The sequence below is a fragment of the Corythoichthys intestinalis genome, chromosome 18 (assembly GCF_030265065.1).
Source record: "Corythoichthys intestinalis isolate RoL2023-P3 chromosome 18, ASM3026506v1, whole genome shotgun sequence".
Classification (NCBI taxonomy): Eukaryota; Metazoa; Chordata; class Actinopteri; order Syngnathiformes; family Syngnathidae; genus Corythoichthys; species Corythoichthys intestinalis.
The window spans coordinates 21,659,335-21,762,485 of NC_080412.1; the positions used below are offsets into that span (position 1 = coordinate 21,659,335).

General features: G+C 38.7%; 5 protein-coding genes and 1 non-coding gene across 7 annotated transcripts; 2 read left to right on the plus strand and 4 right to left on the minus strand.

Moving 5' to 3' along the window:
• The first annotated feature begins 8,725 nt into the window (after positions 1 to 8,725).
• On the plus strand, positions 8,726 to 28,323 carry LOC130906970 (15-hydroxyprostaglandin dehydrogenase [NAD(+)]-like). Its single transcript, XM_057821742.1, has 7 exons — positions 8,726 to 8,900; positions 13,037 to 13,157; positions 19,384 to 19,490; positions 19,636 to 19,732; positions 27,715 to 27,791; positions 27,868 to 28,025; positions 28,082 to 28,323. Exons 1-7 carry the CDS (start codon positions 8,808 to 8,810, stop codon positions 28,209 to 28,211), a joined length of 783 nt encoding a protein of 260 aa, XP_057677725.1. The 5' UTR covers positions 8,726 to 8,807; the 3' UTR covers positions 28,212 to 28,323.
• Positions 28,324 to 30,021: 1,698 nt separating this feature from the next.
• trnav-aac (transfer RNA valine (anticodon AAC)) lies at positions 30,022 to 30,094 on the minus strand. The gene has a single exon. It is a non-coding gene; the product is annotated as a tRNA-Val (tRNA).
• A 3,160-nt stretch (positions 30,095 to 33,254) lies between these two features.
• Positions 33,255 to 50,616, minus strand: ftr83 (finTRIM family, member 83). Of its 2 annotated transcripts, XM_057820449.1 has the most exons (8): positions 49,947 to 50,616; positions 49,709 to 49,804; positions 47,195 to 47,428; positions 45,953 to 46,112; positions 45,054 to 45,110; positions 39,263 to 39,331; positions 38,817 to 38,891; positions 33,883 to 34,027 (listed from the first exon to the last, which is right to left on the minus strand). In XM_057820449.1, exons 1-7 carry the CDS (start codon positions 50,520 to 50,522, stop codon positions 38,839 to 38,841), a joined length of 1,245 nt encoding a protein of 414 aa, XP_057676432.1. In that variant the 5' UTR covers positions 50,523 to 50,616; the 3' UTR covers positions 33,883 to 34,027; positions 38,817 to 38,838. The 2 variants fall into 2 exon arrangements, with proteins under 2 accessions (XP_057676430.1, XP_057676432.1); XM_057820447.1 differs by lacking the exon at positions 38,817 to 38,891 and having other exon boundaries at positions 33,255 to 34,027; positions 49,947 to 50,612.
• A 9,554-nt stretch (positions 50,617 to 60,170) lies between these two features.
• Positions 60,171 to 74,672, plus strand: ftr82 (finTRIM family, member 82). The gene is made up of 7 exons (XM_057820446.1): positions 60,171 to 60,945; positions 67,710 to 67,805; positions 68,842 to 69,075; positions 71,116 to 71,275; positions 71,359 to 71,415; positions 71,834 to 71,911; positions 73,637 to 74,672. The coding sequence occupies exons 1-7, from the start codon at positions 60,355 to 60,357 to the stop codon at positions 74,155 to 74,157; spliced, it is 1,737 nt and encodes a 578-aa protein (XP_057676429.1). The 5' UTR covers positions 60,171 to 60,354; the 3' UTR covers positions 74,158 to 74,672.
• Positions 74,673 to 79,532: 4,860 nt separating this feature from the next.
• On the minus strand, positions 79,533 to 83,480 carry atp5l (ATP synthase, H+ transporting, mitochondrial F0 complex, subunit g). The gene is made up of 3 exons (XM_057820450.1): positions 83,330 to 83,480; positions 82,891 to 83,051; positions 79,533 to 79,712 (listed from the first exon to the last, which is right to left on the minus strand). The coding sequence occupies exons 1-3, from the start codon at positions 83,379 to 83,381 to the stop codon at positions 79,614 to 79,616; spliced, it is 312 nt and encodes a 103-aa protein (XP_057676433.1). The 5' UTR covers positions 83,382 to 83,480; the 3' UTR covers positions 79,533 to 79,613.
• Positions 83,481 to 90,381: 6,901 nt separating this feature from the next.
• On the minus strand, positions 90,382 to 96,668 carry LOC130907005 (polyubiquitin-F-like). Its single transcript, XM_057821809.1, has 2 exons — positions 96,354 to 96,668; positions 90,382 to 93,935 (listed from the first exon to the last, which is right to left on the minus strand). Exons 1-2 carry the CDS (start codon positions 96,484 to 96,486, stop codon positions 90,964 to 90,966), a joined length of 3,105 nt encoding a protein of 1,034 aa, XP_057677792.1. The 5' UTR covers positions 96,487 to 96,668; the 3' UTR covers positions 90,382 to 90,963.
• Between the last annotated feature and the right edge of the window lie 6,483 nt (positions 96,669 to 103,151).

The following is a 103,151-nucleotide window of genomic DNA, read 5'->3' on the forward strand; positions in this document are numbered from 1 at the left end:
TGTGGGCGGTTCCATAATCCGTACTTTCTCCAGGGAACATTTTAAACATCATTTGCACTCACAGTTATTTGACTGTTTCAACACCCACATATTTTGGTTACACCCATAGAAAATGTGTGCAATTCCACACCATATACTTTACTAAAGGAACGCTTGCGACACCCAAATTTTTCCACACCCATGGAAATTTGGTTAATTTAAACATCTTTCTAAAGTTTTTTCAGTGAAAGTTTCAACATGCACAAATTCCATTGCACCTGCAAGAAATGTGGGTGATTCAATGCCCCCACATTGCTAGATGAACTCTTTCAGTACCCACTCTTTGTCACACAACACCCACACTATTTTGCGTATGAAATGTTTTAACTCTGCCACATAGTCGTAGTCATTTTTTAATTTGATTCAACACAATCACTTTTACCATTGAAGGCTGCAACATCCCATACGCAGAGATAAGGAGGGACCATGGGGCATAGCCCCCCTGGTGGCCGAAAATGTCATTGCATGTGATTGACTTTCCAATATTTTGATGTAAAATTAAGACTGTCGGTAAAATGTTGTCTATAAAAGTTGTAAAGCAATTTAAAAAAAAAACAAACAAAAATGAATGAAATGGACAAAAAAAAATTCTATAATAGGTCAAAATTATTTTTCAAACAGATCATGTGACGAGCACCTTAGTGACGGTCATTTTCTTTGCTTAGCCCCCCCAAAAAAACACCTGAAGACAAAAGAGGCAAGATGGATACACGTAATTTTTTCAAACCTAAGCTATCAAAAGCGACAACAACTACTGAGCGAGAACCAAGAATTGAAGATCAGGACCATGAAACGCCGGAGGCCACCGCCAAAATGGTGAGCGGAGTTTAAGTTTGTCCCACTGAAGACGTTAATTGTACAACAGAGCAACCACCGGGCATACCATATGATATGGACGACGATACTGACCATAAGCATAGCTGTCCTAAGAAGTCTGATTTAGTATTCCCCTAAAAAATGATGGGAAACAAAAAAACGCTCTTTTTTAACATATTTTTGTAAATGTTCCAAGCTGGAATATTCAGTCAAAAAGAATGCGGCGTCTACTAGGTAAAACAGAAAAAATGCGTGCACTCACACACACACGCACACGGCTGGTATGCCTCTATGTCCAAGTATGGGCTAAGCTACTATCTGAGCATATGTCTTCTAAGTTAATTTTATTGCTGACACTGCGTTTCGGAGTCATCAACATCCCCACCCCCCACCCCCAAACCACAAAATTAAAACTCCGCCTATGCAACATCCACACATTTCATTTTAGCATTATATATGTTTCAATGCATTCCTTTGTTGGGATTTTGTATGGTATTATAATTTTGAACGCCCCAGAGCAAATAATTGCTGTGCGGCATGCAAAATGACAAATCGAAAGAAGTCCTACTCCATTCATGCAGAAGATCTGGATTGGCTGGAAGAAGATGTCTGACCTGTCGTATTGGGAACCGTGCTAAAAGTTGGCTGTACACCTGCGCGTCGTGGTAAGCTATACAGCGACGGCATGCACTGTCTTGTTAACTATATTTCTGTTTTCAAGCAGGGAACGTGTTCAAAGATGCCTTAAAAAATGAAGAACGCAACTACACCTATACTTTTGCTCATACCTACATGGATCAATGAAAAGTTTCAGCAAACACTTTTGTTATCTTTGTGGGTGTGGTTGCTTCAACATCTAAAAAGCACTATTTGTTTAATGTGGGTAATCCGAGACCCAAATATTTTTGAAATAGTTTTCACTGGAAGACCCAACTTCTAGTGTGCAACCCGTTTGAATAGGGTGTGTCTGCCCTGAGAGCAGCTGATAGGAGTCCAGCCTTACCCTCCACTAACAAGCACATGCAAATCAACACACATGTCCTGATGTGACCTCAGGCCTAGGCACACATAAATGACTGAAGTTGGGAGTGTTCAAATTTTTCTGTAATCAACACATTTTCTACAATTGCGCGCTATAAACAGTAGCAGCAAAATCATAACCACTCATCATGCAGTTGTTATTGTTCCAAGTGTAGTAATCACTAGTGGTAAATGGTCTCCCTCTAGTGGTTTTATGAGAGAACCGCAGTACAATACAGTTCAGTTGTGTTTCACTTTTATGATTACTGTTAATATATTTTTAATGTGCTTTTAAGAGGAGGGACAGATATTCTTTATAGTGGACCACTGAATATTGGGACTCAGGATACCCTCCCACCCAATATTTGAAAAATATTTTTCCTGAATTTGTTAAATAAATTAATAAAAATGTTTTTTTTTGAATGATTCGAACAAAATACAACACTAAATGTAAAATGTCAATGCAATTTTAATGGGCACCCATTATTTTGCCACTCAGCAGCTTTTTGTTTATTTCAAAAAGCATGATTTATAAGCTAATGCTACGTAGGACAAAGCATTAGATTATAAATTATTGTATGTATAATAATTTGATGTAGATGAGCCAAAACTATTAAGGATTTCCTTATTTGTAAAACCGATTCTAAAACACAAGATGCCTTCAAATTCAAAGCGCTATGTAAAGTACGTAGATGCTTATTCAGCTGCATTAGCCCTATGTAATAATACGACTTTTATTCTTGTAGTAATAGTACGAGAAAAAAAGTCAAACTATTACTATGAGAATAAATGTCGAATTAATAGTACAAGAATAAAAGTCGTATTACTACGTAGGGTTAGGATTTAGCTGAATAAGCAGCTCGGTACTATATGTAGCGCGTTGTCACCTCTGTTAAAATCAATAATATTGAAAGCATCTTGTGTTTTAGAATGAAATTCATCAAATTATGTTCAATAGAAGAATTTATACTCATGGTTCATCGTAGCTCCCAAATAAGGTACATGTACAGTGGTATGAAAGAGTATCTGAACCTTTTGGAATTTCTCACATTTCTGCATAAAATCACCATCAAATGTGATTTGATCTTTGTCAAAATCACACAGATGAAAACCGTGTCTGCTTTAACTAAAACCACCCAAACATTTATAGGTTTTCATATTTTAATGAGGATAGTATGCAAACAATGACAGAAGGGTGAAAAATAAGAAAGTCAACCATTACATTTAATATTTTGAGGCCCCCCCCCCCCCCCTTTGGCAGCAATAACTTCAACCAGACCAGATCAATCTGGCACATCAATCAGGACTAACCTTGGCGATTCTTCTCTACAAAACTGCTGTAGTTCAGTCAGATTCCTGGGATGCCTGGCATGAATCGCTGTCTTTAGGTCATGCCACAGCTACTCAATGGGGTTGAAGTCTGGACTTTGATTTGGCCACTCCAGAACGGGTATGTTGTTCTTTTGAAACCATTCTGAAGTTGATTTACTTCTGTGTTATGGATCATTGTCTTGTTGCAGCAACCATCCTCTTTTTGGCTTCAACTGTCTGACAGACGGCCTCAGGTTTTCCGGCAATACATCCTGATAAACTTTCGCATTAATTCTTCCATTAATGATTGCAAGTTGTCCAGGCTCTGAGATATCAAAACAGCCCCAAATCATGATGCTCCCTCCACCATGCTTCACGGTGGGGATGAGGTGTTAATGTTGGTTCAACTTTGGTTTCATCAATCCACAAAATATTTTCCCAAAACTTCTGTGGAGTGTCCAAGTGCCTTTTTGCGAACATTAAACGAGCAACAATGACAGCAGTGGCTTCCTCCGTGGAGTCCTCCCATGAACACCATTCTTGGCCATAGTTTTACATATACTGTAGTTGATATGTGCACAGAGATATTGGACTCTGTCAGTGATTTCTGTAAGTCTTTAGCAGACACTCTGAGGTTCTTTTTTTTTTTACCTACTTGAGTATTCTGCGCTGAACTCTCGGCATTATCTTAGGTGGAGGGCCACTCCTTTAGAGAGAAGCAACAGTGCCAAACTCTCTTCATTTGTAGACAACTTGTCTGACTGTCAATTGATGAACATCCAGACTTTCAGTGATGGTTTTGTATCATTTCCCAGCTTTATAGAAATCAACAATCCTTGATTACATCCGACATACAAGCACAAAACTTCAAAAAAAGCTAACAAAGACTGATAGTTTATTCATTATTATTATTATTATTATTATTGTTGTTGTCGTTTCAGTCTATTTTATAATACAGTAGAATAACAGGAAAAAATGGCTACAATTGCAAGTTACTTGGTAGATGGAAGATTCAAAGAATACTGTCTGTTTTTAAGGGTGGCACATCGGTCTGTCACTAGTATGGTGTGACTCTGACGCTGAAGCTCATCTTTTTCAATTGAGATAACTGACTGTTTCTGACCCTTTAAGATACATTAAATAACAATGAATTTAATTAATATCCACTATGCGTAAAGTGAGAAACGCAGTTGATGCTCCAGAAGGAAGTCACCGCAAAGATGGTGGTAAAAAAAAAAAAGAGTGCACACTTAACTCTATAAACAACCAGGAAATTCACAATGCATTTCAGACTAACCAGCTAGTAACAGCAAGGTAGCAGCGTTATTTTAGAGCTGGGATTTAACTTTTGACCGCAAAACAACGAAGGTGGAACATGCGCAGAGATTGTCTGTAGTGTGCAAGTCAGGTTTTTTTTTTTTTTTTTTTTTGTCAAACATGGAGCATTGGTTTATTAATTTCATGGGATTTTGTTCTGTTAGCTGTGGGCTGGAGCTAACTACCAGCTACCAACTGCTTTTACTAAAGTACAGCAGTGATAAATGCTCACTTTCTTGAAAAACGTTCTTATGTCCATCCTTCATCCATCTATTTACGCTCTGCTCTGCGTGCATCAGAGGTACACTCACACACTGCTGGCGTTAACGACCGCGAGCAAGGTCACAGGGAAAACGCGGACTGGATTTTCAGTGATGTGGACGTTCTCTATATGAACAAGTGGAATGGAATGGATAACGACGCACTGAAGGGGCTCTTATCTTACTTTATGAAGAGAAGGGAAACTGACAAATTAATTGTGACAAGTTGTTATCATAATGATATAATGATATTTAAGTTAATAATGACATGTTATACGATTACTGATTGAAACTAATATTCTGGCAACTTCATAGTGAATATGTCAGCATTTTGTACTTTTTTTTTTTTTTTTATATAAAAAAAAACACCGAATTATTTAGGGGGGCTTAAGTATAAAAATAAGGCTAACGACGCCACTGCCTTAACATAATAACCAGTAAAAATAAACTGAAACTTGCCAATTTCATTGAAAAATATGACTTGGAAAAAGACCCTAGCAATTTTATATTTAATATATTTATTTATTTATTTATTTATTAAAATTTATTTTAGACTGTATTCTCATAGCATGCACCGGTTCAAATGTGTCATGAAAAGTGCAAAGACGTTTTAACCAACTAGTCCTTTTCAAAAAATTAGTATATTGTGATAAAGTTCATTATTTTCTGTAATGTACGGATAAACATTAGACTTTCATATATTTTAGATTCATTACACAGAACTGAAGTAGTTTAAGTCTTTTATTGTTTTAATATTGATGATTTTGGCAAAAAAGTCAAGAAAAAACAAAAATCCCTATCTCAAGAAATTAGCATATCATGAAAAGGTACTCTAAATAAGCTACTAACCTAATCATCTGAATCAAAAAATTAAGTCAAAACCCCTGCGAAAGATTCCTGAGGCTTAAAAACTCCCAGACTGGTTCATTACTCAAAACCGCAATCATGGGCAAGACTGCCGACCTGACTGCTGTCCAGAAGGCCATCATTGACACTCTCAAGCAAGAGGCTAAGACACAGAAAGAAATTTCTGAGTGAATAGGCTGTTCCCAGAGTGCTGTATCAAGACACCTTAGTGGGAAGTCTGTGGGAAGGAAAAAGTGTGGCAGGAAACGCTGCACAACCAGAAGAGGTGACCGCACCCTGGGAAAGATTGTGGAGAAGGGCCAATTCCTGACCTTGGGGGACCTGCAGAAACAGTGGACTGTCATTGATTCACATCGTGCACAGGCGTGTGTGAATCAGCGGCAGAAGCACCTGACCTTAGCTACAGAGAAGCAGCACTGGACTGTTGCTCAGTGGTCCAAAGTACTTTTTTTTTCAGATGAAAGCAAATTTTGCATGTCATTTGGAAATCAAGTTGCCAGAGTTTGGCGGAAGACTGGGGAGAAGAAAATGCCAAAATGCCTGAAGTCCAGTGTCAAGTACCCACAGTCAGTGATGGCCTGGGGTGCCATGTCAGCTGCTGGTGTTGGTCTGCTGTGTTTTATGAAGGGTAGGGTCAATGCAGCTACATTAGCTATCAGGAGATTTTGGTGCACTTCATGCTTCCATCTGTTGAATAGCTTTATGGTGATGAAGATTTAATTTTTCAGCACGACCTGGCACCTACTCACAGTGGCAAAACCACTGGAAAATGGTTTACTGACCATGGCATTACTGTGCTCAATTGGCCTGCCAACTCTTCTGACCTGAACCCCATAGAGAATCTGTGGGATATTGTGAAGAGGAAGTTGAGAGACACCAGACCCAACACCGTGGATGAGCTTAAGGCCGCTATCGAAGCATCCTGGGCCTCCATAACACCTCAGCAGTGCTACAGGCTAATTGCCTCCATGCAGGGGCGGACTCGGACTAAAAAGCAGCCATAGACTTTGACTCAGGGGAATTTTTTTTTTTTACATTTTATTGTAAAATGCATCAATTTCGTGCACTTTGAGAGAAAAATGAAGCAGCTATGACGAACTACACATTGCATTACTATACATTTTAACTTGAATACTCACTGAGAAATTAACAGCACAGTCCAGGTCTCAATGTAGAACCAGAAAAGGCAGAAGACTGCCTGAAGCACAAAGAAAATATCGTATGATTTATGATAAATCACAATGAAAAGAGGCTGTAATTATACATTTTAACTTGTATAATCACTGAGAAATGAACAGAACACTCTCAGGATCTCTATGTAGAACCAGAAAAAGCCAGGAGACTATATTTCTTCTGAATTAATATTGCTGCTGCGTGTGCATACGTTGTTTTACAGCTAAAATATTTTTTCTTAGGAGAGTGATAGTAGGACTAACATACTGTAACTTGATACGATTGCAAACGGGGACATGGACTTGCTGGCACTAACCCTTTAATTGCCATTTATTTCATTTAAAGTGTAGCTACCTGGTGGATAACAACTGCCAATATACCAAGCAAGTAACCCTCTTCGTCCCTACTTACTTGCCCTACGCTTGTCTGGGGAACTTCCACCAGCTCATCATTACCCTCTCCCGTGTCTGTTGTCTCTCCCTGCACCGGCTGCACAAGAGAACGGCTGCCGCTTCCACTCTCACCATCGCCGGGGGCTGGGCTGTTGCTAGCCGGCGTGGCCGTTGCAGCCAAACTGCTGCTTGCGAACATGTGTGTCAACTTCTGACATTTCGATGCTTCGCTTTCGAGTTTCTTCAGTTTTTTTTCTCTCTAACCTTCTCCGCGCCACCCTTCTCGGTTTTTTTTTTGCCACCACCATCCATATTGTTTATCCACGCTCGTTGCTATTTTGCTTCCACAAGGAGTAAGGCTTTACCAAAGTAGGCTACTCTGTGCTTTCTTCGTTCTTCTCCGACCAGATTGGCGGTTAACAGCCAGGAGCATTGCTGCCATCTGTCGGATTGGATACGAACTGTAGATAATCATAGAGGATAGGGGGGATAAAAACAGTAATGTAAATATGGCGGCCGCCGGCCGTCCAGAGTACAGGTGTAGGTTCACTATCCTCTTCCCCTCACTATCCACTCGCTCTCGCTATATGATTGGCCGAAGAGTCGAAATGCTCTCCCGTGAAATGCCTGTTTAAAAATCGGACAAGCGCAGGCCCCCGCGAGTGGATAGTGAGGGGAATAGGATAGTGCACCTATACCGGCCGTTCTGTAATCCTCCAGAAGCTACAGATTACCAGTCCGCCGCTGCCTCCATGCCATGCCGCATTAATGCGGTCATTTCTGCAAAAGGATTCTCGACCAAGTTTTGAGTGCATAGCTGATGTAATTAATTGAAGGTTGACTTTTTTTGTATTTAAAAAAAACTTTTTTGTATTGGTCGGATGAAATATGCAAATTTTTTTAGATAGGGATTTTTGTTTTTTCTTGACTTTTTTGCCAAAATCATCAATATTAAAACAATAAAAGGCTTGAACTACTTCAGTTGTGTGTAATAAATCTAAAATATATGAAAGACTAATGTTTATCAGTACATTACAGAAAATAATGAACTTTATCACAATATGCTAATTTTTTTTAGAAGGACTAGTATAGTTCTGTTTTGGTCATGTGTGATTGTTAAAAAATAAAATAAAATAAAAAAACGCGAAGTCCAGTAGCATTTGGAGCACATTGAAGTTTTGTAGCACCCTCTAGGGGCTGCATGTAAAACAGCACACGCTGAACCAAGAATTGAAAAAAACTCCGTTGAAAAAAACATACATTTTTAATGCTGTGCTTCAGACTATTTAATATTCTTACATAATTTAAAAACATTCAACTGATTTCCACATTTTTATCAAATTCGGCATTGTTAATTCAAGTGAAATTCCGCTTAACCCTGCAATATTTACATCAGTTTGTAAACTTTAAAAAAAAAAACAAAAAAAAAACCTCCAAGCATTTCCGATTGAGCAATCTTCTTGCTAGGATGTTTGGCTTTGTGGGTGGCGCCTAACGTCACTCGGGCGCATACTTAAATCTCCACCTCACACATGTATTCAATCATTACCACATACAACTAGGCACCTTTAGACAGACAGGACACCCACACTTTCTACCAGAAACAACCAAAATGTCACTCAGTGGGAAAGTAGCTGTGGTGACAGGAGCTGCTGCAGGAATTGGCAAAGCCTTCTGCGAGATTCTCCACAAGAATAGCGCAACCGTAAGTCTTAATTTAAATATTTTGCACAAATTGACTAAGTGGTAACATGATCATCAGGTTTTTGTGAATTTCTTACTGAAATGGTTTGTTATATTACTTCCCAAGGAGGGATCTTTATTAAGGCAAAGAATGGAATATTCCTCCCTGAGGGGAGTTGATAACAAGCCAACTAACCCTTATTAGGTATGAGAAACTAAGTGACTGAATCATATTTGTGTAAAACCTAAAAGGGCACTTTATAATCACATAGCAATTTTGCATGGTTTGTTGCAGATTTTTTTTTTTTTTTTGAAGGGAAATACATTTTTACCCCCCACACAAATCCCTCAAACATGACAATTTTATCAACAATATAAAATGTTATGTGACTATTCTCAGATTTTTGCCTTAAAGTTGCAAATGTTGCTGAGGTGCATTTACTTTCCACTAATTGTCCTGGAGCTCGGTCCATGGTCCAACTGTGGTTTAGTCAGTTGATTGGAGTTGATTTTGGAATGTCAAGCAGCTGTTAATCTGTAAAAGGATTGCTTAAACCAAGGGCGTAGGTTTGCATAGGGACGGTCGGGACATAACACTCCTAACTTTTTAGGATGCTCCAATTGTCCCTACAAACTTTTAAGCAACCTTATTTGCATTACACAATGACTTCAGTTATATAGATAATTTAGAATGTCTTCCCACATGTTGTAAGGATAGAATCGTTAAGTGAATTATTTTCAATATGTTCAGAGTTGTATTAATCAGTTTTCACTTGCTGAATGTGCCGGTGTCCTGTCAAAATGTCCTACATCGGCTACATAAGGCGAATTTGACACCCAAAGTACTACCGTGCGCTTTCAACTTGTTTTGTTTAGATACATACAAGCAGAACGTACTAAAAAAATGCCTTAAGAAAATATTAAGACTTAGTTATATGAAATAAGGATGGTTTAAATAGGCTTTGTGACTAATGTAGTCAGTACATCAATATTGCTTACAAGAAAACACTGGTTAAAAGTATGAAAGTGTATAACATGCAAAAAGTTTTTTTTTTTTTGAAGCAATGAAAAGGTAATAAATAGGGATGGGAATTGATAAGATTTTTACGATTCCAATTCCATTATTGATATTGCTTAACGATTTGATTTTTTTTTTTTTTTTTAATCAATTCCCTTATCGATTGTAATTTGGACTAATGGACTGTATGAGGTTCTGGGTTCAATATGTTTTATGGTTCATTCGCCTCGGAGTGTCGGTTAGAACACAAGGAGCGGAGAGGGGAGTTGGTCTTTGGCACTTTTAATCCAACTTGACAACAGGCACAACTACATACAGGCAATGACACTCGATATGACAATCACTCAATGAGCAGATGAGAGCATGCGTGGAGAGATGTTGATGTACTAGTATTTGAATGTGTGGGTATATGTGTGATTCTAAAAGTAAAGAAAATTACATCATATTATTCATTCCCTCATTCATTAGTGCTGATTCAATAAACAATGCAAATTGACTGTAAAGCCGTCGATAACACACATACATGACTTGTAATATTATTACGACACAAAGGTGGGGGGGCGCGAGTGCACCCGCACAACCCGGAAGCACCTTGCGTGCACCTGCGGTCATCTTGGCCATAAAAGTGGCGAAAACTAAGCACTTTACACTCACATGGATGTACAACATCTTAAGATGCTGAAGTAACACATTCCCTCTTAACAAAAATGTGCAACGCGAATATAATGTAAACAACGCTCTCCTCGACGCAGCGAGAACAAGCGGGAGCAACCAGCTGATGTAACAGTAAAAACACGAAACGGTCGTGCTGATAACGACTCTAACATATCATAAGAACTTCATGGCATGAAGAGGAAATACTTATATTCGTTCATGGATGCACACAGATTAATACTTCCTCTAACAGGTGGCCGTCCTCTGCTCGAAATGCGCACCTTACGCCTATATATGCCAGAATACGCAGTGTGCATGACGTAGGACAATAACAGGAACTGACTGGTTGCTATGGGAACGAACGCATACCCATGGAATCTTTCTAACAGGAGTATTAAAATTGCTAATAAAATCGTATTTAGGATTATTTTAGATGCATATATATACATATTTTTTTCTTAGAGAATTCGCCGATGAATACGATAGACCCATTAATAGACTTTTTGAGGGGAAATCACCATTTCTTTAAATAGTCTTACGAATAATTACCTGGCCTGTAAAAGTCAATAGAATTTTACTCAGCAACGACTTTCTCCAGGTTACACTTGATGAGAAGTCTCTCCATAGGTAATTATGTAGCCTTGCCTGCCGGATCGAACATGTATTAACATGTAAATTTCAGAACTTAAATCGTGTTGGTTGGAACCAATAAGAGAATCGTATCGTTGGATAGGTAAATTGCCAAACGATTCCATGTAATCGGAACATAGGGAACAGAACCGGTTCTCGAGTCCCATCCCTAAAAAGGTGAGTACTCGCTGTTTTTAACCAGTTTGTGCATGATTGCGCTGAGCATTGTGTAGACGTCTCGCTGCTTAGCAAGGACTTGCTGAACACCTGTTCAATCCCCCCGCTACTGCGGTCAGGCCAGCCTCCACAAGGAACAACGAAGTCAAGGTAGCTGTCATTCATTTGGATCATTGCTTGCATTATGAAAGAATGGATGGATAGAATTGACCCAACACTATTAAGTGAATTATTTTCATTATGTTCAGACTTATTGTATCACAAAAGTGAGTACACCCCTCGCATTTCTGTAGATCCAGTGGTACCTCTACATACGAAGTTAATTCATTCCGGCACCTTGTTTGTAAGTCGAAATGGTCGTATGTCGAGCAGGATTCTCCAATAGGAATACATGATAATTTCTTTAATTTGTTCCAAAGCCCAAAAACCTACACTAAATACTTAATAAATACTGCTGGTACTATTACAAATGGCAATTAAGCATAGCAAAACAAATAAGTTATGAATAAAAATCTGAATAATATAATAATAAGATTAACAATTCATAATTATTCCAGTAAATAATGTAACGAATTGGATTCTAATGTGACGGACACTTTTTGATTTACCTGAACGCACTGTGGGGCTGACGTCACAGTGAGATAGTCAGTCAACCAACATCGTAACGCATAGTAACGAACGCTTTCCCCGCCTTAGTAACTGTAACGGCGTTGCCAAGATGAGAAAAGTAATTAATTAGATTACCCACTACTGAAGAAAATAACGTCGTTATATTCTAACGCCATTATTAACAACACTGCATATTATTATTTTATACTATAATGTCCGTAACTATGTGTGATATTCTGATATGTTTTCTGAGGCACCCTGAAGTGCACGCAACGTTACTGTTGTTTTGGTCACATGATGCGGGAGTGCGATAGAGGAGCATAGCCTACCGAGAGCCCCAAGCTGTATTTGTACTGTTAGCTCCATGTGTTAATAAAGAAACAAAGTTGTCAGCGTGTCGTGTGTTCGATACCTTTGTCAAGAAAAAGCTCAAAACAAGACACTATGCACGATCTGTTTAAGAGACGCTGGGACTGGAGAGTAGTAGGGTAGTAGTAGTAGGAAGCGAGGGGGAGACGAGCGAGAGGCAAAAGTTTGCAGTTGAATGTGGCGGCAGTCAGCTATTATTTTGTTTGTTGTTTTCTTATTGTTTCCACAATAAAGTGGAGAAAGCCATCAACGACTCCTCTAATTCTTTCCCCCCAACGTTTTTAAGTTATTATTATTTTATATGCACGAGAGGTGCCGGATCTGCCCAAATAAGTCCCGGAGCACAGGGAGGCCAAAATCAAGAGGTGCCGGATCTTGTTCCGGCAAGATCCGGCTCAAATTAACCCCTGGAAGGCTTGATTGCCCTCTGAGGAAAACTATAACTACAAAGCGGCCCGCACAAAAGATTAGTAACTCCTGACGTTGATGACAAACTTTAACCAGGTCACGCACTCCTTCTGATGGATTGTATGATAGGGTAGGTTGTCTCCATGAAAAGTAGATCGAGCAAAAAAAAAAAAAACAATGAGCACGACTGCCTTAAACAGTGTGGATGACAAAATTCTAGTTCCATATAAGGTTACCTTTTAAAGAATCATGAAAAGAAAATACTTGTCACTGCCAACACATTTCTCGCTTAGGTTGTTCTGCTGGATGTGAACGAAAGTGCGGGAGAAAGTTTGATGGACTCTCTCAACGAGGACGGGCAAAACCGAGCTCTTTTTCTGACCTGCGACGTCACATCAGAGCAGCAGCTGAAAGGTACATTTCGGTTTTTGCTTTAGTACAAACAACACGCTGACGGAATTGCGTATCTGCATGAAAAAAAATAACAGATGCGTACACACGTACAAGTTCCGTCAGAGTGGAATGAGAAAGAGAATTTGATTGGATAACATTCTTCTCCCTGTCCAAACCTGCCTGCCAAATTACAGAGTATCTAAACCGACAGCCACACACTCTTCAGAAAATTTCTTGAGTCACAGATTAGCATTTCAAAACAAGAATCCCCAAAGCATGTTTACGCTGCTTTCTGTCCTATTTAACACTTAACTGTAAATCATAAGCAAGACTATTTGCATCCACCATTGAAAATTGTACATTGGTTAATGGAGGACCAGAGTACCAACATTCTATAACTACATAAATTAAAATGTCATTTAAGTTCCTATTTAATGTTTACTTAATTTTGGCATTGTCATTTATACAGGTGGAATAAAACTTGTTTCTGTCATCCAGTCCTTTATAATACAAAATATTAAGCTTTTATAATTGTCCATAAAAATGTCTAATGTGCCAAAGGTCAACCTAATGGAATACATACAGTGCTGGCCAAAAGTATTGGCACCCCTGCAATTCTGTCAGATAATGCTCAATTTCTCCCGGAAAACGATTGCAATTACAAATGTTTTGGTAGTAATATCTTCATTAATTTTGCTTGCAATGAAAAAACACAAAAGAGAATGGGGGGATCCAATCATCATTTTAGACTATACTCCAAAAATGGGCCGGACAAAAGTATTGGCACCCTTTGAAAAATCATGTGATGCTTCTCTAATTTGTGTCATTAACAGCACCTATTTTCTTACCTGTGGCAATAACTAAATCACACTTGCAGCCAGTTAAAATGCATTAAAGTTGACTCAACCTCCGCCCTGTGTCCTTGCGTGTACCACATTGAGTATGGAGAAAAGAAAGAAGACCAAAGAACTGTCTGAGGACTTGAGAAGCAAAATTGTAAGGAAGCATGGGCAATCTCAAGGCTAGAAGTCCATCTCCAAAGACCTGAATGTTCCTGTGTCTGCCGTGCGCAGTTTCATCCATAAGTGTAAAGCCCATGGTACTGTAGCTAAACTCCCTAGATGTGGAAGGAAAAGAAAAATTGACGAGAGATTTCAATGAATGATTGTGCGGATGGTGGACAAGAACCTCGACTAACATCCAAACAAGTTTAAGCTGTCCTGCAGTCCGAGGTTACAACAGCGTCAATCCGTACTATCCGTTGGCGTCTGACTGAAAAGGGACTCTGTGGTAGGATATCCAGGAAGACACCACTTCTGATCCAGAGACATAAAAAAGCCAGACTGGAGTTTGCCAAAACCTACCTGAGAAAGCCAAAAACGTTTTGGAAGAATGTTCTCTGGTCAGATGAGACAAAAGTAGAGCTTTTTGGGAAAAGGCCTCAACATAGAGTTCACAGGAAAAAAACGAGGCCTTCAAAGAAAAGAACACGGTCCCCACGGTCAAACATGGCGGAGGTTCCCTGATTTTTTGGGGTTGCTTTGCTGCCTCTGGCACTGGACTGCTTGAGCGTGTGCATGGCATTATAAAATCTGAAGACTACCAACAAATTTTGCAGCATAATGTAGGGCCCAGTGTGAGAAAGCTGAGTCTCCCTCTGCGGTCATGGGTTTTCCAGCAGGACAATGACCCAAAACACCCTTAAAAAAGCACTAGAAAATGGTTTGAGAGAAAACACTGGAGACTTCTAAAGTGGCCAGCAATGTGTCCAGACCTGAATCCCATAGAACACCTGTGGAGAAATCTGAAAATGGCAGTTTGGAGAAGGCACCCTTCAAATCTGAGACATGGAGCAGTTGGCCAAAGAAGAATGGTCTAAAACTCCAGCAGAGCATTGTGAGAAACTCATTGATGGATACCGGAAGTGGTTGTTCGCAGTTATTTTGTCTAACGGTTGTGCTACCAAGTATTAGGCTGAGGGTGCCAATACTTTTGTCCGGCCCATTTTTAAAAAATTTTGTGTAAAATTATAATGATTAAAAAAAAAATTCATTCTCTTTTGTCGTTTTTCATTGCAAGCAAAATAAATGAAGATATCACGACCAAACCATTTGTGATTGCATTTACATTTATTTGAGTAACGTTTTGAGAAAAATGTACTTCTAAGAGTAGTTTTATCAAGGCATACTTTTTACTTGATTAGATTTGTGAAGAAACACTACTCTTACTTTGCTACTTTGGGCTACACTAGTTTTAACATTTTTCCTTTTTTTTTCTCTACATATTAGATTTTACCTTTTTTTGAGTTGCCAACCGCAGCTCAACCAGTTTCACCAATAAGACGTCGAGATAATAATCACATGACTTCATTATACTAATCACTCAGCTTGCCATTCTATGATCACACCGGCTTGTTAAATCACGTGGCGTACTTAAAGCACCACAAAATATTAGTATGTATTTGACATAGAGCGCTGCTGTCAACATGACTCAAAAGCGTGTTTTTTTTTGTTTTTTTTGTTTTTTTAAATAGTACCGATTGACCATGGAAAACCGGAGATATGATCATTTTAGTTTCATAATAGGAAATATGTTTTTTCCGTTAGCGGGCACTCATGCTCTTTGGACAAATAATGCTTCATTTCTGTAGAACTTTTGTCTCTCGCCGGAATTCAATTTTTGTTGTTTTTTTTTTTTTGTCGTATTTCTTTGGCTTAATCTGGTTATGTAATATGTTATTGTACAGTGTAATAACGGTACATATACACTGGGGAAAATAAGTATTTAGTCAACCACTAATTGCGCAAGTTCTCCCACTTGAAAATATTAGAGAGGCCTGTAATTGTCAACATGGGTAAACCTCAACCATGAGAGACAGAATGTGGGGAAAAAAGAAAACCACATTGTTTGATTTTTAAAGAATTTATTTGTAAATCATGGTGGAAAATAAGTTTGGTCAATACCAAAAGTTCACCTCAATACTTTGTTATGTACCCTTTGTTGGCAATAACGGAGGGCAAACGTTTTCTGTAACTCTTCACAAGCTTTTCACACACTGTTGCTGGTATTTTGGCCCAATCCTCCATGCAGCTCTCCTCTAGAGCAGTGTTGTTTTGGGGCTATTGTTGGGCAACACAGACTTTCAAATCCCTCCACAGATTTTCAATGGGGTTGAGATCTGGAGACTGGCTAGGCCACTCCAGGACCTTGAAATGCTTCTTACGAAGCCACTCCTTTGTTGCCTGGCTGTGTGTTTGGGATCATTGTCATGCTGAAAGACCCAGCCACGCCTCATCTTCAATGCCCTTGCTGATGGAAGGAGATTTTCACTCAAAATCTTTCGATACATGGCCCCATTCATTTTCCTTTACACAGATCAGTCGTCCTGGTCCCTTTGCAGAAAAACGGCACCAAAGCGTGATGTTTCCACCCCCATGCTTCAAAGTGGGTATGGTGTTCTTCGGATGCAATTCAGTATTCTTTCTCCTCCAAACACTAGAACCTGTGTTTCTACCAAAAAGTTCTATTTTGGTTTCATCTGACCATAACACATTCTCCCAGTCCTCTTCTGGATCATCCAAATGCTCTCTAGCGAACCGCAGACTTGCCTGGACATGTACTTTCTTCAGCAGGGGGACGCGTTTGGTAGTGCAGGATTTGAGTCCCTGGCGGCGCATTGTGTTACTGATAGTAGCCTTTGTTACTGTGTTCCCAGCTCTCTGTAGGTCATTCACTAGGTCCCCCTGTGTGGTTCTGGGATTTTTGCTCACCGTTCTTGTTATCATTTTGACACCACGGGGTGAGATCTTGCATGGAGCCCCAGATCGAGGGAGATTATCAGTGTTCTTGTATGTCTTCCATTTTCTAATAATTGCTCCCACACTTGATTTCTTTACACCGAGTGTTTTACCTATTGCAGATTCACTCCTCCCAGCCAGGTGCAGGTCTACAATTTTGTCTTTGGTGTCCTTCGACAGCTCTTTGGTCTTGGCCATAGTGGAGTTTGGAGTGTGACTGACTGAGGTGGTGGACAGGTGTCTTTTATACCGATAATGAGTGAAAAAAGGTGCCATTAATACAGGTAACATGTGGAGCCTCATTAGAAGAAGTTAACCTTTTTGACAGCCAGAAAGCTTACTTGTTTGTAGGTGACCAAAAGCTTATTTTCCACCATGATTTGCAAATAAATTCTTTAAAAATCAAACAATGTGATTTTCTGTTTTTTTTCACATTGTCTCTCATGGTTGAGGTTTACCCATGTTGACAATTACAGCCCTCTCTAATCTTTTCAAGTAGGAGAACTTGCACAATTGGTGGTTGACTGAATACTTATTTGCCCCACTGTAGATAACTTTGTGCTGAGAAAAAAAACATTTCTCCACAAGAGGGCACTCATGCTTTTTGGTCGAATAATGCTTCATTTCTGTAGAACTTTTGTCACTCACCGGAATTGTTTTTTTGTTGTTTTATTTCTTTGGCTTAATGTTGTTCTGTAATATGTTATACAACCCCTAGCAAAAAGTATGGAATCACCAGTCTCGGACGAGCACTCTCATTTTATCATGTAGAACAAACCCAGATAAAAAGCTTGAAAAAAATAATAAATTGGTTCAAAAGTACAACTCTTTAGCATTCAGAAACACTAAAAGAAATGAATAAACATTGTATAGAGAGAGTGCAAGGAAATCTATGTGGAATCACTCCATTCTGAGGAAAAAAATATGGAATCATGAGAAACAAACAAAAACAATCAAAACGCATCTCTAGTATTTAGTAGCACCACCTCTGGATTTTATGACAGCTTGCAGTCTCTGAAGCATGGACTTGATGAGTATTCTTCATCAATTTGGTCCCAATTCTCTTCGATTGCAGTTGCCAGATCACACTTGCAGGTCGGAGCCTTGCTGCGGACCATTTTTTTCAATTTCCACCACAGGTTTTCAATAGGGTTGAGATGTGGGCTATTTGCAGGCCATGACATTGACTGGATGAATCTTTCTCCAAGGAATGTTTTAACAGTTGTAGCTCTGTGGCATGATGCATTGTCATCTTGGAAAATGAGAAACATATTCAAGAGTCAAGAATCTGCATTGGACAAGGTGATGATGCTGGAACTTTAGTTTGGTGCTGTTCCAGTGAGAATTACAAAGATGACTGCCTGAAGAAAACATCAAAATTCCCTCAGTCCTTGATGATATGGGGCTGCATGACAGGCAAGGGCACTGGGGAGATGGCTGTGGTTAAATCTTCAATAAATGCACAAGTTTGCATTGAAATTTTAGACAGCGTTCTTATCCCTTCAATTGAAACTGTGTCATTTTCCAAAATGACATTGCATCATGCCACAGAGCTACAACTGTTAAAGCATTCCTTGGAGAAAGACTCATCCAGTCAATGTCATGGCCTGCAAATAGCCCACATCTCAACCCTATTGAAAACCTGTGGTGGAAATTGGGGGGGGGAAAGGTCCCCAGCAGATCACCCGCAAGGATGATCTAGCAACTGCAATCGAAGAGAGTTGGCACCAAATTGATGAAGAATACCAATCAAGTCCATGCCTCAGAGACTGCAAGATATCATAAAAGCCAGAGGTGGTGCTAATAAATACTAAAGATGTGTTTTGATTGTTATTTCTTTGTTTCTGATGATTCCATATTTTTTTTTCTTCAGAATGGAGTGATTCGGTATATATTTTCCTGCACTCGCGCTATAAAAGTAACATTTACTGACAACAATTTTTTTATTCATTTCTTTTTGTGTTTCTGATTGCTAAAGAGCTGCACTTTTGAACTAATTTAATTTTTCAAGATTTTTATCTGAGTTTGTTCTACATGATAAAATGTCTGAGTGAGTGCTCGTCCGAGACTGGTGATTCCATACTTTTTGCTGAGGTTTGTAGTATAGTATAATAGTTTAAATAAGTTTGTGCCAAGAAAAAAAAATACCATTGGGGTGGGGGGGAAAAAAAAAAAAAAAAAAACTTAAGCTGTTACTTACAATGTTACTCATTACTTGCGTATTCTTTTCACCAAATAAATGTTTACTTTAGTACATTTTTTGGATGACTACTTTTGCTTGAGTAATATTATTTTGAATTAACACTACTCTTACTTGAGTAAAATCTTTGGCTACTCTACCAAACTCGGTTAACTCCCATTTATCAAACTAAATTGCAAGTAATAAACATCTGTGACAAGTGATTCATTTTTCTAGGGTGTTTTACTATTGCTTTGTTTCAATGGCCAAGGTGTCTTCAAGATAATTGCAGAGAATTTCGGAGGAATCGACATCTTGTGCAACAACGCCGGCATCGTAGACGAAAAAAACTGGGAACAAACTGTTGACATCAACCTTGTAAGAAATCGGCGACGAGAAGCACCTGCTGGCCTTCATTTGTGACTTGTGTTGCGTCAGGCTTCCTTGTTAGGAAAAACAACAACAGTGGAATGGCCTCATAGTTATCTAACTTCAGTTGCCTTTTATGTCTTTGTTGCGATAGCTCGGTGTCATCAAAGGGACCTACGCAGCCCTGGAGCACATGAGCAAATTGAACGGCGGTCGAGGAGGTGTCATCGTCAACACTGCGTCCATGGCAGGTGATATTGAGCACTAGATATCCAATTGTTGACTATAAAAGGAAAATTGTCCCAATACTTATCATGATCAATTGTATTTAGAAAATAATAGTGGGCTTAAGATTGACCCCTGTGAAACTCCAAATAAAGTTTGGAGTGTGTCTGTATGAACTAAAAATTTATAACCCTTTCAGTTTTTGGTAGAACTGCAAAACCTCACAACAGCTCCCGCATTTAAAAGGATTTGCACTCTTTGTCAGAGTAAAACAACGACACAAGTGAAAAATATGATAATTTGTGGAAACTAGCTAGGGTAGGGTGACCATATTTTGATTTCCAAAAAAGAGGACACTCAGCCAGGCCTTAAGATACTTGAATTTTACTCGAAGTTCTCTCAAAGATGCCTATATCACTTTAATATATTTAAAGTGTGCCCCCTCACTCTGGATGGAAAAATGCAGTTTGAAAAAAAAATTAAAAAAAATAATGACAAAAAAAAAAAAAAAAATATATATATATATATATATATATATATATATATATATATATATATATATATATATATATATATATATATATATAATATAGTAGTATAATGCAGACCCATGGAAAAGAAGTCCAGTCAATACACATACACACAGTAGGCTTATAAATTACTATCACGACAATTGCCCTTGACAAATTGTTATTCCCATTCAATTGATATTCTTATTCAATGTTCTGGATTGCACACAAACAATAACCGAAATAAACTGACAAACTATTCAACCAGCATGTTTCCAAATGTAGCAGTTGAAAACTACGTTTCCCATAATGCCTAGCGTGGTTTAGCTTACTCGTAGCTAGCTGAGGCAAAAATCAAACTTACAATCATCGGCAGCGCAACGATGCGACACCAAACGGGATTTTACAGTCAAAGCTCCGACAGAAGTCAAGTTGCCATTATATACGTATTTATCGTAAAAAACTTAACAACTGGGCAGGCGTTGTGGCCAAATCGTCAACCCAGTAGATGGCGGTAATGCCTAACGATAGGGGTAAACTGCCAACAAAAACAAGAACTACTATTTCTTTCCTCTCTACTACTAGAGAGCATGCAGGCGCTCTCTTCAAATTGGTTCCGTAAAATATAAAAACCGGACATTTTTATGAATTTATTAAACCCGCCCGGACGACAAGGATACTACGTGAAAGTAGGACTCTTCCGGGCAAAAGAGGACGTTTGGTCACCCTAAGCTAGGGCCTTGTTTTGTTTTTAACTCACCCAGTGTGTGCATAGGTGGAGATAGATGGGGGCAGGGCCCTCCCTGGTGGTCGAAAAATGTCATTGCATGTAATTCCTAAAAATTTAAAGGGGAAGTTCAGAATTTTTGGCATTGGGCTTTATCTTCGAGTTAGTGGGGGGTTTAAATAGTCGGTGGAGTTGATTTGGACAAATTCTGTGCAATTTGTTAGTTTCTGGGCTCCAGAGTGGCTAAGCTAGCGTAAAGTCAATGGTGCCTGCTTAGCATACCAATAAAAAAACATGTCTGCAAGCATAAGAATCACCGATTACCCATGTAATCAATAGCGTTGGCTGTTTTCAGGATAAAATAATTAAAACTTACCTTTGCTTGCAAATAATAGTATGAACAGCAGCACTTTTTTTTTTTTTCACCGCTGATTTTTGCGGGAATGAAGGGGACTGCCCAGAAGACTGAGCACGAGTGGCTGAAGCACTCCTCTATTGTGGTCTCATTACGCATCAAAAAAAAAAAAATTGTCCAGCAGAAGGTTTTGGCCGCACGGGTATTTAGAATTTTGGGATAGTACCATGCTCGTGCGTTTTCTCCATACAAGGCGTGCACAATGGCAGTATACACGCATGCTGGATAGTTTACGTACTACTACTAGGCTACTATAAAGACAGCATTCTATTTCACCGATGGTGTGCGTTGACGTTTTTGTATTGGAAATAAAAGCAGCGGTGTATTATAATGCAAATCAGTGCAGCTAGACGGCGCAATGACACACGAACACATTTGGAAACATAAAGGTCCAATTAGCCTCACCCCACAATGAAAATTGCCGTTTCAATGAAGAATGGAATGACAAACATAAGAAGCCGTTCTCTGATGGAGAAATAATAAAAGATTGTATGAAGTGATGACAGCAATGTTCAAAGGGAAAGAAAAGGAGGAAATGACAACAAAAATCAAATCTCACTCTCAGATTTATCAACCACAAGACTCAATGCAGTACTGGCTGATGATCTGGGCAAACAGCTTTGTGACCTCCAAATGCCATTTCTCTCATTGAACAGTGTTTCACAGTTAGTTACTGTCAATAATTGTTTGCACCTCGATGACAGAGCTTGTCATGTTCTGAACAAGTGAACATGTAGTCTAGTGCTGCAACGATTAATCGATTAACTCAAGTATTCGATTAGGGAAAAAAATATTCGAATTAAATTTTCTTGCTGCGAGTATGCGTTTAATTAAAGTAGCGTTGTAAGGGTTAATTTTGAAAGTGTTTGCATGTAGTTTTATTGATTAGAGTGGATACACTGCCATCTTGTCTGCCTCTTTTCACATGGCTGAATCCAACTGTTCCCTGTTAAGACCAACTTAAGCTAAGTTTTTGTTTGAGCTAATGTTTTTAAATGCATTCATAATTTAGTTTATAGGTATGTATTGGCGTTTTTGCGGGAATATGTGTCCGAACCATTTAAGAGAATTGTAAAAAAAGAAAAATTAGCATTTTATAGCATCTAAGCTAGCGAACTTTTTCTATGTAAGTTAGCCAATTGTTCTTTTGTTGTACATATTCTCATTGGGGAAAAAAAATCATACTGTTTGAGGCTTAGCTCAGGTATTTAATTTTTCATGTTCCTTATCCGATTACTCGATTATTCGAACTAACTAGTCTATCGATTAATCGACTACTAAAATATTCGATAGCTGCAGCCCTAATGTAGTCTACTACTTGCACGTTTTCTTTTTTGTCCAGCAGTGTTTTACAGTTAAAAAAGTACTGTCAATAGTTATTGTTTGCACCTTAATGACAGATCTAGTCAATTATTTAGTGTAGTGTACATGTGTAAACATTGTTCTTGTATGTTTTTTTTTGTTTTGTTTTGTATTTTAAGTAAAAAAAATGTTTTGTTAATTCATTTTTATATAATCAGAATGTCCATTGTCTTTTTGTTTGGTCCAAAGAAAACCACTTTACCACCTTCGACCTGTCTTGCACTTGACCGACATTAACAAATAGACCCATGCTTGTATGAAAAAAATAATTGTGGACCTTCAAGATTTGTATTTGAGGAGCCTTGCTCTATTGTTTCAATGTTTTATTTATTTTCAACCACAAAAATTCGACCAAACCCCCCACCCCCAACACCAGGGCAATGCACCCCCTTCCCACGCCAATGGTGATTTGCATCAGGAAATTAATGACAATATAATTTATAATTAAAAAAACCAGTCATGGAAATTTTAAACTAAAATAGGAGCAAGTATTTTCAAGAAAAGAGAGATCCTCCTAAAAGGGTTATAACTGCCTTTTTTTCTTGGCCCCAAGACAATCCCAAAATGGTGTCAAAACACTAATTTGTCACAATGAATTGCGTTTAGCTTCTTATAAAACTTAACATATAATTCAATTGTCATGCCTACATACCAATGTGTCATGTGAATGAAATGTTGTCTAGAACGCATTACTAAGTAATGCTTAACTGTAATCAGATTACTTTCTTTGAGTAACGTGTTCATTTTTCCAAACCAGTAATCCTGATTAAAGTTGGTTTCCCTTAGTGTCTGTGCATTACAACCCAGAGGTTGCGTTAGACTTTTTCTTTGTCGTCATTTTGACTGACAGGGTCATAAAAATCCGGTCATAATCTATTTTTACCCATCACTTAAATTTTAAAAATGATAATAATGACATATTCAATAGTATTTAGTTTTCATTCATTTTTAATTAATATTCTGTCCGAACAAGCTTAACAGAGAATCCACACTGTGCCATCACACATCAAGCAGATGAATACGTAACTTTTTCTCTGCAGTGACAAAAACAGCTCACTGTGGCCCCAGTAGGTAGGCTACATATGGAACAATGAAATTAACAGTTCACCTGCTGTGGTCTGAACGCAGTCTCTCACTTTCCACCTGGTGCGTATGGACTTGAATTGCGTGCCCGCTTGTGCATAATCAAATGTCTCAAACTTTTTTTGAAGAAACTCAGAGTAAGGCCAACGACGTCATGCATCAAGAGAGACAATAGCTAATTAATATGCTCACTCGCCACCCTGTGGTCTGGGGTGTGAATTGCAATCTGTCAAAATGACAGATGGACTTGTTTTTTCAGTCACCGTTTTAAAAAACCGGTCAACGACGGAAAATATTCGGTTAACGCAACCCCTGGTATTACAACCGTAATTTCCCGAATATAACGCGCACTTTTTCCCCCCAAAATCAACTTGTAAAATCATGGTGCGCATTATAAACGGGTACATGGATGGAGACAGAAATATATATATATATATATATATAAAACGATTTTTTTTTTTTTTTTAAATTGACACGGCCATGTTGTGTCGAAGAAACGTATGCGGCGATCCGTTGCCGACCATTACGGTACGTGACGTCACCATTTTGTTTCGGTAATACTTCACTCTAATCGGCCGAATGATTTCGTCTGTGTTAAATTCAGCTTTTTTCACTCTTTATAAAGCACAGAATTTAGTTTCTTGAACTCATTTGAGTCAACGTTTATTGCAGCTCCGCAACTCGGACCATAACAAACGTAACAACACAGACTTCCTGTGTCCGTCAACTATATCTGTCCCTCGGGAAACTCAAACCCAAATAACAATAGTTCCTATTGTTACTGTCGTGTCGACAGCAATGAGATCTCTCGGATTTCCGACTTCCGTTCTCTCACTTTCATTCTACCGTATCAATCCATGGAGGAAAAATTTATTCATCAATATGAATACAGCAGCCTTTAAAAGAAAAGTCACATCTGTTTTGTTTTCTCCTGGATTCTGGTAAGTTCAAGAAGTTATCAGATTTATTACCGTACATATTGTCAGTTTACGGTTATGTTTTGAACTACCAACGTGTTATGCTTGTGCTGCGTTTCACCGGTCAGTAAAATGACATTTCTGTATCAGTACACGAGCTCTGTTTTCTTGTATTCTTCTATTTATTGGTGCTAAAATTAGGGTGCGCGTTTTACACGGGTACAATAATTTTCCCTATATTTTACAAGTAAATTTGGGGTGCGCGTTATACACGGGTGCGCCTTATATTCGGGAAATAACGGTATTTTGTTATTGCCTCATTATGTACATATGTAGAATGAAGAATATTGTAGTCCTGTACGAAGAGCATTTTGAATAGAAAATGCTAGAAAGGCTCCCATCTACGTATTAATTTCCATGGTAACTGCTCAGTTACTTCCTGTTTTGGTCTCGCGCCAGCACGAGTGCAGCCACCTGTTGAGATGTGAGAGGGAATGTTAATCTGTGTATGAACATGAGTATTTTTTCCTGGATTCGGGAGGATTCCAGTAATAGGTTGGACCCCTTACATACGCGGCTGTTTTTTGTAGCTTTGCCTTTGCGACGACGGGTAGTCATCGCTCCGAGTCTGCAAGCATTGTTCATATTCGTGTTGCAAATTTATGCCGTGAGGTGATGTGTTCATTTAGCATCTTTGGGATTTGTTGTAAGGCCAATTGAGTGTAAAGTATTGAGTTGCCACCAAGTTTTGTGGCCAAATTTACCACGTGTGTGTACGGCGTACCTTCTGGTTGTGCGCGCGCTTCTGCGTTCGCCCCCACCTATGTGTTTATTGTAGGGCTGTCAAACGATTAAAATTTTTAATCGCATTAATTACAGCTTAAAAATGAATCGTTATTAATCGCAATTCAAACCCTCTATAAAATATGCCATATTTTTCTGTAAATGATTGTTGGAATGGAAAGTTAAGACACAAGACAGATATATACATTCAACATACGGTACATAAGTACTGTTTTTGCTTATAACAATAAATCAACATGATGGCATTAACATTATTAATTCTCTTAAAGCGATCCATGGATAGAAAGACTTGTAGTTCTTAAAAGATAAATGTTAGTACAAGTTAGAGAAATTTTATATTAAAACCCCTCTTAATGTTTTCGTTTTATTAGAATTTGTAAAATTTTAAAACAAAAAATAAACTAGTAGCTCGCCATTGTTGATGTCAATAATTACACTATGCCCACTCATGGTACTAACCCATAAAATCAATTGGACCCAAGCGCCAGCAGAGGGTGCCACTCCAAAAAACAAGTAACAAGCGGACATTACACGGCACTGTCAGTTTAATCTGTTTGAGCGGGGCATGTGCGTTAATTGCGTCAAATATTTTAACGTGATTGATTTTTTAAAAAATACCGCCCGTTAACGCGATAATTTTGACAGCCCTAGTTTATTGCAGTGTGCAATTCATTTGCGTGTCGTTGATAATTGTCGTTTTGCATTGGCACTGATATGCTGTTAACTAGAGATGTCCCGATCGATCGGCGTCCCGATCAAGTCATTTTCAAAGTATCGGAATCGGCAAAAAATATATCGGCCATGCCTTTTTTTAATATATATATATATATATATATATATTTTTTTTTTTTTTAAATCGCTTTCTAATTGTATTTAACTTTACAGACCTAATATGTTACACTCATCCAGAGTCTTTAGTTTAGGCTTAAGGTAGGGTTATCAAATTTATCCTGATAACGGCGGTGATGAATTTTTAAAAAAATGTATCACGTTAAAATATTTAACACAATTAATGCATGCGCTGCACGATCCACTCACGCATTGTCGCGCTCAATCTGTAATGGCGCCGTTTTACCTATATAGAGAGATAAAAGGCAGCGTAAAATGAGTACAGTGAATTTTGGCATCCTTTGGAGCCTTTTTTTAATCGGCTAAAGCCTTACAATCCCTCTCCCTATGATTAGAAATATCATGAAAAGCAATGTGGGGAAGCAAGGTAGCAATTGATTTTTTTCTTAACACCTTAAGTTATTTCCCAACGCAGAGAAGATATATCAATTGGTAGCACTACGCACAGTCATGGTTCCACTTCCCATCATGCATTTGGGCATGGCTACAGTATCATTTACTGAAAGCTCAACAAATACACTAGATGGCAATATTTAGTCACATTATACAAAGTCACAAGTCTTTCTATCCGTGGATCCCTCTCACAGAAAGAATGTTAATAATGTAAATGCCATCTTGAGGATTTATTGTCATAATAAACAAATACAGTACTTATGTACTGTATGTTGAATGTATATATTCGTCCGAGTTTTATTCATTTTTTTCTTAATGCATTGCCAAAATGTATATGATCGGGAAAAATTATCGGGATTGATTGGAATTGAATCGGGAGCAAAAAATCGGATCGGGAAATATCAGGATCGGCAGATACTCAAACTAAAACGATCGGGGTCGGATGGGGAGCAAAAAAACATGATCGGAACAATCCTACTGTTAACCCTTACTCGAAGTTCAGAATTTTTGACATTAAGCTTAATCTTCGAGTTCGTGGAGTTTAATTGGTTGGTGGTGTTGATTTCAACAAAATTCCCTGCAGTTTGTCAGTTATTTGTTAGTTTCAGGGCTACCGAGTGGCTAAGCTAGCACGAGTCAATGGTGTTTGAAATCAACTCCACTGATTAATTAAACCTCGCTAACTCAAACATTAAGCCTTATATGAAAAATTCTGATCTTCCACTTTAAATTAAATTATCTGAAAGTCAATTACATGCAATGGCATTTTTCTGTTGCCATTCTTTTGTTGAGGCGACAAAGGGAAAAAAAATTGGTAAAAACTGATAAATTACTTTTAAAGTGACTTGGTTACTTTGATAAAAAAGTAATCAGTCAAGTAACCAGATTACTTTTTGAAGCATAATCGGTAATTACTTTTTCAAGTAATCTGTGACAACACTGTGTGTAGGTATCAAACCTCTGATAAGCTGCCCAGTCTACAGTGCCACAAAGAGTGCTGTGATAGGCTTCTCCAGAGCCATGGCGGTGAGAATTGTAACACAAGGATAACCTCTAATGTAAACCTGATTGTGTGACGCTCCATTACGTGTTTGTGCATTAGGGCGCCTCGACCATGGCGGGGTATGGCATTCGCTTCAACGCCCTTTGCCCGGCTTTGGTGCAGACTGAGCTGCTGACCAGTTTAACAGACAAACTAGGCCAATTCACACACCTAGGGGAAACTACAAGAAAACTACTAGAGAAGCACGGCGTGCTAAGGTGAGTTACCAGGTAGTTGTGACATCGGGATTTGACCTAATCATGGTACTTTTCAGTGCCTCGGAGGTAGCCGAGTGCCTTCTGGAGCTGGTGACGGACGAGAGCAAGAATGGAGAAGCCCTCATGATCTCCTTCAGGGGAAAGATGTACACTACGTTCCCTTCTATCGAGATGGAACCCAAATAGTGTTTCCTGGTCCCGTTTGCCTCGTCTGCTCTCTGAATGTACAATCTAGTGCTGTGCAATGCTTGCATATACTGCAATCTTTATGAAATGTATTAAAGCTTTACTGAAGGTGCATTGTTTGAATTTTTTTTTTTTTTTTTTCCCCCCCACTCAAAGGAGCCAAGGAGTGCTTTAAAGGTAATGACAAGGATCTTTTAGTGGATGGGGGTGATGTGGTGGGGGTCCGAGTGATGAGGCGTGCTGCTGAGTTTTGGAGGAGCTGCAGTTTCTGGAGGAGTTCATTTGAGAGACCGAAGGGCAGTGAGTTAGAGTAATCGAGCTGGGAAGTGACTAGACTACAGACAAGAGTGGAAGTGGTATGGCAGGTGAGACCAGGAGGAAGCGAGAAATATTACGAAGGTGGAAGTAAGCTGATCTGCTGATGTCGTTGATATGGGAGCAGAAAGAGGGCGTGCTGTCGAAGATTTCACCCAGACTCTTAACCTGAGCTGAAAAGAGGGAGAGATCCGTACATTGTTGATGGTAATAGAGAAGTTATTATCATGAGAGCGTGTGGTGTTGTTGCCTACAAGGAGTACTTCTGATTTTGAGCTATTGAGGAGGAGGAAGTTGGAGGAGAACCAAGAGTTAATGTCTTCTCAACAGAGGGTGAGGGAGGAGGGTGGAAGGGAAGAGGTTGGTTTTGAGGAAATGTAGAACTGGGTGTCATCCACGCAGTGGAAGTGAATGTTGTATTTGCGGAAAATGGAACAGAGGAGGAAAATGTAAATAATGAAGAGCGGCCCATGGAGTGAACCCTGGGGCACCCTAGCGAAGACAGTGAGGGATTTGGCTGTATGGCTGGCACTCGCCGAATTTACTAAATGTGACATACCTATAGCTGCTCTGCCATTGGATACTGCCTAGCATTCCTGGCATCCAGTTGGCTAAGAGGCACCTCTACTGTAAGTGTATGTGTATCCCAGCATCCGCTTCATTCGCTCTTCATGTTCCAAGAACTTTACATGAGTGTATTAACTTTTATTGTTTACTTTACTCTTGGTTTTTTACATTATGCACAACTCCGTTTATTGTGCAATAATGTAATTCTATTATGTATTCATTACATGTTTTGATGCATTTTTATGTATTATAAAAAATGTTGTCTTAAATTTGGGGGGCTTGGAACAGATTAGGGCAATTACATAGAAAACACGTCCCTAAATACATAATTTTCAAGTTACGAAACTACTTCCAGATGCCTGTCAAATTTGAATGTCAGCTGCTCTTAATGAGACTGGGTAAGGGAACACTTTATTGTCGTGTGTCATGCAGCACACATAAAGTACTGTGCCACCCCTTGTGTTTATAAATGAGATTTCTTCTAAAGGTACATGGTGTTTTGCTATTATGTTTGTGTGCATGTGGCAAAAATGTCAACAAAGATCAATGAATGAATGAATTTACATTTTAAATAACTAATTATAGCATTTCCACAAAGGTTTTAAGCAAATTTTAAACTTAACTTGGGGGGGTTAGCAAATGAAATTCTGCAAAAAGATATTTTTATTAGAAAAATAACGATTTTGTTTCACAGGTGTTCGGTTTGGTGCAAGTTTCCATCTTTTCATTTTGTTCACTTGGCATGAATTTAGAAACACTGCAGTGTTGAGTGACCAAAACAGTAAATACAATGCCAATATAGTTTGTGTAAGGTGTCAACACACTGCTTGAGGTATTTTCACCCTATCAAAAAACTGTTCAACAAATGGAAACTACTCAACAATCCGTGACAGCTGAACTCATACTTTGTAGAAATAAAATCAAAACTTGTTTCCGCCCGGTCTCGAACCGGGGACCTTTCGCGTGTTAGGCGAACGTGATAACCACTACACTACGGAAACCGCTGAAACACCAACGGGGCACGTTAGACATTTAAACAAGTCAGGGCGAGAGGACTAGTGAATTGAGGTTTTATTTCGTTATACTTTGTTTTCAATTATAGCTATTCATGAATAGAAAATTACTTTTAGATTAAATAATAGCCATTCGTGAATAGACAACCACAACGAAAAAAAAATCACTATGGTGTAATGACTGCGACGGATTTCCCCCTATCGGTATATATCTGTCATTTCAGACCTTCAATTTCTTATTAAAAATCATTTTAGTTTAAAAAAAAAACATCTTAGAAATCCCCAATCATAGGCCTTGAAACAATTTAGGCACTAAGAAGTACTTTTATATACGTTCCGGTCGGGACTCTAATAAGAACAGCAAACACACAACCTATCGTGAGACTCCTGGTTATCGCGACAGTTCCTCTGACAATCTCCCAAAACGTTCATTTTGCTATATATGTTTGTTCTAAATAGAAACCGAATGCATTTTTCATTTAAAACACGCATTCATTGCATTTTTTTTCTTTTTTCACCATGAGAGCAGCACAAGGGAACTCACCAATCCCGGAATTTATGATCGAATGAGGCATTTTGTACAAGCGTCCACAAGAGGTCGCATTGTGAATACATGTGTGGAAAGGAAAAAAAATATTTGTTTGGAATTTTCAGACTTTTGTTTTCATATCCTCTCCTTAAAATAAGTCCCTTGGGGCCTCAGGTGCAGGATTCCTATCTGTATTTACCAACTCTAAGTAAATAGAGTGAAATGAAGAAAATAAACCCAAAAGGATTACTTTCAGTGATAATAAACGGTAGTGTTTCTAACTGGAATGCCAGTGTTTTGACTCTTGAACAACAGTGTAGGTATTTTTCATCAAAAAGAAAACCAAAACCGTATCTTAGGAAATTATGTCCTTCAAACACATACTGGACACATACTTGTGTGGACAGGAATAGCAATGACACAGTCAACGTGAGGATGTTGATTCACCAATGATCTTGATATATTTGTTTTAGAGATGTGCAATGTAGCCTCAAAATTATATGACGATTTTTCAAAAAAATTTGCCCTAATGATATTTTTGATATACAGGCACTGTTGGGAAAGTTAATTTTCTACATGAACTACTTCAAATTGCAGTTCACAAAGAGTTTTGAAAAAAAAAAAAAAAAAAAAAATTGCAGTTCACAAATTTTAAAATGAACTGTTCAGTTCATAGTTCATAATTCAAAATTTTGAACTAATGTTCATGGTTCAAAAAATTGGAACTTTTGTAGTTCTTATTTAATTTCAAATCTGCTTCGGTACTGACCTTTTCATAAAACTCACTTAAATGTTGGTCCTGGGCCAATGTTCTGTCAGATTTTGTACTCCATCAGAAATTGAAACTGTGGTTCTGCACATGCGCTTACGTTACAAACTGCTGCGAATGCAGCGATTCCAAAGTAAACACTATACACTTTCTATAAATAAACGAATTTTGTACTTACGTTTTGTTGTGTACGTTGTGTTCTCTCTCAACGCGTCTTCCCCGTGTCGTTAAACATAAAGTCACGCCGAATTCATGGTGCAGAACTATGTTTATGATGCACCTTGTTTATTTAGCATCTTTAGATGATATTTAAAGTCCAATTGAATGCCACAAAAGCTTCGGGAGCAAAAGCTGCCAGAGTCACAGCCTCAGGCAGCTTAAATTGCCAGATTGGATAGTTTTCCGCTATTGAGGTTTGTTTTTTTTAATAGTGCTTTTAGCCCAGCCCATGGCTTTATCTACAGTTTTGTCGGAAAGGCTCTAATTCTGAACTCATGAATGTGTTATACAGACTACGTGTCCCATGATCACCCTGGGTTCACAGAGCCAATGGGATGAGACTTGGAGGTGAGCGAAATCACTTTTATATGATATCTAGTGGGATGTGTGCGAGAGTTACGGTGCACAAACAAAGAGTTGACATCACATATACCGCAGCAGTTGCATATGTTCTGAGAGAGACAGAAAAGAACAAACTACCGTTAGCAATTTTATTTTCTGGTCGACACCATGTGGGGGGCCTGATGACCGAGAAGAAAAAGGAGGGGGGAGAGTCAGAAAGAGATGTGATTACATGGAGTGGACCGTACACGAATCAGCAATGCGAAGTGTAGAACTCAGTATTGTGTAAGTCCCTTGTAAGTATGGATATGTTGACATCCTATTCTATGCTGCCAGATCGCTAGTCCTGGCACTGATAGTTTCTCCACTTGAGTGTGTCTAATTGCACCCACTCATGCGTGAATCCCATCAGACGTGTGATAGTCCTGCAGACAAGTGGAAAAGCTGCACGGGGCCGCCCCAGCCAGTCAGGGGAGTGAGCCGAAGCAGCCCGTCCACCCTCCCGCAGCTTCAGCGAGGGGGGCCGCAGTCATCCCTCCAGGACCCATGGTGGTCCCCCGGACCATCCACACCCCCATCAACCAGCCTTCAGGGAAGGGATGGGGGGACCCCGCTCACACGGCCCACCAGCCACCGCCACCACTCCCCAACTGACACGGCGCACCACGGGACCCCCACGGCCCACTAGACCCAAGGAAGGACAGGGTCCCCGCCCAGGCTGGGCGACACCCCGCCGACCCACTGGCGCCCGACCAGTGACAAGCACCGAGCCCAAGGAGGAGAGAGGGGGAAGGCGGAAGCAGGAGACCGCCGAGAAGCCGCCGCAGAGACTGTGGTGAAATTACTGCATCATAGGAAACAGTGAAACGGGTCCAAGGCGCATTAGAAAAATGATTTGTTATTATTTAAAGAGTTAATACTATATGCATTGTTGTTCTTTTGTTTTGTTGTCTTGTATAATTTTTTCTAATACTGCTATCATCAAATATTATTTGAACATTTTTCTTGATTCCTTTTGAACGCTGCGACGACCCTAGCATTTGACTAACTCGCCTTATGGACCGCACAGGTCTGGAGCTGGCAGAGATATTTTAAAACTTAAAATGACTATATCACAGCTCCGCGTAAAACTTAAAATGACTATATCACAGCTCCGCGTATCATCTTACCTTTTTGTTGCCCCCCCCCCTTGCCTAACCACGCACACGCCCGGTCGCACCCCCCTAAGTTCCGCCCCTTCATTGAAGCTAATTTTTAGATTTGCAATGAAAAGACAAAGCACAGTGACGTCACAAACCTTCATAAAATGTTTATTGATCAAAAAAATAATAAATGGCCGTTAAAAATGACATCAATTATTTCAATCAAGTACAGTTCATATTTATACAATACGCTCACTGACTTTGTTCATCTGATTGCACAAATACACACGCTTAAGTTTCCCCAGCGACCTAAATACTGTACACGTATAACCTTTAATCATAGTTGCCATACAAGTGAGAACTGATAATAATACATCAATATGTGCGTTCTTATTACAGCTGGATGAGAGTGATGGCTGACTCGTACCAAACCCAGAAGCCTGGATAGACAGGCTCACTGAACGAGGTCTTAAAGCGGTGAATGAGAGACATTGTGTCCCCAAGAGAGTAAAAAGAGAGGGTTCCCCCTGCGTGGTCTAGAAAGACACCAATTCGAGATGAGTACGGCGCATTGACTTCTATCTGGTCCTTGTTGTGGCGTGCAGAGTAGCTGGAGTCAGAGCAGAAGAGACTCCAAGATTTGCGGTTGTAGCCAATGCGGCAGCTGTCTCCGTAACCTGTTCTCTTAATTCCTCTGTAGGTGACACCCATGGCAGCCCCCTCCCCACTCCAGTCGACCTCCCAGTAGTAAGCGCCGCCTGAGAGGGCCTCCATGCACAGGACCTGGGGCAAAGAGTCAAACCTAGCCGAACTGTCGCCGTAAGACTGGGGGTCTCTCTTGAGGGCAGCTTTCCTGTTACCGCGAGAGAGGTAAAGCTGTCGGTAGGCTGTGTTTGGGTCCAGAGTGAGTTGGCAAGCATCTAGAGAAGAGGCATATAGTTTTAAATTTTTTGCACATTTAAACTCAAAAGGGAAAGGGGATAAAAAAAACGCTGAGAAAAAGCTTTTTTTTCATATGCCTTGGCCTATCTGAGCAGAGCACTTGGATTGCCTCAACAAATTTCATAGTCAGTAATAGTAGTTAAGTAATGCCTCTGGGATAAAGCTATTCTAACATTGGCCTATTTGTCTTATTATTGAAATGTACACAAACTTAATTATTCTAAAAAGTCATGTTTCTAATATGCTAAATGGTATGACCACTCCTATTATTACTAGGACTGTTAGCTACAATATGCAAATTCTGCTGAAATTGTTTGGGTATGCTTTTCTAATGTTCAGTATAGTCCTTTGGAGTTGGGGTGAACTTTTGTTGTTGTTGACATTAACAGTATTCATTCAATGCTGTATTATAAGTTTGTGCATTTTTAACCACAAACCTCAGGTGAAAACAAAACGATGCACACACATAAACATGCACACTTAAAAAATAAATATGAAGTAAATTATAATAATAATAAAGTGCATTGAGAATCCTTTCAGTAGGTATGCAATCATGAATTGCGGGTGGTTTATGGTAGATATTTCAAAAGTTTCTATGAATTTCAAGAGAGGTTGCCATGTTTTATTAAAGTTGTTCAAAGAGCTTGTTAACACACACTTCATCTCCTCCATATGTACATTTCGTCATGAGATCAGCAATTCACTGACCGTGTGTGGGAGAGCTTTCCTGTTTCCATCTCAAAAGTCTTAGTAAGTAGACTGGCAAAGGCAATAGCATTTGAGTAAAGTTTACTTATCAAAATATCTGGAGGTATCACTCCAAAGAGAGCAATCAAGGCCATGTTTAAAGTTTAATTTTTGTATACAGTGGTATGAAAAAGTATCTGAACCTGTTGGAATTTGTCACATTTCTGCATAAAATCACCATCAAATATGATCTGATCTTTGTCAAAATCACACAAATGTAAAAACAGTGTCTGCTTTAAAACCGCCCAAACATTTATAGGTTTTCATATTTTAATGAGAATAGCATGCAAACAATGACAGAAGGTGGGAAAAATAAGTAAGTGAACCCTCTGCCTTAGAGACTTAAAGAGCAATTGAAACCAATTTTTAACAAACAATTTAAGTCAGGTGTGTGCCCAATCGCTGATAAGTGGTTTAAAGTTGCCCTGCCCACTCTAAAACACACACCTGGTAAGAATTGTCTTGATGAGAAGCATTGACTGATCGCATCATGGCTCGGTCAAAAGAGCTGTCTGAAGACCAGCACTCAAGGATTGTTGATTTGTATAAAGCTGGGAAAAGATACAAAACGTCTGGATGTTCATCAATCGACAGTCAGAGAAGTTGTCTACAAATGGAGAGGGTTTTGGCACTGTTGCTTCACTGACCGTCCACCAAAGATGATGCCAAGAGTTCAGAGCAGAATACTCAGAGAGGTAAAAAAAAGAACCCTAGAGTGTCTGCTAAAGACTTACAGAAATCACGGGCACAGTCTAATATCTCTGAGCACAGATCAACTATACGTAAAACTATGGCCAATAATGGTGTTGATGGGAGGACTCCAAGAGGAAGCCACTGCTGTAAAAAAAAAAAAAAAAAAATGCTGCTCGTTTAATGTTCGCAAAAAGGCACTTGGACACCCCACAGAAGTTCTGGCAAAATATTTTGTGGACTGAGGAAACCAAAGTTGAATTGTTTGGGAGTAACACACAACGTCATGTGTGCAGAAAAAAATGGAACAGCTCACCAACATCAACACCTCATCTCCACTGTGAAGCATGGTGGACGGAGCATTATGATTTGGGGGCTGTTTTGCTGCCTCAGGGCCTGGACAACTTGCAATCATTAATGGAAGAATGAATTCGAATTATCAGGATGTTTTGCAGGAAAACCTGAGGCCGTCTGTCAGTTGAAGCTAAAAAGAGGATGGATGCTGCAACAAGACAATGATCCAAAAACACACAAGTAAATCAACTTCAGAATGGTTTCAGAAGACATCCCGGGAATCTGATTGAACTACAGCAGTTTTGTAGAGAAGAATGGGCCAAGATTAGTCCTGACTGATCTGCAGCTACAGGGGGCGTCTGGTTGAAGTTATTGCTGCCAAAATATTAAATGTGATGGTTCACTTACTTATTTTCCCCCTTCTGTCATTGTTTGCATACTATCCTCATTAAAATATGAAAACCTATAAATGTTGAGTGGCTTATGTTAAAGCAGACAGTTTTTTCATCTGTGTGATTTTGACAAAGATCAGATCATATTCGATGGTGATTTTATGCAGAAATGTGAGAAATTCCAAAAGGGTCAGATACTTTTTCATACTACTGTATTCCTGACAAAATGTTAAATATAATGTCCAATGACTATTAAGTTTTGAGCATGTCCAGAATGGGACAGTGTTTTTGTCAAAAACAGTGACACTTTGGTCAAATGTGTGCACATGTGAAAAGTGTCAATTTTTTGTTAAAATTCATTGAAATGTGAACAGGCAAAGATGTGACTAATGTATTTGTATGTGTCATTAGGAATTTTATAAGTCAAAAACAATGACCTTTTATGGAGATTTTTTTTGTAGGTCTGAAATTTTTTAAGAACTGATTTTTTCGATTTAAGTTTTGTTCATGTATTGGAGTGCATATAATTTAAAGCTAGGCATGTGTCAGTATGAGATTCTGACAGTATGATAACCTTAAGCAAAAATATCACAGATTCACTGTATCACGGTAATGCAATTACAGCTCTAAAATGTACTATCCCCTTTGACATATCTGGGTTTAAAAAAACTTTTCCATTGAACAAGATTATTATTTTTCAAAACATATTAACAAACTGCAACATAAGTGTAATGTTAAGATTTTTAAACATTTTTTTAAATTAATAAAATAACAAATATTCTTAATAAAATTAAAATAAATGCAGTCCTTTAGTTGAGCGTAACCCACAGCCACAGCTTAACATTATTATCATCAGAAGAAAAATAATTGAATTATTTTCCATAAAAAGCATGTGTGTATGACTCGTATCATGTTTAGTACATAATACACACGGACTCTCTTTCTCAACAAAGACATTTGCCAGAGAGAAAAAAAAACACATTTTATCACCGCTAAACACACTAAACACGCTGGAGTTAACTCTCGTAGCTGGTGGGAAACGTTCATGACTGTTTATTAACCTTTAATTTTGTAAAAATGCAAAATCGTATTGGAGGTATTGCCTCCTCGGCAGCCACCCTCCGCAAACAAGTCGGTTGGCCCTTTATTCTCTAAGCCGCGGCCGTCTGTAACTTTCCTGTAGCCGAAGTATTCCCATACCAGCGATTTCGTTTTCCTCGATGGGTGGGAAAGTTTCAGAGTTTCACCTCCTCCAGCCATCGTGTAGCACAGCCGACTCACTGACACTGGGCAACAACCCGTGGGGGAGGGTTGAGCCTCACAGCAGCAAGCGAGGGATTTCTCCCTGCATTTATGGTACATACATAATAGCTAACACCTTAGGGACGGTATGACGGAAAATGTTTGCTGTTTTAAAACCGTGACACTTTCATACCATACGTGATGTTTTCATACCTTGAAACCGGTGTTTGTTACATGCCTATTTAGAGCCAATGGGGAGATTGTTTGTGGGTCCAATAATGTTGGCCATCGAGTGGATTTTTTATTTTTTAAGTGAAGTTGGAAGTCCTCCTTGAATGCCAATGCGATTTAATGGGATGTTTATGGTATAAAAAATATAAAAATCATGTCCGCCAATTTTTGTTTTTGTTTGTGTGATGTAGTGGATATAAATGGTAGGCAATTGGGTTTTTTGTGTGTTCAGTCATGTTGACTATCGAGTCTTTTTTTTTTTTTTTTTGGGTGGAACTTTCCAAAAAATTATTTCGAGAGGAGCGGACAAAACAGTATGAAGTTGGAAGGGTTCAAATAGGGTCAAAAAAAGTTTAATAAGTGCTCCTTGAATATCACTGGGGTTTAATGGATAATTTTAGCAAAAAATCACGACAGCCAATAGAGATATTTTGGTGGGTCACCAACAGATTTTTGTGGGTCTTAGTTCATTATCAATTGGCTGTAATAGGGAATTGTGTGTGTGATGGAGTGCATATGAAACTGAGCAAACATGGCGTTTTTTTTCTGGATCCATTAATGTTGACCTTGCAGTAATTGTACTCCAAAGATTTAAATGCAACATTTTTGGGGTAGAAGTTGAATTTAAGAGTTGAATAGTATTGTAATGTCAGTATTCATTTTGTACATTTACTGTTAACATTTGCGCTTGTCAGGGTTGTTCAAGCTCCTGCATGTTGTTTAAAAATAATAATAAAGCCAAAAAACGCCACAAATGCACAAACTATTTGCAGATTAAAATAATCTTTGAATAAGACTAAGCGGAAGATGATGGATGGATGGATGGATGGATGGATGGATGGATGGATGGATGGATGGATGGATGGATGGATGATGGATGGATGGATGGATGGATGGATGGATGGATGGATGGATGGATGGATGGATGGATGGATGGATGGATGGATGGATGGATGGATGGATGGATGGATGGATGGATGGATGGATGGATGGATGGATGGATGGATAAGTGTTTTCTACAGGATAGTTCTGAGTTGAAAGGGGGAGCAGCTATTGAAAAGGCTCCCAAGACAAGATGTTTATGTGGATTAAAGGTGGGGAAAAGGGTCAGACCCTCTGGCTTTACACATCAAACAAATGAGAATTATTGCAGGAGTTAGATGTCACCTGCCTTCTTTCTCTTTCTCTGCAGATCACAGTTGGTGGGACACCCGGCGGCCCCTGCTAGATCTGCCCGGCTTATTATCTGGAATGCCAGAGGTATCAACACTGCTTGTAAGTTTGACCACAAACAGAAAACTGCTGTAACAAAACTAGCATGTGGAATTGTAAAGTATGGGCTTGACTTTATACAAAGAAGGGAGGGCGGAAATAATTGGCCTTTGTCATTCTTGCCTGACTGACTTCTTAACACCAAATATTAAAGATATTACTAAGCTTTTTTATAGTGAGTGTGTCACATTCTCAGTGACGCTGCAAAGATAAAAACGTCTTAAAAAGTGTTGAGTTTGTGGTCGGCCACAGGGTCCGGCAGAGGAACGAATAAGCAACTAAAGTGCTGAAACGAGCAAGATAAAGAAAATAGGAATCATCGGAAGCGGATCAGCTGACACTCACATTTCAGGAAGTCGTCCCTGTGCGTTGGTTCCTGGACTTGCACGGATCTGTACATGGGGGCGTCATCTCCTTTGGAACCAAAAACAAAAAAAATGCATCGTGATTACAAGTTGCTGTGTGACTAGACGCTTTGTATAAATGACCTTCTTGTAAAAGACCATTGCTCAACGTGTTGAAGTATCAAAATCGCAAAATTTTTAGATTCCTGATAATGGCGAAAATCATGTATAAACTAGGGCTGTCAAAATTATTGCGTTAATTTTTCTAATTAATCACATTCAAATATTGGACGCATTTAATGCACATGCCCCACTCAAACAGATTAAAATGACAACACATTGTCATGTCGGCTTGTTACTTGAGTTTTTTGGTGTTTTGCCGCCCTCTGCTGGCGCTTGGATGCGACTGATTATATGGGTTTCAGCACCATGAGCACTGTGTAATTACTGACGTCAACAATGGCGAGCTACTAGTTTATTTTTTTGATTGAAAATTTTACTAATTTTATTAAAACCAAAACATTAGGAGGGGTTTTAGTATAAAATTTCTAGAACTTGAACGAACATTTATCTTTTAAGAACTACAAGTCTTTCAATCCATGGATCGCTTTAACAGAATGTTAATAATGTTAATGCCATCTTGTTGATTTATTGTTAAAATAAACAAATACAGTACTTATGTACAGTATGTTGAATGTATATATCCGTCTTGTGTCTTATCTTTCCATTCCAACAATAATTTACAGAAAAATATGGCATATTTTATAGATGGTTTGAATTGTGATTAATTATGATTAATAAATTTTTAAGCTGTGATTAACTCGATTAAAAATTTTAATCACTTGACAGCCCTAGTATAAACACAAAAAACTAGCGGGCAGCCATTTTGTGACATCACTTATACCCACACACATGCACACTGATAGCCACTAACACAGGTGCTTGTGATAATGAGAATTAATTATGTCATGAGAAAGGGCGGGAAATCTAGAATACAGGTAGACCCCGGGTTACGAAGTACCCGACTTACGTGATTTCAACTTTACGACGCCGGAATCTAGTCCGCCATTTTTATTTTTTTTAAAAATAATGTTGACTTTTGTTTTGGTATCCATACTTTTATTTTGGTGCAGGAAGGGTAGAGCAGGTAGGACTAATGGCACGTTACTAAGAGCACATGTACACACGAAGATGAACGTATTTGCGCACACACGAGGAAGAGCATATTTGCGCCCACGAAGAAGTCGCGCAGCCGAGTGACAGAGAGAGAGAGAGAGAGAGAGAGGGGAAAGAATACAGCTGCAAGCCTGCGCGCACATTTGTTGCCTGTGAAGCATCCACAGAGGCAACATCTGTATATCACACCTTTTTGTGTTGTTTATTGTGCGTTTTCAATTGTGGTCTAATAGTTGGGCCGAGTTTATGTGATTGTTTTATATGATCTGCGGACGCTAATTGTTGAGTGGATTGTTATAGCTGTATCGGCAGCCAGTTACAAAACGCAAATTCGGACTGCTGTCATTGAAAATGAAATTGATTCACCGTAATTTTTGCACTATAAGGCGCGCCTGACTATAAGCCGCCACCTACCAAATTTGACACGAAAACGGAATTTGTTCATAGATAAGCCGCACTGGACTATAAACCGCAGCTGTCCTCACTGTATTATGGGATATTTACACCTAAAGATATTAACCTGTAACACTTTTTTTGACACCAGCATCATACGACTGTCATAAAACCAAATGAACCACCATGAAGCTTTGAACCAATCGGCTGCAAAGCTTCATTGCTTCAAGAAGCTTCATTTGGCCATCACTGTTCCCTTGGGGGAGATGGTCAACCTCTATAGCCACCTGCTGTCAACACTGTTGTTGTCCAACATGCCTCCTAGCATGCATTGCAGCGCTATGGATGTAAATAACAATCAAAATTCATGTTTTGTGCTAAATATTTCTTCAGTTACTGTTCCAGTTATTTCATTAATTGCCAGTTATGCTGTTTGGTAACATTTTATTTAACAGTAGCGCCATAAGCCTGTCATTAGAAAATCATAATTATGACATGACACCGTCATGAGCATTAATGAAGGCTTATAAATAGAGATGTGCCGATCGATCGGGTCCGATCACGTCATTTTCAAAGTATCGGAATCGGCAAAAAAATATCAGACATGCCTTTTTTTTTTTTAAATATATATATTTTTTTTTAATTAAAATGTTTTCTAATTGTATTTAACGTTACAGACATAATATGTTACACTTAAGGTAGGGTTATCAAATTCATCCCGTTAACGGCGGTAATTAATTAAAAAAAATTTTTTTGCACGTTAAAATATTTAACGCAATTAACGCATGGGCTGCACGACCCACTCACGTATTGTCGCGTTCAATCTGTAATGGTGCCGTTTTACCTATATATAGAGCTAAAAGGCAGCGTAAAATGAGTAGAGTGAATTTTGGCAGCCTTTGGAGCCTTTTATTACTTGGCTAAAGCCTTACAATCCCTCTCCCTACGATTAGAAATATCGTGGGAAGCAATGTGGGAAAGAAAGGTAGTAATTGATCTTTTTCTTAACACCCTATGTTATTTCCCAACGCAGAGAAGATATATCAATTGCTACGCACAGTCATGGTTGCACTTCCCATCATGCATTTGGGCAGAACAGTTAAATGGCTACAGTATCATTTACTGAAAGCGCAACAAATACACTAGATGGCAATATTTAGTCACAATATACAAAGTCACATTTATACTTTAAGAATTACAAGTCTTTCTATCCGTGGTTCCCTCTCACAGAAAGAATGTTAATAATGTAAATGCCATCTTGAGGATTTATTGTCATAATAAACAAATACAGTACATATGTACTGTATGTTGAATGTATATACTGTATTCGTCCAAGTTTTATTCATTTTTTTCTTACTGCATTGCCAAAATGTATATGATCTGGAAAAATTATCGGGAATGATTGGAATTGAATCAGGAGGGGAAAAAAGCAATCGGATCGGGAAATATCGGGATCGTCAGATACTAAAACTAAAAAGATCGGGATCGGATCGGGAGCAAAAAAACATGATCGGAATAACCCTACTTATAACAGATGTATTTTAGTGTTATCCGGCATATTATCTCACTTTTGAATGGATGTAATAGCTCCGAGCTAGACATATATGGAGTTAGTGACATAATTTGCCGGATGACACTTAACACTTGACATCTGTCATAAGCATTCAGTAATGCCCAGACAGTCTTACGTATGACGCCACTGTCAAATAAAGTGTTATCTATTAAAAAAATCAACAAATAAGCCACATTGGACTATAAGCCGCAGGATTCAAAATGAAGGAAAAAGTAGCGGCTTATATTCCAAAAATTACGTCAATTTAATTTTTATTTTAGTTTCATTCTGCAAGTGTTGATGTCATGAGCAGATGAATAAACTTAGCAACCAAACGGACGTCTGACATCGTCATTTTGGAACTTAGCTCGTTGTCTAGCTAGGATATAGCTCTAATGTCTTGGCGAGGACAGTACAATAACGTATAATACATGTTTTTGGATCGTTAGTTTGAGATTTAAGGGGTGTTTAGGGGTACTTAAGTGTTTAATTACGACTTACGCGAAAATTTGGGTTACATCGCCAGCTTAGGAATGGAACCCGGGGACTACCTGTACTCGCATTTGGTTGGCAAAAGTAGTACCAGCATTGATAAAATGGTTGCCACCACTAACGATGTAAAAGTTTTAAATTTTGTGTTTATTCAATTTATTAAACAAGATTATATATTCTGCTTGGTTGCACATAATAAAACTGCTCTCCTTCCCTTTATTTATTTATACGGTATCATAATACCCATTGAATCAAGGCAAACAACATGGGTCGGATGAAAGGACGCAGGGCGCTTTTGTGTAAAAACTCACATCACAACCAAAGCAAACATTTGAACAAGTGGCTACCAAGTGACCTCAAACTACACCTTAATTACACATTTATACAGTGCCTTGCAAAAGTATTCGGCCCCCTTGAATCTTGCAACCTTTCGCCACATTTCAGGCTTCAAACATAAAGATATGAAATTTAAATTTTTTGGCAAGAATCAACAACAAGTGGGACACAATCGTGAAGTGGAACAGCATTTATTGGATAATTTAAACTTTTTTAACAAATAAAAAACTGAAAAGTGGGGCGTGCAATATTATTCGGCCCCTTTACTTTCAGTGCAGCAAACTCACTCCAGAAGTTCAGTGAGGATCTCTGAATGATCCAATGTTGTCCTAAATGACCGATGATGATAAATAGAATCCACCTGTGTGTAATCAAGTCTCCGTATAAATGCACCTGCTCTGTGATAGTCTCAGGGTTCTGTTTAAAGTGCAGAGAGCATTATGAAAACCAAGGAACACACAAGGCAGGTCCGAGATACTGTTGTGGAGAAGTTTAAAGCTGGATTTGGATACAAAAAAATTTTTCCCAAGCTTTAAACATCTCAAGGAGCACTGTGCAAGCCATCATATTGAAATGGAAGGAGCATCAGACCACTGCAAATCTACCAAGACCCGGCCGTCCTTCCAAACTTTCTTCTCAAACAAGGAGAAAACTGATCAGAGATGCAGCCAAGAGGCCCATGATCACTCTTGATGAACTGCAGAGATCTACAGCTGAGGTGGGAGAGTCTGTCCATAGGACAACAATCAGTCGTACACTGCACAAATCTGGCCTTTATGGAAGAGTGGCAAGAAGAAAGCCATTTCTCAAAGACATCCATAAAAAGTCTCGTTTAAAATTTGCCACAAGCCACCTGGGAGACACACCAAACATGTGGAAGAAGGTGCTCTGGTCAGATGAAACCAAAATTGAACTTTTTGGCCACAATGCAAAACGATATGTTTGGCGTAAAAGCAACACAGCTCATCACCCTGAACACACCATCCCCACTGTCAAACATGGTGGTGGCAGCATCATGGTTTGGGCCTGCTTTTCTTCAGCAGGGACAGGGAAGATGGTTAAAATTGACGGGAAGATGGATGCAGCCAAATACAGGAACATTCTGGAAGAAAACCTGTTGGTAACTGCACAAGACCTGAGACTGGGACGGAGATTTATCTTCCAACAGGACAATGATCCAAAACATAAAGCCAAATCTACAATGGAATGGTTCAAAAATAAACGTATCCAGGTGTTAGAATGGCCAAGTCAAAGTCCAGACCTGAATCCAATCGAGAATCTGTGAAAAGAGCTGAAGACTGCTGTTCACAAACACTCCCCATCCAACCTCACTGAGCTCGAGCTGTTTTGCAAGGAAAAATGGGCAAGAACGTCAGTCTCTCGATGTGCAAAACTGATAGAAACATACCCCAAGCGACTTGCAGCTGTAATTGGAGCAAAAGGTGGCGCTACAAAGTATTAACGCAAGGGGGCCGAATAATATTGCACGCCCCACTTTTCAGTTTTTTATTTGTTAAAAAAGTTTAAATTATCCAATAAATGTTGTTCCACTTCACGATTGTGTCCCACTTGTTGTTGATTCTTGACAAAAAATTAAAATTTTATATCTTTATGTTTGAAGCCTGAAATGTGGCGAAAGGTTGCAAGGTTCAAGGGGGCCGAATACTTTTGCAAGGCACTGTAGTATTTTATAGCAGTGGAAAAATATATTAGCAACTTATACTCATGTTAGCCTAATAGTCTGCAAAATACAGTAATTATTTGGAAAGGCATCATTTTCAAAGGGTTAAAAATGATGTTTTTTGTTTTTTTGTTTTTTAATTAAAATTTTAAGCAGACTCACCTTTCGAGTGGTGTTTCTTTTTGGAATCCTCTAGTTGGCAGAAGGTCATTTTATTTACTGTAAGCACAATCACATGTTACTGTGGTAACAAAATACCAGTGAGTTGCAACAATGCCACATCATATTAACCAGTGGTGGATGAAGTACTCACTTTTTTTTTTTTTTTTTACTTAAGTAAAAGTACGGATACAACTGCAAAAAAATTCTTAAGTAAAAGGTTATAAGAAAAAAAAATACTCACGCAAAAGTACAAAAGTACTTGCTTTAAAAATTACAAGTAAAAAGTAAAAGTATTTTCTCCTGATGCAAAAATATAATATACATATATGCATACATACATTACATACATACATACAGAGACCTGAGTCAATATTCAAAGAAAGAACCAGAAAAAAACAAGCAATAAAATTGACTGCACTGTAAACAGAAATGTAACAAGCTCAAAAACTCCAAAACTTAGCTTAATGGCGTATTGCAAGCATCTATCATGTGCATACCGCCAACTACTATACAAGAGTCTGGTGTTTTTTATTAGTCAATATCTTGTTCACCTGCCTAATCTTGCTTGTACGCGTGTTCCTGCCTCTAGTGCTCAATTAGGGTATAGTTGCACAGGGCTTATCGGTTGCGCCGGAGGCATGAAAATGAAACTATCGATTCATAATGAGAAAAAAAGGAAACAAACAAAAGTAATGTGTAATGCATGTGACAATTTGAAAAGTAGTGGAGTAAAAAGTACAGATATGTAGTGAAGTAAAAGTAAAAAGTACCACTTCATATTTGTACTCAAGTTAAGTACAGATACACAAAAATGTACTTAAGTAGAGTAACAGAGTACTTTTACTTACTTCCTTACATTCCACAACTGATATTAATAATATTGTAAGTGATGCACTCACTTGTCTTGGCTACCTTGACCAGTTCATCGTTACTAAATTCGTTCATGTGCTGTTTCATCTCAGACACAGCCTTGGAAACTGGGCCGAAGGTGAAGTAAGGGTTCACAGTCACTGTGGGCAGCTCTTCATTCTCAGTCTGGGCTATCAGCATATGGTAGCTCTGATTAGGAAAAGAGAAGAATATTAACACAGATAAGTAGTCCACTTTCTCAGCAATAACACCTAGCTAAACAGCTAGCCTCTTTCCTGAGAAAAATCTAACTTCAGTAGGGATTTGCAACCATTAACAATTATTGATGAATATGTGATAGAAAACCAGAAACGCAAAGTCTTATTTTTCAAGAGTTTTGATCATAGGCAGAGATTAAGCGGGAGCCGAGAGGGCTAAGCCCCCCCCGGTGACTGAAAATGTCATTCCATGTAATTGACATTCCAATATACGAATTTAATATTTGGACTTTGTCAGTAAAATGTTGTCTATAAAAGTTGTAAAGCAATGAAACAATCAACAAAAGTGAATAAAGTGAACATAAAATATATTCTTATTATTGGTCAAAATTATTTTCCGATCAGACTAGCACCTTAGAGATGGTCATTTGCTTTGTTTAGCAAAAAAAATAAAAATAAACAACCCGAGGACAGAAGAGGCAAGATGCATAATATACGTAATTTTTTTTCAAACCTAAGCTTTCAAAAGCGACAACAACTACTTTGCGACAACCAAGGATTGATGATGTTGACCATGAGATGCCGAAGAGCACCGCTAAAATGGTGAGCGGAGTTTCAGTTTGCCCCACTAAAGATGTTAATTGTACAACAGAGCCACCACCGGGCGTAACATATACAGTGGATGACGATCTTGGCCACAAGCACAGCTGTCATAAGCACCCTGATATAGAATTTCCCCCAAAAATGATAGGAAACAAAACACACTCATTTTCAACATATTATTATAAATGTTCCCGGCTGGAATAGTCAGTCAAAAAGGATGCAGTGTCTACTTGGTTAGACAGAAAAATGCACACTCTCACACACACAGCTGGGATGCCTGTATGTACGAGCGTGGGCTAAGCTACTATCCGAGCATATATCTTGTAAGTAAATTTTATTGCTGACACTGCGTTTCAGGGTCATCACATTTTTGCCCCCCCTGCCACAAAAAGCAAACTCCGCCTATGCTTTTGATACCACGATGTCCAATTCTGGAATAACCCAGCCGTTTGAGTTCAGAAGCTAATTTACCTGAATAAAATGAATGTGGTCTTCAGTGCGGGACAGCTGAGTGATCTCATTGTCTCTCCTCTTCAGATCAGCGATCTCATGGGTCAGACGCTCCATGTGACCGTCAGCATTGTTGAGAGCAGCTCGCTTATTGGTAGAGATCATCTTGGCCATCTCTTGCTGCATTCTCTCAATGGAGCGTATCATGTCGCCAAACATCTTCTCACATTCCTGCATCGCTCTCTGCGCTGAGTTCTGCACAGGAAACAGGAGGCAGGCCATAAATCAAACTGGTGCCACTTTTTTTTTTCCTCAATACAAGCATCCTGAGCAAAGCTTTCATCACACTCAGCATGAAGGAATGTCAAGTGTGTCGGTAGTTAATTTAACATCCTATTTATTCTGGAAGCGGTTAGCCTGGTTTTATACCGTACCAGTTTTTCATAGTTTGGCTGCGACTTATACAGTGTTCAGGTTTCTTCTTCCTCTTTTGGGCTTTTGTAGCGTTATTCAATTGCGACTTATAATTTGAAAAATATCATAGTTTTTTTTTCTTCATTGTGTATTTTTTGGCTGGTGTGAATTATAGGCCGAAAAAACTTTCCTCTCACTCAGCATCAGAGGTGGATAGAGTGGGGCAAATTTTTACACAAGTAAGAGTAGCATTACTTCAAAATAATATTACTGAAGTAAGAGTTGTCATCTAAGTAGTCATCCAAAAAATGTACTCAAGTACAAGTAAACAAGTATTTGGTGAAAAGAATACTCAAGTAATGAGTAAGATTGTGAGTAACTGCTTACAATGTTTGATTTTTTATTTTATTTTCAAACATTTTTTTTTCCAGCACTAAGTTATCTACATTAATTGTTATTATTAGACTGTACTATAACCTATTACATAACTGCATTAAGCCAAAGAAATACACACAAAAAAAAATTCCGGAGAGAGAAAAAAAATCTATAGAATTGAAGCATCATTCGTCCAAAGAGCATTAGTGCCCTCGAGTAAAGAGAAAATAATTCCTAGTTTGTATAGTTGAATAGTGAATACAGTGATTACTCGTGTTTTGCTGCTAATAGGGACCAGAACCTGCCGCTATAAGTGAAAAACAAAAAAAAAACCAACAACAACAAACTGCCTAAAAAATGTACTTTGTGTGTTCAATGTATTTACCGTATTGGCCCGAATATAAGACGGCCCTAATTATAAGACGACCCCCTCTTTTTCAAGGCTCAAGTTCGAAAAAAGACTTTTTGAACACCAAATTAATTTTTATACAGAAAATAACTACAGTACATCCGAAACAAATGATTATAACAATATATTTTAGAGAAAAAGCATGTTATTTTGCCTCATTCAAATTTTAATATCTGAACATTTAAATATGTAAAAAAATGTCTTTATTGAATGCTTCATTGAGTGAGTCCACTCAAAGCCGCTCATGCTGCTAACTTACACACACTGAGTTGCCAAAGCAACTGTTTAACAAGTTAAACGATGATTGATGCATGCAGCACTTTGAAGTTTCGGCTTACGGGCATCTCTGGCAAGTTCAAACCTCAACATCTGTCGATCATCGTTAATTTTAATAAGCAGCTCCAGTGCACTGCCTGACCAAGAAAAGGAGCAGGAGGGAGAGTGAGACTACGTGATCGGATCGGGACAACTCATCTGTATTTATTTATTTATTTTTTTTGTTGGGGAAAAAAAAAATCTGCAATGGACTGAGGGCGCGAAGTAGCAAGGGATCACTGTAGTTCATTCATAGTTCCTATTAAGAAATTAAAAGGATCATATCGCTGCCAAATAAAACCAGAGAGGGATTAAAATCCGCACTTTTGAGTCATGTTGAGGGCAGCGCTCTCTGTTAAATACTTATTTTTTTACGGTGCTTTAAATACGTCACATGATTGAACAGGACAGCGTGATCAACAAACTTGAGTCTGAATGGTATAATGGAGTCATGGGATTATTGTTGCACCGTCTCATTGGTGAAACTGGTAGAGCTACTCTTGGCATCGCTGGCAAAAAAAAAAAAAAAAAAATCTAATATGTAGAATAAAGAGGAAAAATGTAACGACTAGTGTAGCCCAAAGTAGCGGAGTAAGAGTAGCATTTCTTCCTCACAAATCTACTCAAGTAAATTTAAAAAGTATGGCTTAGTAAAACTCTTCGAAGTACGTTATTCTCAAAAAGTTACTCAAGTAAATGTAACGGAGTAAATGTAACGCGTAACTGCTCAGCATGAAGGAATGTCAAGTGTGTCGGTAGTTGGTTTAACATCCTATTTAATCTGGAAGTGGTTAGCCTGGTTTTAAACCGTACCCGTACATCGCGAGTTTTTCATAGTTTGGCTCCGCCTGCGACTTGTTAGGGATTCAGGTTTCTTCTTCTTCTGTTATAAAATAAAATTCCATTAAAAAATGCAACTTATACTCCAGTGCGACTGATACATCCCCCCTCGTAATTGTACTTTTTATTTTATTTAAGGGCCTATACTAAATTACAAATATGATAAACCTAATCCAACAAACCTTGAGTGTGTCTACTGCTTGTTTCAGTTCCTCCATCTGTTTGAGTCGATCATGAATCCTCTCCTGGATCTCAGCCTGGGTGGCACCTAGGCGTTGCTGTGGAAGCAACAAGGGAATGAAATCACATGGATGAATGTATCAAGAGCTGTCAGGAAAGTTCTGAGCAGAAAATATGAAGCAATTCTCACAAATATGCAGACATTACCCAACAGCATTCCTCTGTCACTTTTTTGCTTACCTGTTCATCTGCCCTCTCCTGCTCGGCAGAAACCATGTCATGACCTTTGTGTTCTTTAACCGTACACAGCACGCAGATACACATTTGGTCAGTGCGACAAAATAGCTCCAACCCCTTCTGATGCTGGGGACAGATCTGGCGGTCTAAATGCCCGATTTCATCCACTAGCTTGTGTCGTTTAAAAGTCGCCGACTCATAATGGGGTTTGAGATGCCTCTCGCAGTAGGAGGCCAGGCACATCAGGCAGGTCTTAATAGCTTTGTTCTTCTTGCCCACGCAGATGTCACAACCGACATCCTGCGGTCCGGCAATGTTGTAATCGGGGGACGGAGGCGGAGGCGGGAAGGAGTCCGAGTTGCGTTGAAGGCTAGAGTACCGAGAGCCTCCGGTGCGTCTCGGCGTGGGCCTCTTGTTGTAGGTGACCCGGCACTGCGGACACAGGTACGTGCCCGTGTGATCTGCGTGATCCCAGTACGTCTTCAGGCAAATGGAGCAGAAGATATGCCCGCATGGAATTGACACCGCATCCCTGAGGTATTCCTTACACAGGTGGCAATTGTCCTGCTCGGATGCCATGGAGTATTTTACCTCAAATGCAGCAAAGATGCTGTGACTGTCAGTGACTGGTGTCAGAGCAGCAGCAAAGTGATCTCACAGGTAGTACTGAGGTGAAGTTATATGGAGTAAACAGAGGGAGAGGCTAAACTGGTTAAGCCGAAACCAGTAAAACAAGGGCGGGGCAAGGACAGGGCACAGTGAATTTCTTCATCAGTTCTAGTGCTCAGAGAGAATGAAGAAAATGTGAGATGACGCGGCCACTGAGTAATCGGTTTCATCATTTCTTTGAATGGAATTGCATGTAGACACTTCAGAATCTGCATGGGACTGAATGGGCCAACAATACATTTGCATTTGAATGAATAAAGTATAAAGACAATTAGGCTGATGTCCAACAATATAATGTAGGTGTGTCACAGTTACTAACACTGACTGAGACATCTTATGGTAGCCATTCAAGTCACATTGCGCTCAGCTCACGTCTTTTATCATATGCCTAGTCACCCATCAATCAATTCAAAAGTCATTGTATGACTGCAGTGATGCACTATTAATTGATTAGATTAGAGCTGGCTACATATCATCAATTGCACTTTTAAACCTTTTTTAATGGGTTGTCATTCAAATCTATTAAATGCAAATAAATAAATAAACAAATAAAAACTTTAACATGTTATTGGGGGCTGAAGTGTATTCACTTTATTAATTTATTTGATAAAACATCATATAACACTAATACAGATAGTCCCTGGGTTACGAACAATTTCCGTTCCCACGCTCGCGACGTAACCCAAATTTCCTCGTAAATCGGAATTAACCCTTTAAGTGCTCCCAAATCTCAAAATAACTATCCAAAAACGTGTATTATATATCATTGTACTGTCCTCGAGCTAAGCTGTAGTCTTTCCGCTCCCTCACTGGGCTGCACGACTTCTTTGCGGGAGCAAATGCACTCTTCCTCGTGTGTGAGCGTGCGCTCTTCTTCGTATGCGCAAATACGCTTTTCTTCATGTGTATATGCACTCTTACCTGCGTCCTTCACCAAAATTAAAGCATCCATCGCAAAACAAAAGTCAACATTATAATCAAATACACATTTCGCCAAAGATATAGATCATATTAATACTGTGAGGTACAATAAGGTACTTTTTACGCAACTAAAAAAAAACAACAACAACAAAAAAACGACTGGAGAAGTGGTTCTTAACCTTGCTAAAGGTACCAAACCCCACTTATGCATTCACGGAACCCTTCGAAATTAGATAATAATTTTTTTTTTAATCTAATTCAAACCAATATAATGTCTACTCTCTACTAATATCTAAACGGATTCCCGTTCAACCTCTTTTCATTTTGACAGCATGTTTTAAAACAGGTCAAAATTTGAGTCCACACTGCCCATCAGTCTGTTATAGTTCTACAAACCAAGTGTGAGTCAACCTTCCACTGAGCAAAACAGTTTCTCCTCCAGTCAGAAAGAGGACAAGCAGTTGAAAGAAATGGAAAAAACCATGTAATTTGGGGGCAAGCGAGTCAAAAACCGAATATAATACGCCACTTTGCTTAGCTTTAGTCAGCGTATGACAATAGGGCCCTGCAGGTCCTTTGCCGAACCCCTTAGACTTACTCACCGAACCCCTGGGGCTCGATCTAACCCAGGTTAAGAACCACTGGATTGGAGAAAAAAATGGCAGACGAGACTCCGGCGTCGTGAAGTTGAAAGTTGGGGACGTCATAACTCAGGGACTACCTGTTTTTAAAAATACAACAATAATAATAGAAATAATATAAGTAATTAATAATACCCATTAGTACTATTAAAGTAAGATTTTTAAATGACCAAAAAATAGTCGCCTTGTTACAGATTCTGTAAGAAAAGGAAAAAAAAAAAAAAACATTTTGTAACAAAAATAAATCAATTTTAGAGTTTCACTGGGGGCCTCAGCCACTGTATATTTCTATTTCAATTCATTTAATGTGATTAATTTATAAATTTATTCATTAAAAATAATAGAAACATAAGAAACCCAATAATAATAAATAATAAAAACAATTTTGAAATAATATAATAATAATCAATACTAGTAACGTCATTATATGTTCTAAAATCACCATAAAAAACTCACAGAGTCATTAAAAAAAAAAAAAAATCTGCAGGGGAACATGCAGGTTCTGTAAGTCAGTAATGAAACTTTGTTTCTGCAGTTTCTTGCAATCTCATGAATGTTTTCTCGTCTGAGTCAAGAAAATACCTCCCATTGAATTTTTCATTTTACAGTGAACACACACAAACTCAGCCGAGATGGAGTTTCAGGGTTGTTGGAATGGAGTGGAATGCGACTACACTTGATAGCCCAGATAACAGCGGGGCAAACAGATTCCATTGTTAAAGAGCCAAGATGGCCCGTGTAGGTTGGACCGTAACAAGTCTGTTGTCCATCAACAACAGCTGATATGCAACAGTACATAAATATCGTATCTGGATACCAAAAAAGAAAGCAAACAATTGTATTGAACAACGACAAAATTGACTAATCGACGACTTATATATATCATATATTAATTTGGAAGAATTTTACGTATAACAGTGATTGCATTATGTCATTATGTCATCAACAATATTGTAATATTTTTATATGAAATTAGGCAAATTTGTCAGCAAGATTTGTCAAATGTATGCTTAGGTTCATGTGGTTTGTACAACTAAACATTTTCTTTCTAAATAAAATGAACCTTTATTTCATCCAGATAACGTTTCAACACATCTCCTTAGCTGTAAATAGACACTGGAAGTTTCGATTTGAAAAATTGCTCTGTACTTTGTTCTGCCAACTTAAATGACCTTGGTTTGGACAGTAAATGGACTTTGATCCCATAAAAGAAAAATACTGCAATTTTATGGAGAAGAGGAATCTATTGGCCAACACACATCGTATTACACTGAGCTCTGTCTGTCTAATGGTTAGTTCCATGACATAAATACTACTTCATGAAATCTTGACAAACAAGGAAAACTTTGCCAATGTATGTTTAAAGTAGTGTAGAGGACAAACTGAAATGAAGAAAAAACAAAAACCGATAAATCCATTCTTGTAATTTTACAAGTAACTTAAACCAACTGATTTTACCAGCAAACTCCCTCTCCTACATTAATTTTGTAACATCAATAACTATTTATATCTTTATTTATATATATTAACATTAATTGGCGATAAAGTAAACCTAACAAAAGAAAAAAACGTTTCTTCTTTGTTTCTTTGGAACCGATACAAATGTCACTGATAATGATAACAGGTTGTCAAAACATTTCCTACTTACTGATAAGTTGCTCAAATGTCATAATCCGAACTCGGTTAAATGTTCTTTGTATTACCCTGGTTTTATTGTCACGAAATAAGGGTGTGTTATTTTAAGCTCGGGGGGGGGGGGGATTAAGGTCGATTTCTGTGATCGGTACGGTTGCCAACTCCCTGAAAAGAAAAAAAAAAAAAAGGAGACCTCATTGGCAGAGCGGGCCAGCCCGATAAACATCACCCCTTATTGTTTTGTATGTGAAAAGTGATTTTTCGTTATAATATTATTATAATTTTACTCCAAACTGAATTAATTGGATACATATTTGAGTGATATAAGCACATGAATAACAATAAGTATAAGCAATGTAAAAACTATAATTTAACCCTTAAGGTCCTGAGCCTTTTGTGTTTGTGGGTGCGTATTTTAAATTTTTTTGTTTTAACAATTTAGGTGCATTCTAAGCTCCCTCAGCAAATAACAGCTTCGCAAACGATCACTCCAAATATAATATGGAAATGCAAACGAAATTGACGGAACAAAAAATATGATACAAATAGTGAAAATAAAATACATAGAGAAAAACAAGAAAACAAATGAATATTTTGATGATGATTTTGAACATGTATTTTTACTCACGCTTCATTCAAACCTCTTTTCTCTCACACTTTTATGTTGCCTTCTGTTTTCCTCCTGGCAAGCGACAGCCTAGTACCTCCTCGACCAATGAGGTGAGCGGGATCGACATTGTTCTGTTAGCTCATTGGTCAGAAAGCCATCATTCGTTTGTTTTACAAATGAAACACAATTATCGATTTTCGTGATAATACGGGACAAAGCGTGACCCTTATAAGCTTAATACAGACTGTGTACTTTTGTTTCTGAATACGGGACAATTCCATTTTTCAAGTAACGGTTGGCAACCCTAGTGATCGGCCATGACATATTTCACCGAACATACATGGTCGAGATGCAAATTGATTTGGCAAATTTTTAAGTGTCCCAAAAGAGTCCAATGTTGATAGTTTTCTAGCAGTTAACAATACTGCAGTTGAGGTAAACTGTAAAGCTAAACACACATAACAGGAAAATTACACAAATTGTACACTAAAATACAAAATTTAGTTTTTCAAACTCCAGCTAGCATAATGCTAATCAGGGGTTGGACAATATACAGTATGGCGATACTTTGTAACCCAAAAGGTTATTGACATACTCCCACCATTAATATATATGGTCGAAAACACTCAGGTGACATGAATTTCCGCTCTGAGATCCCCAATTTGGCCAAATTTCAGAATTGTCCTATATGCATGTGTGATATATAATTGGAAAGCTTAGACTCTCAATTTTCTAGGTGATGAACGATTTTGAACAGGAGGGCGTTTCAATTTTTTATTTTTTTTTTTAAACAGCAAAACCCTACCTAGAGGTGAGAGCATAATTAAAGACGCCATGGTTTTAACGAAATATTTCCGCGTATTTACATCTTTTAGATCGAAAAACTCCATGTAGCATGTATCACCGAGTGTCAAGACACAGCTGTGAATGGCCAGAGCCATATTTTGGGGGGGTATTTATGGGTGAAAAATGGTAATATAACAAGGGTTGCGATGCAGAAATCGCAGACATCAAGGAGTGGTCGAGATTCTTTTTCATATATTGACCCTTTTAAAGTATTTTTTTTCCCATTTTTTCTTTGTTTGGATCGATTATTTATCATCTAAAATGTCGGGGAAAATGCGAAAGTAACAAAAAAAAAAAAAAAACAATTAAGCGATAGTTATAAGGTAGATATCAGTGACTTATTTAGACACCATTTTTTCTTTCATTGTGACGTCATTTGTTTAAAAGTTCAAAATATGCGAGTGAATGATTTTTTTTAAAGTTTTTTTTTTTTTTTTTTTAAACTAAATATTAGACATCAATTAATGGTTCTAAGCTAAAAATGACAAGACATTTCCAATAATAAATCTAATTACTTACCTTCTTTTTATGGCTGGGTTGAAACAAAAGCGGTTGTGCAACGTCTGCAAATGGGGGTTTCCAGGGTAAAACGGACAAATTAAAAATAGTTCGGGGGCTTACTGCGCCATGAAACTGCTATGGCAGCATATAGACATATTGCTTTCTACCAAAATCTTCCATTAGAATAGTGTCTGCGTTAGCTCACTGGCTTTCATTGACAATAGAATTCATTATAAGTTGACGGGACACTGGGCTCGGGGCCGATCCGTATGGGGCGTATTTTCAAAAACTTAAAAATTCCCAAATATTTTCAAAACCAAAGCTGTGACCTAAAACCAAAACAGGCACCTCCCTTAGGCATATGGTATATGAGTCTCCATGAGCAGCGACATAAAAAAAATTCAAAGTCGTTCCCAAATAAAATCCCAATTAATTATGTTCATACACGTATAACAAAACTTAAAATGGCTATAAAATTCTCAAATTTTACATTAGATGCACGAAAATCCCCAAATGCAGAGATAATCACCTATATTTTCAGGATCAATCGCGATATTTAACATACTGTATACGTTTTTGTCCAAAATAGCAACTTTAATTTTTCTTTTTATTTAGTGCAAGTTTTCAATAGCTAATAAATCACTCAATTTTCACATTAGAAACTTAATACTTGAGGAAAGCATGCAGAATTCTCTTAATTTTACTCAACAAAAGCAAAATTTGAATTTTTCTATATACAATCACAAATTATTTTGGTTGAATTCTGATTTTACTATTGCTTCAGCGCGTCCTGCCGGCAATCTGGCTCTCTTTGTTTTTAGATTGAAATGTTGAATAAAATAAAACACGTTAAAGGTGAATTTTTTTGTATGCACGCAGAAATGTCTACATTACGATAGATTTTTGCCAAAAAATGGGCAGTTGGCCAAAAACTACCTGATCATTTGACTGTAAAGTTCCGCTACTGTGTAGGGATACAACATGGTGGCCATCACAAAACAAATAGCTTTTTAAGATGAAAATTATTGTAAATAAATGGGTACATCCCGGAATTTCTATAGATATGAGCATAGTCTAAATTTTTGGTTAAAAGCAACAACAACAAAAAACACACAAAAAAAAGGCAGTTATCATTCATTTTACGTAAATATTTTGAACTGAAGTTAAGCAAATTTTTTCCATTTCTTTTTTTTCATAACGTTTCAAAGTGCATGCATGGGGCTATTTTATATAATAATTACCTTGAATCCTCGACCAAGTCACTCTTGAGACACTCCTGCCTGCCTGTATGCAGTAAAAATGTTGTCCTTTTTCCACCTTAATCCGGTGTTTGAACGCAGTATGTGTTTGAGTTTATCACAGTGAAAGGCAAACGCTTTGCCTTAGTCGGCCCCCAACAAGAAGGCGCGGCGCAATGTTTGTGGGAGCTGTCTTGTCAAGTCTATGTATTGACGGCGGTAGAAATCCAATTCATTTTAACTGGACTGGATGTCTAGGCTGACATTGACGACCATAGACGTCCAATCAGTTTAAAGTGGGAAGGATAGCAGCGAATGAACGAATAATCACCCTTCCAGTTCAAATGGATTGGATGTCAACTATTGATAAACTAAATCCAGCTCACAGTAGAAGGATGAAAATGGCTTGTTTTTCTGTTCCTAGAATGTTTTCCTGCCAATGTATGGATAATTGTTGTATCGCCACATCGTGAGATTATGGTTATCGTGAGCCTTGTATAGCATATAATATCGTACCGTATCATGAGATACCCAGAGGTTCCCGCCACTAATACTTATAAACAAGGGAAAATGTAATTCACGTGCCAGCAAAAATTAGCATCGCTTACACTGTCAAGAAGAAGTTTTATCAACAAAGCTGTTATGATCTTTCTTCTGTAACTGTTACTGTTAAGCGCCACACTGTCTCAGAGTTTTTAAAAATTATTTTCATAGACTTCATCTCCATCAAAGCTGACCAAGTGGAAACACAGACAAAGAGCATTTTAAGTTGAAAATTCTTGTGAATAAATGCTTAAATCCCTGAATTCTTTTAAGATATGGACTTAAAACAGTCTCGATTTTCTCGATAAAAGAAAAAAAAAACAAAAAAAACGGGCAGTTAGCATTTATTTTACGTAAGTATGTTGAATGTGCTGCTAGTCTTTAAGCCAGTGTGGCGCGGCCTTATCACCACAAAGAGCTTTTTATGCTGAAAATTCTTGTGAATAAATGCTTAAATCCCTGAATTCTTTATAGATATGGAAGTAAAACAGTCTCGATTCTGTTAGATGCAAAAAAAAAAAAAAACCAAAAAAACGGGCAGTTAGCATTTATTTTATGTAAATTTGTCGAATGTGCTGCTTGTCTTTAAGCCTATATTGGCGCCGCCTTATCACCACAAAGAGCTTTTTACATTGAAAATTATTGTGAATGAATGCTTAATTTCCCTGAATTCTTTATAGACATGAATGTAAAACAGTCTCGATTTTTGGTTGAAAGCAAAAAAAAAACAAAAACGGGCAGTTAGCATTTATTTTACATAAATATTGCGAATTATGAGGCCAATGCCGTAGCGATTAATTTCTCCCATTGATTTTTCTCAAGTTTCAAAATGCATGCATGGTACAAAAAATAATTATCTTGAATCCTCGAACAAATCACACCTGAGACAATCCCTCCTGTTTGTATGTGGTTCAGCTTTCATACATTTTCAACCTAAATCCGGCGTTGGATCGCCGTTTGAGAGTAACTGCGACCAACTTCGACCGACTGAAGCAGAGTGTGGGACGGCCCCCTACTTGAAGGCGTGGCGCAGTGTCTGGGGAATGTGTCCCGTCAATATAATTATGAAGTCTATGGAATTTTAAAAAACATAATCCTTCAAATTTACAGTGTCAACGAGTCTTACATTTGGTCTCGAGTTTGGGTACCGACAAGTAATCAGTCCAGTGTTTCACCATGACATGTTTAGAATGGCGTCTTCCTGTTTTTATTACACGCCCTCAGTGAGCTTGTACTTTGTTTCCTTCGATGAAATAGCCATGTGTGCTCGCATGCACTTAACCTGCAAAGTGTGTGCCCACTCTATCATAGGGGAGGCTGACCTTTCACCTTGAACTTGTTTTCAGCTTTGGATGACTGTGGATTATCTGTTTGCTCTAAAACAGAACTCCACAGTTCACAACAATCACCATACTCTTTTCAGGGTCCCGTTGTTAAAGATAATTAAAATGTCCCGGATCCCAAACACGCTCATGTTTCACAGAGTACAACCACTGTAGCTGCACAGTCTTTCCTTTTTTAATATCAGAAGTGTGTTAAGTGATTTCCCCCTAACAGAGCTAGGTAGTTAATCTGTAATCACAGGGTGCAACCTCTGCATTAGAGGAAGGAAAAGGGAAAACTGGCCTATCACAACCTGACCTAATATGGTGAAGTAATATGTATGAAGTCATGCAGGATCTGGAGAAAAGCACAAATAATATACTGTACTTCAAATTGTGAAGACTGTTAAGTAGTCATTAGAGAATTGAATGAGAGTGGCTTTTCTGGTTTTCTTTAAAAAAAAAAAAAAAAAAACACATTATTTCAAATTTCAATGGTGGGATGTAAAATATCCTCTAATTCTGGAACGATCCACAGATATTTCCCCCCAATTCAAATACTTGAACAGGGACGAAATGTATTGAAAACTATAGTCTAGGATTACTTTAATCGCTAATGAAGGGTTATGATATCAACTTCATGTTGCTACTTTCTTGTGGCTGCTTTGAACAGTAGAGTAGGCATCTTTCCACATGATGCAACACAAGTATGTCAAACATCTACACACCTGCAACGTCTAGGAATGTTCTATTTGCTCATGGCTGCATGTGAGTCTTCTGCTGAACAAACAAATGTGATCTCCATATCTGCAGTTACACATTTACCCCCATTGGACTGGTTTATCTGGTTAGAATGTAAAAGGTATAACTCTGATCAAAGGCATTAGAAGGGATGTTTTCCGAAAATGCTCAAGTTTGCAACGGCTGTGTTTGTTTATTGGGTGGTCCCTTAAATTCCAACACTACCTAACTCTCCATTTGTGTTTGTTGGACTGTAACCGGTTGAAGACAATGGCGATTCTGTCCGACAACAATAGGTGGAAATACAGCTGTTGAGAAGTGCGCGCAATTCCCCCCCAGATGAGCCACAAGAGGAATTGGAAGTAAGCTGCGAGGGAAATGGAGGCGTTTTTAAGCATATTTCTTTTCTGGTTTGAAGTTTTTCACATTTCATTCATTCTTTTTTAGTTTTTACTTTCCTCTCTTTCCTCGCGCTCCCTCCCTCATGCGCTCTTTCTCTCCACACTTGCTCAACCTGCTTATCTGAGCAGGGCAGGGCTCCATACACTCACAGCGCTGGAGGCGGGCCTTGTCTGCTTTCAATCAATAACCTGTGGAATTCAGAAATACAAGAAGGTCCTGTCTCTGGCAGGCTGTACCACAGTCAGGAGGGCGGGCTCCCACGCAGACTCGGCGCAGAGCTATCGCTTCCCGGCATTTTCTCTTGACTTCCTCAGGTCTGAAAGTGATCGTGCGTTCGCCGCAATGGCTGATCACACTTCTCCGGACTACTTTAGCTGTACACTATGCGTGAACCTCCTAAGGGACCCTGTGGCTATTCCTTGTGGCCACAGTTTCTGTATGGACTGCATCAGTGGATACTGGAATGAAGCGGACTACACGGGTATTTATATTTGCCCTCAGTGCAAGATCACCTTCACCCAGAGGCCTGTGCTACGGCCCAACGCTACACTCAGCATGGTGGCTGAAAAGATCAAGAAGAGCGGTCTGAATCTCAATGTCCACTTGCCCCAAGGGAACGGCTATGCAGGACCAAGCGACGTCCCCTGCGACTTCTGCTCTGGGAAGAAACTCAAAGCCGTCAAGTCCTGTCTGAACTGTTTGGCATCCTACTGTGAGAAACACCTGAAGCCCCACTATGAATCAGCCACATTCAAAAGGCACAAGTTGGTGGACGAATTGGGAAACCTGGACAGGAAGATCTGCCCTCAGCACCAGAAGTCTTTGGAGCTCTTCTGTCGAACCGACCAGATGTGTATCTGTGCCCTCTGTACAGTCAGTGAACACAAAGGCCACGACATTGTCTCCGCCGAGGCCGAAAGGAGTGAAAAACAGGTACGAGGAAAATGTGTTACTTTGTTGTTCGGCTACACAAATAGTGCGCTACCTGTTAGATCACTCTCAAATAGCCTGGGAGAACAAATGTCTACACATTTCACAGTATAAGCATTATATGACCATCAGGGTTAGCCGATTTCAACTCAGTGGCTGCCATTGATGACGATAGACGTATTTTAAAACCAATCAAAATGGATTAGATCATCTACATCATTGCTCTCTGCGGAAGCCAATGGCTTAAAAATAATGAAAAGACGTTAGCCCACTCTTTCAGTATGTCAGTTTGGGAATGGTCACTGCCAACCCGATCAGTCAAAATGGATTGGCCAATTGACGCCTTTAATGTTAGTCATAGACATGTGCCGATTACTGGTTTCAAGGTATACTGTGGTATGAAAACGTAAAGGATTCAAAACAGCAAGAATTTTCCGTCATACAGTCCCTAAGGTATTAGCTTTTTTAATGTCCCAAAAATGCATGGCAAAGTCCCTTGCTTACAGCTGTAAAGCTCAACCCTCACCCACCAGTTGTTGCTCAGTGTCAGTGTGCTACACGATGGCTGGAGGAGGTGAAACTCCTGAACTCCCCCCCATCGAAGAAAACAAAATTGCTGGTATGAGAATACTTCAACTAAAGAAAAGTTACAGAGGGCTGCGAGGAGGCATTACCTCCAATATGATTTCACATTTATACAAAATTAAAAGTTAGTGTACATGTTATATTTTTAATTAATTTTAACTTGCCAATATGTTTTGAAAAATAAAAATCAATGTAAAATATATACCTGGATATCTCAAAATAACACATTTTAGAGCTGTAATTGCAATACCGTGAAACCGTCATATTTTGGTTTAAAGTTATCATACCGTCAGAATATCATACCGGCACATGCGTAGTTAGTCAGTGAGTTGAAACTGACAAAAATGAAGTTAGCTTACTCTTGCTCTCAGTCGCTGAATTTGTGAGTGGTCACTGTCAGCCTAGTTAATGGCAGCTAATGAGTTTAAATAAATTTTTAAAAAATGAAGTCAACCTCTATGATCAGCCGCAACATTTAATTGACCAGACAGAGTGGAGATCAAATCGACTAGTTTTGCAGATAGTTAGTCAACAGTCCCTCAAAACAAACCCAATGTTGTTTTTTAAGCAGTTCATTATCCTCCCATTGAGGTCGACTGCAACTTTAAACATACACTGTATATAAAATATATATAAAATATACACATAATAAAAAGAAAATTCCACATACTGTGCATTAAAATCCAAAATACATTTCATTTTTTGAACACCTGCTAGATTACTGCTAATATACAACCATTCACACACTAACCAAAATTAGTATCGTTTCACCTTATGCAATTCGCAAAACAATATTCATGCATACAAATGTGTCAGGATTATTTTCATTGCAGATTCTTGAATACTATTTATTTTTAAATTGTGATTGGACTATGTAAGGCAGGGGTGTCCAAACTTTTTGCAAAGGGAGCCAGATTTGGTGTGGTAAAAATTTGGGGGGGCCGGCCTTGGTTGACGTCCTTTACGTAGAACAATATATTTAAGCAAATTTTAGCAAGCCATTCTGTGTGTCACATTTGCTTTATTATTTTTTTAAATTAATAATATCAACAATCTCGCAATTAGCCTTTGTGGCGTTCTCTTTTGATTCTCGGGTTCTTGCGAAATACTGCTGCTGTGAAATTAGCTTCAAGTTGCTTTAATTTCTCACTACATATCTTCCCTGTAATCATGTCGTACATGTCCGCGTCTCTTGTTTGGTAATATCGCCTCACATTGAACTCTTTAAAACAGCAACTGTCTCTTTGCAAATGATGCAGACACAGTTGTTGCGTATTTTAGTGAAGAAATAGTCCAATTTCCACCTCTCCCTGAAGCGTCAGCCGTTGCAGTCAACTTTCTTTTTTGTGTTGTCACCATTTTAGAAAATTGGGAGTTAAGGGTCACATGGGGTAATGTTGCTTAGAGTGCTGCTGCCTTTTAGTGGGTAAATGAGGAGCAGCATTTAGTGTGTAAGCTACTTCATATGATGGTAGCAGTAGTGCTGACCAAATTATTAAGTCTGTGTGCGGGCCAGACGTTATTGATTTTATGACAGAGGCTGGGGGCCGGATGAAATTTGACCAGGGGCCGCATTTGGCCCCCGGGCCGGACTTTGGACATATCTGATATAAGGGGAAAAATGATCAACTTTTGGCCATACCATCCAGCCTTAACAACCATACAAGACACCATACTGCAAAACCATTGTCTCTTAGGAGATTATCTGTTTTCCCAAACTCCTGCAGTACAAGTCGCACGTACTTTGTCCTATTTTTCCCCAATGGTATCAGCTACCTTGGCAGGCATTCACCGCCAAAACAAGTACTGCTTTCTGATTAGCTGCGTGAAGGTTGGGGGAGTGTCTTGCTTATCGCCACCGAAAGTTGCTTTTCAGAGAATGTGCTGTTCCATCTGTTGGATAGCTACACAGAAACTGCCTTCCTGTGCCATTTCCCACCTGTGGGAGGAGGCCTGGAGTGATACTGGAATGTCAGGGAGTCAAGGTTTTCATGAATCACAGCCAAAGCACTTATGCGGCTGAGAGAAAACACTGTCCACAGAGTGTAAATTTTCAGTGTTTGTTTTTTATATTTCCCCTCACTACAGAGTGCAGTATCTCTAGTCATGTCATTTACCATCAGATTTTTACAAATCTCACACCATCTCTTCTTGTTTCCCCTCCCCCTCTCACGCTGACCCCTGCCAGATTCCCCACATTCCACCAGCTTATCTTGAAGAATGGCTTGGTGAGCTTGAGAATAAAGCTGAATTAGAAAAGCCCCCTTTTCGGCATGTCAGGTTGTCGCGCACCTTGAAACATCCCTTTAAAAAGTCACTCAGCAGTGGATTCACATTCCTGACATGACCAGAATTCCATGACAGACCCCCAGTCTGAGATCAAACCTGCCCATATTGAGAAATCTCTTGAATAGGCTTTATTAGACATGCTGAGTTGGCTGTCTCTACTAAGCCTTTAAATATGAACCTGGGTCATTCCAGAAATGGAGAACATTTTAGATACTTCAAATTTTTAATAGTACACAAATAACTAAAACTTGTTGTTTCTGAGATAATTTAATCCCGAGACCCAATTTAAAAAAAACAAACAAACAAAGAGAATAGAATGCTTGAAAATATATTTAACTAACATACCGTCATTTTTGGACTATAAGGCGCACCCAACTATTAGCCGCACCCACCTAATTTGACATTTGCTCATAGATAAACCGCACTAGATTATAAACTGCAGCCGTCCTCACTCTATTATGGGATATTTACACCAAAAGATATTGTACTGTAACACTTTATTTAACAACGGCATCATAAGACTGCCATAAGACCGTCATAAATATGACGTGACACTGTCATGGGTATTAATGAATGTTTATGACAGGTGTCATGAAGTGTCATCCGGAAAATTATCTCACTTTTGAATCAATGTAAAAGATCCGAACTGGACATGAATAGAGGAGTGAAAAAAAATTGTGACAAAACAAAAAGAGACCCGAGCAACGCCACTGGTAATAATATCAAGGAAGTAGCCGCCCAACATGTGGGCAAATATATCATCATTACTAGTACTATTTTTGCCATCAAGTGCAAGTATCACAGAGTGCCCGTCCTTTCTTGTGACATCATTAATACTCATTATCACATGCACAGTAGTCTATACTTGTAGTTATAACTGATATCACAAAATGGGTACGTTTCTAAGAATGGCATTTTTTTGTTTTTAAACATTATGGTCTCCATTGTGAGAGGTCCAAGTTTGCTATTTGCACACCTAAATATTTTGAGCAAATGAAGGTCTGTACATTTCTCACTTTTGAATATATGTAAAGGATTCGGACTGGACATAAATGGAGTCAATGACAAGATTTGCCAGATGACACTTAATAACATCTGTCATAAGCATTCATTAATGCCTATGACAGTGTCATGTCATAATTATGACCGTCTAATGACAGTTAAAGAAAGTGTTAACTATCAACTCAAATTGTTCAAGAAATAAGACACACTGGACTATAAGCCTCAAGATTCATAATGAGGGAAAAAATAGCGGCTTAAAGTCAGAAAATTACGATAATATTTCAAATGTGCCACAACATTCACCTTATATCATAACCTCATGGTAGAAGAAGAAATCAGTGAACCACATCATACTGTACACTGGACTTGATATCAACAAAACAGTTTTCCAAAAGAACGGCTAGAATTTTGTCCTGTCTTCTATTTTTCATAAAACACTTAGCCTTGATTGACCCGGAAGAACCTACGAGTCAAATTTAGCCTACGGTAATGGCTGCAACTCCCACAAAAAAACGTGTGCTCTTATGTTAAGTTAGGGTGACCAAACGTCCTCTATTACCCGGACAAGTCCACTTTTTACATCCTGTCCAGCGGAGTTTTATGAATTCATGAAAATGTGCGGTTTTCATGATTTTTAACGGGACCAATTCGCGTATGTTGAAATTGACTGACGCTTTGCACAGAATACTATGGTACCATGCTGCCTGTAACGTATTCCCAGAGAGCCTGCCCGGTTGTTAAGATTTTTATTACGATCAATTCGTAAATAATCAAATGGTCATGCACCCAAAAGAGTAATTAAGTCGAAAATACATTTATTCTACTTTGGATACAAATTTGCGCATGCGTGCGCAGTCACAGACTGTCTTATCATGGCGTCATTCCCAAACAAACCTTCGTCATGCCAGGAGCTCACAGGCTATCGGTACGAACACTTGCTAAACTTCTGTTGGAGCTTTGTACTGATGTGATCTGTAAAATCTCGTTTTATGTTGTATCATTGCGATGCTGATAATTGTAAACTGTATAGCAATGTTTGATTTTTGCCTCTGCTACCAGTGCTCGCTAATAGGGTAGGTGTCAGTGAGGTAAGCCACGCTAGGCATTATGGGAAATGGAGTTTTGAATTGCTGCGTTTGGAAACATGCTGTTTGAATTGTTTGTCATTTTACTTCGGTTATTGTTTGCGTGCAATCTAGAACATTGAGTGAGGATAATAATTGAGTGGAAATAAGAATTTGTCAATGATAATTGTATCGATAGTAATTTAAAAAAATATTTAGTTGGCATATAGCCTACTCTGTGTGTGTGTGTGCGTGCGTGCGTGCGTGCGTGCGTGTGTTGATTGGACTACATGTTCATGGGTTTGAATTATATGAATGAAATATTTAGCTATTAGTTTTTGAACGTTTGTGAAAGATGACTTAATGATGACGTTGCTGACTATGATTGTATGAAGGTAGATTTGTGTCTTATTATTCAATCATCAAAAAAAAGTTGCTTCAATAAAAAAAAAAAAAAAAAAAATTCAATCAAAGAAAAAAAGTGAACACAAAATCAAAACAGATTTTTTCTATCCAGACAGAGGAGGCATACTTATAAATATATTAAAGTGATAAGGCATTTTTGAGAACTTCAAGTAAAATTTAAGTATCTCGAGGCAGGGCGAGTGTCCTCTGTTTTTTGGAAATCAAAATATGGTCACTCTATGTAAACTCTTATGCATATGATAAGGATAAGATTTAAAATTTTGAATTTTTTTCCTTTACTTATTATCATAAGTAATTTTGACCTCTTTGTCAGCTGTAACTGCTACAGTAAAAGCTAGCTTTTACTCCTGATAAAAAAGCAAGCATTAGCATGCAAATGCAACCTTGTTACCAACAACCCTGTTACTGTGTTTATCCCAAAAACACTCATAAAAAAAAAAAAAACAACAAAAACAATTTGCTTTTTACCTTATTACATGTGTCCTCTTGAGCAGGAATAATAGCAAGCTTGTAATCCTGGGAAAAAAGCTAGCATTAGCTTGAATTTGCAACCCTGTTACTGTGTTTATGCCAAAAATTGTAAATAACAACCACCCAAAAATAGATAAACAAGATAATCTACTTTTTACCTTCTTGCGTTTGTCCTCTTGAGCAGAAATAATAGCAAGAGCGAGCTTGTAATCCTGGGGAAAAAAACTTACATTAGCTTGGAATTGCAGCCCCGTTACCATGATTATGGCAAGTATTGTAAACATAAGATGATCTAATCAAGTCTTTGTTAGTTCATTACCTATTATTGATTAATACAGTGCCCTCCATAATTATTGGCACCCCTGGTTAAGATGTTTTTTTTAACTTCTAATGATTTTTTAAATTCAAATAATATGGGACCTTAATGGCTCACCAGACACAATATCAAGCTCCTCCCATTGCCATCTCAGTCACCAGACCTTGTTTTGTTGGCAAAAGGGGGTTGTACAAAGTATTAACACCAGGGGTGCTAATAATTGTGACACACATTATTTGATGTCAAATGATTACTTCTTTCTGTGGGATTTTTCCCCACTGAATAAATGCACTTGTACTGAAGGTTGGATTTGTCTCTTTTTTTCCATTAAGGTCCCATATTATTTGAATTAAAAAAATATATTGGAAGCTAAAAAACACATCTTAACCAGGGGTGCCAGTAATTATGGAGGGCACTGTATATAGCAGGAAACCAGAAAAGTGAAGGCTTATTTTTCAAGAATTTTGATGCTTGGGTGCCCCTCAGTTCTGGAATTATCCACCTGTATTTCCTCTACAATCCATATATGTGACACGGGCTGAACTAAAACAGAAAAATCTTCTGAAGGTCGACATTTAGGGTGGACTATAATAAGAATAAACCCTTTATTACAGAAACTCTTGGGAATCTCCACATCAGAGATCAGACAAAAATGCCAAGAACGTGTAAAGGAGCTGGAAGAGTTGAAGACCGCAGTGGATTCACTAAAAGTAAGCTGAAATTTTGAAAACTCTTTTTCATGATGGCAAGAACACCAGAACTGAATATTAATATTTTTATCTTATGTGTAGAAATGTTTCGAACATACAAATTGAAAGCGGACCTGTGTTTGTCCTCAAGGGCTCCACTCCATTCACCTTGTCATTTGCATGTACCTGTACATAAGCCGCCACCCAAAATTTGACACAAAAACTGCATTTGTTCCAAGATAAACCGCAGTTGTCCTCACTTTATTATGGGATATTTACACCAAAAGATATTAACCGGTAACACTTTATTTGACAGCAGCATCATACGACTGTCATAAGCCCAAATTAACAACCATCACGCTTTGAATCAATTGGCAGCAAAGCTTCATTGCTTCAAGAAGCTTCATTTGGCCATCACTGCTCCCTTGGGGGTAGGCAGTCAACCTCTGCTGCCACCTGCTGTAAAACCTGTTGTTGTCCAACATGTCTCCTAGCATGCATCGCAGCGCTACAGATGTAAATAACAATCAAAATTCATGTTCTGTGCTTATTATTTTTTCAGTTAATGTTCCAGTTTTTTCATTAATTGCTACTTATGGTATTTGGTAACACTTTATTTGACAGTGGCGATTGTCATGAGACAATCATAATTATGCTATTATGCTGTAATGAGCATTAATGAATGCTTATAACAGATGATGTTATCCGGCAAATTATCTCACTTATGAAAGATCCGAGCTGGACATAAAAGTAGCGAGTGACATAATTTGCCGGATGACACTTAATGACATCTGTCATAATCATTTAGTAATGCCCATGATAGTGTCATGTCATAATTATGACAGTCTTATGACAGTCTTATGACGCCGCTGTCAAATAAAGTGTTACCTATTAACCCAAATAAATCAACAAATAAGCCGCACTTGACTATAAGCCGCAGTATTCAAAATGAAGGAAAAAAGTAGCAGTTTATAGTCTGAAAATTACGGTACAAAAAATGCTTAACACATTTACTCAAAGTATTCCATTAAAACAAATACTCGGTGTTCTCGTGTAGAATTCGGCCCAGCGAGCTATGGTGGAGAGTCAGAAGATGTTCGAGGACATGATTCGTTCCATCGAAAGGATGAGGTCAGAGGTGACCAAGCTGATTGGGATCAACGAGAAAGCTGCATTCAACCAAGCCGAAGCTTTGATCGAGCGTTTGGAACAGGAGATTGATGAACTGAAGAAAAAGGAGTCAGGATTGAAGCAGCTTTATAGTACAGACGACCACATCCACTTTTTGCAGGTACTGTATTCTACTGGAGGAACACATCAAGATTCACAGTAGGGCGGCAGCTATCGAATATTTTAGTACTCGAGTATTCTACAGAAAATTCCATCGATTAATTGGATAAAACATTTTTTAGGTAAAGAGCAATTATAAATATACATGAGAAAACAAGACATTTCACCTGATATCAAACAATTTTTAGACAATTAGTGTCTTTATTTTAGATGTACATTGTTGAAAACAGCCAACAATTGCATCTCAGATGTGACTAGGAAAAAAACAAAACAAATTTACTGCTTGCATTCAAGAAAATTCTTATCTCTTACCCAGAGGCGGGTAGAGTAGCCAAAATTTTTACTCAAGTAAGAGTAGCGTTACTTCAAAATAATATCACAAGTAAAAGTAGTCATCCAAAAAATGTACTCTAGTACAAGTAAAAACGTATTCGGTGAAAAGAATACTCAAGTAATAAGTAACATTGTGAGTAACTGCTTATATTTTTGTTGGATTTTGTTTTTTTTGTGTGTGTGTGTGTGTTTTTTTTTCTGAACACAAAGTTATCTATATGAACTGTTGTTATAATGATATTTCAAAACAATCATTACATAATCACATTAAGCCAAAAAAATACATACACACAAAAAAAAGATTGAATTCCGACGAAAAAAAAATTACATAAATGAAGCATTATTTGTCCAAACAGAATAGTTCCTATTTTGAACAGTAAAGAGTTCCTTCATAATTACTATTTTGAAATTAAAAGGATAATTTCTCCAGTTTTCCGTGGTCAGTCGGTCCCAAATAAGAACTGGGAGAGAGGTTGAAATCCGCGCTTTCAAGTCATGTTGAGGGCAGCGCTCTATACCAAAAACTTCATTTTTATGGTGCTTTAAAGACACCACATGATTGAATAGGCTGGCGCGAAGTAGTAGTAAAACTACTCTTAGAAGTACATTTTTCCTCAAAAATTTACTCAAATAAATGTAACAGAGTACATGCAACACGTTCCTACCCACCTCTGCTCTTACCTAAAAATGTCTTTACGGTTGATAACATACATCACTGAAAAGTTTGGTGTTTTACCCACGTGTTTCAATTCAATATCCATTTGTGTCAAGCTATTTTTAGGTTCAAGTAAAGTTTTAATTCTAAATTGTAAGTGTCAAGCTGTTTTTAGGTTCTAGTTAGGTTTTAAGTCTAAATTGTAAGTGTCAAGCTATTTTTAGGTTCTAGTTAAGTTTTAAGTCTTATTGGGCTAAAATTGACAGTTAAGATTCATTATGTTTTTATTTTAGACACTCATCACACTACAGCGCTGTGTTCTTACGGATTCAATAAAGCCTATATGAAAGACACGTTGAGCACGCATCGAGAGTTGTCATAATTGATAGAAACCTAGCCCTCTACAGGGCTAACGTTACGTTAGCAAGATAAAGTTACGTTAATCTTATTTATTAGCATTAAGTTATTTAATTTTACTTTGTTCCGAGTATTGCTCCTCCATTCTTGTGCCTTTGGCGGAGCGGGGGTTAGTTGGGCGGGTCATGCGGTGGCGCCCGGCCCGGGTTTTGGAGCGGTCATGGTGGCGGGGTCTAACCGGGGGTGTGGAAGGGTCAGCGGGGCCGTGGGTAGCCTGGTGTAGTGTTATGCTTATGCAAGCGCTGTCTTACAGTGAATACATGAAACAGTGTTCGCCTTTGTCTCCAGCTTGAAAAGCTCCCACATTTTCTGCTTCGCTTTCTTGGTGCCTTTCTCTTTTCTTTTGTCGGCTTCTTCATCGTTACCTCTATATTCATGCGTGGTTGAAATCAAATGTATCTGCCGCCTTTCTTTTTCCTGTACGCACGTGACGTCAACGCGTTGTGCCGGATTAAAAGTAGTCCGGGAAAAACGTCATGCTTAGAGCTGGCAAAATTAAACGATTTCTCGAGGCGGAGAAAATTCCTTGGATCAATTTTTATAATCGAGCTACTCAAATTATTTAATAGTTCATTTCAGCTGTAACTCACAGCAAACGGAAGATCTTGACATCGTTCAAAACTCTGCCTTCCTCAGAACTTCAACTACCTTTGCACCCCCACTGATGATGGCTTCATACCAAAGGTGACGGTCAACCCTGACTTTTCCTTCGGAGCTGTCAGGAAAGCTGTGGCCGAGATCAAGGAACGTCTAGAAGAGTTTGGTAGGGAAGAGCTGCTGAGGATCTCCAAGACGGGTTTGTCACATTTTAGCAAAGACGTGCGGCATTTCCTCTCAATGAGCACAGAAGAACATGAATAAATCCACTTTGTCTTGCAGTGAATGACGTTCCGGTTTATACAACAGAAAGTCGAACACTGGACAGGAGGAGCAGAGGTTAGATGATGCTTGAAAATAATTACTATAAAAGGTGTCAAACTCATGTTTGTCGTAAGCCACATCATAGTTATGATTTCCTTTGTTGGACTAATCTACCTTCCGACTTTGAGAGCCACGATTAATCGACCAATCGATTATCAAATTAATCGACAGTTATTTGAAGAGTCCATTAATCTTTTAGAGACAATGTTGAACTATAAATTGTCCAGTTCCTTTTTTTGAGCCTCCTAATAGTAAATATTTTGTCATATATTTTTCTTTTTCAATTAGAATCAACAAAAAAAGTAAATATTATTTTTACATTTTATTTATCAGTTTTGTTTTTTAAATTAAAAGGGAAAATTTTTCTATTCTTATTTTTTTGCCTTTTCTATTTATTTTATTAGTTAATTGTTAGAAATTGCTTCATTCGCAGGTAAAGACCACAACATGACAACAGTGGACAATACACATGCTACACCAGAGCCAAGAAGCAGATCAGATTTTGTCAAATGTAAGTATTCATACAATGTGGGGTGTTTCAACATTTGTCCCCCTAAACCAGTACTTCTCACCCCCGCAAGGGCGCAGAGCGATGCCAGGGGTGGCGCATGTGACTTCGGGAAACACACTTTTTTGCAATACTAGAATAAAGTGTAAATGGACATCCACTCAGCTGGTGGCAGTGGCACTCTCATTTTCAGAGTATACGCTGTATTTTTGAGCCAAGCAAGAGCACACTGCAAAGCGCACTGGAGATATGAAGAGCTAAAATGAGGAAATATGATGAAGCGTATGTAGCTTTTGGCTTCGACTTTTAATACAGTGGGAGACGACGAAAGACCAGTCTGTTAACTGTGTCCAAAAATGCGGACAGCAGGAAGCCAAATCAATTAAGACGTCGCTTTAAGACATTAGACCCCAGTCACATTGATAAGTCGCTTGATATTTTTTCAGCAAAAACCTGCTGAATATTGCCAACAATCGTCCTGCTTTGCCAGTGTTACATCAGTAAACAAGCTAGCACTGTTAGCATCATATAAGGTGGCATACCAAGTTGCTCAGTGCAAAATAGGTAGAGTAGCCAAATTTTTTACTCAAGTACGAGTAGCGTTACTTCTAAATAATATTACCCAAGTAAAAGTAAGTCATCCAAAAATTGTGAGTAACTACTTCCAATATCAGTTTTTTTTTTTTTTTTTAAATAAATGTTTTTTTCTTTACTAAGCACAACGTCATCAATATGAACTTTTATTATTATACTGCACTATAACCTATTACATGACCATATTAGGCTAAAAGATGACACAATTATCTAATTCAGGCCAGAACAACACAGCATGAGGTGCAGAAAAAACATCGCTACCTCTGGAGGGTATATTGGAGTCATGTGGTTGTTGTTGCCACGTCTCATTGGTGAAACAGACAGCCACTGTCGGTATCGCTGGGGAAAAAAATAATAAAGTCAATATGTAGAATAAAGAGGAAAAATGTAACAACTCTAATGTAGCCCGAAGTAATGGAGTATTGTTTTTTTGTCGCAAATCTACTCAAGTACAAGTAAAAATTATTGTGTGTTAAAACTACCCTAAGAAGTACATTTCTCTCAAAAAGTGACTCAAGGAGATGTAACGGAGTAAATGTAATGCGTCACTACCCACCTCTGAAAATAACCCTCAACTATAGCAAAAGGAGCTGATACTGCCTGCAGCAAAAATAAAAACAGTCCCTCTGTCCAATGACACTGTCATTTTTGTTCTATCAATTTTTGTTTTTTCGGTCAAATTGTTTGGCACATCGTCCTCGTGAGTTAATGTTGATTATCAATTTGAATTTATTATGATTTATTGAGTTTATTAAATTGTATTTTTCAGTATCAAGTGGACCAAAAAAATGCACTTTTAGTCTATCATTGTAGTTTGGATGTGACTTTTTTTTCCCCCTAAATTCAGGCAAAGTGATGCGCTTTAAGTCTTTTCTGTTATAAACAAAAATATGTTAATAAAGTTACGCTTTATTGTTAGTTGAGCTATATTACTTTTTTTTCTTTAATATTAGAAAGGACAATGTTGTGCGGAGGTTTACCTATAATAATTTTAAAGACAAACGATACTATTTACAGTGGCGGCAGAGTTGGGGGTGCACGAAATGTTTATGTCTTCCCTGGGGGCGTAACAGAAAATAATTGAGAAGCACTGACCTAAACCTGCTCCCCTTCTTGTGTTGTCTCTTCAAACAGACTTCTGCCAACTGAAGTTAGATCCGGTCACAGCTTACAAAGAGCTGTACATCTCTGAGCACAGTAGAAAAGTCATCCGAACCAGGGATCTGCAACCTTATGGAGAAAACCCAGAGAGGTTTGACAGTTTTGCCCAAGTTCTATGCCGGGAGGGTCTCTCCGGGGGGCGATTCTACTGGGAAATCGAGTGGAGCGGAGAATTCTCCATCGGCGTGGCCTACAAAGGCATCAGCCGTAAGGGTAAAGGTTCCTTGTGTCTGCTGGGCTACAATGACAAATCCTGGAGTCTCCTCTGCTCTGACACGGGTTACTCAGCCTGGCACAACAGGGTAGATAAAGCAGTCAGCGGCCCTCACTCCCCGAGAATAGGCGTATACTTGGACCACAGTGCAGGCACATTGGCGTTTTATAGCATTGGAAGCAGTATGACCTTGCTGCACCGGTTCGAAACCACCTTCACTGAGCCCCTTTATCCTGGCTTTGGAGTCGGAACCTCTGTCAAAATCTGCAACATCAAGTGAACATTTTGAGAAAATTTTGCTTATATCATGCTTTTGGAACATCTTCATTAGTCTGAAATTGATAATGTTACAATGTTTAATACTCTTTTTTTGTCACTCAAATGTGCAAACTATCATATACTGTACTATACCTCTGCATTTTGTTGTCAATTTACTGTAACTCCAAAGATCACTGCCACAAAAGGCCTTCAATGCCTATTAACACCTCTAGTTACAGTGTATGTCACATCCTGATATTTCATATTTATCTTGTCTCAGAGGGTGTGCAAAATGCTATTTTTTAATGAAACTAGCTGCATTGTCACAACCATCTCTGTGACTGTAATCCCAACCAAATGTAAAATATATATCTTTTCACCGTTTCACTAACCCTTTATTTAATGTTATGCATGTTTACTTACAGTTTAATGAAATCCCATCAATACAATTGTTATCCAGCACATTTTTTTTTTCATTTCGTAAAGATTTATAGTTTTGAATAAAGAATTACACTAAAATGTTAGTTTTTCCTGTTGTTTTTCATCATCGAGATAAGTTACATAAGTACTGTACACGACAGGTGCAGTTGATTAAGTGAATTAACCAGCCAGCTGTGGCACCCATAGATATCATATGCATCAGGCTAGAGGATTGGAGTCTGTGACGTCAGTAACTGTCAGCCATCTTGCAACAGACCCTGGTGGGTCATTTTCTTCTTTAAACTACTCTTAATTCACTTACAAACGGTGGGGTTTATAACACAGTCTAAAAATGTTATTCTTATTTTTATTAAGTATATTATTTTTAGCATATATATTTTATTAAAGAATACCTTAAGTATCCATGAATTATTTTACTTAATCACTGACGTTCTTAGGAAAACAAAATCGTTTATTAAGTGTGCAATCATTTGTTAATTCATGACACACCCTCAGTTGACTTATATTGACGATATATGATATAATTGTCCTTAAGATGGCCGACATGTGACGCTACCTGTCCTTTCAGCCCGAACATGAACATTGTTTGAGAAGCAGTGTTCATAATCAGCTGGGCTGGGCACTCACAACTCTCTTGAGCAGACATGTCCAAAGTCCAGCCCAGGGGCCGAATGCGGCCCGTGGTCAAATTTCATCAGGCCCCCAGCCTCTGTCATAAAATCAATAACGTCTGTCCCGCACACAGACTTAATAAATTGGTCAACAGTACTGAGCATATGAAGTAGTTTACACACTAAATGCTGCTCCTCATTTACCCACTAAAAGGCAGCAGCACTCTAAACATTAGCCCATGTGACCCTTTACTTGCAATTTTCTAAAATAGCGACAAACAACAAGTTGACTGCGATGGCAAACGCTTCAAGGATAGGTGGAAATCGGACTATTTCTTCACTAAAATACGCAACAACTGTCTTTGCCTCATTTGCAAAGAGACAGTCGCTGTTTTTAAAAAGTTCTATGTGAGGCGATATTACCAAACAAGACAGGCTGACATGTTTGACAAGATTACAGGGAAGATACGCAGCGAAAAATTGAAGCAACTTGAAGCTAATTTAATTTCACAGCAGCAGTATTTCGCTAGAGCCCGAGAGTTGAAAGAGAACGCCACAAAGGCTAGTTGCGAGATTGTTAAAATTATTAATTTAAAAAAAAAATAAAGCAAATGTGACACACAGAATGGCTAGCTAAAATTTGCTTAAGTATATTGTTCTACGTAAAGGACGTCAGCCAAGGTCGGCCCTCCACATTTTTACCACACCAAATCTGGCCCCCTTTGCAAAAAGTTTGGACACCCCTGCTCTGGAGGTTGTGCATTACTGATAAGCAGAGGTGGGTAGAGCAGCCAAAAATTATACTCAAGTGAGAGTTGCATGACTTCCAGATAATACTACTCACGTATAAGTAGTCATCAAAAAATTTACCCAAGTAAAAAAGTATTCATTGTAAAGAATACTCAAGTAACGAGTAACTGCTTACAATGTCTGAGTTTTTAAATATATATTTCTCTTCTTCTCAGCACAACGTTCTCTATATGAACTGTTATTAACACCGGTATGAAATAGTATCTGAACCTTTTGGAATTGTTCACATTTCTGCATAAAATCACCATCAAATGTGATCTGATCTTTGTCAAAATTACACAGATGAAAAAAACAGTCTAACTAAAACCACCCAAACGTTTATAGTTTTTCATATTTTAATGATAGTATACAAAAAATTATGTCAGAGGGGGGCGGGGAGTGAGTGAAACATCACATTTAATATTTTGTGCCCCTCCCCTTTGGCAGCAATAACTTCAACCAGACACTTCCTGTAGCTGCAGATCAGTCTGGTACATCGATCAAGACCAATCTTGGCCCATTCTTCTCAACAAAGCTGCTGTAGTTCAGTCAGATTCCTGGGATGTCTGATATGAATCGCTGTCTTTAGTAGTGATGTTACGCTCGAAGCAGACGCCCGACAAGTGTCGAGCGCTCGCGGCAACAAGTATTCAGATACGTTGTACTGATGTCTCGCTTCATTCATTGGAAAAACACCAGGCCGCGGAAGAAAAGCGTTGTGATGTCACACGCGTGTCGGCCGTGACCGTGGACATGTCACTCAGGTAGCGAGGGGTCCAGTCAGTCAATTTGGTTCAGTCAAACTCACAATGCTTATAAAAAGGGGATATATCCCTCAAAATGTTGTGGGTTGTGTGAGGAGAGCTTTTGCGCGCATTACGTCATATTGAGAACGAGGGAGAGTAAAGTGAAATTAGATCATATTACACATTAGATTAATTGGCAAATGCACATAGTAGAGGCATTCATTGACACACTATACACTGATTTATATAATACGCGCGCACACACACACACACGCCCCCCCTCCCCTCTCCCCCACACACACGTTACTTTTTGTGTCTGTCAGTTAGTCAGTTTTTGTGTTTGTTTTTGTGTCTGTCTGTTTGTCAGTTTTTGTGTTTGTCTATCTGCCACTTTGTATATTTGTTCATGCCATGTGAGAGAATATTCTCAAAAGCTGGAGAGGTCATTAGCAAAAAGAGGAACCGGCTGAAACCAAATGCTGCTGAGATGATTTTGTTTTTAAATAAAAATGTGTGAAACACCCAAATCCCCATCCCAGTGTCACTAGCATTCTATACCCCTACCATCAAGAGTTCTCTATTCCACAAGCATTTTAGTTTTTCATTTAAAAGTAACAAAACAGCTTTTTTTTTGGTTTTTGTTATTATTATTATTATTTTTAATTAATCTGGGGAAGAATAAAGAATAAATTTCATGCTATGGCTCGAGTCCACTACTGCTTGCACACTAGTATGTAACCACCATACGACCCACATATTTAGTTGCTCAGATGACACTTGGTTACAGGGTGACCCAAAAAAAAAGTTTACACTGCCATAATACAACTTAAATGCCATGTTTATTCATTTTAGAATTACAATTGAATCACAAATTATACATTATTGTAAAGAACATGTACAGTACACTCTATTTTTCAATGTGTCCTCCCTTAAGTGTCACAACAGCCTCCAGGCGCCTGCGGAACGCTTCTTTATGTAGGATGCTGTCATCTTTTCCCAAGATCTAACAATGGACCTCTCCAAGGCTGCCACAGAAGTTTGTGGCTTCTTATAGGCACTGTCCTCCACAGTTGCCCATATGCTCTCATCCAGGGGATTGAGATCTGGACTCTGGGGTGGCCACATATCACCTTGTCAATCAACTTTTTGGTCCGCACAGATCTTCACTTCCAGACCCAGGTTTTCGTGAGGCTGTTCCAGTATCTTTCAGCTTCTTTTTAACTTTGTAGACTGCACATCTGGATATTCTCAGATTTGCTGCAATCTCAGTAGGTGTCAGACCGGCACGCAGCAATTCAGGTACAGCTAAAGTTTTCTTCATTTTCAGCAGAAGCACAGGAATTGTAGAGACGAGAGATTACCAGCTGCATTGAGTGACCTTAATGTATCACTTAAGCATGACAACCTATTTGTTTCAATGGCTTTTAAACAAGCAGTCGACTGAGTGTAAACTTGTTTTTTGGGTCACCCTGTATATTCACGGCAAATGCTTCATAACACTGAACCATTTCGACACATTGCTTGATACTGATTCACTGCTTCAGAAAGCTTCGGTTTCTCCATCACTAGTCTTTAGGTCATGCAACAGCATCTCAATGGGGTTCAAGACTGGACTTTGACTTGGCAGCTCCAGAACATGTACTTTGTTCTTCTGAAACAATTCTAAAGTTGATTCACTTCTGTGTTTTGGATCATTGTCTTGTGGCAGCATCCATCTTCTTTTTAGCTTCTGTCTGACAGCCAGCCTCAGAGCAGCTTTAAACCACTCATTGATTGGGCACACACCTGACTTAAAATATTTGGTAAAAAATTGGTTTCAATTGCTCTTCAAGTCTCCCTAGGCAGAGGGTTCACTTATTTTCCCCTTTCTGTCATTGTTTGCATGGTATCACCATTAAAATATGAAAACCTACAAATGTTTGGGTGGTTTTAGTAAAAGCAGACACCGTATTTTCATCTGTGTGGTTTTGACAAAGATTAGGTCACATTTGATGATTTTGTGCAGAAACGTGAGAAATTCCAAAAGGCTCATACTTTTTCATACCACTGTACTGTACTATAACCTATTACATGACCATATTAAGCCAAAAGATGACACAAGAATTGTCGAATTCAGACCAAAGCAACACTTGAAACATCATCCGTATTTTAATGTTTAAAAAAAAACAAAACAAAAAAAAAAACGTTTTATCTTACCGGTAATTGTGCCTTTTTGAGGTGACAATTCCAACCATTAGTTTTTTGGGACCAAATTAGCATGCTGATACAGTATTTCAAACCACTTTTGAAATTGTTTTGATTCATTTCCACCCCTTTATGTACTAGTAATCATAATTTGAAATTAAAACGTTTCTTGTGGGTGGGGGACATATATATCACCCGTCCAAAGAGCATGAGCGCCCTCTAATGGAGAAGAAACATCGTTACCTTTTATTGGTATAGTGGAGCATGTGGTTATCGTTGCGACGTTTTATTGCAGCTCCGCATCGGCATCTCTGGCAAAAATAAAGTCAATATGTAGAATAAAGAGGAGAAAAATGTAACCACTCTAAAGTATAGCCCAAAGTAGCGGAGTAAAACCAAGCGTTTCTTCTTCACAAACTTAAGTAAAAAGTATTGCGTTGCAAAACTACTCTCGGAAGTACATTTTTCTCAAAAAGTTACTCAAGTAAACGTAACTGAGTAAATGTAACGCGTTAATACCCAACTCTGATGATAACAAATGTATACTTGAATATCTGGAAAGTCGTACGTATAAGCAAATCAAAGCACTAAAAAAGGCGAGAGGGAGTTTTTTTTCCTAATAGATATTTTTATTGTTCCCAGAAATTCTGCAGGAAGTAGAACATACAATGCTCAAAGAGGAAAACAAAAATAACAAGTCCAAAAGTTTAGACATTATAGCCAATGAGTCCTCCTTTTCCAATGCACTCTCCAATGTAGAACCACATCAGTACTTCCGTAGCCACCAGCCCATTCCTAAAAGCATCCTGTATATGAGGGAAAACATTTTAATTAATCGTAGAAAATTAAATAAAATGGAAAAAGGGAAATGTGGCAAAAATGTGTGTACTTTGTAAAATTGTATTTGTACTTTTCTTGAAAATAAAGTATATTTCAAAGTACAAAGAACATGTTGGTTCTATAGGATTCTTTTTAATGTTAGTAAGTCATCAATAATATACAAACTTTGAAAATATATATATTTTTTTAATCTGCTGAAACAATTGTGTTTTTTTTTTTTTGGCACTTCACCATATCATCCAAACATAACAGACATAAGAAAGCACGGAAACACGAGTATCGGTGACCAATTGGAACAGGTTATTCTAAAAACGACATTGTTGTCAATAAAAACAACAAAGTCTGTAACGTTTAAAGTTTTTCTTTTAAATTTTGGCAGCGTGAATGGTCTCTAAAGGAGTTACTTAGGGTGAGGGGAGAGGAAGACATTTAGGTATGTAAGGAAAACACTTTTTAAATTCTTTAAAGACGCAATATTGATGTAGAGAACGGTGGAGTATGCACTAAAAGTTGTTTGCAATCCATCATTAATTATATATATAAAAAAAAAATTTATTATTATTATTTTTTTAACTTTTTAACACGCATGCAAAGATAGCTACCCGATCGCGATGGCCTATTACGTGACCGCGCCATGTCACTTCCTTAGAAGGCTTTATGCTTATGAACGCGAGAGATTCGGACATATAAAGTAATTATTCTTCGAACAGTCGGGCGTGTGCTTTGATCAACAATGTTTTTATGCGTCTGAATCTACCACATAAATCACTCCTGGGCATCGCACTCCAGTGGGGGCACTGCGTTACGCGCATGCGCAGAAGTCTTACGGTTTTCTTTTTATGTGTAAATATGCGTTGCTTGGGTCAGGGTGTACCTCACATGCCCTGATTTAAAATATAAATATATTAGTGCTGTCAAATTTATCGTGTTAACTTGCTTTAATTAGTTTTTTTAATTAACCATGTTAAAATATTTGACACATTTAACGCATGCGCGGAATGACCTGCTCATACACTGCCTCAAACAGATTACAATGATGCCGTTTTTTGCTCATTGAGAGAGCTAAGAGGTAGAGATATGCGAGTGGACACAGGCGTACATTGACAGCTTGAGGTGTATTTCAATCACTACCTTACGTAATTAAAGACATTGTGGAAGAACAGCAGGGAGCCAATGTAATGTCCCGCTCGACGACGTCAACAATGGCGACCTTTTAGTTTATTTTTTTATTTAAAATTTTACCAATTTTATTAAAACGAAAACATTAAGAGGTGTTTTAATATAAAATTACTATAACTTGTACTCACATTGATCTTTTAAGAACTACATATCTATCTATCCGTGCCACAGCTTAACATTATATCATCAGAACAAAAATAATTGAATTATTTTCCATAAGAAGCACTACTGTATTACTCGTATCATGTTTACATTACACACACAAACTTTTTTTTTTTTTTTTAAACACAGAGTTGCCTGAGGGGAAAAAAACACGTTTGACCACCGCTAGACGCACTAAACACGCTGGAGTTAACTCTTGCAGCTGGTGGGGATTAGTGGTGTGCAAAATTTCCGATTCTTAGATTATTCGCGATTCGGCCTTGGAAGATTCGAGAACGATTCACAAACATCCAAATTCTGATTATTGAAATATGCGAAGTAAAGCGGAAGTACACAACACTCAGCGCGCCGCGCGGTCTTCGGGACGGAACGGAGCGAGAGTAGCTAAACATCATGCTTCCCATTACCCGGCCCCTCGGGTAATGCCACTGCTCAACTCATGCAACGAGTTAAAAAAAACACAACAACATACCTGACTGCTGCCGAAAAGCTGTACATCCACATAATGTTACGGTGGATATCATTTATATAGGACTAGATGCATTATAGATTTGGTAGTGTTAGCTGCACATCTACAAAAAGCTAGATGCGGTCGTTATAAACGGCCGCCATCTTAAAGCAGTACACTTCCCTGCAAGGCTGTTGTAGCGAACCTTCCAGGCAAACCTAATTAACTTTTTATCTAAAATACTCCTAAATCGGTAAAATATTGACTTGAATCTATCTTTAAAATAGTTTTAAAACTTTCACATGTCGAAAGTAGACAAAAGGGAAATTATGGAATAACGGGAGCAATTTTAACAAATTTAACGATTGATTCACAACATTAAATTAATTGAATGTAGTTTAAAGCTGCTGATACAGAATGGGGACTGGAGTTTTTTATTTAATGTTATTTTTGTATATTTGTTTACTGCTATATGTTAACTTGATACTGAAATAGTAGTGTGGTTTAGCCTGAGAGTATTTTTGAACAATTTTGGAACTAATGTACAAAACATTTTTTTAAAAAAGAGAAAAAAAAGGAGGGGGGTGCATCAATAATCGTTTTATAACCGAATCGGAGCCTCTGAATCGTAATCGTAATCGAATCGTTAGGTGCCCAAAGATTCCCAGCTCTAGTGGGGATAGTGTTTAATAACCTTTAACTTTGTATGGATGCTAAATCATACTGGAGGTATTGCCTCCTCAGCAGCCACCCTCCACAAACATATTTTACACGCCACTTGGCCCTCCTCCTCTAAGCCGCGGCCATCTGTAACTTTTCTATAGCCGAAGTGTTCCCATACCAGCGATTTTGTTTTCTTCGACTGGAGGGAAAACGAAAGTTTGAACTCCTCCAGCCATCGTTTAGCACAGCTGACACTGAGCAACAACCGGCGGGGTAGCGTTGAGCTTTGCAGCTGCTTTCTCCCTGTATTTTTGGGACGTAAAAAATAGCAAATACCTTAGGGACAGTATGACGTAAAATTTTTGCGGTTTAGAGACCGTGACCTTTTCATATCACAGTATACCTTGAAACCGGTTATCGGCGTCTGCCTAACTGTATAAAAGGCCTATAATAAAACATAATAGTCCATTTTAAAAATTCTGCCATCTTAATAATTTTTCCTCAAAAAAAACACGATGGGCTGCCTGTGGGTTTGTGTACAACCTGGCCTTGCAGGTTTTCTGTGTTAAATCCTGCATTTTATACCATGTTTAACAGCTAAAAACAATTAATAAGCATATGTCCAACATTTCAAGTCTGTAGTATTTAATTGCTATTAGACATATGCGTAGCCATGTCCTGTGTTAACTCACCCTTACTGTAGTTTGACCGAGACGCCCAGTTTGGAAACCCTTGATGATGTTGCTTGCCCCTTCAATGGCCTTGGGGATCTCGGCTGGACTTGGTGGGACAAGTTCAACGCGGGCGTAGTGCCAGAATGTTGCTAGCCGAGGTTTAGAGTAGGCGACAGCGGCTGGGAGAAAAGCATACATGTTGAACACAGCTAATGCTAAAGTTAGCCTATAGATTTTTTTCCCTTTTAAATTATCGAGCAGCGACCAGTAACTATTAAAAGAGCAGCAACGAGCAATTAACTCTTAAGATCTGTTCTGTCGACAACAATGTGCTTCAATTTGCAAGACATTTGTGTTGTGTTATCCAGTTAGCAACCAATCAATCCAAGTCGCGCTCGTAGCTTTTAAAAACGCAGCTGATAACTAATGCCACGTTATTGACTAAAATGCATCTTACCGCCAACCAAAGTTGGTACTTTAGAGACCAGCTTTTGCACTGCCTGTGCCATTTTTATTCCACGGACAAGCTGTAGTTGTCTCCTGAATGTCACCTCCAGTCAAAAGACCCTTATCGAGAGCTGTCCTAACAGCTGCCTGTACAGATTTCTTTTTCTTCTTCTTCTTGTTTAATGGCAGATTACCCCTCGGTACCGTGGGGCATTACCGCCACCTACTGGGTTGACTGTTTGATACGAGATCAGGCAGTTACAGACTAAAATGATTCTCTCCCGACAGTGAAACACACCCAGAGTGAAGACAAAACCCAAACAAACAAACAAACAAAAATACTAATAAATTAATTAAATAATAATAAATTTTCTTCTTCCTATATCCTTTTCAAAACCCCTGTGTCCTTGAGAAAGTTTATTAGCTCTTTTTGAATATTGGCCGTCATTACCTATAGAAAATTCCCCATCCCAAATGCCTCTTTTGCCTGTACCAGCACTGTTTTCAACCGATTCATCCTCTCCATATTGCCCACACAGCATTAAAACGTGTTCAATTGTTTCATGCTCCCCGCTGTGTTCACTTTCCCATCTTTCTGTCTTCCTATCCTATGCATCGAATCATTCAGCCCCGTGTGCCCTGTTTTTAGTCGACTTATTACAACCTTCTCCCTCATCTCCTTCCCACCCCCACCTGTGACTGTATTGAGAACAAATGTCTCCCTATTTTTTGTGCATCCCAATACCCTTGCCACCTTTTTTGTACGTGACCCCTATTAATAGATTTTCACTCTGCTTTGCTAAGATGGACACGCCTTTCTATCCCCGGTGCTTTCAGTGATTGTTTGGCAAGGATATCCACCATCTCATTCCCCTCAATCCCCACGTATGCCGGGACTCACACCAACTCCAACTCGAGCCCTCTTTTCTGTGCTTCATACAATAGACTGTGTCTCAAATATTAAGTTTGCTGGACTTCGGGGTTACTCTGCTCCGCCGACCAACTGTCTGAAGCAATTACTGCCTTGTTTATCCCGTTTGTTTTAACCCAATCTACTGCCATTATTATTGCTATAATTTCCACTGCATAAACTGACAAGTGATCTGTACACCTCCTTTTAATGTCTACCTTGTAACTCGGCACATGTACCGCCGCCCAGTACATCCCGTTACTGGATCCTTCAACCCGTCAGTAAATATCAGAACGTTATGCCCATACCTCCTTCCCAGATACCCCTCGGCCACCATCCCCTGGTTTCCCCTTTCCTGGATTACTTTCCCAATCTCAAAATTCCTCACCGGCATCCTGATTAGCCAGGGTGAGACACTGGATACTGGGACTGTTTCGCCAAACTCCAACTGGCTAAGCCCTGCCTGTTCTGCCACATTTCCCACCAAGCTGAAGGTCGTCCTGTGTCGTTTCTCGTCTTCTCAACTGTCTGTCAGCACTTTCTTTACTGGATGTGTGTCACCATGGCCGCTTACATTCTCCCAATACGCAAGCATAATTTTTAGTCTTCTTAGTTTTAAAAGAAGTTACCCCATTTCCACCTGCACTGCTGCGACAGGGGATGTTCTGAAAGCCCCACTGCATATTGAGACCCTGTGCTTGTTGAACTTCCAGCTTCCTGAGATGGGAGTTTGCTGCTGAGGCATAAGCTATACAACCATAATCAGTAAAAGCCCGCATGATCGCCCAACATATGTTAAGCAAGTAAGCTCTTGCTGCTTCCCAGTCCCTCCCTGACAGGCATCTCAATGTTATTCACCTTTTTACATTTATCCGTTACTCTACCTATATGCTGTAGCCATGTAAGTTTCTCATCAAACCATACTCCTAAAAACCTTATGCTTTTTACTTGTTCTAGTACTTGTCCATAAAATTTAAACAATACTTCCCTATGTCTCCCAAAGAAACATATTGCCTGCGTCTTCACAATTGAGAATCTAAATCCCCACCTGTCTGCCCACTCCTCAACTTTATCAATAGCCTTTTGCATCTTCTGTTAGAGAAATTTGCCATTTCGCCCTTTCACCCACAACACCCCATCATCTGCAAACAATGCCCTCCCTACTCCTGGTCCAACATCATCAAATATATCATTTATCATAATTAGGGCTGTCAAAATTATCGCGTTAACGGGCAGTAATTAATTTTTTAAATGAATCGCGTTAAAATATTTGACGCAATTAACGCACATGCCCGGCTCAAACAGATTAAAATGACAGCACAGGTTCATGTGCACTTGTTACTTGTGTTTTTTGTTTGGAGTTTTGTTGCCCTCTGCTGGCGCTTGGGTGCCACTGATTTTATGACCATGAGAATTGTGTAATTATTGACATCAACAATGGTGAATGGTGTTATGCTTGTATAGCGCTTTTCCACCTTTCAAGGTGCTCAAAGCGCTTTACACTACATTGCCACCTACCTACTGGTGACGCAGCACCAGGAGCAATGTGGGGTTCAGTATCTTGCTCAAGGATACTTAGGCGAGTTCATCAGGGCAGAGAATCGAACCCACAACCACTGGGTTGGGGAACAACTACTCTACCACTGAGCCACGCCACCCTGATGGCGACCTACTAGTTTATTTTTTGATTGAAAATTTTACAAATTTTATTGAAACGAAAACATTAAGAGGGGTTTTAATATAAAATTTCTATAACTTGTAGTAACATTTATCTTTAAGAACTAGAAGTCTTTCTATCCATGGATCACTTTAACAGAATGTTAATACCATCTTGTTGATTTATTGTAATAATAAACAAATACAGTACTTATGTACAGTACGTTGAATGTATATATCAGTCTTGTGTGTTATCTTTCCATTCCAACAATAATTTACAGAAAAATATGGCATATTTTATAGATGGTTTGAATTGCGATTAATTACGATTAATTAATTTTTAAGCTGTGATTACCTCGATTAAAAATTTTAATCGTTTGACAGCCCTAGTCATAATATTAAACAATGTTGGACTACATACACTCCCTTGGGGTGATTCGTTGCCTACCTGGGTACAGATTTCTGAGCAACAAGTTACGTTTTTGTGCATTACCACCATCTACTAGATGGAGAGTGGCCCTTTTTAGTGAAACTTGCAAAAATATCAAAAAGTGAATGAATTAATCCGCAAAATCAACTGAATCCACAGTCGTTCTGCTTACTGTAGTATCGGATGTATACTGAAGATGACTCTCCAGCTGACGTCACATTTGGAATCCTAGTCAATCCAGGAAGTCGCTTATTTTCATGGCGCGGGATTAAAAAAACTGAATAAATATATCGATCGCTTCCACACATATCCAAGCGGTTCATTTCATTCAGGAGCATAAGAAATAATACCGCGGAAAATTTGAAACAAACATGCTTTTTGCTGTCATATGCACTTGAACTAAAACCACCCATTTGTCGGTTTTCATATTTAAATGAGGATAGTATGCAAACAATGACAACCAGACACTTCCTGTAGCTGCAGATCAGTCTTGTCTGGCATGAAGCATGAATCGCTGTCTTTAAGTCATGCCACAGCATCTCAATCAGGTTCCAGTCTGGACTTCAACTTGGCCACTCCAGAACGTGTAGTTTGTTCTTCTGAAATCATTCTGAAGTTGATTTACTTGTGTTTTGGATTATTGTCTTGTTGCAGCATCAATCCTCTTTTTAGCTTCAACTGTCTGACAGACAGCCTCAGGTTTTCCTGTAAAACATCCTGATCAACTTTTGAATTCATTCTTCCATTAATGATTGCAAGTTGTCCAGGCCCTGAGGTAGCAAAACAGCCCCAAATCATGATGCTCCCTCCACCCTGCTTCACAGTGGGGATGAGGTGTCCTCAACACATGACCTTGTGTGTTACTCCTAAACAATTCAACTTTGGTTTGATCAGTCCACAAAATATCTTGCCAAGACTTCAGTGGAGTGTCCAAGTGCCTTTTGCGAACATTAAACGAGCAACAATGTTTTTACGCAGAGTCCTCACATGAACACCATTCTTGGCCATAGTTTTACATATAGTTGATGTTTGCACAGAGATATTGGACTGTGACAGTGATTTCTGTAAGTCACCTAGCCTAGCAGAGACGCTAGGGTACTTTTTTACCTGAGTATTCTGCGCTGAACTCTTGCCGTCATCTTTGATGTACGGCCACTCCTTGGGAAAGACGCAACAGTGCCAAACTCTCTCCATTTGTATGCAACTTCTCTGACTTGCTATTTAACATCCAGACTTTTAGAGATGGTTTTGTATCCTTTCGCAGCTTTATACAAATGAACAATCCTTGATCGCAGGTGTTCAGGCAGCTGTTTGACTGAGCCATGATGCACATCAGACAATGCTGCTCATCAACACAATGATGAGCAGCTTTAAACCACTCATCAGAGATTGGGCATACACCTGATAAACTGTTTGGTAAAAGTTTCAATTGCTCTTTAGGCAGAGGGTTCACTTACTTATTTTCCCCCCTTGTCTGTGTTTGCAAGCTACCCTCATTTAAACATGAAAACCTATTAAAGTCTGGGTGGTTTAAGTTCAAGCAGACATTTTCATCTGTGTGATTTTGACAAAGATCAGCTCACATTTGATGGTGATTTTATGCAGAAATGTGAGAAATTCCAAAAGGTTCAGATACTTTTTTATACTACTGTATATTCTGCTAATCAATCGCAAGTTTGTTTCAGTTTCCAAATTATTTGTTTTTATTCTTTATACTTATTTGAGCTTCTTCCACACCCAACTGAAATAGCAAAACTAACTAGGCTTGCAAGCAGGACTGAACGGGCCCTCGCAGTTCGGCGCTACTCGGACGTCAGTCAACTCGGACGGCACGCAGTTAAGGGTAGTAGCAGATCACCCCCTTCATCATCTCATGAGAAGCTCTCGAAACTCCTTTTTTGGGGATTAGAAATACATCCTCACACCTAGGAGAAAAAAAACCCTATTGAAGACAAAAAGGGATGCGCCACTGAGCTGTGCAGTCACGCCCTTATTCAAAACCAAAATGAATTTTCTAATTAAACCAATTCGACCAAGTGTGCCAAATTTCGTGTCTCTATAGGCTGCCTGTATTGGAAAAAACACCTGTAACATTTTTATGACCTTTTTATGATCTTGTAACCTTTTTTTTGTGACCCGAATTGATCCATATACACATATAAACATAACTGCGTCATGACTGCTTTTTAACTGTGCCATACTGCCTTTGAGAAAAGTAACTAAATGTGTGCTCTAGGTGCACACATTCTTTTGGACTGATAATGCAACTTCTTATCAGGTTATGCTCGCCATGCTGACGGGAGTTTTAGCTCATTGCTATGGTAACCAAGATATATGATGCTGCTCTGAAGTGCAACGAGTGAACCAATTATATTTGGACACGGGACTAAGCTCCTTAAGAGGTTGGCCAAAACATGTCAAATTTACCATGTTTGGGCAGGCAATGTGTCTCCTGAGGGCAGGGGTTGGCCCCCTCTGTGCTTACGTGGCATATGCCTATAAGAGCGGACTTTTTCCGGGCCACACCTAGGGTCGGTCAGAGGGCTTAACGTCAGTCGCTCGGCCGGAGTTCCTTGTTGCTCGAACCAGGAACGTTGTGTGGCCCTCCGTTCATTGTCGACAGGTAAGAGCTTGATTTCATTATCGTCAGGGAACTCATTGCACTTTGAGCGCGGGGATATTATTAGCTCGACAACTAATTGTCTAGCGCCAAAGTTATGTGTGTTGATGTGCCTTTAACTGCATCGTAGGGGTTTTTGACAATTCAGACCTAGCGTTGTAGTTAGTCTGAGCTGTGCTGATGTGTTTTTAACTGCTTCGTAGGGGTTTTTGACAATTCAGACCTAGCGTTGTAGTTATTCTGAGCTATGTTTGTTATTCTGAGTGATGCTTGATTTTGTTTTTGCTGATTTTGCTTGCTTTTGTGGGATTGTAATCAATTAAACTCCATTTATTCATTTATTTGCAATTTCTAATTAATAAACATTGTCTATTAAGCAAAAGTGTGCCTGTTGCTTACTCACTGTGAACCTTGAAAATTTCGTAAAACACTGCCTAAGTCCCTGAATAAATCTACTTCCTTTTAATGGGCACAGCAACAGACAGAGAGACATGGACATGGTCCTTGAAATGGAGAATTACAAAAGGTCTTGTAACTACAATGACCAACCTGAAAAGAACTGGACATGTATAGGTAAAATCAGTGACTTTCTGTTGCCACTAGTTGGCGCGTTAGGGTTGATACAAATGACCCCGACAGGACCCTTCAGGGTAGGATTCTCACCAAGCACGAGCAGTTTGGCGCAGATACAGTATATTGTATGTATGCCAAGTTACGACTGTTCAAAATTTGTAACGAGACAAAATGGTGATGGGTCATTTTCACATTCCCCTGTTGCTTCAACGGAACATCAATATTTTTCATCAGGCACCTTAACACATGTCTTAACTGATGCAGGTTTGAGGTCAATTGATTTTTTTCCCTTGGAGGAGTCTGTCCAGTAAAAAAAAGTGTTTCCTGTTCCCAGCAGGGGGCGTCAGGTCTAATGGGTGATATTTCAATGCAGTCATGTTCAGGCTGGGATATCACTCATACATGCCAGATATGAAAAAGACGGAGTTATTAGTCATATACTGAATTTGCCGTGTTGCCAAAAAAATAGCATACTTTGGCACCCCGCCCAGGTCAGGCTTGTGAATGAAAACTCACAATTTTGACAACTTGTCTCATGAACAGTCTCACCAATTTTGAGGAGGATCCAACTAACTCCCTAGGTGCCAATATCTCAGATATGCACCCTGCAACTTGATCAAATTTTCACATTCAATCCAAAATACCAGATTTCCCATTGGGTTTGGACCATGTGTGCAAAAATTTGGGTGCAAAAAGTTTTACACAAGGGTATCGACTCCCAAAATTTAATCGCACTACTTTGAAAAACCTAATAGGAGAGCCCTTTTTGAAATTTAAGGGGGCGCCACTGAGCCATTTTGTTATTTTTTTCACAACAATTTTTGTTCTTGTTTTGAGTTCTTCATTTAACAAATATTCCTTTGTATCCAGTAACATTTTCCATCCGTTTTTCCCTTCTTTGCTTTTGCCGCTTTTTATTTAAATTGTAAACCTCACTTCACTCAACACTGTTAATATGCAGTTTTTTTCTCCCTTGTTTGACAACTCGTTTCCAATTCCGCTGTGTGCTTCCACACAAAACACTGATAAAATGTCATCTTTCCCCGTACGATCAACCATTATATACTACCAGTCCTGGAAAGTAACTAACATATAAGAAGACAACTTAGTCCGCAGTGAATATGAAGTTATATTGAGCTGAACTACATTTGTTCAAATGCATGATCTTTTTTAAACATTTTGACGGCTCCCCAAAAACTCATCTTAAATTGTCTTGAAAACTACCCGTTCATCAGTCCATCTCTTCCGCTAATCCTCATGATGGTTGGGTGGCCGAAGATTCCAAGTTGACGATGGGTCGCAGGCAGGGTACAACCTGAACTGGTTGCCAGGCAATTTCAGTCATTACATCCACATAAGAAACGGACCTTCTTTGGGTTTAATATTTTATTCAGTCATTTAGCACACTACATACATACTTGAGAGGTTTAAGCAGAGATAGAATCCTGAGTAGCTTTAGTGCCCACCTCTTAGACGCAAGACAAGATGAAGAGTAGACTCCTTTTGTATGTTGTAGTCAGAGAGAGTGCGGCCATCATCTAATTGCTTTCCAGCAAATATCAACCTTTGTTGATCAGGGGGAATGCCTTCCTTATCCTGGATTTTGACTTTCACATTTTCAACCGTGTCGCTGTCCTCGACCTCAAGGGTGATGGTTTTTCCAGTGAGCGTCTTGACAAAGATCTGCATGCCACCTATTAGACGCAGAACAAGATGAAGGGTCGACTGCTTTTGTATATTATAGTCAGAGAGGGTGTAATCATCTTTTAATTGCTTTCCAGCAAAAATCAACAACTGTTGATCCAGGGGAATGCCTTGCTTCTCCCGTATTTTGACTTTGACATTCTCAACTGTGTCACTATCCTTAACCTCAAGGGTGATAGTTGTTCCAGAGAGGGTGTTGACAAAGATATGCATGCCACCACGTAACCGCAAGACAAGGTGAAGGGTGGACTCCTTCTGGATATTGTAGTCAGAAAGGGTACGGCCATCTTCCAGTTGCTTTCCAGCAAAGATAAGCCTTTGTTGATCAGGGGGAATTCCTTCTTTGTCCTGGATTTTTGTCTTGACATTCTCAACAGTATCACTATCCTCAACCTCAAGAGTCACAGTTTTACCTGTCAATGTCTTGACAAATATTTGCATGCCTCCCCGTACACGCAGGACAAGATGAAGTGTAGCTTCCTTTTGGATGCTGTAATCAGCGAGAGTACGATATTTTGCCAGTTGCTTTCCGGCGTAGATCAGTCTTTGTTGGTCAGGTGGAATGCCTTCTTTGTCCTGGATTTTGGTCTTAACCTTCTCAATTGTATCACTCTCGTCAACCTCAAGAGTGACTGTTTTACCAGTCAAAGTCTTCACAAAGATTTGCATGCCTCCTCGTAGACGCAGGACAAGATGAAGTGTAGCTTCCTTTTGGATGTTGTAGTCAGATAGAGTACGACCCTCTTCCAGTTGCTTTCCAGCAAATATCAGTCTTTGTTGGTCAGGGGGAATGCCTTCTTTGTCCTGGATTTTGGTCTTTACATTCTCAATCGTATCACTAGACTCAACCTCAAGTGTGATGGTCTTACCGGTCAAAGTTTTTACAAAGATCTGCATTCCACCTCTTAGACGCAGGACAAGATGAAGTGTAGCCTCCTTCTGGATGTTATAGTCAGAAAGAGTATGACCATCTTCCAGTTGTTTTCCAGCGAAGATCAGCCTTTGTTGATCAGGTGGGATGCCTTCTTTGTCCTGAATTTTGGTCTTGACATTCTCAACTGTATCATTAGATTCAACCTCAAGAGTAACGGTTTTACCAGTCAAAGTCTTTACAAATATCTGCATACCACCCCGGAGACGCAGGACAAGATGGAGCATTGCCTCCCTTTGGATGGTGTAGTCAGAGAGGGTACGGCCGTCTTCCAGTTGCTGTCCAGCAAAGATCAGGCTTTGTTGATCAGGGGGAATGCCTTCTTTGTCCTGGATTCTGATCTTCACATCCTCGACTGTGTCACTAGGTTCAACCTTAAGAGTGATGGTTTTACCCGTTAAAGTCTTCACAAAGATTTGATTGCCCTCCCCTATATGTAAAACAAGATGAAGTGTCACCTCCTTTTGGATGTGGCTGTCAGAGAGGGTGCAGCCATTTTCCAACTGTTGCTCAGGAAAGATCAGCTTCTGCAGACCAGAGGGAATACCTTCAATATCTTGGATTTTGACTTTCAGATTCTCAACACAATCCCTTGGCTCAACATCAAGGGGGAATGTTTTGCCAGTTATGGACTTCCCAAAGATTTGCATTCCACCTTTCAGGCGCAGTACAAGGTGGAGGGTGGACTCTTTTCGGATGTTGTAATCAGAGAGGGTACGATCATCTTCCAGTTGTTTACCGCCAAATATCAACCTCTGTTGGTCTCGGGGAGTGCCCTCCTTTTCACGAATTTGAGCCTTGATATTATCAATGGTGTCATTGGCATGAACCTGAAGGGTGATGGTTTTGCCAGTGAGGGTCTTGACAAAGATTTGCATGCCGCCCAACAAACGGAGCACAAGTTGAATGGTAGATTGGTCGTGTATGTTGCAGGAAGATAAAACGCAGCGATCCATCAACTGTTTACTCTCAAAAATCAGCCTCTGTAAATGAATGGGAACACCTGCCTTGTCTTGGATTTTTGCTTTAACAATTTCAATTGTGTCACTGCCCTCAACCTCAAGAGTAATGCAGAAGCCAGTAAGAGTCTTTATATAAATCTCCATGCCACCTCGTAGACGAAGGACAAGATGGAGTGTGGACTCCTTCTGAATGTTGTAGTCAGAGAGGGTGCGGCCTTCTTCCAACTGCTTCCCAGCAAAGATCAGCCTCTGCTGATCAGGGGGAATGCCTTCTTTGTCCTGGATTTTGGCTTTGACATTCTCAATAGCATCACTTTCTTCAACCTCAAGAGTTATGGTCTTGCCAGTTAAAGTCTTCACAAATATCTGCATACCACCTCGCAGCCGCAGGACAAGATGGAGGGTGGACTCCTTTTGTATGTTGTAGTCAGAGAGGGTGCGACCATCTTCTAGCTGTTTGCCAGCAAATATCAGCCTCTGTTGATCAGGGGGAATACCTTCCTTGTCCTGGATTTTGCCTTTCACATTCTCCACCGTGTCACTGTCCTCAACCTCAAGGGTGATAGTTTTGCCAGTGAGTGTCTTCACAAATATCTGCATTCCTCCTCTCAGACCCAGGACATGGTCAAGGGTGGACTCTTTCTGGATGTTGTAGTCAGAGAAGGTTCGGTCATCTTCCAACTGCTTGCCTGCAAAGACCAGCCTTTGCTGGTGAGGGGGAATGCCTTCCTGTATTTTGGCCTTCACATCCTTAATGGTGTCAGTACACTCAACCTTGAGAACTGTAGTCTTCCCAGTAAGGGTCTTCACAAAGATTTGCATGTTTGCACCTAAGGAAAAAAAATCTTGTCACTCCAGTGCCTCAATTTAAAAAGGCAAACCAAACTTGTAACTTAATGTCAACATGCTTCACTCAGTCATCAACTGTAGATGGATGACTGAGTGATGAATCTTACAAGTCATGGGCCAAACATTATTATCCTATTTGATACTGTATGAATCTTAAATGTCACGGGCCAGATATGAGGATGTTACATGATACTCTATCTCTAAGTGTATGCTAAATCCATTTTAGTGGCCCATAAATAAACATTGCCTCAGTAGTTCGCTTTTATTTTTAAATGCAACACATGTGAAATGCATGTTAATGATCACTTTTAAAGTTTTTTCCTTTATTGAAACACAATACTAACAATTACAACCCTGGATTGCTCACCTATGACAAATTGACATTTCTGAAATGTGAGATTATTATCATTTAGATAATATCACTGCTAGCAGCTCTAAGGCTGAGGGAGAGGATGTCCTTTTTCCCATCTTCAGATTGGTCTAGAGCACACCTGACAGGGCATGTTTGTGTTTTTCACCCCAATCGTCACGTGTTAACTGGAGTTAAACAGCATGTTAGGTAAAGTTGGACCAAACATGTAATACTACAAAGTACAAACGAAGAATTGCAATGTAGCATTTGACAGACATAACAGCTACTCATGTCTGAGGAGTGCTCTCGAGGTCAAGGGACAATGTGCTTTTCCAAAATGTTCCTAAATACAAGCCCTATCCAGCCAAATCCAAGATCGTACATGTTAGCATACCTATTATCCCATTTGGTCCTTTATCTGCTCTTTAGCTAAATTCAATTTGGTGTGCGAGATGTCAAGGGACGCTTATCAGATTCATGTGATAACAAATTTTACCATTTAAATTTAGGATGTCAATTTATTTTGTTCATAATAATAAACAAAACCTAATTGGAAACCAAAGCAAGTTTACATGTAGTGTTGCACCAGTCATACGCAAAGACGATCCACATGCAAATAATTATTTAAAACAATGAATGAAATGTACAAATAAGTGAGAAGATAATTATGCTAGACTTGAAACAGACATAAATAATGTCCTAATGATTGAATCAGTACAGACTTTGGAGATAATATTCAATGACACTTATCTATAATTTTCACTTTTTATCAGTTTACTAAACACTACTATGCACGAATTTTATGTTTATTGACAAAACTTTACATTTAATCAAGTGCAGAGCTTTGCATAGGTACGGTAGGGACATAACACTACCAAATTTTCAGGATGCTCAAATCATCCCCACTAACTTTTAAGCAACCTTATTTGCATTTTATAATGAGTTTTGTAATATAGGTCATTTAGATTGTCTTCTTATATGTTGTAAAAATAGAGTGAATTACTTTCATTATGTTCAGACTTACATTGACCCCTTTTCACTTTCTGAATGTGCCAGCCCATTTGATTCGCTGATGAATTGACCCACCCCCCACCCCGCAAACATACACGTAATCACAGCTGGACACAAATAAATATGCTGCCTCCTACGCCCCTTTCGAAGACGAGAAATATACGTTTGTTTTTTCCCCCGCTAGCAGCAGCCATTGTAAGTAATGTAAAAAGACTTTAATGTTGTGGAGGTGGGAAACACCACTAATTTTGCCACTGAAAGTCCGACCTGCATCAGAGTTAGCATAACATTAATCTGTGTGAATTCCCCGAAAGGAAGCTGCTTTGAGAGAAATATCCTCGTGTATGTGTTTTCTACTGTTAGCATTAATTAAATTGAGAGAAACGTAGTGAACCCAAGTTTAACCCCTTCTCCCCAATTTTCATTTTTATTTTATATATGTGGTTTGGCTGTGCTTGTGGACAAAAGCAGTAGTGTTTTACCTGAAGGAAGGCTCCATTTTTATTTATCGTTGTACACTAAAAGGTTTTTTCTGTTATATTTACTTAGACAATGTAAATGGGCTTAAGACAAATGTTTATATTTTGCATTCCTGGATAGTTAAAAGATTATAAACATGCTTGTATTTAATGTGTCTGTTAATACAGATATTTCTTCTGGAAGTTTTAAAAATGTTTCTTTAGTAGGTTTAAAAAACAAAGGTTTGAATCGAAAAGTGTATCACCTGAACCAACAAACATGCACCTCCTTGAAACGAGTTAAATTCCCTTGCTTTCAGTGTAAATCTACTTGAAATAAATTCAATGATCTACCAGTGCTTCAAGTAAATTTTACGGTCAAGTAAATCATCCCTACCAATATTGAGACCAAGCCTACACCCTTGCATTTAATCTATGTGTAACTTCTCCCCCATGATTGTTTGGTGCAAGATTAATGTTTGAGTAATAAAATGAGTTAGTATGTAACGAATTCTATGATGTATCCTGTACATCAAAATAAGATGTTTGAAAATGTGCAGGGGTTACACTATACTTACAATTAAATATCACCGGAAGTATCCTGTCCGGAAATGGACGAATGTCTAAATATGATTCGGTTTGTTTTTGCTCCTCATCACAACGTAGGCGACCGTAGCGTTTTACCTCACCCATGTGCTCATGTCCCGGCATTTTATACTTTCGTCACAATTTTCGTCACAAAATGAAGCACATGACAATGCCCCACGATGAGTTTGATTCAAGGACGTAAATAAAATTCAAGCATTAGCGTCATCTCGTGACGTCAACGTAAGCTCTGATGGCTTTTTTTCAGTCCCAAATTTAAGACTACTTTTAAACGTGGAATCAAAGTTTATTGTTTTCTTGAATGTTTGTGTTTTTGCTTTTTAAATTATTGTTATACTTTTTTTTCTGCATCCACGGTGAAACGCTTGCGAGTCAAAATGGAAAAAATGAATACGGACTGTTCAAATTTTAGCTGTGTAGTAGTGGTAGTAGTCGATAAAACAATTTATTTCATTAAATGAGTATTATCAGCGTACTTGGGAACGTAAATCAAAGAAAAAAAAAACTTCCGTTGCTGTGGAACCATACCTTAAAGTACCAGAAGATGGCGCCAAAGCCTTGTTTAAATAGTAGGACAGAGTAAAACAGATGTCGGGAACCTTTTTGGCTGAGAGAGCCATGGACAGGGGCGGACTGGGACTAAAAAGCAGCCCTTGACTTTGACTCAGGCCAGCCCACACGAATCGCAGTACACAGGTCCTCTAGGGGGGTCCGGGGACATGCCCCCCGGGAGAATCAAAAAAATATTTGATTGTAAAATGCATCAATTTCGTTCACTTTGAGAGAAAAATTAAGAAAATGTGTCTAGACTGTGACTGTGTGACTTGGGGTGCTCAAAGTAATGCAAGGATGAACTGGAGTTGGATTCATCTTCTGCCCTAGCTCTATAATCAACCTAAATAAACAGATAAAAGAATTAATTTTTTTAAAGCAAGTTTTATGTATCCAATTGATTATAATAACACATATACCATGTATCTGTAAAATGACTTCATTGTTTATGCCATAATTAATCTTGCCACACAAATAATACATTTCAATGAAAATACAATAAACATTTCAAGACAAATCCTGTTTACATAACCTTCACTGGAAAGTATTTACCAGAAAACAAAACGATATATAAATGATTAAAAATATATATCATATCAATTTAACTACCTAAACGTTAAAGTAGAACCATTCATTTTATTAATATTTTTTTTATATTTCTTCTGAATTAATATTGCTGCTGCGTGTGCATACGTTGTTTTACAGCTAAAATGTTTGCCAATTGCCAATATATCTAGCAAGTAACCCTCTTCATTCCATCTCAACCCGGTAGCAACTAGAAAGTCTGCCAAAGCTCTTATCGCTCGATCCTGCCCCTTCGTGGGCCACAAGTCTTTCAGCCAGGCGCATTGCTGCCACCTGTCGGATTGGATGCGAATTGTAGATAATCGCAGAGTATAGACCCTAGCCACCAACGTCACAAAACCACGTGCTCGCTGTATGGTTCCGCCCACTTGTCCGTCATTTTGTCTCTGTATTAGCATTGGTTTCAATTGATCGAGGAATTTAAAATGCATTTCATGGAAGACCCGGTGCTTTCTGATGCCGTAAACTCACTGGATGTGTTGCATAAAAGGCGTTATGTGGAAAAGCTTCGTTCTATACAGTCGCCAGATCCATATTTGATGCCCAAATCGATGTTTTTCGACCCACTGTCTTCGCCCTGTCTGCCTGACATCTGCTACGCTGATATTTACAATTATCTTGTCCACACAAAATCAGCCTATTCTCACGAAAATTTGAAAAACTTCAAGAGCTTGGAGGCTTATAAATACTTCGTTGCTGGTTGGGTGAAACAGGTCCTCGTCCACGAAAATTCGACAGGAATCTATCTTGTGCTTGGAAAGGTGAGTTACGAAATTTTCAATTCAAAATCTTTTGTTATTGCTAACATCCACTGTCAAGTCTAATGTATTTCATGTCGTTTGTCAATGGAGTTAAGGCTTTTAATGTTTATATGGTTTAGCGATAGCACTCTCACTACATACATACGTGTATGTTGTCGGCGATTAGCCTAGCAATGATCTTAATTGTGGTTATTTGTCAGCCCAAAACCCTCTAAGTATATCTTAAATGCATCTTACCGATATACCGATATAAAATGACTACTACATAGTCTGTGGTGATTTTTTGGTGCCCAGTTTTCACGTCGAATTGCAGCCGTCCATTTCGCTCTCCTCTTTGGATCCCTCGGAATACGGTAAAACTTCAAGTCTCTCCTTCCATCTTCTCTGTTAGTGCAACCAACAGCCACACACGCCTTCACCATTTTGATTATTAATGTTAAGGAGCAGAAAAACACGCCGTAAATAGGAGGAATGTACGTAGCCGTAACAGGTTAACACTATGTTTTGACGGACAGTTGGGCGGTACCATTCAGGAGAGCGGAGTTGTGACGTCACGTGGGTAGGGTCTATAGACCCTACTCACGTGACGTCACAGCCACGCCCCCGCGCCATGTTGTCCGTATACTGGTCATGTTAATGCATTAGCGCTTCGTAAATTCCTCCTATTATGGCGTGTTTTTCTGCTCGTTAACATTACTAATCAAAATGGTGAAGTCGTGTGTGGCGGTCGGTTGCAAAAACAGAGAAGATAGACGGAGAGACTTGAAGTTTTACCGTATTCCGAGAGACCCGGAGAGGAGACCGCGATTGACTGCTGCAATTCGACGAGAAAACTGGGCTCCAAACGGCTACCACAGATTATGTAGTAGTCATTTTATATCTGGTAAGATGCATTTAATATATATTTAGAGGATTTTGGGCTGACAACCACAATTAAGATCATTGCTAGGCTAATCGCCGACAACATACACTCAGACGTTGTGAATGAACTACCTGAAAATATATAATTATAAGGGGATAATAAGACAGTTGTCATACAATTAATTTACAATTTCACTATTGAGGTCAAAAGCCAAAAAATAAATTCAACTAGGGACAATCTGGAGTAGTGCTATCGCACTTCATATTTATTACATATTATATATGTATGTAGTGAGAGTGCTATCGCTAAACCATATAAACATTAAAAGCCCTAGCTCCATTGACAAATGACATGAAATACATTAGACTTGACAGTGGATGTTAGCAAGAACAAAAGATTTTGAATTGAAAATTTCGTAACTCACCTTCTCGAGCACAAGATAGATTCCTGCCGAATTTTCGTGGACGAGGACCTGTTTCACCCAACCAGCAACGAAGTATTTATAAGCCTCCAAGCTCTTAAAGTTTTTCAAACTTTCGTGAGAATAGGCTGATTTTGTGTGGACAAGATAGTTGTAAATATCAGGGTAGCTAGCAGATGTCAGGCAAAGACGGCGAAGACAGCGGGTCGAAAAACATCGATTTAGGCATCTTATATGGATCTGGTGAATGGATAAACTGAAGCTTTTCCACATAACGCCTTTTATGCAACGCATCCAATGAGTTAACAGCGTCAGATAACACCGGGGCTTCCATGAATTGCTCTATAACTTGCACAACTAATTGAAAACAATGAGAATAAGTCTAAAAAATACGGACAATATGGCGGCTGGATACAGCGACACGTCATTTTGTGACGTAGGTGAGTAGGGTCTATAGAGGGGATAAAAACAGTGATGTATGTATGGCGGCCGCCGACCGTCCAGAGCACTGGCCGTTCTGTGATCCTCCAGAAGCTACAGATTACCAGTCCAACACAACATATTTTTAAATTTAATTCTGTGAGCCATACAATGTTTAAAACTAAAAATACAAGTAATATGTGCATTTTATGTAATTTTAACACTTTTAAAGTACAATAAGTCTCTGAATTCTTTTTAATTACTTATATAAATAACAATAATTTAAATTAATTAAATAATAATTAAAATTAAAAAAGTTATTTTAATATTTTGTTGTGTCCACAGATCGATTCACCCTATGTTTTATCTTATTTCGTTGTGTTTGTGGAAAATATACACTCAGCCTGAAAAGACTGTTGTACGTACCGTTTTGAACCAGCAGGGGGCAATGTTCGCTTCTTGGCGTGCATGGGCAATAAATGTTCGTGTTTTAGAGCGAATAAGAAATGAGCCATCTGTGCAGCAATGCGAGACGGACCTTTTTTTTTCTTTTTTCAGCTGCAAAAGAATAATGAAAATAAAACAAAATTAAATGTTAGACTGCAGACTGAAGCATTTAATCCCTCTGCACCACGCTACAGATGCATAGCTATTATTTCAACCGACTGCCACACGCATCATCAGACTTTTCAGACGTTCTCCACTGCCGCACCTCTCCTGAATGTCGCCTGATCACTGGCTTGCCAATGGAAAAAATGTGAGCGCCCCTTACTGGTTGCTCTTTTTTACGCTTCCCCTGTGGCCCTTACGCCCGCCAGGTTTTGCCAGAGGTAATAGCGCCCTTCCCATGACATAACGAAACTTTTCTTTTTTTAATAATTGATTTGTCTGCGAGCCAGATGCAGCCGTGAAAATAGCCATATCTGGCTCGTGAGCCATAGGTTCCCGACCCTTGGGGTAAAACGTCCTACGGTAATCCTTTATTGGACATGTGACTAATTTTGTTAATTCAAAAGAAACCTTAACTCGTTAAAAACTATATATATATACACGTGGACATCACATTTTGTGTCATTAGGCCACAGTATTGTGTCCACGTATGTGTTATGTTGCCCCAAATAAATAACACTCTAATGTTGATAAATAATATGGCATTGAAAATGAATATTTTTTTAAAAATACAAAATTAGAAAATGAATAAAGATTTTCAATAATTATAGAGATTCCCAATATTAATTTAAAATGTTTATTCATTTTCAACACCCCTAAAATATTCTTAAGCCCCCCAAAGTAATTTGGTGTTTTATTTAAAAAAATAAATACAATAACATCACAAAAAATACTGACATATTTTCTTTGAAGTTGACAAAACAATCATATTACCTTTCGTTATTAACTTAAGTATCCATCAGTTTCCCCTTACTTCATCGAGTAAGGTGGAGAGCCCCATCAGTGTGTCGCTATTCAATCCATTCCACTTGTTCATATGGAGAACACCCACATTTCTGAAAATCCAGTCCACCTTTTCCCTGTGACTTAGCTGGCAGTTGGTACTACCTTTTTATCTTTTCCGCAGACGGTCTCCGCGCACGTCTTTTGCCTTTGTTGTTTTGTGGTCAAAAGTTACATCCCAGCTCTAAAATAACGCTGCTACTTAGCTGCTGCTCACTAGCTCGTCTGAGATGCATTGTGAAGGTCCTAGTAGAGTTATGTGTGCACTTTTGTTGCAACTATCTTTGGGGTGACTTTCCTCTGAAGCATCAGCTGTGTTTCTCTCTTTACGCAGAGACGTATCACGTATGATTATCATCAGTGGATAACCGTAATAATACACTAATAATAATCAGCCAACTACCTTTATTGACCTGTAGCAGTCAGAGGGGAGGAGCAAAGAGAGTGACAGGGGAGAGACTTCTACTTAAAAGGTGAGTAGCAGAGCAATGACTAGAAAGTGGAGAAAGCCAAGAAGATGATTACATATAGCATACATACCCCCCCACACACACACACATACACATTCTCATTAGTCCGTTTTCTTTATTTTCATGACTGCTTACATTGTAAATTCTCACTGAAGGTAATAAAACTATGAATGAACATGTGTGGGATGATGTACTTAGCAAAAAGAGGTGAAAAATCTAAAAACGTGTAATATTCTAGTATCTTCGATGTAGCCAACCTTTGCTCTGATTACTTTTTTGCACACTCTTGCCATTCTCTTGATGAGCTTTAAGAAGGAGTCACCTAAAATGGTTTTTGACTTCACAGGTATGCCTATTCAGGGTTAATTAGTGGAATGTATTGCTTTATAAATGGGATTTGGACCTTCATTTGTGTTGCATTGAATGAGGTGTGTCCAAACTTACTTGCTGGCCTGTACTGTATGTATGTATGTACACTGCTGTATGTATGTATGTACACTGCTGGCCAAACGGATTAGCACCCGTGCAATTCTGTCAGATAATGCTCAATTTATCCCAGAAAATTATTGCAATTACAAATGCTTGGTAGTAATGTCTTCATTGATATTGCTTGCATTGAAAAAACACAAAAGACAATGATTAAAAAAAAAAATATATATATATATATATATATATATATATATGTGTGTGTATATATTTTATTTTATTTTATGTTTTTACACAAAACTCCAAAAATGGGCTGGACAAAAGTATTGGCACCCTCAGCCTAATACTTGGTAGCACAACCTTTAGGCAAAATAACTCCGAACAACCACTTCCGGTATCCATTAATGAGTTTCTTACAATGCTCTGCTGGAATTTTGGACCATTATTCTTGGGCCAACTGCTCCAGGTCTCTGAGATTTGAAGGGTGCCTTCTCCAAACTGCCTTTTTTAGATCTCTCCACAGGTGTTCTATGGGATTCAGGTCTGGATTCATTGCTCCTCCTAAAACTACTGAAATGCAAAGAAAAATGTTTTAGCAGTTATTTCTATAACACATACATAAACTGATTTTCATTCAAAATTGTATTTTTTCAATGATTTGCAAAATAAAAGTTAACAAAAACAGCAATAACCCCAACCTCCATCTCCTAATTTTTATTTTCCCACATTTCCTTGCATACTAAATGTTATGTTACAATATGGATCCAAACACAGACTTTGAAATTAGAAGTATTTATTACAAAAACGAGAACAAAGAGAGC

Bases quoted from the DNA above. Each gene is read 5' to 3' on its own strand.
- ftr82 (XM_057820446.1), top strand. From the start codon at position 60,355: ATGGCTGATCACACTTCTCCGGACTACTTTAGCTGTACACTATGCGTG. The intron at 71,276-71,358 runs GTTTGTCACATT...TTTGTCTTGCAG, and splicing joins GCTGAGGATCTCCAAGACGG to TGAATGACGTTCCGGTTTAT. The intron at 71,416-71,833 runs GTTAGATGATGC...CTTCATTCGCAG, and splicing joins ACTGGACAGGAGGAGCAGAG to GTAAAGACCACAACATGACA.
- LOC130906970 (XM_057821742.1), top strand. From the start codon at position 8,808: ATGTCACTCAGTGGGAAAGTAGCTGTGGTGACAGGAGCTGCTGCAGGA. The intron at 8,901-13,036 runs GTAAGTCTTAAT...TTTCTCGCTTAG, and splicing joins TCCACAAGAATAGCGCAACC to GTTGTTCTGCTGGATGTGAA. The intron at 19,733-27,714 runs GTGATATTGAGC...CACTGTGTGTAG, and splicing joins CAACACTGCGTCCATGGCAG to GTATCAAACCTCTGATAAGC.
- LOC130907005 (XM_057821809.1), bottom strand. From the start codon at position 96,486: ATGCCGGGACATGAGCACATGGGTGAGGTAAAACGCTACGGTCGCCTA. The intron at 93,936-96,353 runs GTAAGTATAGTG...TTTTTTCCTTAG, and splicing joins ACTTCCGGTGATATTTAATT to GTGCAAACATGCAAATCTTT.
- ftr83 (XM_057820447.1), bottom strand. From the start codon at position 50,522: ATGGCATCCGAGCAGGACAATTGCCACCTGTGTAAGGAATACCTCAGG. The intron at 49,805-49,946 runs GTAAGCAAAAAA...TTGCTTCCACAG, and splicing joins AGGAGAGGGCAGATGAACAG to CAACGCCTAGGTGCCACCCA. The intron at 34,028-39,262 runs GTGAGTGTCAGC...CCTCTTCTCTAG, and splicing joins CAGGGACGACTTCCTGAAAT to ATGCTTGCCAACTCACTCTG.
- atp5l (XM_057820450.1), bottom strand. From the start codon at position 83,381: ATGGCACAGGCAGTGCAAAAGCTGGTCTCTAAAGTACCAACTTTGGTT. The intron at 83,052-83,329 runs GTAAGATGCATT...CTTTTCTCCCAG, and splicing joins AGTACCAACTTTGGTTGGCG to CCGCTGTCGCCTACTCTAAA. The intron at 79,713-82,890 runs GTGAGTTAACAC...CCTCATATACAG, and splicing joins TCGGTCAAACTACAGTAAGG to GATGCTTTTAGGAATGGGCT.